The sequence below is a fragment of the Musa acuminata genome, chromosome BXJ2-6 (genome assembly GCF_036884655.1).
Source record: "Musa acuminata AAA Group cultivar baxijiao chromosome BXJ2-6, Cavendish_Baxijiao_AAA, whole genome shotgun sequence".
In the NCBI taxonomy this organism is placed as follows: Eukaryota; Viridiplantae; Streptophyta; class Magnoliopsida; order Zingiberales; family Musaceae; genus Musa; species Musa acuminata.
Genome location: NC_088343.1, coordinates 1 through 119896, shown reverse-complemented (window position 1 = coordinate 119896; position 119896 = coordinate 1). Strand labels below are relative to the sequence as shown.

Genomic DNA, 119896 nt, shown 5'->3' with positions numbered 1-119896 from the left:
ATGTAAATTAATGTTGCTTGTATATTTATTCTCTTTATACATTAATTAGTTTTATGCAGTATATCTCTCTTTTTCCAATCATAATCTATGTTCATAAGGTTAATGTAGAAATAATATGCTACTTTTCCCTTATTATAATCTTAGGCTAAAGCGTAAGAATAAAAAAAAAATAGAAATAAGAAATTTATAATCATATAAAATCAAATATATGATATCTTCTTTTCTTTGGAGAAGATAATATTTCTTACTTGATATAAGACAAATAGTAATGAATTTGATGTAAGACAAGTAGCAATAAATTTCTTTTTGATGGTAGAAAAATAAAAAGATAAAATAAAGAGATAAAAATTAAAAGTAATTAAAAATATAAAAAGATAACTATTAAGCTTTGTCGCGAGAGAACTCTCAAGAATACCTCTTACCTCTATAGGCCTAGTGCCACTCACACACAAAGTGGGAAAGAACTCAATTCATTGATATGCTTAAGCATAACAATAAAAATATATATAAATAAAAAAAGAATCATGTTAATATATGATATCTTCTTTTCTTTGAGAAAGATAATATTTTTACTTTGATTTGAAAAATCAATTTTCTCTTTTGAAAATATTCTTGATCGATAAACTTCCACATCTTCAGTTAAGATTTGATTAAAAAATAATTTCTTCTTTCTTTTCTACGTCGGCTTTGTTTTTCTCAAACAAACATATATAAAATATCTTTAAACTAATTAAATTTATTTAAATAAAAGATAGACCAAATTAGTTCCATTTAAGTTGATAAGGTAATAAAGGATTGTATTACTTTTAATTCTTCCTCTAATTAGGAGTCTTATCCGTCGATGTTAAACCCTAATCAACATTAAGATTCTTCAAAATTTATATGATGATGTTTTGTGTTGGTAAGTCACTATCATGCCAATGTTTTAAGTATGAATCATAAAGTATATTTCAATGAAACATGATGGGCCATAATTGATGGATGGAGACTTGACAACAATTTTCCATGCATCATGACCCATATTTTTGGTTATCTACAGAGATGACAAATAACAGTACTATAAAGATGAGTGAAAGATAGCGAATCGAGAGATCAGTGAACCTTCTTTATTAGAGAGAGAGAGAGAGAGAGAGAGAGAGAGAGGAGCTTAATGATAAGGATGTATCACTTGTGCTCAGTCCAACTGAGCTGAATTTTGACAATTTCATCATTTTGGAATGATTGAAATCTCTTCAAACAATAAATAATAATAATAACAATAAGAGTTGCTATGCGGAAAAATCAAGAAAAATACAAGTGGATCTTTGTCACACATGCAGCTGATTCCTTTCCTGATGGAAATCATTTTTGGTGTGGTTGGAATCAAGTTATCAGAAGCAGCAAGCTGTGTCGGCAGCTTCCTCACACCTACTGACCTTGAAAGTGACAGCGTTATCTTCACTGGCCCAATTCCTCTTCCAAGCTAAAACTTCACTCATCTTTCTCCCATCGCTTCTTCCTCAGCACTGAGACAGCTTAAAGGCAACGTAAAATTCGCTGACCAATGTGAAAGTCCTTAAATGTGAGTAATTCCACTCTCGGGAAAACACTCCCAAAAATTATATATCCCCTATGGAGGAACCAAAGTCATTATCCGAATCTCAATATCGATCTTTGTAAGTAAACGCCGAATCCCTCCTTGTGTTTTACTATATAGATCGGATTTTTTCTGTGGTATGTTTGCCCCTCCTTTCTCGATGAATAAATCAATCTACCGGATAGAACTTCATTGCGTGAGCCATCACATCATTCCGATCTCTCCAAATTAGCCATATGATATCAGCAATTATAATAGTCAGATCATTTGATTTGGATGAGCCAAATCATATTAGCAATTATAATAGGACAGATCATTTGATTTGGTTGAGTCAAATTGTTACTCTCTACTAATCCTATACTTAGATCCAACAAAAAACACATAAAGATCGATGGAGACATCATTGTCACGTCCCCATTAGCCACATGAAAGATGCGTATTGTGTATCAATCTTCTATCTATATATATGTGTGTTATGGTGTACACAAGGAGGCATTGTTATCATTCATCTCATTGTGTTATGGCTTCCTTCTCTAATGGTCTCCTTGGTACTATCGTCATGCTTTCTCTAATGGCGTGCACAGCACAAGCACAGTTGTCATCTACGTTCTACATGACGACATGCCCAAATTTACAAGCAATCGTGGCATCAATCATGACTCAAGTTGTGAGGCAGGAGCCTCGAATGGGTGCCTCCCTTGTTCGTCTCTTCTTCCATGATTGTTTCGTGAACGTATGTTATCTTTTCTTTCTCTTTCTCTTTTTAACTATCTCATAAACCATGAAGTAGAACTATATACACTTATAAAAAATGGAATGTTTAAAACCTTTTTCGATGAATTTATTAGGGTTACTTAACAAAAGCTAAGAGTTTTGTAGATATTTTTGTATCATATAACAAAATTTGTATCTCATATAGTCAAATAATAATATTATATTTCCTTTCCATCTTGTCTTTTTGAATTAGAACCGACAGGTCCAAATATGAACATTATATATTCCATAAGCATTTGTAAGTTTTTTTTAACTATAAAAGTAAAAAAAAAAAAACATAAATCCTTTGTAATACGAAAACAATGTCGGTAAAAAAAAAATTGTTTAATCGAAGCTAACACATAGCATTAATTAGGTCATTGATTGCTCGTCATTTTAAAGTATGTAACATTTTATGATATATTGTGCTAGTTATCTCTCTCTCTCTCACAAATTGTAACATTTTATGATATATTGTGCTAGTTATCTCTCTCTCTCTCTCTCTCTCTCTCAAATTGTAACATTTTCTGATATATTGTGCTATTTATCTCTCTCTCTCTCTCTCAAACTTTGTATGTACATTTCTGATATACTCTGAGAGTGAAACTAATACCCTAAAAGTTCCTTTTACTCAAATTGTAATTAATTAGGTGCAAAGTTTGCAATACTGTTTGGTACGATACCCATTAGTATCTTATTAGTTTGACAGTAAATTGAATGATATATCCAATATTGGACTTGTACCATTTGATACAAGATATGTAGCATAGAACAATACCGGTCTCATCTCCGTATAGGTATTTGGTATATCGATATGGATCGATATTTTAGACGGTACATGAAATTTGCTATTAGGTGTTTCATGTTTACATATCATATGCATACTTGCGGCTTCAAAATTTTATTATATTCTAAATTTATTCTTTCAGTAGAATTTCATATTTTCTAAAACACATAATTTTGGATTAGATTATTGATTAACAAAGTTAAACGATTGACACAAAGGAAAAATTAGCAGATAAAAAGTATATACAGAGGAAAAAAATCAAAAACAAAAAAATTTGGAGACAGTGAATCTCGACCTCGAGTCATGTTTATAGTACGTAAGGTTCAAGGAATGACGAAGACAAAAGTTTATTGATGAATACGATTTACATTTACATGACATGTCATGTCATGTCACGGTCACGATGGAGATTTCATTGGACCATTGATTAGCATGTCTCAACTGTATTTCTCAATTATATGAAATTTAGCTGATGCAGCTATCTAATCATCAACGTCAATTTATACGGTTCCATTAATTTTGTATCTTGTATAGCTATACGAGTTGTTGTAATTTACCCCCCAATAAAGCTTTCTAAGTGCCTTTTCTTTTTCGAAATGTTTATTTATTTATTTATTTATTTGTTATAAATGGTAAATGGTGAAGATGAGATTTGAATTTTTGAAGTATATTTTTGGGAACTTGTCCAATTTATCTACCTTAAATTATAAATGTATTTCAGTATGAATTATCAACTTTGGTTTTAGATGCAAAAGATGTGATAAGATTCAGAATTCTCAACCTAAAATAAATCAAGATATCATCGTCTCGGACTAATATTTTAGGTACAAAAAATTTATAGGTATAAATTTTAAACCCTCAACCCAAAGAAAAATCAGGTATATTACCATTATATTAATATTATAATATTAAAAAAATTTATAAGCTGAGATTTAGATGGTTACAAAGCTAATATCTTTTAGATGTAAAAAATAAATATAAAATAAAATTTTAAGATTAGATATATTATCATCGGATTAATATTTTAGAAAAAATTAAAAGAAAATTTCATTATAAGCATATATGACAGATCACATATGGACTTACTTATTAGACTATTTTATAAGTAAGTTTATAAGTGAATCTTATACGCTCTATCATCAAATTAATAATGTCGTATATATTAATTTATAACCAAAGATAAATTTGACCAGACTTCCTTCTTCCTCAGGGCTGTGATGCGTCCGTCCTCCTCGACGACACACCGACCATGATCGGCGAGAAGAACGCGGTGACCAACGCCAACTCCCTCCGCGGGTACGAAGTCATCGACGACATCAAGTCCCGCGTGGAGGCCGCCTGCAGCTCCACCGTCTCCTGCGCCGACATCCTCGCCCTCGCCTCCCGCGACGCCGTCACCCTGGTAATCACCCTGCACCTCCGCACCACCGCCATCTCCTACGTAGAACTCACTTGCTACGCGTGCAGCTTGGAGGGCCGTCATGGACGGTGCCGCTGGGCCGCCGGGACGCGAGGACCGCCAGCATCGCTGCCGCCAACGCCAGCCTCCCCCCGGTCTCTGATGGCCTCACCAACCTCGTCGCCAGGTTCGCCGCCAAGGGTCTCAGCCTACGCGACCTCACCGCGCTCTGCGGCGCGCACACCGTAGGCGCAGCCCGGTGCGCCAACTTCCGCCCCCACGTGTACAACGACTCCAACGTCGACCCGGGCTTCGCCACGCTCAGGAAGAGGACATGCCCGGCCGCGGGCGGCGACGACACTCTGGTTGGACTGGACGCCACGAGTCCCACCCGGTTCGACGTGAGCTACTACCGGGACTTGATGGCGCGGCGGGGGCTGCTTCACTCCGACCAGGAGCTCTTCAACGGCGGCCCGGCGGATGGGCTGGTGAGGTTGTACAGCACGAATGGCGAGGCCTTCAACAGGGACTTCGCGGCGGCCATGGTGAAGATGGGCAGCATCAGCCCGTTGATAGGGTCGGCCGGGGAGATAAGGTTGAACTGCCGGAGGGCCAACTGATGATGCCACAGTGCGATCTTATTATGTTGGGAGTCCAAACTCGAAGCTCTAATTAATGGTTTCTCAATAAATGTGGTTAAAGATATATGAGAAGTCAATGGTTTGGGATTTCTGATCAAATGTGTGTGTGGTGATTTAATGAAAGATTTATTCATGAAAATACTTACAACAATGTAATAATTATTTGCCAATTTCTTCCATGACTACTATTGGGCATTTACCAAAAGTTATATGTTCCCATATACTACACAAAAAAGTCATTTTGATACTTTACTAAGAGATTTAGAGAAAAAAGAATTAAACCTTATGCGGAAGCATATGCAATGAAACATCATGGCACTATCATATGGCTTTATTTGATGGTGTATACATGTGATCGACTTGCATGTTATTATATTTAATTTTAAATTAGTGTTTATTTATGTAGGCATGTGCAATCATATAATGCAAGTCATGTCAGCTCTATCTTGCGTTTCTTTTAGATGTATGGCAAATAGACATGTCTTTCCAATCAAGAACAATAATAATAATGTCAATCTTATACCCTAATTTTATTTTATTTTTTTAATCTTTTGTGAAGGTAAATTTTATTGAATGATACTTTAAACTCTCAATAATTGTGGGATTTTATTTTAGGATAAGGTCTGAGAAAGGTATGATTCTTGAAATCATTGAATCAATTTTAAGGTCACATTAAATATAATTGGAAGATAATTAGTCATCCCTAGGAAGCCGATATATCCTTTATTTAGAAACAATTAATTACATCTCTAGGCCTTGTGCCAAGCATGGTGTGGCCCAAGAGGGTCATGACATAGCCCGATCCATACACCAATTGATGAAACGAGTGTTTACTACATGATATTTGATTTCTCGTAAGTAGTATCGGAGCTCACTTTTCTAATTCATCACGATGATGTCTTGTGCTCCTATGGGGAGTTGTTCATATGCCATGAGAACCTTTGGGTTGTACATGTAATTAAAATTAGCTCTCCTCGAATCCTTTAATTTGGTTTTCGATTTTATAATGTAGATTATAAATTTTATTTTTATGCAAAGTAAGTGATAAAGATAGAGGTTAAATTATGAGACTTTTCCATCAACAACTAAGATGGTTACGATAATCTATCCTTTAGAGATTTTGAAATCATAGCTGACTTATTAAAAATAGATGTTTGACACAAGTGTTTTGTATACCATTGAATTTATTATAGAAAAAAAAATATTGAACCCGATTATTTGCAAATGCATATGCCGATATGAAATTTTTTTTATTGAAGTCTTTGCACAAGTTAATTGTCATGGTAGGATGAAGTTTTAAATCATCATCTTTTGATAAATAGGTCTTAGTAAATCAACTTCAGACCTTCAACCTTTAACGAGTAGATTAGGTACACCAAGAGATCAATATTTTTTATATATATGTTAAAATAAAAAAATACTCGCTTTTGATTTTTTTTATATTAAGTCAAGGAAATTGAATCATAATTCATTGAAATTTTCTTTCCTTATTGCGTCCTTATGTTTCATTTTTATATTAACTCTCTCCATCTCTCTCACCTATTGCTTACGACGACACCGTACCAACGGCAGCAAACCACCGACAACTACCATTCCTTCTTCTAATCCACACCTCATTTCATCTCTCTCCCTCACGCACGTCTGGCTATGGCGACAATAGCGTTGACTTATGATGACTTCTTTGTTTGAATCCATAATTGCGTATAGATCACGTTGTTGTGCTTTATATTCATCAAAGAAGACATGCAAATTTTATTTTTTTCGTTTGAGAATCATATGTATGTATGATTTTTGTTGTTTCAAGGTATAAGATTAATTAAAACGCTTTACTTTTAAACTTCTATCATTCCAATAAAACTGAGCCTAAAAATTGACCAATGGACTTTAAATTGAGACTAATTATTTAATATTAAAAATTACAATTGTGAAAGATAATGGAGAATAATGAGTAAAAATACTTATTTTATTTGATGATATTACCATTTTTCTTGTACAAGTAAACTATTACAAAGGCATCTTAAACCCTTTAAGTCCTCCGTAAACAAATATATACCCTAAGTTTGTGACGATAACAATGTGTATTATGATCTTAGTAACACTAAGAGGAGGGAGTAAATTAGTAATATAGTAAATTTAAATCGTCTCTAAAACTTAATTCAAAAATCTATATCGAAAATATAATCAATCAAATATTGAGTAGGAGTAAAGGTTACGAGTAAATGATAATAAGTAAGTAATCAAAAATAAAAGTTACAAGCAAAAAAAGGATTACAAACTAATTTATAGTAGTTTAGTCTTTCTGACCTACGTTTATTCCCGATTTCTCTTCTCTCGAGATCATTGACTTTCATTATCGATCTTCTTTCCAACATAGGAAAATTAACTCTCCTTATTACAATATTTCTCATTTTTACATATTTAAGGAAAACCTTCACGCTCACTTTTATAAGAGATCTCTCACCTCCTAGTAACTTGATATCATCATACCAAATGAGAAAACGTTTTTGGTTTATAGCTCTGAAGGATGATATTGCATTGATACAAATAGTGAAAATCGATCGACTAATTGATCACGAAATCTCAAAACTAAGATAAACTAATATTTCCTATTGATTAAATATCGATTAAGGAGGCTAAAAAATAAAAAAAATATTTCAGAGTTTACTAATGAAAATTGTATTTTAAAATTATTGCAAACTGCATAGAAGAAAATTAACGGCTAGAATGCATTTTGACATTTTAAAAAAAAAAATTCCTATCTGGTATCTCTTAAGTCAAAATTTCTTGAAATACTAATTCAACATATGAGTCTTCAGAGTTATATCCGATATGAAAAAATAATAGCATATATGTAGATAAAATGTTTGTATTATATTCACAAAAAGCCTTATTTACAGTAGTGTTACAGTCCTCACGGCATAAGTCAGTGAAGGTTTAGCATATTAGATTGGCTTCAGATTATATATTTATAATATCATATGGTATCAAAATAAGTTCAACTTTTGTAGGTGTTCATGTAACAATATTTTTTTGATCAAAGGTCAGGCATTGGATCATTATATCTAAGCCATAATTTAAGGTAGGTTGTTCTTTGTTTAGGTGTTCATTTAACTATTTGTATTTTATTCCACCTCGACGAACACATAAAGAAAAATTCAAATTATATAGATTCAAAAAAAAAATTTATCAGCAATCTGCACGATTAATAAAAATGATAGTGCAAGACTTGGATAAGCACAACCCTCTGCTTAGGTAAGTGGATATCTGTGTATATATTAGTATTATCATTATCATTATTATTATGGTGGCCAAAGGCTTTCTTCGTGCACACATTGGAGATGCCCCAAACCCACCGGTCAATGGATGGTGACGGTAACCTACGCACCACCAAAGAGGGGTGTGAACCAACGTCGCGTCCCACCTCGTTCCAATATCCAATATATAGATTAATATCATATTATATATATATATATATATATATATATATATATAAAAGTATTTATATAAAATAATATTAATTCAGAATTATTATGATATAAAAAAATAACAAAATTTATATAATTCATCTCGAATGAGCTTTAATCTCATAATTCATCTCCTAAACTATGATTCTTAGTTGCATCGATGAGAAGAAGTTATCACATTATAATTCATCTCGAAAATTTATTTGTAAACGGATCTCCTCAAATAAGTGAGCTCAGGAGAGATTTTTCATCTTAAAATTCGATTTTCAAACATAATAATTTTCAAAAGTTATATCAAGTTGAATTATCTCCATTATCGGTAATACCTACATTAAATAAATTATTATTATTTAAAAAATATTAAAAAATTATAAATGAAGATCAACATGCGAACAAAATATAAAAAAAATATAAATTAAGAACATATTTAAAACACCTGCGCCTCCAACTCCCCAGTGAAAGGTGACGAGCTCACATCAGGTTCGGTGAGCAGCAACCGCCACGGTTGGAGCGCCAATTCCTTACCCTCCCCTCGCTTCCACCGCACGCCTTCTTTCTCTCTCTCTCTCTCCCCGTCGCGGCACTCTTTCTCTTTTTCTACTCAACCATCATTGTCACCCGTCACTTCCCTCCCTCCCTCCCTCTCTTTTGACCTATTAAACCCAACCACAAGTACTGGTAAGAATCCAAAACAAAATAGCATCGCTACATTTCCTCTACCCTTTCTTCCAAGACTTCATTTGCACCAACTGGCGAAATACATCACACTGGTCTCCGTCGCAGTGGGTAGGTCGGTTTCCGCGATGGGCGAAGGCATAAAAGGAGTCAATGGGCGAGTTGGGTCGGACCCGTCCCCGGTTGTCGCAGATGGGGAAGGAGGGTTACGTGATCCCCAAGCCGGCCCCGATGAAGAAGGCCTTCCCCGGTAGGTACTACGGGGTGAAGGGCGAACTCCTCGGCCTCGGAGCCGCCAAGGTCGCCGCGTGCGGCAAGCGGCAGGCTCTGTTCTGCAATCACCTGAGGATGGCTCTGTTTGTGATCGGGTTGATGGGGTCATTCTTCGTGCTTGATTCTTTGATGCTCGTGGTCATTCATCACTTCAACTTCCGCCGTGGCTCCGCCCCTAGGAAGTCGAGTGGACTGCAGGTATGTGCTAGCCTTGTACCTGGGCCATCTTCAATCTCTAAAAAGGTGACCTTTTGGTGCAGATTGTCGTTTTCATTTTAATCACCATTAGCCATTTGATCTTAACGTTGTTATGTCTCACCGAAGATGGAAGCTTTAATATGCCTTTTTCTCTACAGTTCTGATTCGATTTCTTCCACTTCATGATTTCTCCAAACAGAGTCATGCACATAACATATATGGATCTTGGCATGTTCCGCACTTTGTTCTTGTGGTTGTTTAAATCTTTGACGTCTTACCTGATACAGTAATTCATCATTTTTCCCTAAAATAGTGCGTCGATTCGTTTGCTTGCACTGAAAAAAGAACCTATAGAAAATAGTGAATTCTATAGAGCTTCTTGGAATACAAGCTGCGCATGTTGCTCGACATGAGGATGGTCTCTTGGTCATTGTGCTTTCTGGTCTGGTTTGCGATGAACATGACATCGAGCCAGTTAGAGTATATGTGTTCTTAACTTTGTTTTGGAAATTCCTATGCTACGTATTGAGATTAAAATGAGTCCATTTTGTCTGTGGCCTTGTGCAGTAGGTAGAAATTTCTCTTTTATAGATTGGAAATCAAACTCGGTGTCCCTTTTCTGCAGAATGAGTAGTAGATGTAGAATGAAACAAGACTAAACCATGAAGGAGCATTACAAGCAGAGGAAAACAATTGTAATAAAGGTTTCTGGGTGCAAAAGCAGACACCTATAAGCAACCTTTGTTGTTACGGTTGCTAATATAGTCATAGAAACCTGTAAGCAGGCCTTTAGATTATAGAATAGATTTTGCCTTGATTAGCTTGACATAAGCTTTCTGAGCTCGACATTTCATAAGTGGAAAACAGTGAAAATAGACTGGATTTGAATATTTACTTTCTACACTAAAATTAGTTGCTCAACTGCTGATGGTAGATATTTGAGAAATTTGTGTACTAGGTTAGAATTAGAAGAAATGTATCTGCAATCATGTTATCCATTTTTGGCATGTTTGTGATTATTTTTTCTTGTAATTGGATGTTTGTTTATTTATTTGTCTTTTGGTACATAATTGAAATTATTTTATTCTAGATTAGAACTGAAATAGTGACTATACATATTACATATCTTCTATGTATTCCTCATGAAAGCTTATAGAGAGACACAACAGTTAACTAAAAAGAATTACTAGCATTTCAGAGAACTAGTTATTAAAGTTTTTATTTGCTTTTTCACTTTGTCTCGTGAACAAATTGCACAAGTAGACCCTGGGGCTCAAGAGTCTCTCTGTTTCTTTGAGTATCTAATTAAAGTTTCTTTAAATAATCTAGCCATTGCAGTCTCAGAATTCCCTTCTCTATTGACCGAACTGAGAAATCCTCATTTTCTCTCCATCCTGGATGATGCTATTGGAAGATCTCGTGGAGAAAGGGGAGCTCATTAGAAGAGAATTTTATATCTGAGTTGGGGAGTTGATGTAAGGGGACGGAAGGTGCATATGAGTCAAAATCTTCTTGTGTTACTTAATCTTGAAATGAATTGGTGTTTTTGCTATTAGATCTCAAGCCTTTACATTGGATGGTCAGAAGTATATTGCTTAAAAAGAATGCTTTGTTCATTCTTGGCCCATTTTAGTGTTCCCCTTCATGATCTACTATTTCAGGCTTGGAAATGATTACTGGGTTGGAATTTGGAGATGATGAGCTAAACTGAACTCTACTTTTGAGTAATAAGAACTCTCGTTATCCATGGGAAGGAAAATGCTTGCTTGGGTAAGTTGGAATTGTTAACAGAGTTACTCTGAATGTCCTAAGATTGCAGAGAATAAAGCATCGATGCAAGGTGGTAGTGGGAATAGGACAGAACCTTTGCATGGATTTTTTTTGTAGGTTCCTTAACGATGGAGGTTTAAAAGCTGCTAATGGTAAGAACCTTAACTAGTTGCAGTGTGTATCTTATAAACAAAGGGAACCTAAGAATTGCACTTTTATCAAGGACGAGGATGTGTACCTTTTAAAGTCATACTTAGAATCTGTGGAGTACTTATTAATTAATTGTTTCATTTTTAAGAGACATTTTAAGCCATTAAAGTGGGGGGCAAGACTTAAAAATTATTCTACAAGTTCTCTCTAATATGTAACAAGAGGAAACAAGTTCAATATGCAAAACAGAAGAAATGTTAGGACAACACCATTTTAGCTTTGTGATGATGCATTTGGAAGAAAAGAAGTTAGAAATTATCTGGGAAAAAGAGAAAGCCTAAGCACTGTAAAGATTTAATTTTTTGGCTTTGGAAAGCTAGGCATTATTACTAGCTGAAAATGGAGATCAACAGTTTATATTTTTATTGTTTGTTTTATTTTTCACAACTCATTTATATCACTGCCTCCTCTCCATACCCCTCTCTATTCTTTTTTCAAATATTCATTTCCTAACCATCTTCAATATATTCCATTTTATTTTTCTCTTTCTCATTAATAAATTTATCTTTCTTAAAATTTTTGGCCTCATCCAGTTCTTTTGCTCTTAGAAAGTAGTTAATAAGAAACTCTATACTAGAGCATTTGCTCAGAATTCATACAAGTAGTACACATTTGGAAACTACATATGTTTGACTAAAATGAAAGCTGATGTTTGTGGGATTACTAATGCTTTATGTTATGCATATTATTGAAGGATGTTCAGAGTCATATTAGTAGTGAAAGGACTGAAAAGATTATGCACGGACGACTTGTGGCTTTGGGTTCTGCTGCTGTTACAAAGGTTTGGTTCACCTTTGAATTTGCTAGTACTGAACACATTTCTGTCTTTTTTTGTTATTTTTTCTACTCACCTCATCTCCAAGTAGTAAATTTCATCTGATGTGAGCTTTCTGTGGATAGAATGAGGCACTACTTGGTTCATTTGAAATATTGAAGGAACCATATAGTCAAACATCCACATGGAGACCTTGTGCTGATAAACTAAATCAGGTTCCCCAAGGTAATATTTCATTTGTCATGGTAATTGGAAGAGATCTTTAATCAGCCATCCAAGCATGGTATCGATCTTGGATTTGAAATATCTTTGTTTCATTTGTGTTCTGATGTGCTGTAAGTCTTTGTGTGTGTGTGTAAGAGAGTGAGAGGGCATACAAGGAGTCTTCAACATGTTCATGTACATAAAGCAGATGTCTGTCTGGTGGATGACATGTTACATTTAGGCAGAGCTGTTGCATCTTATAGTAACCAGTTATGATGGCATAATGTCTGTCTGGTGGATGACATGTTACATTTAGGCAGAGCTGTTACATCATACAGTAACCAGTTATGATGGCATACTAATGGGCAATCCATTTTGCATTCTTCGTCTACGCAAAATAGTTGGCTTAAATTGTTGGGAGGGTTTCAAGCTGGAAATTCCAAGAGGGTGTATATCTAAAGTACATTATTCATATAAACTCTGTTGAAGTGATTATTGAGCAAACATACTGAATGAAATAATAGGCATGCAGTATGAGCTTTAATATGGTTCAGATGAACTAAGGTTGACTATATTCTCAAGGAATATTTCAGACAAAAATCTTTTAGAATGATAATAAATCTTGTATATATCCTATGTGCATGATCTTAACCAACCAATACTCCAAAGGTTAATATAAATAGTGGCAAGAGAAAATGGCTAGAGATTATCAGCATGCATTTTTGTTAGTTCTTTATGTCTCATGTGCTTTATAATTGTTGCAGGGCATACCAGGAAACGAACTGGGTTTATATTGGTGAGTGCAAATGGTGGTCTGAACCAGCAACGAGTTGCTGTAAGGCTCTGAACTAAACACTTGCAATTGATGAGTAAAGTTAGGAAGATCATTCTTCTGTTTGACTTCTATTTGGCATTAATAATGCCTACTTGGTGGTATTAATGACTAGTCATCATAGTGAAGGAAATTTTTTAGTATTAATAGTGCTAATGGTTTTAAATTACTTTGCACTCTTGAGCTGAAACAGAGAACTGGCACATTGTACATCAATTTAGAACATTTGTTGCTGACAATCATGTACTTCATCTTTACTGTCTTAAAGACTAAATTAAATATTGAATCTACATAATGAGCATAGTTTTTACCAAGGTTCTAAATTTCGAATGATACCGCTCATACCGGGTGGTACGTATCGGCCCACCAACAGAATGGTATGCGGACTGCCGGCTATCGGGCGGAACACTTGATATAATCCCGTATTGGGCGGTGCCGGTCAAAATTTCGATCGTTACCACCCGAAACGATCGATTTTGACCATGACCACCCATTACCGAGCGATATCAGCTTGGCTGCAACGAGGGAAGAAGCGTCGAGGGAGAAGGAAGAAGAAAGAGAGAGCATTCGAAGAAGAGGGAGAATCAGGAGAACCTCGACGCGTCTCGATCCGATGCTGCCCTCCCTCGACAATCTCGATCCAGGAGGTAACGGTTAGGCAGTAGTTAGAGCAGCGGAAGAGGTGGTCTCCTTAGTCGTTTCGTCTGCGATTCTGCGGCTTCTTCTTCGCCGAACGCCGCAGATGAGGAGATGAAGTAGACCATGCTCTTTTATTCATTTTTAGATTATATATATATATATATATATATATATGTATATGTATATATACCGTTCGGTATGACCTGACAAGTTTTCTACCTGCCAATTAGTTGTGTTGAATTCCAAAAGTTGACTTGACTAGAAATTTGGCATCTGCTTTATTGGGATGTACGTAACATCGAGAAATGGTCATAATAATTTATCAAATCCTCAATTGTGTTCTCAATTCCAAGTTGTTCTTCATATTCTACATCATATCTTTGTGGAAAAATCTAATAAAATTTCTTGTATTAGTTTTTTGTTTTTCTTCATATATGCTTCTTATATAACACTTTTTGTGATGTTTTTGGAGGAATAAGCAAGAATTAGAGGAATGCATACTTCAGCTAACTTATACTTCAATGAACTATGGAGAAAATTTTTTGAGGTTTGAAACTGGGGATGTTCTACCAGAAGCCATAAATATGAAACTGTCCATAAAATTTTCACTTCGTTTGTCCTCAGTGATCATTTCCAAAGTGGTGAATTTTGAAAACCATCATCACATGGTCTTCAATGACCTGGAAGCAAGATATTAAGTGCTTGCTAAATTAATAGTAGTCTTTATTTAATTTAATATGCACTAACTCTAAGAACTCATGGATGTTTTTGTTAAATACAATCACCAAAACTGTAAACTATTATGATGTATCTACTATCTACATATTTTACACTATCTTGACCTTCAATAATACTATCATTGTGCTGATTTGAGTGTGTTCTTATCATCTTATGTTTAACTTTTATTCACAGGTTTGTAATGCTGTTGCTGTTGCTGCTCTACTTAATGCCAGTCTAGTTATTCCAAAATTTCTTTACAGCAGCGTTTGGAAAGATACAAGGTCTTTTTTTTACAACTTATTTATGTCTTGAGAAATAGTAAACTTTGTTTTTGCACTTTTTGTTCTTGATATTGATGCTCTTGTCAAATGTTAAGTAATTCTTTGATTCTTTCTACTGAGGTAGTAATACGAAGAGGAATTTGAGTCTAGAAAAGAAAGAACAAGCCAAAATACATCCATAATCTTTTCTTTCTTGTGTTTTGTGTCAATAATCTTTTCTAAAGAACTCCAGTCACTACTATCAGCATAATAATTGATTTCAAGTTTCAAAATTAAATGAACAGTATTAATTCAGGTTGATATGCTCTTCTCCAGATTCATTATAATGAGATTCCTGGTGATCATGCCAGTATATTTCACTTCCACTAAATATTCATAATTGCTTCCAGATTTTTGGCTCTAGAGGTGCATTCATCTACTTACAGTCTTGCACAAATCTAGGGCATGTTAGAATCAAGAATATAAGTTCTAGGCAGCAAACCATATAAGAGTAGTAGCTAGATATCCTGTTTCTACTGATTAAAAAAAAGAGCAAATGCAGCGCACGTGACTTCCGCTGATGTGGGGTCTGGGGACGGTCTGTTTTGGCAGCATTTCCTCTATATTTAAATATAAAGACCATCTCTGTGATATCCTGCTTCTAATTATGGGGAATATTTTATTGCTGTGTTTGCAAGGAATCTCTAATTTTGTTGCTTCCGACAGTAAATATCAAACTTTCATGAAATGTTGTGTACTTAATAAACTTACAATATATTTTGCAGCCAGTTCGGTGATATTTATCAAGAGGATTTTTTCATAAATTATTTGAAGAATGATGTGGATATAGTAAAAGAATTGCCTTCCCACCTTCAATCACTTGATATTGAAGCAATTGGAAGCCTAGTATGTTTCCTTCCTTGCTTGATACAATATGTGTGCATTTAATTTTAGTATTTATGGCCTTTTTTCCATGTTCCAGATTACTGATAATGATATCAGGAAAGAATCTACGCCGGATTATTTTCTAAAAGTTATACTTCCTCTTCTAAGAAGAAACAGTGTTGTTCATTTCCTTGGATTTGGAAATCGACTTGCCTTTGATCCATTACCTTTAGATCTTCAGGTATTTAGAACTTCAAATATCCCAGAAAAATATTTTATATATTTTTTTGTTCCACATGGTCTGTAATTTATGAATTTTGAAAATTTGTAGTAGCCATTTTGTGTCTGGGAATACTTCGTTTAGCATGATAAATCTTTGATTTTGCATTTTATGCTCACTAACCTCTAAGAAAGCAAGATTTTGGAAAGCACCTCTCTGATGTGTGTATAATGGAATATTACATTTCCTTCTGAATGTGTGTTTTGGTTCTTCCAAGGGGCTTTAATTATCACTTTATTTTAGTTTTAACCTTCTGAATTACCTCAAAAAGTCTTTGAAGGAACAATAGTGCATGTTCTCTTAGAATCAATAAAATAATCGTGTGGAGGCTTGAATATCAGAACTAAAGGAAAACTTATTTTTTTTGTTTCGAATAGAGGAAACATTCTGTTTTGCAAATGACACAATTCCTTTTCTGTCCATTACATACTTTCCCCTTAAAATTAAATCCAAATTTAAAGTTAAAATTTGCCTTAGACCTTTCTTATGCAGGCCCAAATGAGAACATATTCTTCGTTTCCTTCATTTCCATCTCAAAATGTGCTTGTTTCTTGTTATCATGATCAAGGACCTTAGCAAAATCTTACTGAATTCATTTTATCATGTTAGTTATTGTAAAAGACCATAATATGTTTTTTTTCGTTATATAAATTTTCTTCTGACTATAGCTTCTTAAGTCATAATTTGTGGTATTGGTCATTTCTGGTGTGTTAGAACAGTCATATTATCCAAGGCCAGTTTAATTCAATAGGAAATGGCTAAAATTAATCGAACTTGATTATAATTGGCTAATTTTGACTAATTTTAGTTGATTTTACAATATGGAAAGAAGAAGGAAGAGAAGAGTAGGAAGGAAAGGAAATAATGGAAGTGTATAAGAGGAGGGAAAGAAAGAGAGCTTCTTTCTTAAAGAGATAGGGATGCCAGCATAGAGAATGATGGTTTTATTATATCACAATTTGTCTAATAAGTTTTCTCTTACCAGACACTTGTCATAATATTAGATGCCAGCATAGAGTGGGGCTTTCTCATTATCCTCGAAGCTACTTTTTGAAAAAAATTTTGGACCTCATATATGATATATAACAATTTTGTACTACAGTTATATCTTTGCTTGATGTGATTATAATAGTTAAATTAAATAATATAACATTTGTTTGATGAATTATTTTCTGTTATTTTTATTGATATAATTGTACAAATTTTTTTATTTTACATTAGTATTTTGTTTTTTATAAAAGATGGATATTTTATGGGAAACAAAAGATAAATGAATCTTTTAACATAATTTTTTTTTCATTTTTTTTTGTGTTTTTTCTAGTTTTTGTTATATTTATACTTTTTAATATGTTGATTATTAAATAATTTTCTCAATTGATTCCTATCCTAAAAATGCAATCTGAACATTCCTACTGATCTTAATGTACTGTACCTTATCTGATCCTGGTCTTAATACAGGTCATGCGATCAATGCTTAGATAAAATCTTTTGTAGTTAGCTGATTGAGCATTAGATGAACAAAAACTGTACTTTTATTTAATATTTGGATAGTCTGATTTATATAGGTTGAGCTGATTGCATTCCAAAGATTAACAATTTCATTTACTTCAAATGGTGAATGAAAAGCTAGTTACACATTCAACCAATTTGCACAGTTTCTCATTCTATCTCAATTTGAGGGTGCTGATCGCATGAGCCCGGATGTTCTAGTCTTTGGTATTTGTGCTTTTGCATTACAAATGTTGATATAATAAACTGTTACATTTTCAGGTGGTTTTGATGTTTTGTTACCTCCATGAATAGATGGTGGTTCAATCCTTTCTAGTCAATTATAGCAATATCAATCAACCGGGGTTGACTGGATCAGAATGTATGAGCAGCTATGCACAAATGTTATAATCATATGGCATACCAGCCTATAATAGAAATTTAACATATGGCTAGACAAATTTTTGACTTGTGCTAATCATCACTAGAGCACATTGATATGCCTCCATTCATGGACTTAGTGGTCAGATACTTTGATAGTCTATTGGACTGGTATAGTGCAAATGCACCAGCCTTTTTGCCTCACATGTCATGATATGACACTCCCTATCTTTAGTAACAAACTAGTGCAAATTAAATTTGAGATTTCCAAGCTAATATTTATATTGCAATACAAAAATGCAGCACTATTTGTTTATTTAAATGACCATAAAACATGACAATTATGACTTTGTCATTAAGATTAAATTGCTTGATGAAGGAAAAGCAGCTTAATGAACATGAATACAGAATTTGAGGCAGTTGCTTATCCCTGCATGTAAGGGGTTTTTTGCAATACTTGGACCCACGATACCCAAGCCACAAACAAGCCACCTTAACTTGGTGCCAATGCACAAAGACATTCTTAAACTTTTTGAGTTTCTACATGTTCTTCCTATATTTTTTCATGTGTCATAGTTGGATGTAATTTGTTCATGGCTTATTATACTTCTCTTGTAGTATACTTGCAGCACCCTTTTCTTTGCTTATCTCCTGTGAAAAAGAAAATACAAGCATTGCATTCTACTAAATGGAATCTTTGAGTACACAATTTTATTCTGCTGCTTGTCCTTACAGAGTTTAAGATGCAAATGCAATTTCCACGCATTAAAGTTCGTGCCCAGAATTCAAGAGATTGGTTCTTTACTTGTCAGAAGAATTCGACAATATAATACAAGTTTGAACATTCTGGATAGACGTTTGCTTGGGAAGTATATGCTTGACACTCCAATAAAGAGAAATAACACTTCTAGAGGACCTGTCAGATATCTTGCTTTGCATATGAGGTTTGAAATGGATATGGTGGCATATTCTCTATGTGATTTTGATGGTGGAGAAAAAGAGAGGAAGGAACTGCAAGCATATAGGGAGATCCACTTTCCTACACTTACCATGATCATTAAAACCAATAAGTGAGTTGTATGTGGTATACTTGGTTTTCCATATAGGCTAAAAGTGATCAGTTTTACCTTGTTATTTGCTCCTAATTTTTCTTCTGCCATTGTTCTGTTGCAGTTCCCTTTCTCCAGAAGAGTTGAGAAGTTTGGGAAGATGCCCACTGACTCCAGAAGAAGCAGCACTGATGCTTTCTGCACTTGGTTATAATCATGAGACTTATATTTATCTTGCTGGTTCTCAGATCTATGGAGGTCAGTCTAGAATGCTTCCGTTTACGAGGCTCTATCCAAATGTAATTACAAAAGAAGATATTCTCACACCTGTGGAACTTGCTCCTTTCAGGAATTATTCTTCTCAGGTAAAGTTCAGCTGAATGCATAATTTATTACTAATTTACTGGTGCTAGTTTAGATAACAAGTGTTTCTTTTGCCGACTTTTGCAGTCCTCTAAACAAACCTCACTTCATTTACTTGTCATTCATAATTTTACACTAGGAGATAACATGCAAATCTAAAAAGATGTCATCACAATTACCAATGCATCGAACTTTTGTATACTTGTTTAGTAGAATTTTGACAAAATTATAGAACTTTATGATGAGCTTTTAATATAAATTCCTCAGTTGATTCATGAACCTAGGATACCCGACTCGACGTTCTTTGCAAATATCAAATCTTTGTCTCAGCTTAACTCCATTTGATTCAACAATATCGACTTGTTCTTGTGCAACATTGTCTCATGCACCATTTACTAGAAATAAGAACTTCTATATTCGCTTATCTTCTTGTCAATCCTAAAGTCCTATTCCGGTGAGCTGACCAGAAATTTGTGCAATATGTGATTATATATGACCTAGAGGGCAGACCTTGGTACAACAGTGACCTGGGTGATCATGGTTCATACATACATTGACTATTTCTAGAGATTCATCCTGTGATTTTATGTGACTTCATGCCTGACAATCTGATGTGAGCTACTTGATCCAGATGTTATATATGTTAAATGTAACTTTTTTAGCCTCTTAGGTTTTAGTGGTGAATCAAACAGATCAAAGAAATTGTTATTTCTAGAATCAGAGTTTATGAAGATAAAGAGAGATAGGGCTGGAATCCACCAGTATTCTAAGATAACGTATACTCATTGATCTAATTGAAGTTTTTACGAGGTGATCATCAATTCTTAGTCTCCCTATAGGAACGTCAGATAATAATACATGATTCAACGATAATATGTATACGATTCAATTTGGTGACTCTTTCCAAGATGAGGACAGGTGCCATGATCCTACGATTCAAACTGGGCTGTGGATTGATCAATAGAGAAAACACTGATTTGTCTGTCATTGAATGATAAAGGGCATCTTTGGATTAAAGAGTACAATTTTCTCTTTCCTTCGTATTTCTTCCTGAAAAATACTTCTGTCCCTTAACCCGAAACACTATTATTCCCTTAGGAATAAAAGAAGATATTTGTACCATTGCATGGTCCTGTGTCTAGTGGTCCATGTTGTGGAGACACTTCGAAGTCAATTTGCTTAAGTGAACCTGAAGCTTAAGGCTATCATTTCAACAACTTCCTTTGTCAAAGATGCAAGATTGAATGAGATATCCAGATACTAACTTAAATATGTCACTGGAAGTTGAGGATCTCTCGTTTTCATCTGACTGTACTATGTCAATTTGTGCTGCATTAAGCTTGATGGTTAGATGATTAATAGGGTACCGGTGGTATAATAATTATGGTTGACAACCATTGGCAGTTCCAAACATCTTTACATGTTTTGAACAAGGACAACAGAGTTACATTCATGTTCTTTTCTCTGTCCAAGCAACCTTCAATGCTGTATTCCTTTTTATATTTTCATTTTATAATGTAGCATTTAGTAAAATGTGTATTTTTTGGAGGATATGATTCTAATCAAGGTTAACTTCATGTTAAACTAAAAGCTGATTGTTAAACAGTTAGCACTGCTACATTTCATAACATCTCCAGCTGCTGATGTGTTTATCAGTGACAGATTCTGGGAGCCAGCTTTCATTTCTCGGTGATTTGTAAAAGTATATACCTTTGTAAAGTTATATACCATGGCAGGGCATCATGCCCCAACAATATGGCCAAACAACAATAAGTGGCTAATGAACTGATTAAACTTTGGCCATTAGAGCTTGCAATATTATTAACACCAACAATAGAAAGCTTATAGACCTAATTTTGAAAAATTAACTTGAGACATCTCTTTAGGATGATGAATTCCATCTTCCACTAATAAGGAACTAATATCATAGCAAATGCAAAGGCCTGAAAAAAGATGTGCAAATACTTCCATTTCAATTTGTCACACAAGTTGAGAACCTTTAGATTTCATCAGCCATATCTCAATTTCTGCTATGATATGCACGATGCTTGGACCCATCATATCATATGGGTGATATATGTATATCAAGTAAACATACAGATGGAAACAACGATGAGTCAAGTTCATATCTATTTTTTCTGTTCACAGTTGTCAAATGTTGGATCTTTGTTTCAATTTCTCTGTTTTCTAATTCAGCCTTCTTTAAGCTGTATATAATAATTTTTCTGGTAAAATACTAAAACCTTATTGTTAACACAGTTAGCAGCACTAGATTTCATAGCATGTGCAACAGCTGATGTGTTTGCAATGACTGATTCGGGAAGCCAGCTCTCATCGCTGGTCAATGGTTATCGTATATACCATGGTAGAGGTCACGCCCCTACAATACGACCAAACAAGAAACGGTTTGCTCGGATCTTGTCTGAGAACAGGACTATACAATGGGTCGACTTCGAAGAAAGAGTGAGGAAGATGATTCAAGAGAACCAGAGAGTGATCGCACGACGCAGAGGTAGGAGTATCTACAGGTTGCCAATGACCCCAGGGTGCATGTGCAAACCTCTCTGAGAACAGGATCATAAATTTTGTGAATGTTCTTGATTCCATACTAACACACAACTAACACATTGATTGCTAAACTGATGAATAAGATCTCGATGTTGAATCAATATAGAAATTTATTCCACTTTTTTCCTCAAATGTATATGCATTTATTGACGATATAGATTCATCATGTATATGGATGAGAATTCTTTGTTCAGGTTGCTGTAATACATGAAAATGTTCCATGTTGATGAAACATAGTAATGATGCATATGCTGTCAACTATGAAAATGACACTGCCAAGCAAAGTTGTCCGGTTGATTGTTGTCCCACTTCCTCTTTCTCCTGCCACAAAATATATGCATACAGAGAGAAAATTACATGTGAAATTGGGTGGATAATATCCATTTGCTGGGGAATGAATGGTGGATTGGATGCTGTGGATAATGGGTGTCTGCATCTGTGCTTTTGTTCTCAGAAAAAGAAGAATCTGCTTTTTCTGAGAGCAGAATCTGCCAATTGTTTCAATGCTTTGTTCCTTTTATATCTTAGTTGTCATTTGTGTGGAGACTTACATGGATAGAAGATGTAATCTGCATACTTCCTACCTTCTTCTATTAATACATCTGCTGAACTGGTTGTAATATGTAAGGCTGTTTGGCATTAAAGGTTTCCCACCTAATCTACTGTCTTCCACCTGAACTGGTTGTAACATGAATGCTTCTAATTATAAATTTGAAACCCAAAATACTTCGATTTGTAAAATAAAAAATAAAATCAAAATTTGAAAATATATTCTTTCGAATTAAATAAATATTTATTCTTCTAATTTTAATTCTAAAATATGTTTCCGTATAAAATAAAAAGTTTCCCATATGCTTACTCTGTGTTCATCAGTTCATTATAAAAATATCTGTTATTATCTTCCTTAAAAAGACTAAAATATATGTTTCTCTCCTAAGTTCCAAGTGTATAGTACTAGCGAGAAGAAGAGAAATAAAACTATCATGTAAAATAATAAATATGAGAAAGAAAAATATTCTAAATTTTAATTATCAACGACATAAATGAAGTCTTTAAATATTTGGTGGATACACACATATCCTAAATTAAAATTTAGGATAATTTTGTCTCTGCAAAAATACCTTTATATATATATATATATATATATATATATATATGGAAGAAATAAATTAAATATAATAATAATTTTCAGATTTTGAAACATAAATATATTAAAAAGAATTAAAGTTAAATAGGTTTTCTTCATTTTTCTGTCGCCGCTCGTCTGGACTGTATTGTGCGGTCTGTCTCCTTTCTCTCTCGCTCGCTCGCTCGCGTCGAGAATTTGAGTGGAGATGGCCGAGGGGAAACCCAAGAGCCAGTCCGGAGTCTGGACCACCGTCAAGCCCTTCGTCAATGGCGGCGCCTCCGGCATGCTTGCCACCTGTGTCATCCAACCCATCGACATGGTCAAGGTACACCACAGATATTCCTCCCCCCCTCTCTCCCATTCTATGACTCGAAGGGCTCTGGTTATGCTTGCAGAAATGAGGTCCTTTAGGATATTTTATGATCTGAAAGCTTCTTTAGAATGTTTGTCCGGATCTAAGCGAAAGGGTGATGTTCTTGTTGTCGTGATGCTAGAAAACATATGTCGATCGGATTAATTAATGATATGGTATGGTAGTCTTGTTCGGGGTTATGATTCCTTCATGTGATGGTAATTTTTGTGGTTCCAGGTTAGGATCCAGCTGGGTCAGGGGTCAGCTGTCCAAGTTACAAAGAACATGCTTGCCAACGAAGGGTTTGGCTCCTTTTACAAGGTTCGCTCGACATTCTTTTGTCTCTGTCACTAATCTTTGTTTTCCTTTTTGCTATTGATTGTGTAACTCTTGACGTTGATCCTAATTCCTCAAATATCAGCATTTTCTAAGGAGTAAAACAATTAATGTGCGTGTCATCCTAAATCTCTTTTGGATTAGTAAATCGCTGACCTACTATTTTGTATTTGTTCTAGCAGAATAGGTATGCAGTTCTGAGTTTGGTGGGGGCATAGGTGCTTGTATGGTTTGGTTAAGCAGATAGGCTTCAATAAAAAAAAAAAAAGAATGGTTAAAGCATTTGTTATTCAGTAGGAAGTGAGATGGATGTGCACTGCTCAGTTGATTTGGAAGCTTTCTGATCATTGCTATTCTTGTGATGAATATTGTGCTAAAGCAATTTTCTTTAGTGTTAAACATCATCTCTGATGGAAGGTTTAGGCATAATTGGCTTGTCAACAACCAGCCCTTTAATGCTCCACTGGACTAAGATACAACATTCAGAACATTGTGCACAAATCTGTTTCAGTGGATTGCGCCACGCTGCACCCAACTGAAACCCAATACTGATCCTTTGAACCTTACTTAAATGATTCAATCAAAACTAATCCTTCTTTTGTACAAGGATTATTTAAAATTTGCATTTTCTATTTAAATATAGTATAATAGCAGTCCATAAATAGAACCATGTGCTGCTATGCATTTTTTACAATGTTAAATAAGTATTTCTCTGGCAATCGATATACCTCAAATTGATTATTTTGATCAAAGTTGTTTGGTTTGTTTTATGATGCAAAACCTATGCAACCTGAGTTAGAATAATTTGAAGTTTTTACCCATTCCTGCCTCAAACTACCAGTGATAGGCATCTTGCAAATACATTAGGGTTATATTCGTGAAGAAGTTGATGAGATGATGACTTGATTTACAACACTGATCTGGACAAACAGAAAGATCCAAATAACAGTAACAGTAACAACAAAGTTGTAATATTGCAACTATTTGGACTTGCCTATATGAATCGTTTTTATGGCCATTGAGCTTGTAAAATGTCATATTGTAAGTTAAATGAACACTCTTTTTAGCTCTCTCTACCTCTCCTAGTAATTGTTTCATATTTTCTAACAACTCCATCTATAGGGGTTTTTAGCACATGTCCATACCATTTTAAATGATTCCAACTCATTTTCTTTTCTATCAAAAGTACATCTAGTTATTCACAAATAAAAATATTTTTTCCCTATATTTTATTTTTTTTAGTAACTCCAAACATCGACCTCAACATTCTTATCTCATCGTCATAAACTTTTTATATTTATTTACTATCCAATTCTCACATCCATGAAGTATTGCTGGTCTAACAATAGTCAAATAGAAAATCCATTCCTTAGCCCAAAAGACACCGTCCCCAAGTCAAGATTCAAGCCAAGAACTTAATTAAGTATTGAGTAAAGATCTCAGTCCAAGCTAGCCTTCCTGCCTAAGGAGTTATTGTCTTATTTGTATTAACAAATTTCATATAATATCTTTATGTTCAAGGGAGATTTTTGGCAACCTCTTCTATTTGGAGTCAAATTGGGAATAATATAGGTCAGACTTGTTAATTTTCTAGTTAAACTCATATAGGTAGTCTTAAGGTTATTTAGTAGGAAACTTTAACATGGGAATAATATAGGTTAGACTTGTTAATTTTATAGTAGGGGGGATTATGTGGGCATACAGGATTAACTTTATTTCTCTCGGTTTTTGTGATCATAAGCTGCTTCTTTAGTTCTTTAGGAATAGGAGAGACATGGGATGAGAGTCTATAAATAACTATGCCTAGTTGGGATTAGTTGGAAGATAAGTTGTTGACATGGACTTGAAACACAAATCAAACATGATACTTGCTGCTGTCACAATTAATTTAAAAGTAGGATACAACATGTCTTAGACATGACTATTGGTGCATATACTTTTAATATATTAGTATATACAAAATATAGACAATCTATGATCATCATATATGAAATTTATAAGAAGCTTGGCAACCATTCATGCAAATATTTATGACAAAGCATATATATAAAACATAAAAGAGTATCTCAATAGTACAAATATTGTGCATATTGACAATATTTGATGTGTCTTGAAGCCTCTCAAAAATGATTTAAGTATCCTACATGTGTAGAGCACATTAACATAGATAAGCGTAGATCTTGCAAGAGACCTAAAGTGCTTTAAAATAAACAACACGTGCTGGGAAGCAAGATTCGCCATATCGTACCGTACCGGCGTTTCGACCCGGGCTCGGTATGGTACGGTACTGGTGTACCGAGCGGTACATCAGGGCGTACTGAGCGGTACACCCTGGTGTACTGAACAATTATATATTTTTTCATACTGTAGTAGTGCTACAGTATAGCACTGTAGCACTGTAGCGGTGCCGGACGGTCTGCGTACCGGTAACTTGTCGGACCGGTACGATACAGGCGGTACGCTTCGGTATGGCAGACCTTGCTGGGAAATATGTGACATTTGAAGCATTTTGAAGTGCCCAAGCTTTATAGGTTGGAGTTAAATAGGTTGCTTGGGATTTGATGGAATTTGGTCAATTTTCTTGATGCCAAAATTGGGAGTTCTTGTGTCAAACATGGTCAATCCCGATGGACCATATAAATTGTTTGATATTTTGTGCACCTAATAACCAAGTAACTTATTTTTTTATATCACTTGGTCTCAATTTGGATTGGCTGTTTCAAAATTTCCAATCAAAATTTATGAGGGACCTGATTTTGCTGTTTCTCATGGATGGAATTTGGTCAATCTCATTGATGCCAAAATTGGGAGTTCTTGTGTCAAACATTATCAATCCCCATGAACCATATAAACTGTTTGATATTTTGTGCACCTAATAATCAAGTAACTTATGTTTTTTTTTGTATCTTGGCTATGGTTGATTCTTATTGTTGATTGTTGCTGAAATCAATCTTCATATTTAAATACTGGTGGCATCATTCTCACTAGAATAATGTACTTGGGTCTATCAATTAACCTGAAATTTGACCTGTAATGGCCCACTAGATTGATTACATCATAGGCAGTTTCCAGCCTTTCAGGATTTTTTGACCTCCCTTTCGATTGTTCTTCTTTCCACAATTTCTTCTAGCATTTCTTTCACTTTCCTATTCACCCTAAGCTTTTTTTAAAAATGGAAAATCCTCCGTAAATGCTTTCTTTTTGAGGCATTATGCTTTGTAAGAATGGGGAAACCTCCCCCATTATGTTCTTGTTTTTTCCAGTTAAGTTTCCTCTGAATTTCATCAGCTATCTTAGCTTTTGCATTTAGATATAGCATGTTATGATATACTGGACAGATTTAAGTAGAAAGTTAGTCAGTTTTTTGGTAATACGTATGGCGGTTTTAAGAATAGGTTTTTGAGATCCTCTTTTTTTCTTTTCTATTGTTTTCTTATTGTTTATATTCTGATTATCTATCACCAGCATACATTTAATAAATTGGAGTTGTGCAAATCTAAAAGTCATATGGTTATCTTACACTAACATAGAATAATAACTTGGAGCGGTGCAAATAATTATGCAGCACCGGTACCATGTTGTTTATATTTCTCATGCTTAAATAATAATTTAATACTTGTAGTAGCATGTGTGTCCCAACATAGTGTAATTCTTTAACTTTTTATTTGTATCTTTTTTTATCTGCTCCATATAGTATCTTGACCATGGTAATATGGCACAATTAACTGTGAACTGATTTCATTTTGTTGGAGTCTATTTTTCATGTATCGGTTCGTTTTTTTGTCATTCTGATGTGTCGTTTTGCATCAGGGACTGTCAGCTGGTTTACTTAGACAAGCTACTTATACAACTGCACGATTGGGTTCCTTTAGGTAAAATTTCCCTTATTTCCACGAAATTAGTCATTTGACAATCTGGTTAATTTACAGACTAGAAGTCTTATCTGATGATGTGAAATTTGTTGGCATTATCTGTAAATCAAAACTGGCCTTGCATACTTAATATGTTCCTAAGGTTTGCAAGTTAAAGCTTTGGATTGATTAAGATAACAGCCTAGCTGATAACTTTTCCAGAAATCTCCTCAGGTTGCTATATTGGACTAATGTTTCAGTTTTACTTTTGTCAGAATTGAACATGACTTAAAGGTTGCCACACTATGTTTGTTGTTATTCGTGTTGTCTGCATATTTAGGCAGAATGAGCACTGGGTTCTGTATGGTTTTAGGGGAAGATTATCCTAAAATCCTTGTGCTTTTTATTGTCAGATGTTAATCCTCACTCCTGTTACTTTTATTGTTATATGTGGAATCTGTTCAGTTTCAGTTTAGTCACATTTTTAGCACTCTGGACTTTTTTATTGCTTAGGAACTCATTAAACTCTTGCTATAAGCTATTTTTAACTTTTTTTTATCTCAGTTAAAATGAGTTTTTTTTTCCTGTAACAGACCTGATTACTTACTAAGAATTACTTTCATCACCCTCAGAAAAAAATTGCATGCATGTGCTATCCTATTCACGGTTGTAGGGTTATTGCTAAATTGTACCACATTTACACTTCAAGCTAACTCCAAAATATCATAACCAACTTTCAGTATAATGCAACATTTCCAGTTCTGTTAATACAGTTAATTACTTCTACTGCATCTGAGTGAACCTAGATTTTTCGTTATCCTTCTTGCTTTGCTCTCCTCAATGCCTCGTATATTTCCCTATAGTCTATTTGTTTGGTTTGTTGGATGTACAATCTGCAACAGTTTTTTAGCCCCAAAATTCCTTGAAGGAAAATTCATAAAAATAGCATTTAAAATATTGCTTTCTAAGATATCATCGTATGCTTTCTCCAAATTCAGCTTGATTAAAATATTTGGGGAATGTCCTTTGGATTTGGCTATAGTATGAACCAGCATATTAGCAATTATAATGTCATTATGAGTATTCCTACTAAGAACAAAAGTCGATTGATTATGTAGAAAAAGGGAATCAAGTTTACTTTTGATAAATGGGCAATGAAATTTTGCAAGGAACTCGCAAAAAAATATCACAGAGGGCAGTGGGTCTATATCTTACAACCTTGCAAGAGTTAACTTTTTTAGGTGTAAACTAAAAAGGCTTTATCCCAACTAGTTGGGAGAACATTGAGAATGGAAGTTTGAGAAAGCTTTAGTAATGTTATCTTTAACAATGTCCAAATAGCAAAGACACTTCCTCCAATTAGGAGTAATGGAGTAGTGCCATACAAAGGTCATGGTACCAATCAACAAATGAGAAAGGATTAAGTTACCATCAGTTAATGAGATGCCATCCTCATTTACAATCAAATTAATGGTGTTTTACTTCTCTTGAAATTAGTGATTTTGTGAAAGAGCTTGATATTCCTATCACCCCTCCCATTCATTGAATATTGGCTCTATTCCACCAATTTAATTGAGTTAGCGGTTTAGGGCAACGAAGCCATTTTAGTCTGATACAGTCAGCTTCAATAAGTGACCCATTATAATCTTTAAGCTCTATGTTAGAGATTTCCTCCATTGTGTCTTTAATCTTATCATCTAGATTCCTCCTACACGAAGCATTCCTAGAGAACAAGGGATGACTAAGTTTGGTAGGCTTGTGATGAATAATGGTTAAGAGGATTATCATGATTGCAAGCAAAAGACCAACACTTTTTAACAGGGTTGTTAACTTCAGGATACTCCCAAGTCCCACCAATAGGCTTCCAATCCAAACAACCTGTGCTTAGACTTGTTCCTATCTACTTGGCCTGCTGTTATTGACACAGGTAAATGATTGTACTATATTTTGGAGTCCAAATGTTCAAAATCCGAATGATGTTGAACCATAACATCATTGAAAATACAACTCCAATTCTCATCTAACAAAAATCCTATCAAGTTTAACTGTTATTGTAGAGCTTCCAAAATGATAGTCACACCATGTGAAACATCAACCAAGGAAACACTAGTCAATTAGTCCATCTTTGAAAATGAAATTCTGAAAATACAAAACTGATTGAGTGAGTTTAAAAGGTATATATTTGGTCTTATCTTCCAGATCCAAAATCACATTTATATCACCACGTTTAAACCATGGAAATCTGCTCATATTAATATTGGCCAAGTGATCCCATAAATAATTATAAAGAAGAAAGGTTGCTATCGTAAATTGCTGCAAGTATCCAACAAAAGTTACCTATTTCCTCAATTACTAAACTCTCAGAATGATTGTGCTTTTTGATTATCAAAGCCCAAATACTTCCTGCCAAGCATAAAAAATTTCTCTTACCGTTTTACTGCTGTTGTGAAATCTCCCTTCCACTGTCTTCCAAGCTTTCGTGAAAAACTCTTACTGGTTTCCTGCTGTAAGTTAATGTCCAGCAATATCATTAGAGAATTACTGTGTGTTTTGATAAGAACATTCAGATATTCTCTACTCTCCCTTTTGTTCTCCACCTTATAGTTCCAAGACAGCATGATCATTTGTACTAGTTGAGATTGCCAGATGCGTATGTTACCGTCAAAGTTTTTAATACCAATTGGACCAGTAAATATCAGTTTCTACATATTGGTCCGTGTAATGACGCAAAAGGATACTATATTACACTAACTAGATGAAATGCAAATATGGAATATTTCTAGTAGGATGTTTCTATTTGTTTAATGACTTAGGGGAAGCCTACATTCTAGATGAAGATATTAAAGCTTACATTAATTGACGGCCTTGTGCTCAATCTGCTGTGATTTTCTTTTTCTAACCACAGTTGAAACTGGTCTGTGTAAATTGTATAATCTCAAGGCTAATGCTTGTTTGTCATGTTCTATTTTGAAGATTACTTAGTGAAATCTTGATATTAGAACCTAATTATCAATACCATTTGCAACCACATATTCTTGTTATGCATCTAGATTGAAGTATAAAGAAATATATGATTAATGATGTAGCTAAGTTTTTTCTTTGTGTTGTAATACAACAATACTATTTTTTGTCAATTTTGTAGTCATCCAGTGACTTTTTCTCTCTTTAGGGTATTGACAAACAAAGCTGTTGAGGCAAATGATGGCAAACCACTGCCTTTGCTTCAGAAAGCTGCTATTGGTCTTACAGCTGGAGCAATCGGAGCATGCATAGGCAGTCCGGCAGATTTAGCACTAATCAGGATGCAAGCTGATGCAACTTTACCTGCTGCACAGCGACGAAACTATAAAAATGCTTTCCATGCACTCTATCGTATTATTGCTGATGAAGGGGTTCTAGCTTTATGGAAAGGTGCAGGTCCTACAGTAGTAAGGGCAATGTCATTGAATATGGGTATGCTTGCTTCATATGACCAGAGTGTTGAGCTATTCAGGGACTCACTTGGCTTTGGTGAAGTTAGCACAGTTCTTGGTAAGATACTGTGAAGTAAAAAATATATAAATTATTTATCCTTTTTCTGGAATATTAATGGGTCATTAAGTGATTGTCCTCTTTTGGCATCTTTCATATCAAATTCTTGATCGGGTAAATTGGTTTTGCTTAGTTGAATGCTATTCTCTTAGTTGATAAGAGCATATGAAGAATTAATTATAAATCTTGAGTGATGGAAGCAATCCATAAAACGTAAAGGTTTTAGATTAAGACTAAAACTGAATATATGAGATGCAATTGTAATAATACTAGGAATAGGTAGCAGAATATAGTTACTTTGGATACACAAGAAGTTTCTTTTAAATAAAAGTCTTAGGTATCTTGGATTAATTATTCAACAAGATTGAGGGATTAATGAAGATATTATTCACAGAGTAAAAATGGTGATGAGTGTCAAGAGTCTTATGTGATCATCGAATATCATTAAGATTGAAAGAAAAATTTTATAAGACAATTATGATTTCAAAAATGTTTTATGGTTCTGAGCATTAGATAATTAAAAAATAACATATAAAAAAATTTATGTTGCTGAGATGAGAATATTGAGATGGATGTATGGAATTACTATGAAAGATAGAAAACAAAATATTTTTATTCGTGAACAAATAGGTATCATTTTGATAGAGGATAGAGTGAGAGAGAATCGTTTAAGATGGTATAGATATGTGTTTAGGAGATTTGTGGATGTGGTAGTTTGATGAAGTAAAATGATCAATGTTAGTGGTAAGAAGAAAGACAGAGGAAAATCTAAAAAAAATCTTAATAGAAATTATAAATAAATATTTAAATATTTTAAACTTAATTAAACATATGACTTTCTATAGATCTCAATGGCGGCAAAAGATCCATGTCGCCAACTCTAGATAATTAGGACTTATGACTTTGTTGTTGTTGTTGGGTGAATTAGTCTAGTCAAAGTTACTAAAGTCACATTGAACTCTTGTATATGCTTGAACATCTCGAAATGATCTTCCAGTTCTGTGGAGAACTTGCAAAACTCCTGCTCAGGTTCTCTCTCTTTTTTCCATAGGGTTGATTTCTTCAACTTTTATTGTTGTGGCCTCAAAGCATGCAGTGGGACCAACATATTTTAGTGGTCCCACTTTATGTCACTTGAGGCTTGGACAAATACAGTTTGATAGATCAGGGGCATCATATTTTTGTTTTTACTTGTGAATTTGCTTCCATCTAAGAAATCTTCGGGAGTTGGAAGTCACGTGTTTTATGACCACATCAAAATTTAGATCTTGGTTAAAATTGACTTCTTAGGTTACATAGCAAGAAGTCTATTTTTAACATCATTGATAATCGAGAGTCTCTCTTGGAGGATTTATGTACTCTTCAAAGCAGTGAAAACTTTGTGTCTTCTAGGCTTATGATGCTTTCTAAATTGCTAAACATAGTCTAGCAGAAGTCTTGGATGATGATAATCGTGGCATTTCATAGTTTCCTGTTAATTAGTTTTGATCCATTTGTATAGATGTTACCATATCCTTTTCCTTTTCTTTTTTCTTTTTTTGGAGCAGTGCTTTAGTCGGTGTTATAAGTTGCGGATGTTATCCTAGCAAACATCTTTTCAATATTTATTCTAGTATGCCGTGCTATTGTAGGATTACATCAAAGATCAAGTTTACATCCTTATTATTCACATTAGTAAAAGTCAGACTTACTAGTGATATGCTATAAAAACTCTCATTATGGCATGTTATGAACCTACGATATTGCTATGATTAATGAGAGTTTGAACAGAACCAAAACTTATGACACAAACGTCTTAAATTAAATAGGACTAGGACTAAACTACAGAGATGTTAATTTAGTAATGTCAATAGAAGAACCAAGAATATAATTAGGATGGAAATAAAAGCTCTAAATATTTTGCATATACTATTAAATAAGATTGAGAGATTGAGAAGGATATTTTCATAAAAGATGGGTGATCAAAGTGGAGAGTAGCGAAATGCTTTTCAAACTAAAAGAAAAATTTATAAGACAATTATTAGGTCACTCATTTTCTATGCATTGGAGTATTAGGGCAGTTAAAAAAGGACAGGTACAAAATATTTGTTATTGAAATGAGAATGTTGATTAGGAGATGCAGAATTACTAGAAATGATAGGAAATTTTTTTTTCATTCAATAGTTATAGCTCCAATAGAAAATAAAATGTGAGCGAATTGTCTAAAATGGTATGAAGATATTCTAAAGAGACTTATATATATATATATATATATATATATATATACACACACACACACACACAGTGATTAGATAAGGTGAGACAATTGGGATTAGTGTTGAGGAGAGGTAGAGGAACTCCTAAGAAGACTGTACAAGAAAATATAAATAGAGATTTGAATGTTCTTGATTTAACTAAGGATGTTCTATATGGTTGACCCAAAACAGTTTGGACATTATGACTTCTCGTTGTTGTTCTCACGTTTGCTTGAAGCTTAAAATTATTATATAAGCTTATGCATTTAATTGACAGAAGTTAAAATTGAGAGTGCATCTTTTTGGACTTCTCAACCTCTGGATATTTGGATCCTCTACCATTCTAACCTTCTTGTAACCAAGAAAATGTGGTTGCCCATGACCTTCACCATATCAGGTCATCTAGCAGAATTTAGTTAGTGTTTGATTATATTCTGGGTATTGTTAGTGTTTGTTTGTGTTTTGGACATTCTTTCTATAGTGTTTGCAGAATTAGGGTTTTTAGCACTTTTAATATATATAGATTGATTTGATGCTACCCTCTCTTCATCTCCAGGGGCAAGTGCTGTTTCTGGATTCTTTGCATCTGCTTGCAGTTTACCATTTGACTATGTGAAAACACAAATACAGAAGATGCAGCCTGATGCCAATGGAAAGTATCCCTACACTGGGTCATTAGATTGTGCCATGAAGACTCTGAAGTCCGGTGGTCCTTTCAAATTTTACACTGGATTTCCTGTCTACTGTGTGAGAATTGCTCCGCATGTCATGGTAAAATCTGTCTCTTCCCTTCGGAATTTCTCATTATTGCTTCTTTGACACACTGAATCATATCTTTAGATATGTGAATGATCAAAAGGGATGTTTTGCAGATGACATGGATATTCTTGAATCAAATTCAGAAGGTTGAGAAGTCTATGGGCTTATAGATATCCATTTATTTGGGATCCCTATGCATTGATTGACTGTTTTATGCTAATCCCTTGGTGATTGAACTTCCGTAGGCTGGTTTTGGTATAACACAGCCTTTGACTTACTCAATTCACGGCATGATTTAGCGAAGGTGTAATAAACTGTTGTTGCACGTGGAAAGTATTACCATACAGTCATTTAGTTGGATGCACAACTCAATTGGTAGTAAAACATAACATCTCTTGTTTCTCTTTCCTATGTATCTCAGCTTTCATTTTCTCGATATCTGATGAATTTGTATGTTGGCTTGGTCAAAAAATTGATCTAGGTTAATTTATTTATATCATAACATATTATGTGTTTGCATCTTGTACACAATTTTTGTGTTTCAGTTTCATAATCTTTATCCTGACGGTAAGTGCATACTAACAATTTTACCAGGAATGACAGATGCAGCATATATTTTGATTCGCATGGAATTTCGACCTGAGCAACACCTGCTTCTAAACCGGCAAGAGACAAATGGCTGCGGCTCCAATAAGGTACGTTAGAAAACTATCTTTAGCAAAAGAACTAAGAGTAACCTATTCTTTCTAGTGTGAGTTCCTCTGCAAATCGAATAGAGTCGTTTTGCTTGAACATATTTTCCTCTCTAAAAACTGAGAGGAAATTGATCATTCATTCCTTTTTTATAAGTTCTCGAGACATCGGAGCTTAAAATGCTAAAATCTCTAGGAGTTGTCCGGTTGACATTTCAACATGAATAATTTAGACCTTTATCAACAATACAAAATTCTCTTACATTCTTGGGGAAATTCACCTAAGAAAGCAACTTCTTTTTTGTTCTTTCCTTGGGAGCTCCTCTTTTTGAGAAGTTGCCCCTGAATTGGCCTTTGCTCTCTTAGTCCTGTTCATCTTCTATCATATTAGTCTATTCTTCTTTGTTGACATTGTCGATTTTGCTTGTGGCCTCCCTCTTTTTCCTCTATCCCTATCTCTCCCGTTTCTTGATAATTTTGACTCTCTAAAGGATGATTTTGTGATCGCCTTAGGTTTTTCCTCTTTCTCCCGTTCGTTAATAATCTTGACTCCTTCCTTGGGAGATGATCTCTTCATTGCCCTTATGCCCTTATTCTCTATTGATGATCTTAACTTCTCTTTTGGGATGACACTCTAGCTTTCTTTTCCCTTGCCCCCCATCTCCTTCATTAATGGTACTAACTTCTCCCTCCGAGACATTTGGGTTCATCTATTGCTCCCTTGTCACACTTATGAATGAATATCATTGATTATTCTTATAATCTCATTGAAAATGTACCAAATTTGAATATCAATATCTTAAAATTTATAGAAAAAATTTAAATTTAGATTTTATTTCTCCTCTATAGTAAAAATTTAAGGTAAAATGGATAATATTTAAATTGTTACATACATAAATGAACATTGATACATTTATTATTTAAATTATTATTTAATTAGTCTAAATTTGAATATAAATGTCATTGGATTCTCATAAATATAGATAAAACCATTGACCAAGATACTTGACATATAATTTACATAGTTTGTCATTTCTTACCTACGTCAATGAAGAGAAAAACCTAGATTATTCATTGTGAACAATAAAATACAAGTAATAAAACTCTGTCCAAAGTAACTCAGGTCCAAGCTTTAGTCCCTTGTATACCTTCAAACGTAATCTGGGAAAAACCTTATTATCATCTGTCTTTCAACCTCCCTAACTAAAATCCTAGAATACATAGGCATTTTGCCTATTAACTATCCAAATCCTAATATTCAAATATTATTTTCGAGATTAAATTTCTTATCCTCTAAGAGATAAAGTGTTGTAAGAAATTTTATTCCTTTTAAAAATTAAAATTATTTATCATTCTAAAGATCTTTTAGGAGATCATGCACTTAAACATTATATATTACAGCGCTGGACTTCCCCTTGATCTCCTTTGGACAAAAACATGCTATTTTATATTTATATTTTTTTATTATCTAAAAATATTTTAAAATTTATTATTATTTTAATAATTTTAGTTGAACGTATGAGCTGACTAGCAAAATAATATTTAAAAAAAATAAAAAATACTTTTTATTATATTCAATGACCTATATAACGTTGATTTGAACATGACATCTGTCACTTATATGATAATACATTAATCAATCCTAGTATCTTAACAAAATATAATAAAATAATATTTAAAGTAAGTCAAATCACAAACCACTATATACTATTATATCACTCCAAAAATTAAACACTCGATAAATAGGCGAAATATTACTACAAACTCGGTTTCAGTTAAACTGTTATATTTCAGTATGGCTCGGTTTCGGTTGTCGAACCGGTTTGGTTTGTCGGTCTCTTGGATTGTGATCGAACCGTACCAAATCCTAACCGAGCACAGACGAGAATATTCCTTCACACGCTCGGCATCTCCCTCTCCGTCTCCTTCAAAAACCCTTTGTTGGGCCGGTTTGTGTCGTCCGTCGCCGGTGCGATCCTCAACAGGGAAGTCGACCTCGGAGGCGATGGAGTGCACCGCTCTGCCGCTGGGACTGGAGGTCAGTTCTTCCCCATTCTTCCGATCTTTTTCTTTCTCGTCGCATCGCAGTTCCTTGGAGCAACTCTTGCCATATGAGGAAATCATTTGATCCTGGATGAGATGCTTAAAACCCTAAGGTAGACGATCGGTATAATTCCTAGCACGGAGGAGCAATTCAATGATAGGCAGGAAAAGTAGGAAGATGAGGTAATGGTCAATGTTGTCAATGTTCTAAGCTAATTGACGAGTGTTAACGTTCTACTGGGATCATAAATAAAGCTCCTTCTTGGAGTATTACTCTCTGCCCTAAATACTAGGCCAAGGCTCTGATGGTTAGGGCCACCTACCTTACTCTTCGATCCAGGGTTATATTAATCTTCACGAAATCATGTAATGTAGCTTGCAAATTTAAGAAAAACATGCTAGATTTTGATGTCTTTCATTGGAGATTTCTGCATAGTTTGATTGAGAAGGGAGCTATAAATGAATTCTAAGGAAAGGAAAATTTAAGATGTGGCGAAACTACAAAACGTCCTTCAAATTGAAGGTGGAAAATGAATTCATAAATCGCTTCTTCCCATTGGTTCATCTTTACTTCTGCTCTATAACATTATCTACAAAGAATGCAGTCCTATTTGACCATTGCGCTAAGTAGTAATATTGAATTTTCTCTTGGATTAGAATTTGAAATTATACCTCTAGGTGAATCTAAACGTGCATTACATTTGGAACTTGTCTGGAGAAATTGATCTAATTTGTAACTTAGCTCGACTTGCATCAACAGATTTCTGATGTAAGACTTAATCTCTAAAGACTTACTCGACCCAGATTTTTTTTCCATTCTTTTGCTGCTCTTTCATATGATGAGCTATTGAATTGTGTGTGATCGTATAGAAACAATTTGCTACTATCCTAGAGGAGACATGCATTCGATCCTTGCTTGTACATGAAAATCATATATCTTCTACTAATGAGTGTTCCAAACATGTTGTACTGATATAATTTGAAACTTAAATCACTATATTGGACCAATTTCCTTACACCAACTGTGTGAGCTGGAGATGAGGTATTACATGTAGTTAAGGGATATCAACTGATCGATTTTTGTAGTTTTCACGTTTTCCGATATTAGATATCTGCATAATGCATTTGCTGGTCCTCCTGTATAGTCTACTTGTTCATTTCAAGTCACCCAAAGAGGCCCTTCATAATTGATACTCTGAACCCAATAAAAAAAATTCTAGCTTTTGATTACATGATATATCAGTGACCACCAATTTTGGTTCACAGTCTACATCTAGAACTTTTTGGACTTTCCATTTGATTAGGAGGAAGAAATTGATGTCGTATGGATGGTACATTGTTATGATCCAATTCCTCCCTGGCTTTTTTTTTTTATTAAATCAGTCCAAGATTTCACTATATTCAATTTGGATTCTGAACTCTGATAGTTTGATGATATTGGAAGTCCTAGATGGACCACTTTAATCAACAAATAGTCTGTGGGTATCACAAATTTATTCACAGCAATAATTTAATGCATCCTTGGTCCTATACTACCAAAACTGGGCAAGAAGTAGGCCAAGATAGCCTTCCAAGTTAGGTAGTCGACAGCCTTTGATGATCCTATCATTTGGACAGCCCATGAAGGTGTCCCATATGGCATCACAATTGCCCAATTTCAACAGCTGGTCCAACAATATATTAGAAGAGGAACAAATTGTAAATTAATTTATGGCATGATAAGTTATACTCTAATCTCCATTCCTCGGTTTTCACAGCATTGGTTCCACCAATTAACCATAAAAACTATTGGATTTGCTACGAGTTGATGAAAGTTTGATGGCATGCACAAAGGATGGTGATTATACATTGATCTTGAATAAACAAGCACTAGAGGTCCAAGAATAAGTTGAATATATTTTTAATAGTGAGGACATGCATGCATAACAGAGGGGAGTTTTAAGGATGTTTCCAGATTAGAATAGGGTAGTAAAAATGTTCAATACTCCTTTACATATTTAATTTAGTTTATGATATTTATTTTGCTAATGTTGAAGACATGTATGTATAAACTCTAAGAAAATAAAGTCAAACTTCTAAGAGTATTGGAGTCTTGCAACAAATTAAAATAAAAGGAATACCAATTCTAGCGACAATAGTAGGAGAAAGCCAAAACAATATACAATTGTGAGATAATGGAATTAAGGATAAATGCAGCTACAATAACTTTTATTAGGTAGCTCTATATGAACAATTTTACCAGGAAACATGGAATACAATATTTTGAGACTGTAAATCTATATAGAGCTGTTCTGGCAAATAACAAGCAAAAAATTCATATTCCATTTGAATATTTCAAAAGGACATATAGGGCACCATTAATGAGTCAATTCATATCCTAACAGATGTTCAACTAAAATCCTGAAGAAGCATTGTTAGAACAAGAGTAGACATCGTTGCTTTTTGGTCAGTGGATTCAAATGTATACATATGTGTTCTGCAATTTTAGTACACTTTGCTGAGTTTGTCTTATTTGTCAATCAGGTGCTATCCCTAAACTTTGTAAAGCCCCCATTAGCTACTGTGAGTATTCTGCCACAACTAGAGAGTATTTTCCACTGTCATTTATTGCATGATATCAATAATTAAAATATTTCATTATGCATATATGGTATTTTTATTATATTCAACTATATCGTTTTGTATGTTTGTTGGTAGGTTTCCTATGCTATGATACATTATTTCATACGTTGTCATGTATTTTATATAAATATTCTATTTGATGTTATTTCTGTATCTATATTGACTTATGCTTATTTTATGTTGTTTGATATTTATCCTCCTTAGAAGGAACAATATTTGCTCAGGTGTAGGCTAATCAAACTGTATCAATCCAATATGTCGAGATTTGTAATGTTGCTAAACAAAGATCCCTCATAAAGTATATGTCACATACAAAATATATTCAAACCTCTCATCAACCTCAACACTACATCGCCTCATCGTTTATGCCTTCGATCATGTTTCTCTCTCTCTCTCTCTCTGGAATGGAACAGATGCATTCTTGTTATAGAATCAATCAGGAATTAAACGGCTGTTCAAGGTCTCCTCGAAGCGACTGCAGGAGTCGACTCTCATCTCTGTGCTCATGTCATTCTCCGGTGCCGGATAGTAGTCTTCCCTGAGCTGCACATCCCTCAGGCCCGGCATCCCGAGAAAGAACCGCATGAAGTGCTCGTGGGTGGTGCCATGGATGAACAGCTTCCTCAAGCTAAGGCAGCCCTGGATCAGTCCAGTCGCCGGAAGCGACAGGCTTCTCTGGTTCACCTCCTTGTCCTGCGGCGGCCAGTAGTCGAGCTCGTAAAGGCCCAGGTCACCGATTCCGTGGAGGTAAAACCTCTCCCACAAGCTCAGATCCATGTGGCCCGTCGGCGCCGTCAGCGCGTACCCGAACGCCTCGCCGCAGTCCAGTTTCATCTTGGCAAGGCGCGGATAGCGGGCAAGAAAGCTTAACCCGAAGACTCTCTGCCTCGGCCTCGGGCACATCCGGCAGTCGCCCTCCACCTTGATGCAGATGTCTTCCAGTTGCGGGCAGCTCTCCAGCCCCGCATCCCCCAGCGGCGTTAGCACTTCTCCTGCGGGTATCCAAAGCGAGAGGCAGCGGAGCCTCGTCCATGTCCGAAACCAGAAGCAGCGGTTCTCGATGTCGTCATGAGTGCCGTCCGAGTACCTACATTTCTTGTTTCTTGATCCGTCAGGCGTTTCCTCATCCACTTGGTCGACGTCCGAGTCGTCAGTCGTCTTCTCCGGCGTCTGGGGTAGCTGATCCAGCTCGGGGTTCGCCCAGATGCAGTCGATGTGAAGGCGCTCGACGCGGTCGCGGATCGGCTCTACAGCACGCAGCGATCTTGTGGCGTCGAGAAGCTGGCAGCCAGAAATGGCAATGTCGACCAGCGTGAACCGGAGCATGCTCGAGAGCTTCCTGATCCCCATTTCCGTGACCTTGTTGCATCCATGGATTTCTAACTTGGATAGCCTGCTGCAACCGCGAGCGATGGTGACAAGGCTAGAGTCCGTCAGATCCGCGGATTTCTTGATGCATAGCGACTCCAGCCGGCCGCAGACGGCGACGCCGTCCAGGTGCAGCCAAGCGCCTTTGCAGACGCCGTGGAACTGCCCGAGCTTGAGCGACTTGATCTTGGGGCATTTGTGGCTCAAGGCTTCCAATGAAGGCCCGGCATCTCTGACGTTGTGGCATATATCGAGCGCGAGGTCTTCCAGCTGCGGAAGCCCGGCGAAGAGCCCCTCGAGGCCCCGCCCGGTAATCGCAGCGGCTTCCTTCGCTTCGGAGTCGATGCGGGCGGAGGAGAGGGTGGCGGGATCGACGAGGTGGAGGAGGGCGAGGCGAGGGCAGCCGATGGCCAGCGTGAGAAGGGTGTGGTTGCTGACGAACTCGATGCACCGGGGGTTGAACACGCAGGGGGCAAGGAGGTGGGTGAGCTTGGGGCAGGCGCCGGCGATGGCGGCGAGCTCGGACGAGCCAAAGCCCTCGGTCGAGGCGGGGCAGAGGAGGTCGAGGTGGACGAGGGACGAGGCGGCAGTGGGGTGGTCCTGAAGGGCTTGGGGGACGTCCTCGGTCCAGCAGTAGAACTGGGAAAGGTCGAGAGCGGCGAGGCCGGGGCAGGCGGCGAGCAGCGGAGCGAGGTCGCCGCCGAGGGGGAGGTTGGCGGGCCGCTGGTGCCAGCGGACGAGGCGGGCGGCGCGGAGGTCCGGCCAGAGCGGCGCGAGGGCGGCGAGCACGGACGGGTCGCGGGCGTAGATGGCGAGGGAGGAGACGCAGGGGAAGGCCTGAGCGAGGCGGGCGGCGACGAGGGCGGCCTGCTCGGAGAGGAGGTGGTGGTGGTGGTAGTGCTGCGGCGGTTGCTGGTGGTGGAGGAAGGGGTGGTGGCCCCAGGGGGAGAGGAGGGAGAGATCGAGGTGAGCGACGGCGGGGAAGCACGTGGGGAGGAGGAAAGGGGCGCGGACGTGGCCACGGAGATCGAGGGAGGTGCGCGTGGCCCGCTCCAAGGATCGCCACCGGCGGCAGGCCAACGCCATGGCGTTGCGGCTGCGCACGTCGCTCACCAGCAAGAAGATGTTTGTCAGGATTGATTCCGGCAGATCGTGCAGGTGGATGCCGCTGACGGTGGCGGCCGCCATGGACCTTCTTGTTGCCACTACTCCTACTCCTACTACTAATAGATTAGGTTGGATTGGAATTGGAAGAAAGGGAGAGGTTTAAGAGGAAGAGGTGAAGAAGAATAGAAGGATGGATATAGGGGAGGGAGGAAGGGAGATGGGGGGATTGGGATCAGGTGAGTTGGATGGGTGAGAGAAGCCATCCACATGACGGTGATCTGATCTCTGTTCCTTTTCGCATCTTGTGTATATCGGACGCATACTTTGGCAGCGCAGTGGTGATTGTACCCCCCCCCGGGGATTAAAACTCAAGCCAAAATTGAACCCAAATCAATTAAATCTAAACATATTGCTTTGCTTTTATTTTATTTGTCAAAGGCAAATAGCAATATCCATTTTTTAGTAATACTTTCTTTGAAATAATATCCATGAAGAGGGGGCCAAAGAAATGAAGATGATTTAATATAACACACGTTAACTGGACATCATCCTAATTTATTTGCTTTGCATCAAATTTGACTTGGATCATTTCACTAGATCATTCCCAAAGAGTGCTCTCTCTCACTTTTTGACTTGGATCATTTCACTAGATCATTCAAACCCCTTATTAACTAAGCAACATCACATGACCTTATCTAGAATGCCACTGATATAAATTTTGTAGAGACTATTTGAATTCTTGGCTTCCTAACACCTTAGCTTGAGAGTGATTCGAAAGTAGACATCAGTTGATTCTAAATTATTTTTTATAAAAAAATATATCGAATGAGATTTTGAATCTTTAACTATTGACGAGAGAATACTATCATTAGATCAATATTTAAGATATAAAATATACTGGATGAGATTTCAAACCTTCAACATAGTTGATAAATGAGTCTCGTATATCACAATCAGATAAATATTTAAGGTATAAAAAATATATCGAATGAGATTTTGATCTAATACACTACCAATATACTAATAATTAAGGTATGTTGGCTCCAAACTCGAACAATCATAATTTAATTTAATATTAATAGATTATTAAGATGCTGGTATTGGATCATATTTTCATCTCCAAAAACACTATTTTTTTATCATTTATTATTTATAAAGAATAACAAAATAAAATAGTGGTGGACAAGTGGATGATTACAAAGATAAGGTGATGGGTCACCCAATCATCGGTCACACTCTAGTCATTTGCATCGATCTAATTTTCGATAGAATCTACCTCAAGGATAAGGATAGGGATAAGGCATCATCAATAACTAGAATCTTCTTCCAATAGAATAGTTACATATGATTAAAAATTAAAATAATCAAATATTATTTCTCAGATTTAACTCACAATTTAATGAACTTAAGTTTTTATTCATCTTAATAAGAACCCTTGTACTTAAGCTTTTCGTTTAAATTGATGTGCAATCATCCCATCTGTTAGAGAGAAATCAGAGATCAACAATTAAGGTACAAATAAAAATATTCTTTCCTATATAAAAAAATCAAACATCTTTTCCTACTTCCATAAGGAAAAAAAAAAGGGGGGGTCAAATTCTTTCCTCTTTACCAACGCGTTAACGTAACACGTAGAACTCCTAATTCATAAGGGATGCGAAGCGATTAAAACGATCAAATTGGTTCACTCCCATCACTATCGAGATTGTCGAATTCTCACGTGAGTTGCACATGGGACGGCCAATCATGCGATGCGACACTGTGAGAGATTAACGCAGACGTCCCCAACACAACCATATGCGGAGGGGTGTGTGTGTGTGTGTGTGTGTGTTGCTGCTGCCTCCGTCGTACGTGTGCGAGTAGCGTATCGAAGCCAAACGTATGAAGCTTATAGGACATTTCGCTGTACTCCATGAGGACACCATGATTCCAGCTCCTTTGATGTTACCCACCACCAACCCCCCCTCTCTCTCCCCCTCTCACACACACACACACACACACACACACGTGGAACACGTTTTTTGGCAACCGATTTGAGCACAATTAACACGTTCTCTGATGAGAAGCTCGGAGAAATGATGAAGGATTAGTCAATGAATGAATTGGCTCGAGGATCTAAATGTGCTATTATAACTTAGATATGGATATATTAGAGTTGTTGGGGGAGTAAACAAAATTAATAACATATTAAAATAAAAATAATTTAATAAATTAAAGAATAAAAGTTTAGATTAAACCCAGATGAAATTTCTTCCCTACTTTGGATTTCTATCCTTATTCAATCGATATAATTCATCATACAAGATTGTTAAAATGTCTTGCCTAACCTCCTTTAGGAAGCTAAATAATAAATAAATAAATAAATAAAGATATAATTATGAAAGAAAGATAAAAATACAATTGAAATTATGTATTTTGTCTTATTTAGATAGTTGAAGAGCGTGGATATAATATTAAAATATTAAATTAAACTTTTTGATTATTTATGATTTTGATTTAAGAGTCTCAATCAAGATAAAAAATTTGTTGAAGTCAAAATCTTGAGTTTACCCATTTTATAGAAATGCTTATACAATTGAGAGAAGAGATGAGATGGAACCAAAAAGTCTAAAAAATTTGAAGTTTGAGATATTTTAAGTAATTATATTTAATATACATTTTTAAAATTTGAAATGTCTCATCTATTCTTCTATATTGTTGTTACTCCTTTATGATTTATCGATACCCACCAACTTTTCCAGAGACTTTTCAACATGTAAGACTTGAGTTTTATTCCTTTGATTCAGATGTCAACTTCAACTTCAACATAGTTTTAATTGAATCCATAAATTGAGGAATCAACACCATCAATCAATCAGTCCCAAATATAGGAAAAAAAAAAAGATTGTGTTACGTCATTAATAGTCAATATAAAATTATGTTAAATCTCATGAAATAAATCTTAACCATTTTTTTCATTGATATATCAAATTCAACTTAATCTTGATCAAATCCATAGTTTTAGGAATCAACTGTAAGATGGTTAAAGTTTAGCACGTCATAACTATCGTAGCATATGCAAAATAACTCAAAAGCAAGTTCGTTTTAATTATACAACAAATGAACGGATGATTGTCATATATCTCTTGTTGTCTTATGACACATAAAAAATTGTATTGAGATGAGATGATTGATATTTTATATCAGATCGACATGACGTTGATTAAAATAGATCAATTTTGGACACAATAAAACAATCAGCGAATGATGAATTGAACATGGTAAGTAAATGTCTCACTAATTGAGAATCATATCTAGCCTTATCTCATTTTAGGGTTTTGCGGTATTGATATGATAAATAATTTTATGTTATTTAATTATATTATCATACAATTTAAAAAACTAAGCTATTAAAAAATTATTTATACGTATATATATATAATTTAACATTTCCTTTGATGCGGGAGCAGATCACACTTAACATCTAACATTAAAGGAGGAGTATCAAAAGAGGGACTGCTCACTCTCTTTGATTGTCCTATGCAACCCGCGGCCTCGACAAAGACAAATGCACACGCCCACTTGTCTTGTTACACGGCTCATGTACCCTCGGAGTAGGGCCCACGAAATGAGTGGCTTGTACGATACCACGTCAACTCTGTTAGAAAACCATGAGAAAAATGAAAAAGGACGCGTGCCGTGATGCGCAATATTTAATTAGTCTCAAGAAAAATAAAACATAATTCTTGAGATATAAAAAAATAATGAGAAGAGTTCAAATATATAGATTTTCGGACAGAATCAAAGATTTGTTGAGGATTTATAGGAAACTTCTCATTATCTTCCTATCAAAGATTCTCTAAAAAGAAAAGATTCTCTAGGAATCAAAGAGTTCAAGGATTTTTAGGAATCAAATATTCTCTAGCCACCTATCTCTCTCTCTTCTTTGCAAGGAAGCCACATCTCTCTCTCTCTCTCTCTCTCTCGTAAACCTGAGCTGTGGGATGTGATGTATGATCTACACAGGAGCTGTGGGACGGTTCCAGGAAGGGCAATTCTGTAACACGAAGCAGTAGTATCCCTGTGAGGACGACGATCTTGAGGAAGAGGAGGAAGCAGTACCTCGGTGCTTCCACTAGTGCAGTGCAGTGCAGTCCAGTGCAAGTGGTAGCGGGCGGAAATGATGAGATGACAGGAGATGAGATGCGGTGTCTCGTTCGGCCGCGTCTCAGCCGATCGCCCGTACGTGGCGCGGAGATCACTCGTCGCCGTCATCGTCCCAATGACGCATCTCACTGTGCTGTCCTTCCCTGCCCTCGCTGTTGGCAGACAAAGACGCACCGATCCGTACTCACTTTACAGCTCGCCATGCAGTGCGGTGGTGAGCCCCGTTGGTCTCACTCAGCCTTGGGTTGGTAAAAATGCTCACGTGAGGTTTGTTTGGGTTGAAAGTATTTTTTTTAATATTTAAATAAAACGAATTTTTTTAATATTTAAAATAAGCGAATTAAAAAACTCCTTATTAATAAGCATTTCAGATATTAGATTTTTAAAAAAATATTCCAGATATTTTTTAGAATAATAAATTAAAATTAAAATTAATTAATTTATCTCGTGATTTTAGTGAGGAAAAGATGTAAGAATAACACTCTTCCTTTAGGAAATTTCATGATAAATCTAAAGAGGATGAGAAAAAAAAAATTCTTTAAGATTTGTATAACACCAGCTTAAGAATATTTATAATTTATTTTCAAGTGATGAAAAAATAAATTTTAGATGTAAAAAAGGAGTGTCCGACTACATAAATGCATTAACTGTGTATATTTTATTGCTGATTTCCTAAAATTTTTCCAACACAAAATTTCATAATGACATATATAATTTTCTTTATTGATATATATTTTGTGATGGGATAATTAAAGGATTTTGTTACCCATAACTGAATTATGATTATGATTATGCCATAAGTGAACCACGGAAATGGATTGTTCATGAAATTGATCCATGTTTTAAGGATTGATATAGGAAACAAATCACTAAACAAAAGAATTAATAAGCTATCAAGAAAACAAACGCAAAACATTTGTCCACAATGACAAGCCCAAGAGATAGCCAATAGGATTTTGAATAGCCCGCCCAAATGCACCAAGTCCATAATCTAATTGACCACACAGAACTAATTAATACAAATTTACCTTAAAATCCAAAAGAATGACTCCACATAGCATCTCATAATAAGCATGTCTCCAAATAAAAATAAATTCCCAAGGAATATTTTTTAAACTAAAGAAATAATTTTATTTCAAACTATAAAAAGTTCATTTAATGTGATATACAATGCAATAATGCAGTAACCACTGGATGTCCTCTGGGAATGTTGGTGAAGTAGGAAAAGAGTGTTAAAATAGTTCCTATTCATATACTTGATGAATGACAGCATATGGCCAGCAACAAAGTGACCAACCCATGGGAAGGCCTCAATCAAGGCTTTGGCAAAGTGGAAGGGGAGCTTTAAGCTTTGGATAAGAATGGCCCCCTCCATTCTCCTAAGAAAACGTACCCTCCACCACATGAAGAGGAGGGTGGGGGCGATTAGAGTCTTAGATGGAAAGGCCAAGTCAGTCCTTTTCACTGAGACTTGAACGGCACCACGTCTCCCCTCCCTTGGCATTTACTTTGATCGGTCCATCATGTACTCGTCCGCAGCATGATAGAGTGCCCCATCTACTGTTCTCTTTCTTATCACCAAAGAAATTCATGGCAGTACCTTGAGAAAAGGACAGCAATGAAACTTGTCCTGTGACCTTCGTGCTTTCCAGTCGGGCACGGAGTCCTGCAACAATGACAGCCACAATGATCAATCCAATGATGTCAATAGGAGAAACAAAAGTATGAGTTGGTATCATGGAGATTATTTATCTGGCAGCCACACATCAGTTTAACCATGCAACTTGGATTTGTTCAGCAGCAGCAGCAGCACAAAGGAAAGTGGAAGTTCATGTCCCGTTAGAAGCTGCACAAATAAGATAGCTGTAGAATAATATTAGTAGCAGCACTTGCTCTGGTATAACACTCCACGTCATTATTATATCAAATTGGGTTGGGCTTGTAGGGGAACATGGATCAAATGATTCCGTATAAATAGTGTCTGAAGCTGATAAATCTATGCATCATAAGCTGATAAACTTATTGTAGGTTCGAAGAGATAATTCAGTATAAATAGTGTCTGAAGCATGTGTGCACTGCAGCAAACTCAGATAAATTTATCTTTATGCTGGGAATGAACCTTTTTAGCAAGATGGAAACAGTTGGACCATGGTGTTGGGACCAGGTGGCAGCAATAAGTGCAGGTCTCTAGCAAGTTTCTGCACCATAGAAAAAATTTCATGAGAAAAACAAATTACTTGCTGTCAGAGCATTTACAAAATATGAAAAGATTCTTCCAAAGATGTGGTTGTTTAACATTCTTAATTTTGCTTGCTGCAGAGGCATCTAAAACATACTTTTGGAGTCGAACTTATCACTGAACAAATACGGCACATCATGACATAATATGATTAATCAGCAGAATTGATATTGCATTAAAGAATATGACTGCAAGGATATAACAATAGATCATGGTGTCTACTAAGTACCAAATCATCATGTAAATAATTGAGGTCTCTAGAACTTGGGTATTTTGGAGGAACCTAGATACATTGAGATACGTTTGAAAGTTCAAATGCTTTTCTCACAGATGATTCTAAGCCCTCTAGTAAGATGATGCCTCTCGGATCCTTTATAGAGTGCTTCAAATAGGGAAATACCTCAGTTATCCAAGGCATGAAGCAGAAGTAATGTAATGGGAGTGTGTCAATCTCTTCAGCATCAGCTATTAACACTCTAACCAAGATGAGTTATAGCAGTATGATCCAGACCAGTTGTTGGGTATGTTTTGGCTAAACGCAAGATGACCAGTTCTGCTGTAAAATACCAGGAAGAAGTTTCACATGTTAATGTGGCAAAGATTTTTCTTGTTGATGCACAAAAAAGCAAGAAAGCAAATGGAAGAACATGGACATATATGACTGCCTTCAGCATAGACAGCATTGAATGACTTTTCTTTTACGGTTACAACCATGGATCTAAACACAAAGTAACTCATTGCAAATGTTTCAAATGTTTCAATTGTAAACATAGTCATGAGGTGAAAGGAGAAACATCATTAAGGTAGGTTTAACTATTTCACAGTTATTCCATAGGCCTCATTACAGAAAAAGGGGGAGAATCTAGTACATACGTCAATCATGATAATAAAGGTACTACTCGAGCTATAGGTGATGGACGATGTTTATAAAGAAGACAGCTCAGATGCATAAACTAATCCAACATTAAAAAGCACATGTTGCAACCTACTATGTCGCCAAATGATACAATATTCATCATGAAAGAAAACATGCCAAAACTTAAGACCAAATAATAGCTTTCACTGATTTGTCAATCAAGTAATAAAAGATACAATAATCTGCTGCCCAAATTCAACATAAAGCAAAAATGACTTTTAAGTGGCATTAGATTGATAATTTTCTTATAGCTACAGAAAGAAATTCCTAACCATAGTAGAAAATAGTTAAGAACGGTTGTGAGACACACTTGCAATGGTCGCCCGCAAAGGGACAACTTAAGTACAACCTTGCACAAGTCCCAAAAGAATCTATCAAACAAGAAAAGGTCGGTTAGTTTCAAAGATGAGCGACAGGTGAGTCTCGACGTCTCGCTCAGAAATACAGTACTCAAGCAATTTAGCATATAGTTCGAGTACAGACAGAAAACAAGGATTTTGGAAGGAAAAAAGACAGTTGCAAGACCACAACGATCATTAAACTGGCGTTGGAGTGTTAGGCAAGCATATGCATATTTTGAGTACAAGTTTGTGAATCCAAACAAGACCCAACATTACCCCAAAGCCCCATCTAGCCTTGTGTCACAAAGGGGGTCCCAAAGGGCTGGGATGAGTGATGTTTTGCACTATACCATAGGCTTGAGAGATTAGGTAGTTTTGGCTCAGTTTTGCCTTGTTCGGTGAGCGGTTGCTGTGCAGCCTTGTGCACTGTGTAGGCTTACAAAAGCTAAGGAAAAACATATAAAAATAAGGCAAAACACAATGCCAAACAACTGCACAAGAAAACATAAGTGATGAACAGTTCGTTAACGACAATGTTGCGGGTATGCGATGATCATCTGTGACACAGTAGAAAATAGTTAAGAATATTGTAGATGACCAAGTACATGGATAATGAGTTATAAGAAATGACACTGTATTTGACAACAAGAATTTGGACATCAAGTGACAACATTCCTTTCCACGATTCAATCTCAATATATAACATCATTAAAAATAATCACTTTAAGTCAAAAGAAAATAACAAAATGATCTAAATCTGGTGAATGTGTCAACCCTTGAAATTGTTTAATACAGCTGATTATTTGGCGAGCAACAAAACGGAACTAATTGTCTAATTATCACACAAAACAGAAAATATTACAAAATGCCTAAACCAACATCGAAATTATGAATGAAATTAATGGAGCAGTGGATGACTGAGGATCATGCTATTCTGGATTGGACAGAGGAAGTTCTAAATAACTAATATGGTATTCCATATGCAAATACTGAACCAAATGGTGATGAGAATCAACTGAAACTTCCATATAGCATCACAAATCTAATTGCTGCAAAAAAATTTAGAGAACATATAAACCAAAGGATTCAGATGGGTCATTATAAATTGACAAAACCTTGAAATAGTTAAACCAGTAAGCATTCCTAACTACAACATCATACATATACAATACTTCCATGGATTTGCTATTAACCAAGGAAAAACAAGAATTTACAATGTTATCCGAAAACAGGGTATATGACCGCAACCATGGATCTTTCTTCATGTAACTCCATAAAGGGCCAACATACCACAAAAATGGATCTTTCCCCATGTAGCTAAACAAAGGACCTTCCATGATTCAACTCTGTAACTGGGTCAGTAAGAAACAGATAAGAGTGCATGGAAGAGGCCAAGGTATATTCACATACGCAGAATTACTCGACAGTCATAGGAAAATTCAAGTTATCATAGGTTCCCATTAAATATGGACACTGTAGAATTAAAAAAAAAAGCTCTTCTCTGCAAGAGGCTGTTCCTATTATAATTTAATTCCAAAAGAAAAAAACATCTTTCTTAATTGTGAAAAATTATAAATGAACAATGGAAATTGGCGAATAATTTCCAAGGTGTTATGATACTAAAAGATACAACTGATACCTCAACTTCAAGCCTTTAAATCTTTGCTTATTTTTTAGAACCTTGGTAAGATTATTAGTCAGTGTGCCAGATTTAGTGTCCAGCAGCCATCATACAATTGAAATACAGGCACAATACATAAATACATGTGTCCTGGGCCCTTGGCATGCATGAGGATGCAAACACTTCACTACCTAGGATGTGCCCAAATGAGTACAACATGGTACCTTCAAGTTTGTAACAATACCATCCTGACGAGTGACCATCATGGACATGGCATTTGATATTAATCCTTGGTTGAGAGGCCCAAATTAAATTAAGAAGTAATTTGTGAGCTATCTAGTTATTCTTTAATTAGGCTCGATGGGTTTGTATTGTATCTCCCAAGAATCAAAAGGTCAAGTTCAGATCTACAGTTTCAACATATTATTAAAATACTTGTGTTTGAGTTGGTGGTCTCTGTGATGTGCATCTCTGTCAACTTGATGTAAACTTGACCTGAGAAGACTCATTGACACCCTGCTCATGAGGTGATAAAGGTGAAAGAGTTAAAATGCTAGCAATAGAAGTACAAAAACATACTAAATGAAGGCCAAGGTGGTGATGAGCAAATTAGATAGTCCAATCATGTTCACTGAGTCATAAATGTGCTCCTAATTAGTGTTTAAGAGGCAAGATTAAGGCTTAGGCCTATATAGTATTTGGAGATGATTTCTTATATTTATTACATGAAGAATATGAAGTTCATGCAAAACAAAAGTAGGGGAAGTGGCTAAAAAGGTACCACTCTAGAATAGACTCATAAACCAAAACTAAAGAGTTTGTAAGTTGCACTGAACTGAAAACAACCATATAAATTTTGATAGCAAAATACCAGGACTACATATGACCTTCAGATGAAGTTATGTGAGAACAAGTTGATCTATCATTAAAAGTCATGCAAGTGATATGACTTGACTCGCATTATAAGAATGTGATTAACCTATTTAGATTTTAGAATTTTGATGAGGGTCAGTCCAACTCGACCAATTTTGGAACCGACCCAAGAATTTTGTAAAAAGAGGCCCATAGAGGGGACACATTTTGATGTAAAGGGATGGTGTGAAAGGTGATGACCCACTCTTTTTTTTTTCTTCTTTCCAACGAACGCACATACTCCTTTTTCCTTCTTCCCTCTTTTCATTTCTTATCCTTTGTCCTTTCTTGCTTCTCCTTTCTCCTCATTTCTTAAAACATAGCTCCTAAAAAGTCCCAAGGAAATTTCTTCTTCTTATAAAGATTTGTTTTTAATCACCATTTCTTGTATGCCAATATCCTAAACTATGTTATTATTCAAGAAACTCATTCTCTCAACACTAAAACCCCACGCACTATCTCAGATCTTGTCCTACAAGAAATGGAGATTAAAGACGCAAGAAAATCTCCATCGAAAGGAGGAGAAATTATCTTGGGGCCTTTCAATATAAAATCAAGGAAGTAAACCTAAGGCAGGAGAAATGGGTTGAAGAGAAAAAAAAAAAAGAGGAAAAAGAAGAAAGAAAGGAGAAGAAACGAAGATGAGAAAAAAGGGGGAAAACGAAGAAGAAAAGAAGAGAAGGTAATGCGAATGAAGAAGAGACAAGAAGTTACTCTTCTCCTATACCGAAAATATGTCTCCTCCATTTGCCTCTCTTTTGGTTTTACAGAATGGGCCAGGTAGGTTCAGAATGGGTCAGGTTCAACTTGCATTCGCATTCTTAGGTTATCCTAAAAGCTGCACAGAAATTTCGCTATAGTGAAATTTATTTAGCATGAATGGGCATGAAACTATGGAATATTCCAAATTATGCTGATGTTTATAGTAAACCTGGATTGTTCCATTGGTACTATGTTGCTAATGAAATGGCCAGACCTACAAAGAAATGACATTGTAGTAACTGCAACTCAAGATAGCTGAGATGGAGATACAAAATTCTTTGTAGCAGGGTTTGCAATACCATACTGTACCGCCCAGTATGGACGGTACATACCGGTCCGCCAGCAGACCGGCACACAAACTACCCGCTACCGGGCGACATCAGGCATTTAGCCCCATATCGGGCGATACGGGGTTGTACCAAGCAATCATAGTCAAAATGTTGATCGTTACCAACCTGAACCGACTGGTACTGACCGATTTTGACCGTTGGCAAGAGTGAAGGAATCACTCGGGTGAAGATGCATTTGGCCGACGAGTATCCCAATGTTGCAAAATGCAAGAAGGTTCCGACGGAGATCCGTAAATCATTTCAAAACAAGTTACAACAAGTAAGAGAAGATACAATAAAAAAGAAGACGAGCTGAGGAAGAATATACTGTATGGCTACACAGGTACTAGTTTATGACGAGAATGAGGGTTACGATGATGAAATTGACTCGGATCTCACAGCTGGTATTCGTGCATCACTAGAGCATCAGTATATGTACGACAAATACAAGCCTTAGGAGTCGCCTCGGACATATGTGATTCATGACGATCAACCTACGACCATCACCACATTGATGCACCAATGGGATACAGTGTATCAATACACTATGTCGTGGAATCAACTTCAGGATTGGGTCCGACAAACATATCATATAGATATATAGATACATAGGATCGAGGACCTCAATCCACTACCTGTGGAGGCCCATCGTTCGTTTTGGTAATAGAATCAGGTATATCTACATATGTGATTACTTAATTCATTTGAATCTTAAAGTTTAAGTTGTATACAAAATAATCTAACAATTCAAATAATTTTTCTGTAGTTAATTCAATATTAACAAAAGGAGGATCCGAAATAGACTAAAATTACGAACCTTACACAAGGCCACTCAAAGCTTGAAAAAATATGTGACACTATTCTTACCTAATTTACATTAGTTTTGCTAAAACTATACTAAATGTATATTTATTTCTAACTTAAAAACTCTATCCTAACTTTTTTTTATTTTTTAAGTATTTTAGGAGGGTTTTATACCTATTTTAGGCGTACCGCTCAGTACGTCATACCATACCATACCGTCCCGAGCAAAGCTCAATACATCGGTATCACTCAGTATGCCATACTATACCATACCATACCGTACCGAGCAAAGCTCAGTACACCAGTACCGTATGAGATTAAGAACCTTACTTCGTAGTGGCTAAAAGAAGAGAAGATACCTAAGTTACTGTAACACATTTTTCGACATGTTTAAATCGCTTAACATAATGAGTTATAGGAAAATGATAAGTGAATGAAAAGGGCAGATGGAACACACACCTGAAGATCATTACAAGCATATTTTTTTTGGATGTTTGAGAATCTAATAAAGACTACCATGTAGAGTCTAGAGACCAAGCTTCTCAATAATTTACCGAAATCCCTAACGTCATAGCTTCTAAAAATCAGCAGCACCATAGAATAAAGACTCAATAATAAAAAACATAACATAATCTGAATTTCTAGGAGAAGAGACAATCTATCACATTAAAATTATGCCCAGTTGTTCTTCTCTAGTGTAAAGACAAAGATTTGCATACCTAATGTGGTTGGTGATGGCCTCGTCTTCATCCCTTTTATTATCTTCTATTAAGCTTCACAAATCAGCAACAAACCTACATAAGCAAACCATCATTCCACAGCTTCTCTCTCACAAGAAATGGGAATCAAGAAGACAGCCCGAGGCATCGCTCTGGGGTCGGTCCGTGTGGCCAGGCATAAACAAACTCGTTCGTCGACCAGCACACTCGTGTCGATTCCGACCGGGAATCGTACCTCACGATTAGGGCAGTACTCGGAGTACTCGCTAGAGGCGGAAGCGAAGACATCGGCGTGGCGGGGGCTTCGTGCACCGGCGTAGACCGCAGTAGGAGAGCTCACGGAGCCATCCCAAAAGGCGGAGAGGAAGGAGTCGCGGCGGACGGGATTCCAGTCCACCTCGTGGGCCTTGCGTGAGTGCTCTCGTAAGGAGCAGACCGGGTTGGCGGAAGACGGCAGCGAGGCCTCCCACAGCTCGAGGGAACCGTCGGCGACTGCGGAGACGGCAAACGAGTCGTACGGCCGCTACAACTAACTTTCTCGTTGTTTGTTTTATTTTAATTTTTATTTAGAATGATCTGAAAAAAATCTTCAAACAAAATATTTACTAATTAAATTAACTAATGCCTTGAAAATGTATAAAACAGTGAGTCAGATAAATCAACAAATAATATTTTTTAATTATATAATTTATAAAATAAGAACAAAATTTTGTTACTATTTTAATTAACTAATACCTGAAAGATTTATAAAATAGTGAGTCAGATATATCATCAAATTAATTTTTTGATTTCTTCCTGACAAAAGATACTGAAATACTCGGTTCGATGTGTCTATCTCAATAAGGTCTTTATCAAATAAATTAATTATTTTTATTTTTATAAAAGATAAATAGTGAAGATAATATTGGAGCTTGAGATTAAGATATACTTTATTATTCATATGTAACAAAAGTAAATTTATTATACTAATATTTTATTTATAAATTTACAAATTGATGTATAACACACTCCATATATCATCAACATACTAATATTTTGAAGTGTGACAAATGACACTATTAAGCTAACTATTTTTATAACACTACTCATTTGAGTACAAAATAGAAGAAAGAAAATAATTATTTGAGTATAAAATATAAAATATCATATCATAAACTACATATTACATCATAATTTAGTCTCATCTAAAAAATAGGCAAAGAGTTGGATTGATCTGGGCGTGATAGGCATACTACTATAAATCTAAGTATTTTGGGTCAAGCTCAATGAACTTAACAAGTCAATTATCCCATAAGACAAAATTTGCATTAAAATTATTAATGAAAAATTCAGAAAATTTTCACACACCTCTCTATAATCATAGCAAAAACCTAAATAAAATTGACATTTTAATATTGTTAGAATTCCACATCCAAAAGTTGAATCTCTAATTAAAATTGAAACAACAAAAGAAATAACTACTATCAACTTGGCAACATAATAGTTGATACCACAAAGATTTTTGCAAGTCACAATCTTCCAATATTATTGTTCTCCTCATACAAGTGACATTGAACATATCCACTTTCAGTGGTGGATTCTGATGGGGATTTTTATTTTATTATTTAAAATATAGGAATGAAATATGAAAAGGAATTATCACAAATACATTTGACAACATATATATCAAGTATTAAATAGAGAATGAGACCATATTTATCTATATATCATGAATCATGACCAACTAGCTTAGTCACCACCAACATTATCTAATGTGTTCCAAGTGAAAATGTAGGACAATAATATTATAGCAAATAATAGGAAATAGAGCACAAGTATGGAAGATGTATTACATATCAAGTAAACCAAGGAAAATTAATATACATACAAGATCATTAATCTTCACATAACCTATTGATGCAAGATGGAAATGGAAAGAATGACAAAACTCTAGAAATTGTATCTAACGAATGAAATATCTAAGGAATGCAAGATGGAAATAGGATAGTAAATGACAAACTCTAGAAAACATATCTAAAGTACATTGAAAGAATGAAAGAGAGAAATTTATTGAAAAATTAACCATAGTAACAATGAGATGAGATACATACTGTTAGACTTACATATCTCACACTGAGATATCATTATTAACAATGAGAAACTCTCCATAGCATGCATGTGATTAGAGCAGCCTTATCATTATTCTTGCTTGCTCACTAACTCCATTCCATGTATGTGGACAATAGGTTGTCGAACACTAGTTTAAACATACAACACATGCCCTTGGAGATCTAGTATTCCTTTGAGCCAATGAATCCAACACACTCACAATAGCTATCTTCAAGGAGACTATACAATCATTAAAGGCAAATTAGTAGTTCTATAATTAGTTCATATCATATTAAACTTAAATTTATAATTTAGAGGGGCAAGGACAAAAATTATTAGTTTTCGACGAATATATACAATTAACATATATATTTTTGAAGGAACATATACCTGATTCACTTAGTTTATATTGAGGAATTGAAATATTACTCTACAAATTTTCACACATAAATTATTAGTATGGTATTAGTGTATAAACTTCATTACTTTAGATTAATGGTCTGAAACCCTATTTTCTAATTCTATACCTAAAATATTAATCTAGTGATGCCGTGCCAAACTCAATTATTCCTAAGTTAAAGATATGAAATCCCAATATATAAAATTTTAGATCTAATACATTAATTTGATGATTATGTATTTGACTCACATTAGATTAATGTTATGAAATATTATTCAATAAAGTTTTTAATACATCAATTAGCTTACTTAGTAAAAATTTTAATATATATATATATATATATATATATATATATATATATATATATATATATATATATATATATAGTGTGTGTGTGTGTGTGTGTGTGTGTGTGTGTGAAATATGTATCTTTTCTCTCTTCATGTGTGGGAAATTGGGCTCTATCGAGCTCTTCGTGGGCCACAAACATGCCAGCCCATTTAAGCCAGAAAAGACGTTCCGCTAGGCGCACCAGAGACATGCACCCCAGACTGATACCCCTCCTGCTGCGTGACCTCTCGGCACGCGGGTCCCACAGGTGAGGCGAGGTCATGCGAGCGTCACCATCCGCACAAGCTTCCGGGTGAGGTGAGGTGAGATCATGCGAACCTCACTGTGGACCCCACGTCAGGATGAGTAGACATCTGGGATGAAAGTGTTGGGGACGCCAATAGAAACACAAAACCCATAACCAAAGGGATCCCTCTGTCATCATGAAGGGAAGGGGAGAAGAAGGAGATCATGGCAAGGAAATGAGCTGGTCTACTTACCTGCGAACGCAGCTGCCCCCCACGCGTGCTCGGGCATCCCCGCTGTCCCTCGATCCCCTCATCCCCACCATCAACCCCACACACCATGGAACCCTTCCCCACCCCCATTGAATCCCACCCAAAACCCAGACCACACGATGATGGCAGCAGCAACAGCGGCGGCAGCATCACCCAGACCAAATGATGGTGGCCTTTTCCTGCTCCCCGACGCCACCACCCCATGATGAGGGCCAATCCGCCGTCACGCTCCATCCGACGGCCGCTTTCCAATCCCTCCCCGACCTGTGTGCTTCTCCCCAACGATCCGACGGTAGTCATGGAAGCGATGGGGTGAGAAAAGGCGACGACTTTTCGTGCGTTGGATGGAGGAGCATCACGCGCAATGAAGGGGGAAGAAGCGGGCGGGGGCGGCCGCGTGCGCGCACACACGTATCCATCCCGTTTGCCTGCCTCCTTCCCATCTCCCTCCCCACGCCGCATTAATTGCCCTGCATCGGTTTTAATGGAAGTGCCGGAAATATATCTCGGCTTCCGAGGTTCCCATCATTAGCTGCATCCGAAGAAGGAAGACCGAGATACATATATAGATCGGTAGGAGAGCGACTGGGCTTCACAGATACACATACCCTCCTCTCTCTTTCTCTCTCTCTCTCTCTCTGTCCTTGCGAGCTCAGTGGTTTCGTTATGGAGTGCAGCTGAATTTGATATGCAGGGTCACAGGAAGCAACATGCCGTGGGTGTCGCCGGCTGCGAATTGCCACGGGAAGTGCGGTCGCTTGGTCGTCTTCTTTCGCGTCATCCTGTAAAGTTCTCTGTCTACCTCTCTGTTGCCGTCCAGATCTCAGAGACTTGACTCGAAACACATGGTTGCAGGTGAGTGGAGTCAGGCTGTTTGAGATTGGTGAGAGAGGAGATCTCTGATTGCTGAGAATGCACATTGAGATCGATCTGAAGAGGCATCGAACAGTGGAGAAGGTTGGAGAGACCATAATGCATGTCAGGATCATTGCTTATTGCCAATTGTTGCAAGTTTGTCAGGTACATCGTCATCATCATCTTATGTTTCATTCTCTCTGCAACAAAACTCCCAATCAGGGATAGAATTGGAGCAGATGAATCAAATACTCTTGTAATCGTTTCCTTTGTAGGCTGAGTACTTCCGTCAGCTGCTTAAGCCCGTAACGTAGGTGGAGACTGCTGCTTTCTTCTTCTTCTTCTTCTTCGTCTGTCAAATTCCTAACTCATCAGTGAACACCACCACCACCCACGATCGACGACGACGGCAGTGGAGTATGAAGAGGAACACGAGATACTTTGGTGGAAAGAAGGCTCCTTCGGAGGATGCATATGACTCCACTGCAGGTGCGCCTGTTGCAGGGCACGAGCCCCATGGATTCCCTGGGCCGCTCAACAACATCCAGTTCCAGCCGTCGGAGACGTGCCCCAAGAACATGGTCATCTTCGACCAGACACATCAGCAGAGCCGGGTCATGTTCCACCCTTGGCTGGCCCACAAGCTCGGCTCGCCCAGCTTCGATGCCTACGGAGCTAACGCCCACGAGGCCGGCAAGAGCGGGTACGGCAACGACGAGGAGGAGGCGGAGGACATCGACGCATTGCTGAGTTCCGAAGAAGGTGAGGAAGATGAGGTGGTCAGCACGGGGAGGTCGCCGTCCAAAAAGGAGAAGATGAAGAAGATGGTAAAGACGCTGAAGGGAATCGTGCCCGGCGGCGACGGCATGGACACACCTGCTGTGCTTGACGAAGCCGTGAAGTACCTGAAATCTCTCAAGGTCGAGGTGAAGAAGATGGGGATGAAGCACAACTGAAGGCGGTCAAGCTTGAGGAAACCTCGAGAAGCTGTGCTGTGCTGTGCTGTGCTGTGCTGTGCATGCCATCAGGACAAGTGGAGATGGGTTGCTGTAGTTGTGCTGTGACTGAAATGTGATGGTCTTCTTCGTTGAGTACAGTGCTTGTATTGTGTTTTGTTGTTCTGCCATGGCATTGATGCAGGGGGAATTTTGCCCCACTCTGTTTTGATATTGTGGCTTTGTACTACAAGATTGTGGTTTTAGTACTCTGTCTTCTCTCTCTCTCTGTCTCTCTTTTGGTTTTTTTTTTTTCTGAAAATAAAAATTATATAAAATTAATTATCTATCATATAAAATTAATTAAAAATATATTGAGTAAAAGTCGACTCCTGTTGCATATCCTCTCATATATATCTTAAATATTTTTTTCTTTTACAATTATCACTGAACCAACAAGAGAAAAAAACCAGAGATGCCCAAAATATCTTTTCACCTTATTTTCTTATTAAAACTTAAAAATATATGAGTTGTTTAATGGAATAAATAAATCTTAAGTTTTAGATTTTTCTTTTTGTTGTTGTTGGTAAGGAGTCTTTTTCATAATATGATTTTTGTCACTTGCTTCCAAAATCTAAAGATACTTATCGACCTCGGTAAGATGAAAAATACATGATGCAAATATATCTAACAAAAATTCAAATTCTTAGTACATAATTCAAATATATTCATCATGGATTCAAGCCATTAATCTAGAGGAATATTTCATTAAAAATTTATAAATATATATATTCTCTATTCTTTTTATCTTATTATCTTCTATGGAACTAAAAAATTATAACCCATAGTTAAAAATGTCTGTCCCTTGGAATCGCTTCTTGTTCATATGCTTTTTTTTATCAATCATAGGAGTGATTGGGGGGTCGTAGATTTTTTCCTTGACAAAGAGGCTTAATGTGTCTGAGAGAGAGAGAGAGTGGTTTTCTCTTGACAAGGTCTTTGCATTCTTGTTGGGGATGTCCACAGCTGGTTTCGCTCCTTCAAAGTCCTGACAAGGTGGTGATGCTCCCTTTCTTCTAAAGTACTCCTAAATGAGAAGAAAACCTAACCTGAAAAAGATGGAGGATTTAAACTGAAAAGCAAGAATTTGCCTTGTAATATTACTATATTTTGAAAGAATATTATTGTTTAATTTAAATATTTTTCAATAAAACATAGATATTACATGATCGTGAATATTTATTCGAAACATTTCAATCCGACATAAGCATTCATTCACTAATAGAAAAGTTTGAGTATCTCTGGACTTCGTATCACAATTAACTTATGTTATTATCTCTATTTGCATAGTTATAAAATTCTGATCAGATCAGTTAGTCAAATAAAAAAATTAAAATATATATATTCATCCACCTATTCAATTCAATAACTAAATTGTTTGAACTTAGAAAGATAAAAATTTCCTCAACCTTTTTACTTATAATAAAAAAATGTTTGAATTTTTCTAAGGATATTTGGTTTTTTTTTCATTATGATGATGAAAGAAAAAATTCATTATGTTAAAAAGGCAATAAGTCAGCGGGTGGACACTATGCAATTGCCACATTATCTCCAAAGACGACGACAACAACAACAGCCACAACGAAGCGGTGCTACGCGTGCCACCAAAACCAATCTTTTTAGCTACTAATCAAATCAAAGTCAGTCGTTGCTGCATGATCTATCGCCATCACCACCACAAAAGAAGTCTCCATGTTTGCTCCACGTTTCCAACACCATCCCGTGGTGCAACCTTAAACCTCTACCTCTCTCTCTCTCTCTCTCTGGTCTCCCAACACAAAGCATCTCCACCTCAAGGCACGAAGACTTAAAGATGCACACACAGAGTAGCACGGAGGGTGGACTCGGTAGCGATGGCCGTAAACATCATGCGGTTGGAGAAGCCAAGTGGAGATCGCATAGTGTTGTTAATGATGACGATGCCTCACGGGGTCTTTAACGTGACGGGGGAAAAAGAGGAGGAGGAGGAGGAGGCGTCCACTTCCTCAAAGGAGACGTCTTCCCACTTTGTGGCAACTGAGTTTGGCCAGTGATGAAGTGGGTTGTGGCCTAAAAGATCCTTCGAAACTTGGGTAAGATTAGGAAGAGACTCCTTTTCTGTCTACCATCTTGTAAGTAGTATATTTAGAATATGTGACGAGTGCTTTGTATTAAATAATCTGCAAGTGTTTGATTGGTCACAAGTTGATTGCAATATGTATCTATGCAATTAATATCTATGCAGTAATAGTTGCTTCGAGGTTGGAAATATTTCATATGGTGGTCCTTGCAAATTGGGTAGAATGTCAAATACCAACTTATATGCCTTTTTCTTTCTTCCATGTATTTGTTTGACAAGTATTCATATACCGGATAAAGATTGGAAAAATTGAAAGAGGACTAAGAAAGTATTGAAAGGGTTGGATGATGACATCTATGCTTAAGCTTTTGAATTAAATTAATATATAATCAATCTCATGTGTATTAGCATCGATCAGTTTGACTAGCATTCATCATTTAATTCTAAAATCTTCAGATAGTTTAGAGGCAAAGTTTTTACCAAAAAGAAAAGTGAGTCAAAAATTGACAACAAATAGATTAAACAAGAGCCTGACCAATCCTCCACAATAAAAAGGAGAGAATTGATATACAAATTAAAAGGAAAAGAAGTTATAAAACTTTAGGTGAATAATTCTCTCCTAAATTTATCCATGTATTTATCAAAATAATTCTCTCCTAAAGCTTCAGGTATTTTGGTAAAAAAACACTCTGATAAACGATTTCAAATAGCTACATTAATGTATATAAAATAACAGGGGAGGACTGGAAAGCTTTATTTATATAAGACAAGAGAGACAAACCCAAGAGCGGAGGATGGAAAGCCAAGTCGAGAGAGGACGTGGTGACCACAATACACTCGACTATAGAACAAAAATACCTGAAGCTTTTTTGGCTAGAGTTGATTGGACTGCCTAAACTAGATTAAACCCTAGCTAATTTAATCCAAACTAGAAACAGGTCTAGATTAAAAATTCCAGCCAAAATAGCAATCCATTCAAAAGAACATATCCTCACCTACAGCCAAACTGAAACTAAATGAGATCACGATTGGATGCAAATGCAATAAACTTCAATAAGGGGTCTTCCCCGACTGAATAGGCTTTGGCTTCACTAATTCCAAACAGGAATATTACCAGGTGATTCCAACAAGCAAATCTCCCTACTTTTGAGGCTTTGCGATCACTGTCCGTGATGCATGATCTGAAATTTCATGGGAGATTGGTCAAGAATACAAAGCAACACAGCTATAGGATTTGCAAGAATGATGTGAAAAGGTTAGAGTTGCAGTCGAGAGAGGGAATACTTGATGGGAAAGTAATTATCATAGCAACATTAACATCGCTGGCACATACTACAACAGTAATGATTTCAGCATAACAAGATTAATGTAATTCCATATATGCGGACAATGGAAGACGTATAGATGATCCTTTAAATAGCATGAGCCAAGAATATAACTATCTAATGAATTTCTAGTAGATTGCAATAGAGAATGAGCAGCAGAATTAACATTATCTTTGGACATGAAAATACAGCATATATGTGGATTAACCATGAATGATGATGCTACTTATAATTCATAAGGCTTAGCGAAAGCAACAAGATGAAGAATCCTTTTATCTAACCTGTATAACATAATAATCTGGAAGGATAAACTGCAATAATTATATCCTTGACCTAATAACCCACTGAATAATGAGAATAACAAGTGTGGTATGCAACCTACCTTAACTAATATGTAACAGTATACAGTACTGAGATAGTACAGTTCTACTAAGCCAATATACATAATATATTGATGCCATGTGCAATGTCCATATTCCTTATTCTACAGAAGTGTCCTTGATGATATATCACACATGTTCCATATCCTTGTAGCACAGTCAAATTATATAGATCTTTCCATGAGCATCTTAATTTCAATCTACCTTCTTTGCTTTTACATTTTTTTTAACTTTCACTTTTTTGCTGAAATCATGATCTAGTTCCAATATAAACTATCCAGATCACATGATCAGTGCCAATCCCAGAACCTATTCATCTAGTCATAAGTTGTTTTGGTTCTGAGAATTCTTCTTCTTTCTCTTAACCTTTAAACCAATAAATCTACTTTAACCAGTGATACTAAGGCAATGGGTCATGCTCTGCGTTATAATATTATACTTATTGTTTCCTCTTTGTTTTCCTTGCTGACTTTTCTACACAAGTAGTTGATCTATTTGCATCCACTTTTTATCTTTTGCTTGATCATTACATTTATATTACTTTCAAATTTTCAAAGTGAAAAAATACAAATGACTTCACAAAGGCATTCACCAGATCAAACATAGTTTCTGATGTAGGACGAGAAGCAGTGGATTTTTTTTTTTTAATAATAGAAGGACCATAAAGAGAGGTATAGTAAAATAGTAACTAAAAAACAATAGAAAAATATAGGGATAACCAGTAGACTTGCTCTGGCTCAAGGAGCAAACTCTCAAGATAGCACGTGGACAATGGAATCATTTCATTAGAAAAGTAACTTGTGGTCTCGCACCACTCACACACAAGATGATAAAGAACTCAATTCATTGATCTATTTTTTATTGATGTATTACAATATTCTAACCCCTTTTTTATAAGTTCAAGTACAAGAGTAAAAAGAAAATTATAGAAATAAAAAAAATACAATTGCATCTAATTAAATATATGATATCTTTGTAAAAAGATGAATCTTCAATTAAGATCGGTAATATTCAATCAATACAAAACTGATTCCCCCATCTTTTCAGCATTTTCTTCTTTTTTCTCCTTGATGAGTAGATGATGACATATGACAACTTATTACATATGTAAAATATTTCTAGACTAATTAAATTTATTTAAATAATAAATAGACTAAATTGGATCTGTGTTAGCCACTCCTTTTCTTTCATTCGTTCATCGATAATAATTTTCTTAAACTCATTTTGTAACACCACAGACAGGATGTACTAGAAAAACTGAATCAGTTATATGGCTAGATGGACCTATCATCACTAACTTGGGCTTAAGCATCTGGCCAGTTGTTCAAACCAAATTAATGGGTCAATTAATTCCATCGAATTTCCACCAATGGCTACCGCACGACCATAACACTTTCATGAACAACTTTTGTTTGCTTGTATGATTGATTATCTTTTGTGTTTTGCTTGGTCTTTTATGTTTTTCCCCAGTTTTTTAGGCCAAGACACTCTGCATGGTTGTGCTGCAATTTTTGGGAGATTTTTGTGTTTTGCTCACTCATCAAACAGACCAACATGGACCAAAACAGACCCATTTTCATATGTCACAAGCTGATTTTTGGCTATTGGTCTTGTGGTGCAAAGCATCAGCCATTTCAAACCCCTAGAACCACAAGGTAGCACCAGACTGGATGGGGTTTCATAATAGTGTTCAGTTCAGTTTGGAAAATACGGGCTTGTATGCAAATCGTGCATATAGGCTCATCAAGCAACCTGACACCAAGTTCAATGATCGTTGTTGGACTTATGACTGTCTTTTTTTTATTGATCAAAGCCCTTGTTTTATTTGTCTTCCGAGTGTTTTCTAAATTGCTTATGTTGCTCTATTGGACAAGACATTAGACTTGTCCATCACTCATTTTCGAATCTAATCAACTTTCTCTTTTTGCAAGTCCTAGACCAATACAAGGTTGCACTTAGGCTGACTCTAAACCCTAAACCCTTTGTGGACTTAGGCAATTCTAGTTAAGTACATTTAAGAGACCAAGATCATGATACATTCATTTTTTCCTTAGCAAGTAGATAGGGAAACAACATAATACTACATATGAACATTAATTGAACCACACAAGAAGATCAAACCTACTAATTTCCATTACAAAATGTTTAGCAGTAATAAATGAAATGATATACTATTACATGTGAACAGAATTGGACAACACAGTGGTTAGCAAAAATTAAAGAAGCCAAACAGTAAATATCAAGAGAATGAAAATAAAGAGTCAGCTAAAGTTTTCTAATATGAGAATCACATAAAGAAGTATCAGCTCCATTAACAATTGAATATTGTGAAAATGATTCAAAAACCATCAAACTAGTCGTATTCTAGGAGAAAAAGCATGCATACAAGTTTTAGTGACTTTTTAGCTTCCAAGAAAAAGAATATATATGACCTTGGAATAACACTCAAAGGCTAATTAATGCATCTTTGGATTCTGCCATCAAATATACGTCATCTTATTGTGCCAATAAAAATTTATAAGTTGTCTCTAGAACAATTAAAAAATGAGTGGGTTTATTGAGCAATTAAATAATTAAAGGATTCTATATGTAGTTCTTAAGCTTGTAAGCAGCAGTAAACTCAGTGTCCACCATATAAATTGTTTCTAGATTTTGGGGAACAATGGAATACACCTAAAAACCTAAACAGCTAGTTAAACATTAAATACTTATAGCTCAAGCTCATGCTAACCCAGAGTGAGTATCCAAAATGCCCTAGAGGATCTGAACAGAACCTAGAAGAAGGGGATACAAACAACTTCCTAAATGACAAAATGTTTATCTCAAAAGCACAACTAAGCATATCATCCAAGAATAACAACCTAACGCGATCTCTATATTTCCGAAAGCCACTGAAGCTAGCCACCCTTCAATTTGCTTTAAATAAATTTAATATAGGGTTAAGATCCATTTTAACCCCCGTGGTTTTGATCATGGATCATTTAAGCACTTATGGTTACTTGTGTCTAAAATAATTCATATATTTTAAAAAACATAATATATAAGCCCCTATCGTCAAGTCTGAATTAACAAACGTTATAATATACTTACGTGATATGTTGACTCACAATAAACCATTAATATAATAATACGTATAATTTAAGTTTAAAAAAGATTAAGATTTATTTTAGCCCTTATGGTTTTGGCCATGGACTACTTAAGCCCTTATGATTTATTCGTGTCTAAAATAGCCCCTATATTTTCAAACACATAATATATAAACCCCTAAGGGCTTATATTTTCAATAACTATTAATATAATGACATGTAATTTAAGTTTTACAAAAAAAACTCAGATCACCATCAATGGCGATAGAAGGCATCATCATGCAAGTGACCAATAATAGTAGCACCGAGCTGTTGTTGTCTAGCAGAGCGTCGTACGCACGATCCCTCTTTCTCCTCCTGGGCGTCTTTGTCCCCATCACCTCCCACTTCATCCTCTCCTGCGCCCCCACCCACCACGCTTATAACGTGGTGGTCCAACTCTCCCTCACCTTCACCTCCAGCCTCTTCTACCTCTGCCTCTCCACCTTTGTCCGTCGTTATGCCTTCATCGCTTTCTCTTCCTTGACAAGATGGACTTTAACCCTATTTTAAACTTAAATTACATGTATCATATATAAAGGTTTATTGTGAATCAACATGTCACGTAAGCAGACTCTAACGTCTGTTAACTCAGACTTGACGAAAGGAGCTCATATACTATATTTTTTAAAATATAAAAATTATTTTACATATGAATAAACCATAAGGTCTTAAGTGGTCCATGACCAAAACCACATGGACTAAAATGGATCTTAATCTTTTTAAACTTCAATTACATGTATCATTATATTAATGGTTTATTGTGAGTCAACATGTCATGTAAACAGACTCTAATGTCTGTTAACTCAAACTTGACGACAGGAGCTTATATACTACGTTTTTGAAAATATAAAGATTGTTTTAAATATGAATAAACCACAAAGGCTTAAGTAGTCCATAACCAAAATTATAGAGGCTAAAATGGACCTTAACCCTTTAATATAATGCTTTAGATTGACAAATCATAGCAAGTCACAAGCAACAATCATATCAAGAAAAGCATTTTGTACTTTAGGTAAATGAAATGCCACCAATGGATTCGATGATAATGGGGATAGGATTAGTATTTGCTCGGTAATATCTGAAACAGATGTCCTTAGTCATTGAAACAATGAGAAATGCCAAAACCATACCACAATTGACACTCAAAATGTTACTAGAATTCCAGAAAAAAGAACCAAGATGCACAAAGTAGTAAGCAAGTGCTTTATAAGGCATATTAGCATCCTAGATTTGTTATACATTGCATCAAACCTAAAGCATTCCAAAACAAACATAATCAAACATTCAAAAGAACTCCTTTTAACCAAAAAGAAAATCGAAGATTAACTCCCAAGCGGTACCAATCAGAATGCAATCAACTTAAAAAGAGCACTTATTCTTCATAATATCTAAAATGAAATGGGGAAACGTCCGGTAACCAAATACCCCCTTGACAACAGGCGAATCATGAGAGGTACGCGGGGATCTTGATGCGGATGAAGAGCATGCTCATGAGGTAGGCGATGACCACGGCGGAGATCCCGAAGGACGCGAAGGAGATGCGGACGCTGCGGGCGCGGTTGCGGTCGAGGGCAAGGTCCATCAGGATCAGGCCGACGCCGCCGAGCACAAACATGAATCCGGAGGAGAGGCCCTCGATGATGTACTGGCCGTTGACGCGGCCGGGGAGGAAGACGACGGGGCGGACGGTACCGGTGAAGTGGTCCTGGGTGCTGCCGATGCCGGGGGGCTCGACGATGACGTCGTAGACAAGCCCGGAGACCACGGCGAAGTAGGTGAGGAGGACGAGGGAGAAGACAGTCATCGGGGAGGGGAGGGCCAGGGAGGAGGGAAGCTTCAGGCGGGTGCGCGGCGGGCGGAGGAAGCTGTAAGGGAGGATCCTGAGGAGGTGGAGGAAGGGATCCATCGAACCCTGGTCCGAGGGTTGGGAGGCGCCCGCGCCGGCAGCGGTGGCTTGCTCCGATTTGGGCGGCATGGTGGGTGCTCGCTGACGCCTTTCTCGGCTTCGGCTCTCCGTGTGAGTTATCCCGATTGGGGATCTAGGGTTGGTGATAGCACTAGCTTACACGGATCGGACCGGCACCCGGTTCAATGTAGGTGAACCGGGTCGACTTTCTTTTCTGATAATTAATCGGGGTATTATATCCCGAAAAGCCTCTCATAATTAATTTTTATTTGAGAGTGCCTATCTTTTTAAATTTTATCTATTATCTTCAAAAACTTAACAGATTAGAACCTCCTAAATCAGACACATCATCATCAAACTAATATTTTAAATATAAAAATTCTTAATTTTGATATATAAATTTGACACATTTCAATCAGATCAATAGTTTTAGAGACAAAAAATATTGATCCTCGATAAATGAGTCACATACATCACCCTATAATATTTTAGACGTGAAAATTGTGTTTAATAAGATCTGGAATGTTTAATTTTTGATAAATAAGTATAATAATATAAAATCAGTAGACACACAATCATAAAACCAATATTTTAGGTGTGATGTTAAACTCTCAACCGTTGATATGTAAATCGAATATATCGTCGTCATTGATAATAATCATTATGCAAAGTGCACGCTGAATTACCGTTTGGGCTTTGAATTCCTCACCTCTTTTGCACGTGACAGCTATGAATGAATTGGACACAGCAAGATCCAAACTGAAGCAAAGGCCCAAGCAACATTCACCCACGAGACACGAGACAGGTAGAAGATGCCATTACTTTCATTCAATTCATTTGGCCTGAACTGTAAAGACATGGCTAAAAAGACCAACAGATGTAATGGACGAACTGTAAAGAAAAGTTGGGAGTCAAAGGTCGGGAAGGGCATAGCAAGAAGCCAGCACTGTAGTCCCCATTTGGGGTTAATACATTGGTACACAACAGAGTACAGAAAATGACATTATTAGATGACGTACACTTTAAAACTTGTCTTTAATCAATCATTCCGTATTACAAGAGATAGCGAGAATAAACATACCCCAGAAAAGGGGAAACCGAATTAACTAACTCAACATTTGATGAGGCTTCCTCAGTACCAGGATGAATCAATGTAGAGTTCAACTGCAGTAGTACACGAACAAAGCAATACAAGGCTATGCCCACGTCCCACTTCCATGGTAAAAGTCCAAAGCTAGAGTAGCATTAAAGGGGATAGAATGCAGCATGCCATCTTTCTATCTAAATAAATGCAGAACTCCATCTGTACACAGATGCAAAGGTTGTGTAGCTATTTTTTGGTGCTCAATTGCAGTCTAATCCACACTCCTCCAGAAGAGGGCCATCTGATTTTGGAAGGAATGGATCAATCCGTACCCACAGCAGAGAGAAAATTGAAGCAAGGAGAATGGACCAGACGATAACAATTGTAGGTGTCCGGTTCTGCCGACCAACAAGACCTTTGAGGAAAGGATACAGGTGAACGATCACCCAGAAGGAGAAAAAGAGTTTCCCAAACAGAGGTCCCCAGGATTCATATCCGTTGTTTATTGCATTAGAGACACCAGCTACCACGCCGATGAAGTTCACGATAAGCAAAGTTGTAGGAGGAATGAGCAAAGTGGTCCATTTGAATGTGTACAACTCAGAGAACTCTTCATCATCACCTGCCTTTGTTGTCACTGTGAAATTGGTGTCTATACCTGCAAGGACCTTTAAAAGCCCCTGAAACACCGCAAAAAGATGTGAGGAAACACCTCCGATGACCCAAAATTGCTCATTCCTCCACCAGTCATCAATGCCAACACCACTCCATCTCATTTCCAGGATGCTCGTTGCAAAGATACAAATGAAAAGTGACAGGAACCAAAGACTTGCCACATTGCTAAGCTGCAATTTACAATAGAACTCATTATTAGCATCAAGATATAAAAAACAAAGAAATCCATTTGGAATTTCAAAATGAAAAAAAAAAAATTAACACACCTCTGGGGTGATGAATTTTCCAGTTAGCAAGCAAACAGCAGGCAAGGTGCAGTAGGCCAAAAGAGGAATTGATGTCCATGGATAAACAGTAGCATTAATGTACGAAAGCCGTTCCAACCATTTAAGCCCACCTCCGTATCCATACCAAAGAGGACAGTGTTTGCTTAAGAAAATTTCCACAGACCCAAGAGCCCACCTAAGGACCTGGTGGAGACGATCTGAAAGATTCAGAGGTGCAGAACCTTTGAATGCAGGTCTTCCTGGTATGCAGTATATAGATCTCCACCCATGGCAATGCATTTTAAATCCTGTTAATATATCTTCCGTCACTGAGCCGTAGATCCATCCAATCTGTATGGAAGCCTAGCAAATTAGGAAGACACCTTTAGAATACAAAAAATATCAAGACCAAAGAGTTACCTCTTTTCCCCAGTCCGTCTTATCTTCATAACCACAGCTAATAACATGAATTGCTTCCTTCAATAATGATGCCGGAGTAGCACCTTTTAGTGTTCCACCATTCTCGAGGAGAGTAGATGCCACAAAAACAGGAGACTGTCCAAATTTCTTTTCTAGCTTCTGTTCAGACATCAGCTTTTGTTTGTCATTCTCATTTCCTGTAATCATACTAAAAGATTAGCACATTGAAATTTTATGAAAAACACATACAAAAATTTCTGATGTATTTTCAGACAGCTGTATGGTTATGCCTTCATATGAATTAGTGAATGCCTAAAAGTGAGAAATGAATTATCAGACTGTAGGTCTAAAGCTTGTGACAGACTACGAAAAAATATATTGAGGTCAAAGCACTTGAAAAATACAAAATAGACAATAGCATGACACCACTCTTACGGAGCATTATGATCAACCAGTGATCTAGCATGAGTTAGAGCATATAATAGCTACTTAGCTACATGAGAGAATCCATGGTGGTTTACTTCAATTCAATATAACATTTTACAAAAAGACTTGTGTTTCAAACAGAGAAAATCCAGAGAAAATGAGTTGATGCCAAAATGCTAATATACTGAAAATACTCTTAAGATGAAATTAATATAGGATTCTCTAAGAGATATACTCTCAATTATTGGGGCCGAGTAAATGGATGATGTTCTTTCTCAATGTTCGTGATCATTTGATCACTGGAACAACAAAATATATAACAAGAAACACCAGAAGGTTGTCAAACTACACATGGAAGTATTGCATCAGCCTGGTCAATTTGAATTATATATTAAAGTAGCAAGTCGTAGTGCCTGACCAGGGACAGACAGATGTACCTTGCTTGCCATCTTCAATTCCCTCCAGCGCAAGCACTGGTGCTCCATTATCACCTCTCCAAGAACTATTCCTTCTCTTTTCCTGTTTAGCTTTTGCTGTTTTCTTCTTCCTTCTGCCAGAACAACAGCATCCACAGCAGCACCACTTAGGCCAGCAATTGCAAGTCCTCGTCGGTGGCTTCTTTGACTTTGGAGCATCATATCCATAAAGTGCCTGTCTTCTAAATGCACATCCAGTGCCAACATAAATGGGTCCTTGAATCCCATCCAAACCTTTCATATTGATCTGCATCATTTCTTTGTTTTATTTCTCTAAGAATGTAAGGCATATGAACTCTTTAAACAAAGGACTTGTACAAAAATCAATTGAAAGTGATGGCATGCCAATGCTTACATCGAAAAACACTATGTTCCGATTAGCATAGCGATCATGTCGATCAATACCATCAAACCGCTGGGGAAACTGCACATAGCACACTTTTTTTCCTACAATTGGATCCATCATGAAGCACATTGCCTCTCGTATTGCCTTGCTATTGTTGAAGTAGTGATCACAGTCCACGTTCAACAAATAAGGTGCATTTGTAAGTACAGCAGAGACTCTAACCTGCCAAAACCAATAGAACCACTAAATAAGTAAACCTAGAGCTACTGTTACATTAACACAGAAAAATTTATCCAATTGACAGTTTGGTACCAAAGCATTCATAGCGCCAGCCTTTTTGTGATGATTAAAACCTGGCCTCTTTTCTCTAGAGACATAAACCAAGCATGGTAGTTCATTCCCTTCCACATCATGCCCACCACTTTGCCCCAAAAAGACCTAAAAGGTTATGATAGAAAGCAAAAAAGTCAATTGAATTGGCAAAAATAGCAGCTGGTTGTGATACCACTGCAGCATATAAAGCAACAAGAGACAGACAATTTACCTGAATCATGCCTGGATGGTCACGGACATTATTTCCAGGCCATGGTGTTCCGTCCTGCATCGTCCAACCTTCTTCTGGTACCTTTTGTGCTTTTGCAACCAGTGCATTTATTCGTACCTTAAATTCATCATATTCTCTCTGCAAAGAAGATCAAATTGTGCCAAATTATTTATGTCCATATTTTACTAACGAAAATATACATAGTATTTTTCATACCTTCATTGCTCTTCGTTCCTTGATAAATGAAGGATGGACCTTATCCTTTAGATAATCTAACTTCTGCTGAAAATACCATTCAGGTGCACGAGGCTCAATATTGAATTTCTTACAGAAAGGAGCCCATTTCTTTGCAAATTCAGATGTTTCTGATAATGCTTCAAATGTAAGCATAGCAGCACCATCATCAGAAACATAGCAGGATACTTTTTCTACAGGATAATCTACAGCTAGAATTGAGAGAACAGTGTTTGCAGTGATTAAAGGGGGTTCCTTCATTGGATCAACTGTACTCACAAATATGTCTATAGGAGATAGTTGCGAAGGTTGCCCTTCTTTTTCATACCTAAGAAAAAGTATAAACAGTAAGGAAAATATAAAGTAATCATCAAAGGTGGACAAAAGCTATCATCTGGACAACCTCAACTACCTTAATGACAGTCTATCAAGATAGGTTTCCCTTTCAATTGGAAGCCACTTGGGAAACTGATCAAGAATCCATGAAATAGCAAACCAGATTTCACAGATGACGGATATAAGCCACAATGGATATGCATCAGATGCAGGGTTGGTGATACGGTAATGGAAGAAGAACCCAACAACTACGAGACGAATTATGATGATCATTCTGTACGGATTTATTTGGCTAGAAGGAACTGGCAGCTTTCTTGACAATGGTTGTCTTGCTTCATCCATTCTATAGAAGACAAATTGAATGGTAAGTTACAGTAATTCTAGTCAAATGTCAAAACTATTCAAACATGACAACTTATTTGGCTTATAAATAAGCATTATTAGATACAAGCAGGACAATATGTGATGTCACCATTGCCTTGACAATATTAGAAAACAACATTTAACCAAATTTCACATAAATTAATAATAGTTGCAAAATCCTGTTGTACATGATAAAATATTCCAAAGTTGTGCCTAGAAAACTCAATTTCATAGCTATAATAAATAGGCCTTGTCAAAGAGATCGAACTTGCTATAATTAATGTATCCTTTCTGTTTTATGGAAAATTAATGTATCCTAACTTCTACTCAAGCTATATTCTTGTAATAACTTGTCCAGAGATAGCAACCAGAGTATAATCCTTTTCCAACTTTTCTGTAAAGAAAGTGTTTCCCCCACTCCATATGGCAACTAGTTTTGGTCACACTCACTTCATACTGATGAAGGGCTGTTAATATCAATTTCATTATAAAAGTAAATGACCATTAAATGGAACAAACCCATATCCGTTTGTTATAATGCTAATTATACTAGTTGGTCAGCCTAATTTCCACAAAAATGAACCAAATTTAAGAATTTAGGAGGATCAGGTAGCCTAATGTCTTGATGAAAAATCGTGAGAAGCAACTACAGCCATGTAAACAAGAACTCGCAAATAATGAAAGAAAAAATTACACTGAAATTCATGATTTATAACTGGTGCATAAAGTAGCTCTTTTCTTGTCAAACAAAAATTATGGAGTTCTGACATTGTGGAAGTTCTGAGCTAAAACGTACATCAGCAATTGCATCCGAAAGGGAGTTCTAAAACCATTGTAGAACTATTCGAAGATGTATAAACACAAAATATCATACTTTAGAACTAGAGTAAACCATTGTGAAAATGCTACTAAAATACAATATTTCAAAGATTACATAAGACATTTAACAGGATTCGATGCTTACAGTGGTAAATCAGGTTCCTCATTATCATTATTCCAACCTTTACCACCACCATCATTCCTCATCTTGTGCATTTTCTCTTGCTTTTGCCTCCAATTCTCCATCCGCTCCTTCCAAGCCACGCTCCCATATCCATAGGTCAAGAGATCCTTAGAAGGATCCAAGGATCTAAGGTGCACTGCATGGGAAAAGATTTGGCATTAATTCCTTGATAAACTAGAAACATGAAGGATCATCAATATGATTTCTCATCCTTAGATAAGTAGAATCAAGGTTCGCCGTATCAAGGTGAATCACTCGGTACGGGTGGTACGTATTGGTCCGACGAGATTTGCAGGAGCGGTACATTAGTATGTCCCATCATATCATATGTTGGTACACTCGATATAGCTCGGTATGTGTCATATCGATAGCTGATTGGTACACTGGTGCAGAATGATAAGACGAACCATGAGTAGAATATCCTATTGGTAGTGCAGAATCTGGAATACCTGGAAGATTGGGATCTGAAAAGGGAAGCGGATGAATCTTTTTCCCTCCACCACCCATGAATGAAGGAACGAGAGCATGCTGTTCTGGAGGAATGTCATCAACCTGGAAACAAAACGAATTCATCCATCAGTATAGAAGGGTTTTACTGCTCCCGAGGCAATGAGAGTAAGGTGTGAGCACAAGTACCATTTCGCCATTGGTGAGGAGAGGGACTTGAGCCACAGTATGAACCACATAAGGCGTGTTGATGTCACCCTGGTGGCCATAACTCATGTGAGTCTGCAGCATGGCCTCAGCTATGTACTGTGAGTCCTGCTTATCTCCCCTGACGAAGTTGAATTCATTCTCAAGATCATCAGTGTTATCCTCTTCTTCATCACCAGCCACACGAGGACACCCTGCACAGTGCGGACAACAAAACACAACAATCTGTCATAAAAGATTAAGGCTAGAGAAATCTACTACGAGAGAATTAGAAAGTCATGAAATTATACTAGGGCTTTATTACGAAAAGGATCTAGGCCACAGAGATGTACTAAGGGTTAACTACAAGAAGAACCAAAGTATAGGTGTTTGTTATAATGCTAATTACAGTGACTGGAACATAATGTGGACCAAATCATACAACCAAGAACCCATGGTGAGGGAAAGCAAATTATAGAGAGATCGACTACAATTTAACCAGGAAGGAGGCATTGAGGGCGTGCTTTTAGGTTTCTTACCCTTGAGCCGCTTGAACCTGGTCTTGCACTGGGGACAAATCTGGTTGCCCTCCCGGCGCTCGTACTCGTAGCAAGTCCTGCAAATGGGGAAGGCGCACTCGTTGCAGGCGACGAAGAGATCCCCGTCGACGGTGCGGCCGACGTCGTCGCCGCAGATCTGGCAGATTTGCCCGCTCAGCTGCTGCAGCGGCTTCGGCTGCAGGCGGAGATCGAATCAAAACCTTCTAACAGAAAACAGAACACAAGAACAAATCCTAACGATTCGATTGTTCGACGCCAAGAAGAAAAGATGTAGAAAATACCCCCATATCACCGTCGCGGCGGATGACCACGAGTTCGTTCCGGTTGTGGGAGCCGGCGACCAGACCTGCGCTCGCCTCCATGCGTTTGTCGGTGATGTTTTCTCCCTGTTATTGGAAAGCCCAAGTCGGCAAGCAATTCAATTCAATTCAGAGCCGCTGCAACCTCATTCCAGCGGCGTGACCTCATCACTTCTCTCCCCATCCGCTCCTCTCTTTCTCTCTCTTCTCAGTCCCAGCAGAAGAAGGGCATCGCAAAAGGGCGCAAACAACAACAAGAACGAGAAATGCAGCGGTAAATGGGAAGGATGGAAGGAAGCTAAGAACGCAACATGTGAGCCCTCGCAACCCCACAAGCACACACACACCCTCTCTCTCTCTGTGCCGCTTTGATCCTTCATCTCGCTCATCTGCCACTCCTTGTCCAATTCATTATGCCTCGTGTTTTGTTCTGACGTGGCCACCGACACAGTTACCGCGTCAACCAGCAAAAGACGTAGTACCCTCGTACAGTTAGGACCGATGTGTGAAGTTCAGGGACCCACCCCACTTGGCGACGAGAAGCAGTCGTGGAGATCGAGTAGGATATTAAAGCAAACCACGTGTACTATCAGATTCGGAGTTCCAGCTAACGTGGCAAGCAAAGATTGTTTGATGGACTAGGACCTGCTGACTCAGCCGATCCAAACCACAAGTTTCTTACCTTTCAGCCGGTCTAATCGACCGGTTTATTGCATGATGTGCTGATCACCCTTCTGACGTGTCCGCCGACGCAGTTACTACGTCAACCAGCACAAAAGGCGTAACAGTAACACTAGATGTTCAAATCGATTCGAACCAAATGACTTAAATCATTAAGTTGGTCCGACGGATTCGAATTTATCTAAACGAATTGGTTTAAAAATTAATTACCCTAATTCGATTTATAAAGAAATTAGTTTGATTGAATTGAATCGATTCGAAATCTTAATCCAATTGGATGAACTCAAATAAGATTTATAAAATTTTAATATTGCTTGATCTTCAGTTTGATCTTAAAGATTTTAAGATTTTTGAAACCTTTAAGATGATTTAATTAATTGATTTAAATTGATTAAAAATAAATGATGAATTCGATTAGATTAATTTTTTAAATTAAAAATCGATTCGATTTGATTCAAATCAATTAATTGAATCAAAAATTAAATTTTTAAATCGAAATTATTTATAAGTTTTAAAATCAAACTATCGTCGAACCAAATCGATGATTAACCGGTTGAGTTTGATGGTGGGACCCATCCGACTTTGCGACGAGAGGCAATGGTGATCGAGCTGGGTTGATGTGTAATATCCGATTCGGAGTTCCAGATAACATGACGAGCAAAGATTGGATGACGCAGTGGGGCCTGCTGACACAACCGGTTTAAGCCATCGATTTATTTCGTGATGTCCTGATGCCAGAAGAGATTCTCCTTAGGCTTCTCTAAATAGCTCTCTCTCTCTCTCTCTCTCTCTCTCTCTCTCTCTTATGACTACCTTCCCTGTTTGCTTGAGGTTAATGAGAAAATACTTTTTGATAAAGGTCAGTTCTCCATTCAAATCGGAGATTTGGGTCTTAATAAGCATACGTTGTGACCCACATCACAAAGATAGGAGTGACATGCAATGAGAGTTTATATGTAAGAATATATATTTTACGTCATTTAGACAGGCGATATACATTGAGTCCAATCTTACTACGCTGATAGAATGATTATGAAAATGTATCAACTAACTTAACTGATAAAATCTTTGACAATATAAGTGCTTGGTTTAAATTTAATCTTAATCACTTACTCTTTATAAAAAAAAAAAACTTTTAGCATCTCTCAATAACTAATCACTTGATACATTTTTACAATTTAATCTCTAATTTATATACAAACTATATGAATTTACTCCATCATCATGATTTAAAATCCAAATAGAGAAGATGAATACAGATACTAAAAACACAACGTAGATTCTCTCTTTCGTTTTTTTTTTTGAAGTTCATAAGATTCTAACTCCGTATTAAAATGCAGAAGAGTCGTCAAAAAATCCCAACACCTCTTTCTTTTTCTATATGTCAATAACCCTTGAGAATTCTATTTAGCTTAAGATATTGATGATCCGAGTGAGAAGACCGAATCGAATCGATCTTTTCCTTCGGATGATTAAAATTGAACCACACGTGGAACTCCACATCGAGAGAAACATAATGATGTCCAGGGCTCCCCTTATCACTTAATTTTAGACTCTCTAATGGTCTAAATAAATAAGGAATAATAGAAATTACAACTGATTTTAACTGAGAATCAAAAGTAAATAAAAGGTTGAGATTTAGTTCCGAAAAGTTGATTGAATTCTAGAGTTCTCTAGCGAAAAAAGAAAGAAAGAAAGAAAGAGAGAAAGAAAATAGTACGATCAATCAAACTCATCGATTTCATCGTCATATCCATAGTGTATTTGTTTGATTGTCCAGTTATACATTTATCCATGTTGACACCAAGATCATACACCATTATAAATTTCGACAAGTAATCTTTTTTTTTTTTGCATAAAGGACATATGCCATGGTTGGTGGCAGGTCTTGCGTTTCATCTTCAATTTTCTTTTTTCTTTCTTTCTTTCTTTCTTTCTTTTTTTCTTTCTTGTTTAGAAGGAAGATTTTTTTTTTCCTAAAAAAATAATAATTACTTGTGGAGATGAGTACAAAAATGACCCATTATATCAAGGAATATCAATACAAGAAAATTGAAGGGTCAATTCCTCTTTAACAATACATATATTTAGCATAACACCCCTTAAGTTAACTCACATCCTAAAATTAGGTAAAGACGTGAGTTAGTCTACAAGTGCTATAAGACAATGAATTAGTTTAATTTATAGGAGTTTGAGGAACTTATTAGGCGACTTTGGCTTAGTGATATAGGTTTTAATGAATCAGTTATCCATCCAACCAATAGATACCATATATTTTTATAATAAAAAATACTTTAATAATCTTAAGAAAAAATATTTTTTTAATAATAATATATAAATCAAATAATCCAAATCACATTCAATCTAAATTTGTCAAATTCCTTTTCCTATACAACTTCTAGTCCATTTTTATTAATAGCTGTTGCCCCATAGGATATTATATAAAATACTTTATCACACTAAAAACCTATATCCAGCCAACTTAAAAAGATGTCAAAATGTATTTATGGTGGAAGAGGCTTTCCTTGTTGGGATGAAAATGAAAGAAAAAAAATTAGAGATTAAAAATCAAAGAATATATCTAAAGATCGATAAAAGATTTATGTGGTTCAACATTCTTTGTTTGTGTGTTTTTTTTTTAAAGATAAGTGGTAAATATGAGGTTTGAGCTTAGAATTTTATGATAAATTATTAAAAAATTTACTAGCCAAGCTATACAAAATTATGCAGTAGAACTTTGATGATTAATCAGATCCGTGATTGTCATAATTTCTATAATCTGATGATCATTTTGATTGTTGCATCATTTCAGACAAAGGTGAAAATAAGAATTAAGTGTTAGTCGGAAAAGCTTCAAGTATGCATACTCTAAAATAATATAAAATGTATAAACAAATAAAAGAAAAAGGAAAGGAGAGAGAGTAAGAGAGGCATCTCCTTGAAGATTGGAATATCAAAGTCCAAAGGAACGAACAACCAAAACTTTTCTAACAAGGATTATTCTATAAAATATTGGCATGGATTGTGTTTGACACTTTGTCGGTTAAAGTAACATCCAACCACCTTTTTATAGCTGCAAGCATTTCATACTTGGGGACGAAGGTTAGGACCGGAAACGAATAAGAATTATGGTGTGTGAGGAAAGTGCTTTATTTAGAGGAGGCTTAGCATTGATTCCAAGAGTGTGTTGGTGTGGTGTGGGTGGCATACACTTTAAAGAGTAGCCACAACATTAATAATAATAATAATAAAAGTAGAAGAATCATCGTGATCCAATAAACAAACCAAGTATAGATGCTCATCATCAATCACAATATACATCTCTAGTGGTCTCACCCCCACCTCACGCAACCGAAACATCAAAGGCAGGAGCGAAAGCATGGCGGGAGTGGATTTGCGGCACATACTCTTGGATTTGCTGCCGTCGTCTGATATGACGGAGCGATGTCGAGAGCTAGGTATCCAACATCATCTTGAGAAGTTTATTCCTGACCTTTGGGCCATCAGTGCAGTCATTCGGGACGCGACGATGCGGGCGTGGACGCAGCCGGACGTGGAGATGTGGATGGCGGATGCGGGTGCAGCCATTGGGGACGTCCAAAACCTGCTCGACCGGATCTTGGAGTGGCCGGGGAGGGCAGCGGCACCGTCGAATCCCTTGTTGCGCTCCTTCCGAGTGGCTTTTCGTCTTTCTATTCTGCAGGAGCTCAAGGAGATGGGGCTCAGGTTGAAGGAGCTCGTCCTTTGGGGGTCTGCCTTGGACCTCCGGAAGGAGATGATGGATGCCATGGATCCATGCGATGAAGAGTACTCCTATGTCCTAGGAGATGAAGTGGTGGGAAGAGATGAGGACAGAGATAATATTGTAGAGATTCTTCAGCAGAATCAATCATCCAACAACAACGGTGAGCCCTTCGTCATACAAATCCATGATGAATGGCCGTTTGGATCACTGTCATCCATGGGGAAGACAACCCTGGCTCGGATGATTTACCACCACCCCTGGGTGCGCCAACATTTCCATCATCGAATCTGGGTGGACGTTTCCATCGACTTATCTTTCGATGAACTAAGCATCGGGAGAGAATTTGCAAGGTCTATCACGGGAGACTCGTGCGACCATCTGCAATCGCACCAAGCTATCTGGCTACTCGTGAATGAACGGCTCGGCCAAAGAAGATACTTGCTCATTTTGAATGACATATACTATGATGATATGGAAGAGGGGTTGAAAGACAAGTGGGATCAACTAAAGCACAACCTATTGCATGTGGGTGGAATCGGAAGTACAGTGATCATCACCACCAACCATATGCAGCCTATATATATATTTGGGTCTAGAGAATACTTGTTGCATGGCCTATCAGAGGATGCTTGGATAAAATTGGTCATGCGAGACACATTCATTGGATCAGCGCAGGACAAAGAGAACACTTGTTCCATAAATTTGCTAATTCAATTTGCGGAGCAACAATACAAAACACATGATGGCTCTCCCATGCTAGCAAAGACGTTGGGCTCAATATTCAGGTACACTGAGGTAATTCGATGGCAAGAAGTAGCATATGATTTGTCTTGTCACTCAGATGTTTGGTCTCCTTACTCAAATGTTAGACTCCATCAGCATTTTGAATTAATGAGCCTCCAAAATCTTTCAACTAAACTTGCACGATTACGACTCTATGGCTCATTGTGCAATTTCGATTGGTCTAATTATTCAAAGGAAGATTACATGCATATGATGATCGTTGAAGACCTTATGCCACAACAATCATTTGATGCTAAGCGTATGACTAGATTGATCGTTGAAATTGAGTTAGATTTTGTACTGACAGATTACTATATGAGGACAAGGATTGGTCAAGATTCAATAAGAATCCCGGAACAATGTTGTCATCTATGCTTGCTTGTCAATTCTAATGATGCATCCACGTTTTCAACCGCCTTATCAGCAGGGGTCATAAAGAGGCTCAGAACTTTGATTTTGCAAACGGACGAAGAGATGGCTGAAAACAATCAAAAGTGTCAGATCAAAGAGATCCCAGCAGCCATGTTTACAAATTTGGTACATTTACGGATATTACATTTATCAGATTGTAGGATCCAACGGTTACCTAATACAGTTGGCAAGTTAGTTAGCTTGAGATACCTCAACCTTTCTTGCACCGAGATCCAATCACTTCCTAAATATCTCTCTAACCTTCAAAATTTGAAGATCTTAAAGTTGACTCATTGTGAAAATTTTCGAAAACTGCCCGGATGGATCCACAAACTCAAGAAATTAATGATTTTAAAACTAGCTTATTGTCAAAAGCTTCAAATGCTTCCTGAGTCGATAATCGTCCTTACAAATTTACAAGAGTTAGATGTCGAAGGTTGTCAATGGTTCGTGAAATTACCTGAAGGTTTGGCCAACATGAAAAATTTGACAATGCTAAATGTGGACAAATGTGTATCCTTGACTCGATTGCCCTATGGAATAGGACAATTGACTAATCTTCAAAAGTTATTAGTGTATGTTACAGCTGATAGTCTTGCAAGTGTCATCCTAGAGTTGCAGAGTTTAGTAAATCTTAAAGAACTTCGTTTGAAAAAACTTAATGGACTATCAAGCGTGGAGGATGCTCGAGCTTTAAAGCTCCAGGATAAAATATTCCTGAAGTGTTTGGCACTATGTTGGGAGTGGCGGGATATGGAAGTTGCATTAGGTTTTGATGCAATATTATTACATGAGCAGGTATTGGAAGACCTTCAGCCTAACCTAGCTTTAAAGAAATTAGAAATTGTTTCTTATATGGGGAAGAAACTCCCGAGCTGGATGGCGTGCAAACAAGGATATTTAAAGGATTTGACGGAGATCAAGCTCGTCAATCTCAGGAAATGTGAAAGGCTACCACCGCTTGGACAACTACCTGAGCTTGAGATTGTTGAGATAAGTGGCATGGATTCAATTAGTGCAGTGGATGATGCATTCTACGGTGACTGTGACGGTGACACGTTTCCTAGATTGAAAACACTCATTTTCTCAGAAATGCCTATGCTGGAGAGATGGCTGAAGGCAAAAGGTGAAGGTGACGTGTTCCCGAGGCTTGAGACGTTGATACTAATCCAGTGTCCAAAATTCAAGGAATTGGATGTGCGACCATCATCAAGAAGGGAATTCCTTAGACTTGAACTATGGTTGAATAATGACAAGTTGCTGAGCTCTGAATTTGTAGGTTGGCAGAACCTTGTACATGTCTCTGAGTTGGAGATAACCGGGTGTCAAGAGCTGAGGTGCTTACCACAGGGAATCAAGCATCTCAAGCACCTTTATCGTTTGGAGATTATCCGATGCAACAATTTGATCTCTTTGCCGGATTGGTTGGCAGAACTCACAATTTTTTATCCGTCGAAAGAACACAGAGTTCCTATTAACTTGGTTGTACGAGATTGCATCATGCTGTCATTCATTCCCGAGAGGCTCAAACAATCGCCCTATATTGACATGACGATTGAAGGCTGTCCAAAGTTGGGGGTCTAACCGGCAAAGCATATTGTCCATCCGTCTTCTTCATCGATTTGCAAGTGTGTGTGTGTGTGTGTGTGTTGACCCAAGTGAAGTCATCCATCCATGGGAGGCAATCCTTCTTAATCTAATAATGTATGTATGCCCTCCAACTCTCTCTCTCTCTCTCTCTCTCTCTCTCTCTCTCTCTCTCTCTCTCTCTCTCTCTGGTATAATAAACTTGTTAATGTTTGCATCTCACTTCCACATTTGCTCTGCTCTGATAGTATTGGTTTACATCTCACTTCAATCATTTTTTGACGTTAGCAAGTACGTAATTTGCCGTTTCTAAGATTGCTTGCAAGACTAATATGAACTTACTAACCTAACACAATAAAATTGTAGCATAAAAATTAATCTTCATACTTCCCTTTCGATCAGAATGCGGCGCCTACATAACTACTACACGAAATACGTCATCTAAAAAAGATTATTGTCTCACAACACATTTTCATTTATTCAGCCATGTTAAATAGTCTCCACCCCCAAAATTAAAAGAAAAAAAAAGAAAATATATCTAAATAAATCATGCTCCATCGCCACTAGATCTTAAAGAGAGACAGCAAATAAAGAAGAAATTACCTCAAAGCTCATCCCTAAAGCTAATCGAAGATACATGAAGTTATTTCACTCCATCATAATTTTATGCTCTTCTGGAAGAAAGCAAAATTTTTATTGAATAAACCATTAAAATTAACTCATAAATAATACCAAAGAAAGAATTAAAGAATATATCAAGAAAATAAGTAATGAATCAAAATGATGAAAATCTTTCTTCTACCTCTTCATAAAAAATTCTAAAGGTGGTTAACCACATTCAATCGATGCTTAAGCTTGGCGATCCGAAGAGCTGTTCATGTGTACTTAAACTTCTATTATCGACAAAGTATAATCAATCAATAAAATCATGTCTTTGAGACAGAATGATCACATCTCGTCTACTTGTGTTAATAATCATTTCTTGTTAGAATCGATAAGTATATTAGGAATTTATTCCTAGTTAGATTCAAGCTAATTGAAGGAATCCCTATTAGATTTAAACTTATAATACTAACACCAACTCCATGATTATTTGAGATAGAACTTTTTTTAATATTATTAATGACGGGTGTTACTTTGAAAATAAATTATCCAAATTATCCCTCTGAGAGGGATGATCGCATGAGATAAAAAGGATGATACGAGTATTGTGGAATCATATAATTCTCTTTCTTAAAGAAATCGTTTGAAATGATTGCTCCGAAAACCAAGTCCACTAACTCATAATATTGTTATTGTTAGTAATTAACTTAACCATCTCATCTGAAACCTAATAAACTCTGTTTTTCTAGATGAGATGGTTATTTCTATTAGGTTTTGATTAGACTTACAATGTTTTGGTAGAAATACCAAAGTCACTTTAAGCCTATTCAAAAATATTATAATTAATAAGATAAATTTTATAAATGATATATTGGATCGTTTCACCATATGGACCGGACCAGTGTGACAACGTATGTAATTATTATTCCAAGTATGAAGTGTTTCGATGATTGTAGCAAATGGGATGTGCCTTTTAGAAAATATGAAAATTGTACATCATTAGATTGTTACCTTTTCTTAAATTTTTTATCGAACTTTTAAACTGATATGCAACTAATGAAATCGACTGAATTGGTCTATAAATCGATGTTCTTCTCTATAAGCGTAACTTAATTCGAAGGCAGTGTAATTATTAGAAAAAAAAAAAACTCTTTTCTGACATGATAATAATAGGTCTATGGTTTCTTTCCCTCTCCACCCTTCAATTTCTATTGAAATGATTTCTTTTTGTTAGGGTTTATAAAAAAAATTATGATTTATCAATTTAAAACTAATAAAAACTGATTTTAGTTACTTTTTTTTATTCTCCATAGTTACCCTATATTAACTCAAAACATATAATTATTAAAATAAATAAAGAAAGATATTAAAATAATTTAAAATTGATTGGGTCTTGGCCGAAATGAATAGCAAAGAACAATGAAAATAAGATAATTTTTTAAATAATTCAAGGTGACCAAATCACCTTACAAGATGTTAAATGAGGTAGTGGATGGCAACATTTTAGACATACTCCTAGCAAAATATATATAAATAAATTGGGAAACAATTCATTCACAATAAATTATAAATTGAGTGGTTGGGTGCAAGTGAATCCTTAAGATCAAGGAAGAGGACAGCTACAAGGCTCACTTGGTGGCTAAGAGATATAGTAAGTCACTTGGTGGCTAAGAGATAGAGTAAGTATCGATTATAAAGATATTTTTTCTTCAATTATTAAACATACTTCGATCGAGTCCTACTAGCATTTATAAGGATATTCGATCTAGAGTCAAAGTAACTTATATATAATATTTCACATCAACTTCAAAGAAGAGATCTATAAAATGATTAGAAAGATTTGAGGAAAAAGGGAAGGAGAACCATTTTTGCTTATCGAAGAAGTCCTTCCACGACATCAAACAGTCTATAAGGCAATAATATAAACGATTTGATCAATTTATACTTAAACTTTGGATATAGTATATCACTTTATGATAATCATGTATATTCAAAAAGGATAAATAATTTTATAATATATTTATTATTGTACATTGATTATAAAGATATTTTTTCTTTAGTTATTAAACATACTTCTATCGAGTCCTATTTGTCTTTGTAGTGACACTCGATCTGGAGTCCAAGTAGCTTAGATACGAAGATAACATTTCTTCACTGAGAAAAAAGGGAAGAAGAATACATGACGATAACTTAAACAATGAAAGAGATGATAACTTAAACAATGAAAGAGATAATTTGACTAAGAAATTTGGTAAAGAAATTTACAAATAAAAAAAGTAGACGTGCATAGCTTCTGTCAAGAATCAAATGTACCATGATAGAATCAATTATAAAGATATTGTAAAAAGCTAAGAGATAGCAAGTATCAATTATAAAGATATTTTTTCTTTAGTTATTAAACATACTTCTATCGAGTCCTACTAGCCTTCGTAGTGATACTTGATCTGAAGTCCAAGTAGCTTAGATACGAAGATAACATTTTTTCATAGAGACTTGAAAGAAAAGATCTACATAGAACAATTAGAAGGATTTAAGGAAAAAGGAAAGAAGAATACAAAAGATCTACATAGAACAATTAGAAGGATTTAAGGAAAAAGGGAAGAAGAATACATAACACTGAAACAATGAAAGAGATAATTTGACTGAGAAATTTGGTAAAGAAATTTACAAATAAAAAAAGCAGACATCATCGTGCATAGCTTCTGTCAAGAATCAAATGTACCATGATAGAATCAAACACATTGATGCCATGTATCATTTTATTCATGAAGCAATTACTAACAAGGAAGTTTTTCTTCACAAAATTGATACAGCTCACAACCCAACAGATATGCTGATGAAACTGTTTCCTTTGGCTAAATTCGAGCACTGTTTTAATTTGATTTGATCAACCTGCAACGAGCTTTAGCTAATGCCCTATGGAGTACTTTCGGGAAAAGAGAAGAGGAAATCTCTAAGTTGAACGGATTCGTGAAGGAGGAGAATTTGTGGGAATCGAATAAAATTGAGTTAGATTTGGGCTCGAATCAAATCAACTACAATGTTGACCGAAGTCAACTTTTCACCGAACCCCAGCTGCATTCCACATCGTAGTCTTAACTTGTGCCTGCATTCACACTGCCCTCACGCGAGGGTTTTCACTCCGCGTTCCTCATGGCCACAAACGACCATCGCAATCACCCTCGCCGCTAGTCTCCTGCTCATGGGACCATGCTGGTCGCCCCAGTCGCCTGCCGCAACATACGATCGCACCGGTCACCACGGTCCTCGTTGCACGCTGGTTGCCCTTCTTTTCCATACCTAAGAAAAAGTATAAATAGTTAGGCAAATATAAAGTAATCATCAAAGGTGAACAAAAACTATCATCAGGACAACCTCACCTATCTTAATGACAATCGATCAAGATAGGTTTCCCTTTCAATTGGAAGCCACTTGGGACACCGATCAAGAATCCATGAAATAGCAAACCAGATTTCACAGATGATGGATATAAGCCACAATGGATATGCATCAGATGCAGGGTTGGTGATACGGTAATGGAAGAAGAACCCAACAACAACGAGACGAATTATGATGATCATTCTGTACGGATTTATTTGGCTAGAAGGAACTGGCAACTTTCTTGACAATGGTTGTCTTGCTTCATCCATTCTATAGAAGACAAATTGAATGGTAAAGTTACAGTAATTCTAGTCGAATGTCAAAACTATTCAAACATGACAACTTATTTGGCTTATAAATAAGCATTATTAGATACAAGCAGGACAATATCTGATGTCACCATTGCCTTGACAATATTAGAAAACAACATTTGACCAAATTTCACATCATAAATTAATAATAGTTGCAGAATCCTGTTGTACATGATAAAATATTCCAATGTTGTGCCTAGAAAACTCAATTTCATAGCTATAATAAATAGGCCTTGTCAAAGAGATCGAACTTGCTATAATTAATGTATCCTTTCTGTTTTATGGAAAATTAATGTATCCTAACTTCTACTCAAGCTATATTCTTGTGATAACTTGTCCAGAGATAGCAACCAGAGTATTATACTTTTCCAACTTTTCTGTAAAGAAAAGTGTTTGCCCCCACTCCATATGGCAACTAGTTTTGGTCACACTGACTTCATACTGATGAAGGCCTGTTAATATCAATTTCATTATAAAAGTAAATGACCATTAAATGGAACAAACCCATATCCGTTTGTTATAATGCTAATTATACTAGTTGGTCAGCCTAATTTCCACAAAAATGAACCAAATGTAAGAATTTAGGAGGATCAGGTATCCTAATGTCTAGATGAAAAATCATGAGAAGCAACTACAGCCATGTAAACAAGAACTCGCAAATAATGAAAGAAAAAATTACAGTGAAATTCATGATTTATAACTCGTGCATAAAGTAGCTCTTATCTTGTCAAACAAAAATTATGGAGTTCTGACATTCTGGAAGTTCTGAGCTAAAACGTACATCAGCAATTGCATCCGAAAGGGAGTTCTAAAACCATCAAAGAACTATTCGAAGAAGCATAAACACAAAATATCAGACTTTAGAACTAGAGTAAACCATTGTGAAAATGCTGCTAAAATACAATATTTCAAAGATTACATAAGACATTTAACAGGATTCGATGCTTACAGTGGTAAATCAGGTTCCTCGTTATCATTATTCCAACCTTTACCACCACCATCATTCCTCATCTTGTGCATTTTCTCTTGCTTCTGCCTCCAATTATCCATCCGCTCCTTCCAAGCCACGTCCCATATCCGTACGTTGAGAGATCCTTAGAAGGATCCAAGGATCTAAGGTGCACTGCACAGGAAGAGATTTGGCATTAATTCCTTGATAAACTAGAAAACATGAAGGATCGACATTATGATTTCTCATCCTTAGATAAGTAGAATCAAGGTTCGCCGTATCGAGGTGTACCACTTGGTCCAGGTGGTATGTATTGGTCTGACAAGAGACTTATAGGAGCGGTACATCAGTATGTTCCATAACATTATATGTTGGTACACTTGATATAACTCGGTATGTGTCATATCGATAGTTGGTCGATACACTCGTACGAAACCATAAGACGAACCATGAGTAAAATATCTTATTGGTAGTGCAGAATCTGGAATACCTGGAAGATTGGGATCTGAAAAGGGAAGCCGATGAATCTTTTTCCTTCCACCACCCATGAATGAAGGAACGAGAGCATGCTGTTCTGGAGGAATGTCATCAACCTGGAAACAAAACGAACTCATCCATCAGTATAGAAGGGTTTTACTGCTCCCGAGGCAATGAGAGCAAGGTGTGAGCACAAGTACCATCTCGCCATTGGTGAGGAGAGGGACTTGAGGCACAGTATGAACCACATAAGGCGTGTTGATGTCACCCTGGTGGCCATAACTCATGTGGGTCTGCAGCATGGCCTCAGCTATGTACTGTGAGTCCTGCTTATCTCCCCTGACGAAGTTGAATTCATTCTCAAGATCATCAATGTTATCCTCTTCTTCATCACCAGCCACACGAGGACACCCTGCATAGTGCGGACAACAAAACACAACAATCTGTCATAAAAGATTAAGGCTAGAGAAATCTACTACGAGAGAATTAGAAAGTCATGAAATTATACTAGGGCTTTATCACGAAAAGGATCTAGGCCACAGAGATGTACTAAGGGTTAACTACAAGAAGAACCACAGTATAGGTGTTTGTTATAATGCTAATTACAGTGACTGGAACATAATGTGAACCAAATCATACAACCAAGAACCCATGGTGAGGGAAAGCAAATTATAGAGAGATCGACTACAATTTAACCAGGAAGGAGGCATTGAGGGCGTGCTTTTAGGTTTCTTACCTTGAGCCGCTTGAACCTGGTCTTGCACTGGGGGCAAATCTGGTTGCCCTCCCGGCGCTCGTACTCGTAGCAAGTCCTGCAAATGGGGAAGGCGCACTCGTTGCAGGCGACGAAGAGATCCCCGTCGACGGTGCGGCCGACGTCGTCGCCGCAGATCTGGCAGATTTTCCCGCTCAGCTGCTGCAGCGGCTTCGGCTGCAGGCGGAGATCGAATCAAAACCTTCTAACAGAAAACAGAACACAAAACACAAATCCTAACGATTCGATTGTTCGACGCCAAGAAGAAAAGATGTAGAAAATACCCCCATATCACCGTCGCGGCGGATGACCACGAGTTCGTTCCGGTTGTGGGAGCCGGCGACCAGACCTGCGCTCGCCTCCATGCGTTTGTCGGTGATGTTTTCTACCTGTTATTGGAAAGCCCAAGTCGGCAAACAATTCAATTCAATTCAGAGCCGCTGCAACCTCATTCCAGCGGCGTGACCTCATCACTTCCCTCCCCATCCGCTCCCCTCTTTCTCTCTCTTCTCAGTCCGAGCAAAAGAAGGGCATCGCAAAAGGGCGCAAACAACAACAAGAACGAGAAATGCAGCGGTAAATGGGAAGGATGGAAGGAAGCTAAGAACGCAACATGTGAGCCGTCACAACCCCACAAGCACACACACACCCTCTCTCTCTCTCTCTCTCATTCTGTGCCGCTTTGATCCTTCATCTCGCTCACCTGCCACTCCTTGTCCAATTCATTATGCCTCGCATTTTGTTCTGACGTGGCCACCGACACAGCTACCGCGTCAACCAGCAAAAGACGTAGTACCCGCGTACCGTTAGGACCGATGTGTGAGGTGGAGGGACCCACCCCACTTGGCGACGAGAAGCAGTCGTGGCGAATGAGTACGATAAGAAAGCAAACCACGTGTACTATCAGATTTGGATTCCGGATAACGTGGCGAGCAAATATTGGCTGATGGACTAGGACCTGCTGACTCAGCCGATCTAAACTACGAGTTTCTTACCTTTCAGCCGGTCTAATTGACCGGTTTATTGCATGATGTGCTGAATACCCTTCTGACGTGTCCGCAGACGCAGTTACTACGTCAACCAGCAAAAGGCGTAACAGTAACAGTAGATGCTCAAATCGATTCGAACCAATTGACCTAAATCATTAAGCTGGTCCGAACGAATTTATCTAAATGAATTGGTTCAAAAATCAATTACTCTAATTTGATTACGATTTATAAATTAATTATATTTTTAAATAAATTAATGTGATTTAATTGAATCGAATCGAATCGAATCAAAATCTTAATCCAATTGGATGGACACAAATTAGATTTTTGAAATTGAACTCATGTTATTTATAAAATTATAGTATTTAGATTAGACAAACATAGAGTTAGGTTAATTTAGCTTTTCAATTGGTATAACACCGATGTGTTTGATGGTGGGACCCATCCGACTTTGCGACGAGAAGCAGTGGTGATCGAGCAGGGTGGGAAAGTAAACTTGTAGTATCAAACTCGTGTAATAGTCGATTCGGAACATGACGAGCAAAGATTGGTTGACGCAGTGGGGCCTGCTGACACAGCCGGTTTAAGCCACTGAAAGATTCTCTCTCTCTCTCTCTCTCTCTCTCTCTCTCTCTTTACTTTATCACACTAAAGACCTATATCCAGCCAACTTAAAATGAGGTCAAAATGTATTTATGTTGGAAGGCTTTCTTTGTTGGGACGAAAATCAAAGAAGAAATTTAGAGATTAAAAATGAAAGAATATATCTGAAGATCGATAAAGATTTATGTGGTTCAATATTCTTTATTCATGTGGTTTTTTAAGAGATAAGTAATGAATGCGAGGTTTGAGCCTAAGATATTATGATAAACTAACACCTTCTTCTTTATTTATGTTCACCAAGAAAACTAAACTCTTCACTGCTCAACAAATACCAAAATAAGAAATGTCTCTCTTGAGCTAATCGAAATTTTAGCCATGAATCTCTTAGCCATCCTCTCACACAAAATTTGGAAGAAATTTTCTCTAAAATCTCTTCATATCTGCTAGAAAAGTGTCCTTATCTATATCTATTTTAAACATTGCGATATATAATATATTTATGATGATAAATCCTAATTCTCTATAAACTATTCTTTTTTATTTGGATCTAAAATCCAAATATTAATCCTAATCCATGAGTTTGAAACTAATTAGGATTCCTCCAAATAGTTTGAATCTAATTAAGAATTTTAAATGCTTACTTACCATTACATTTCTTGAATAATTATTTTTTTAATATTTATAAATTGAATATAATAGTAAAAGATTTACAAAATGACAAATAATATTTAAGTAGCACATCCTCTAGAGACAGAAACAATTATGCTCCTAAAATTGCCATCCAACTTTCTTGCTATTGAAGGAGCGACATATATTTGCATGATCTGATAGCTAATAAAAGGATCAACAAAAAAAAAAAAAGAACCATCAAAGCTGTTCGTCTTCTCCGATATAAGGGATTATTTAAGATGGGTTGCACAAATATTAGACTAGTAGTCCAACACGGCGCATCATAATTCTCAGTGTTCAGGATATGATTGTTGAAGCTTCCCCATCTAGATAATTATGTAATAATGGTTACATAATGGGAATATCAGCATCATTACTCATAGATAATCCATGTATGTGTTGTTCTTTCTTAGCCAAATGAAATTAGTTGTTCATTAGATAATTGTAATCTACTGAGACAATCGCATCATGTTAATCTATTCAGAATAGTTTCACTCATCATTCTTTTCTATTTTAGAAGCATATTGATGAGATCAGGTTTTGATCGTTTTGTGCTCAAGTTATGAAAGAATATTGAGATTGCTTTAAGAGGAAAAGAAAAGAAAGAAAGATTCGTGAGAATTCAAGTCGATTTATTATTTCTAAGGTGAAGAAGATATTTTTTATAATATCAACAAAATAACATAGTGCTATTGTAGAAGATCATTCGAATCTATATGACTATAGAAAATATTCTCATAGCGTTTTTAATTAGGGTGACATGACATCAAAGTTGTTTTATAGCCAAAAAAGAGAGGATGTTATCATCTTATGATAATATATCACATGTCGGTCATCCGCTATAGTTCAGTGGCTTTGCGCCATAGTGCTACTCAACCTACCTTAGTCCAAGTCAAGATAGATGCTTTTGACCTATTAGGACATCAACATGGATTGTATCGTTGGTAAACGTAAGTTGGATGACACAAAAGATAGGATAGGATGAAGTTGTCATGTACTAGTGTTTCATTGGTGAGTTGATGCATGCAAATGAGACTATCATAAAAATAGTTCTAAAAATATATAATTATGTTTGCAAAATTCTAAATTTAGGTTTCTTTAGGCCACATCTATATCAGCTTCCAAAGAATCCAATTGAGGTTTTTTAATCAATAATTTGAGTTTGGCTTATGATGAGATAAAATTTTGATCATCCATATAAAAGCTCAAATTATGCTTTTGTTATTGAGAAAAATTTTAATGTGACAATCAAAATCAAAAATATATATCTTTTAATATTATTTAAAATATTTTTATTTGATCTATAAACGAACTATCATCGTTTGATCCAAAAGATATAATGACACCAATCCAGAAGAATTAAACTCGTTTTCTCAAGTCCCTTTAATTAAGATATCTCTTAAACAATCCAACTATATTTAAATTTTATTTTTATTGATCAATAATCATAATCAAAATCAAATTAGGTATATAATATATCTTACTCGATTAAACATGACCACATAATCTAACATTCTCTAACTTGATCCATTAATTAATAAGATATAAAAATTTAAAATTAAAATAAATAAGATATAATTTTATTCAAAAATAATTTTATTAAATTATATTATAAAATTTTGAAAAGTATTTTACATGTGTATATGAGTTTTATAAAAGTGCTAATAAGTCTAATAAACATATTAATTAAGTCCGACTAATTATATATCATAAATCCCTCTTACGTATCATAATATTATTAATCCTTCTTAATACAATTCATAATGATATGTGTAATTTATTTTGTCAAGATAATTATGTTATCGCATTCAACTATAATATGCATATATATATATATATATATATATATATATATATATATATATATATATATATATATATATATATATATATATATATATATATATATATATATATATATATATATATATATATATATATATATAGAATAGTAGAAATAACTTACTTTAATTAAGTGAACAAGAAAAAATATTAATAATAATATCCATTTAAATATGTATCATCATATTTTATAAATTACTTACAAGTCCCATTTTAAAAATATATCATTTAAATATTTTAGATAGTAAAACTTTAGTAAATCAATTATTATCTCAAACACTCCTATGCCGTCAGATGTTTGACGATGAAAAGTTATAATAAAAACAGTTATTTCACTTGATATAAATTTAATTTATCAAGATAGAAAGTAATTTCTTATATTTGGTATTTGTATTAGTTTTCTCGATCTTACATCACTTTCGAATATATTATTTAATTATTAATCTTTAAATTTCTCTTTTGAAGTATTCCCTCATTAATAAAAATTATCCAATAAGCATTAGTTTTATTAGATTTAAGGAAGAACCGTCACCAAAGCAACTAAAAATAATTAGATTGGTTTGTAAAAAAAGAGGGACGATATATTTCCAGCTAAATACCTTTGTACATGACAGAATATATGGCATATTCCTCTATATCTCACATGAACTCTCTAGGAAACAAATGGAACTACAACTTCTTGTGTTATATATATATATATATATATATATATATATATATATATATATATTGTCCTTCCGAACAGTTTCATGAAATCTTAATCCATAGGTTTCCGCCCTACATCCGAGATGTTCCCTTGTTAAATAGTTTATCACTTTATTACTCACACGAAAAATAATAATCAATAAAAGAGTTCATTAAACATAAAAAATATTCTTCTAATAATAATTAAAAATGAATCCGATATATGTTCTTTAGTATCCGAATTGACTATTATGCATAGAATTCCTACTGTCAGTCTCACAAAAGAAGAGTTCCCACGATAACAGAAGACCTTCGGAAGCCCGAAGGGAGGCTTACACACATGGAAGAAGATTTAGTCTTCCACATGCAAGGAGACCAAGTCTCAGAAGAAAGATGTAACCCCCGTAGCAGCAGTGAATGGTCATTTCATGATGAAGTGACAGATAAGTACACAAAAGCATAGCGACTGTACACACACAGAAAGACCCGATCACAAGAAAGAGCAGACGAAGAAGATTGATGATGATAACAAAACACAGCTTGTCGGAGATGACAAGTCCCCATGACCAGATCAAGAAGCTTTCTTGATGTCCTTTTGGATTCGAGCTGTTGGCCATACCTCACGCGATGGATTCAGAAAGGTGGTCTTACCCCCCCGAAAGCATCACCGGCAAACTGGTAGCTCCCTCCCAGGCTATAGAATGGCACGCCGACACTTCCGCCGCCTTCTTCGCCGCGGCTTCCGGTAACTTCGGATGACTGCGACACTGCATGTTGCTGCCCCCGCGCAGTCGCTGCTGCTGCTGCTTTCTCGTCGCCGACTTCCAGCGGCAGCCGCTCGTACTCCGCGTTAGCGAAGGACGCTGCCATCAGCACCACCGGCCCTGCGGCCACCAGCGGCCCCGTGACGGTGCCTCCCAGCACCTGCCCTTGGCCTCCGGCCAAGAACACAGTCAGGCCTCCTGCGCCAGGCGGGGCCGGCGGCGGAAGCACGGTCCCCGTGAGCGACAGGATCTCGAACCGCCCCCTCAGAGCCGCCACCGTTTCGCCGGAAAGCGACGAACCAGGCTGGCGGAGGGCGACGTACGAGACGGCGCCGCCTCCGCTCAGGACGCTCACCCCGCGGCCCCGCCGTAGTGCGTACTCCGTCACGCACTCCATCACATCGGCTCCTTGGGCGACCTCGATCACGTTGGCGCGGAGCGCGTTGGGGCTGTCGTTCGTCACGATGACAGGGGGCTTCGGCTTGTTCTTGGAGCCCGGGGGACGGCCTCGGGGGCGGCGCACGTGGCCTAAGACGCCCTGTTGGTTGCCGCCGCAGTTGTCAGGGCAAAGCTCGGGTTTCGTCTCCTGGGGCGCCTTCGATTCTTCCGGTTGCACGTGGGCGGAAGAAGGCGGTGGATAAAGGAGGTGGTGGAGGTATGGCGAAGACCCTCTCCCGCCGCCGCTTTCACTCCAGGTTTCGTTTCTGGCCATCGCCGAAACATCTACTCTTTCCCACCACCTGTTCGCCAGCTTTGGTTTCCCTTCTCACAGTCTTCTCCACTTCTCTAAAAGGTTCTCTTAGCTTTCAAGTTACCTCTCTCTCTCTCTCTCTCTCTCTCTCTCTCATCTGTGACTCTAATCAACTAACCAGTAAATCTTGCTTAAGACGTGAAATCTTCTTCTACCAACTATAGCTTACACAGTTCTACCACCATCTTCCACTTCGGAAGAATCCTTTCTCAGTAGAAGCATGCAGCTTTTCCAGTACACAACCACTGGAGCAGGAAAAGAAGAGAAGAAATCATAACTTGGGAGATGGTGGTGCTGATGCTATATTCATACCAGTAATATATATGAGGGAAACCTTAACAGCAGAGAATGACAGGAGTTTGGGTGTTCCCTGAGTTGAGTAGGAAAGAAGCTCTTCCACTGGGAAGTGTGCAGATGCATCGAGAGAGAGAGAGAGAGAGAGAGGAGAGAGAGAGAGAGAGATGCAAGCTTGGGCATATATTTCCTAGAGTTAATGGTACTCCTTGTTGGTCCTATTTATAGTATGCCAATGTTGGACACAATAGTGTGGTGTGATCATGCACTATAATATGTGGTGCTACATGAAATCCTTTGGTTATGGGTCTTTAAGTATGGGTTTAGGGTTTTGTAGGTACATGGAATCCTTCATCCTTGCCCTCTTTGAAGATGTTACATCATTGTAGCCTTGTGTTAATGATGCTACTTTGGCATCTTGGTGAATTCAAGTTCAGCAGGTGAGGCATAGTCAGTCAAAATCCTACAAAATAACCAACAAGGCTTATTATATTAACAACTAAATAAAAATATATTTGAATCATTAAATACGGATCTCTGCTTATACTGAAAAAATTATTTTACTCTTGGAATTTGATTGACCTTTTTTTATTTTCTTCATGTATCTTTTAACTTAGTATTGAAGGAATCTAATCAAATATATATTTGACTTAGGTTTCTCATAAGACATCAATGACTGGGTTGGGAGTCAAACCACTCATCATCTTCACTAGAGAAATTTCTTTTCAAGACTTTAGCACCTCATATCGGAAATATAAGTCGGATGTGTTTGAATCCATCATAAGAACTAAGATCTCAGTTCAAGTTCCAAATTTAGATCTTAAATATGATAAAAGTCAATTTGATTTCTTTCCCCTAAGCTTCGACGTATATAACATGTACAGTTGATTTCCAATGGATGCAAATCATCAATAAGAAGAGATGCTGATGTGCTCAGAGATGCCTAATTTGACTCGAGCAATAGAAACCATATATTGTATAATATGAGATACTTGTATGAAAAACACAAGTCTTAGCAGCACAACTTTACCAACTAAACCACTTACAAGCCATACAAAAGTGTCTTCTATTATAATGCTTTGTGTATATAAATGAATATTTAAGTGTACTAAATCCATGCAAATTAAGAATCTTCGAAGAGGAGGAGAGGATTGAATGTGATTTCTATTTGGAAATTGGTAGAGCAAATCGAATGTTGCCAATTTAATTTTACTAACCATCCATGGGCAAAAGAAATAGACCGACAATTTATATTATATTATATTATATTATATTATATTTATATTATATTTATATTATATTATATTATATTATATTATATTATATATGTCGAGTAGGTAGGCTTTGACCTCATTTAAGTGGAATTCATCCTAATGAAATGGAATAATGACCACTAATGGTGTTGAATCTCATGTATATTATTTATGATTTTTTTGAGAATAAATCATGAGCACAAATGGATCCTCGAATCTTAGGATAAATGATTAAGATCTTTACCAGCTAAATTAGTTGATACATTCTAAATATATTAGTTGAGGTTTCAAATCCTCAACTCTTGGTAGGAGATTCTACTGCATCATGTAATATTTCAGGTGTGAAAATATATCGAATAAAATTTTAAATTATTTATAATCAATTTTATGCGGGATTATCTGATACAGAATTTGGTGTAAGAATAAAGGTACACAAAAAAATAAAAAAACTGAAGACATAATAAGTCAAACTATAATTTGACTTACCCTTACTAATAATAAAATATTTGTGTTCGATAAATATCAAAGGAATGACTAAAGAATAGTTTGGTTACTAAATAGTCATTAAATGAGTTGAATGGCACATATTATGTTTGATTTCTAACTTAAATCCTGATTAGTTTAATTTAGACTAATCACTAGTTAAATTAAAACATTTATTAATTGGGATTACAATAAATAAGAGTATAGAAACAAGCATCCAAGTTAATGCATTAGGAATAAAATGAAATAGGATTAAAATGAAGCAGTGGCTAATCATCACCTAGTAAAAGTAATAGAGTGAAGGAAGACTACAGCTCGGTATCAGCTAAGGTTTCTGGTCTCCTTAAGTTGATGGCAGCCTTCAAAGTGCAGCATGTGGTTACTTAATCGTTGACTCCTTAAGAAACGATATGTGATGACTTTGATCTATGACACTGATCTTATTTGTTCTGAAGCTAATCGAGGAAAGGAAATGAAGATTGATCTAGTTATGGTATGTTAAACCTATTTACCAATAATTACTAAGATTTTTGGACCAAATATTTGCCACTTATCTTTTTGTGAAAATAAAAAAAATACATTAGGCACTATTTAGTGTTTTATTTTCTATAAATTTTTTAGAAGGTAAATTTTTTTTTTTTTTGACAAAGCTCTACCAACTGAATCAAACGAATCGATAAAATATATTGAATGAGATTAATACTTTAATAGTCACTAAATAATGTCCACTAATTGCATATAAGTCGGAAGTGATAGTAACATGACGGTGGAGGAGTCTCACGTATTGTATGTAGGTTCCTCACGGGAAGCTGCATGAGGTTTTTGTCTTTAAAGATAGCTTCCATGGAACCCATGAATCGACTGTGGAAGATACTTGGAGCCCATGCATGGAGATACGGAAACGAGTACGTGCATTAAATAGAAGCCTTGTTTATTATTACCTCTCCATTATTCCATTGACCAAGAATGGAATGCATATATATAAGTTGTGGGTCATAATATGCGTACACTCCCAACCATGAGCTTATGCATGTAATTTCATTCGTCGGAAAAGACAAATTCAACGATGAGTCAGATTTTGATCGTCCGTTCGAACGAAAGAGGATTGGAGTTGACCAAATCTTTTCACCCAAACATCAAAGTCGTAGGTTAAATCGTCGTACATCTCCTTCCTCAATCATGCCAGCTTAAATGATGTCCAGATCATTTAGTCGTCACAAATCATTCTCCCATATAATAAATATCACGAAGGTGAAAAAAATTCCCAATAAGTTTTCTTTTTGTTTGATAAAAAAGATCATAAATCATCAGATGCTATTCGTGTGGTTGCTCCGACACCACCATCTTAATTTGTCATGGGTTCTTTAAAAAATAATAAGAAAAATTGTTCTATGGGTTGTGAAGGAGCACAATAGGATTATGTTTGCAAGCATCCATATCACCAACGTCATCAACTCGAAGCATCTCGACATAACGAGGCAAAGTAAACGGAGCGGCGCCGCTGCCGCTTCGTCGGCGGTGACCAGACCACGTGCAGCGTTCCCCACCGCCCGCGCCACACGGGTCTCCTCCTCTATACTTGTGGGGTCAGAGACGCCTGCACTCTGGCCCACTTCAGCTGCCACTTAAATTGCTCTATTTGTTCCCATGGACATCATACGTAATCTAGCTTGCGGTTCACTTGTACAACACCTACTATTAACATAATATTCACGTGTGAAGACTTTAAAAAATCTAAAAAATATTTATTATATTTTTATTAAGAATTGAAGGAATGGAATGAGATACATTGAGTCTCACGTAAACTCGCTAAACTTTTATATAAAATATATAACATAGTATATAAGCTAAACTTTTGACCTATTCTCAGGGATATTTTTTTTTAGTTACTAATTTATGAATCGAATTTTACCTGACTCATGAAGGGGAATTAATGATTGGTTCGATCTATAATAATTTTTGAATCGAATCGATCAAACTATATCTTATGTGGTTTTTACCTTTCTATTTATTCTAGATAAAATAATGAAGTATTGGATCTGTTATTTTTTAAAATCGTATATCTCCTTCCCTTTCCCTTGTGATAATTTATCACTTATTTGAATTTATTATATAAATTAAATAATCATTTTCTTTATTTATAAAGAAAGTATTCAAATTTTGACTTAACAAGAGGGATATTGATTGAAAGTGAATTAGGGAATAGTCTTAAATTTCTAAAAATTGATCAAATCAGATAATATATATATTGAGTTTGTTCCATAACTTAAAATTATATATATATATATATATATATATATATATATATATATATATATATATTATTCAGCTCAAACTTTTTTGGATTTTAAGCAGTGGCAGACGTAACCTTGTTTTGGTGTCCAATAAGCCCGGTGTCGGTTTTGGATACTGTGTTTAGGTCTGCAAAACAGTCGGAAACGCGTCTGGTCTGGACAGCCACCACGCTGTAGCCCACTGACGGTGCGGCGACGTGGCATTGTGCGATTCGAGAAAACGGACGGAGGCCACGTGAGATCACCTGATAGCCAATGGGTTGGGTCGGGTGGCCCACCTCGTGATGTGGGCCCAGCGCCACGTGAAGCCCACTCGTGGCTTTAGTGACATCAGTGGGACGGGGGGATTTATTGCACCATGAGCAGGTGGGCGATCCACATCTGCCACGATTCATATCATGCGTGAGAGGTATCGGATGATCATGATCAATCACCGATCATTAATCACGCACACATATTAACAGTCCCAGCAAACGCGAGAATGCATCAAGATGAGTGTTGTTAAAAACCATTCAACTACTACCACCTTAATAGCAAGCATTGCACGCACAGCCGGTAATATTAGGAATCAATTAACGAAAGAAAACAAAGATGATGGTATAGAGCATTCAAACCCTAACACATGTATTCAATCAAGGAAGCAACTAATTCTCCTAAGAACACCGTAAGACTAAGACGGCCAACGGCCAATTAGTCAATTATGTGATGACCCAATTCAATAGGATAATTGACAAAATATGTGTCCAAATTAATAATAGTACACTGATCTAATTCTTCCAAATTGACCTTTTCTTTAGTCATGTATAATGAATGGTGGGTCGACTTGTATGGGTATATAAAGAAAGCGCCAGTTAAAGTCTGCTCGGCAACTATTAAAGTCAGTACTGCAACATTTGCCTAAAAACAATACAACAAGCAACAAGCTTCCAAAAATATGTTTCATGGTTGTCTCCCTCCATGAAATCTGGCAATGATATTCACAATGACATTTCTCTCCTCTCCAATATGTCCTAATGATGATGAATCTTTTTCATGTCTAATAGTTATTTATACGAGACTCAAGAAAGGCCACTAAACCCATTGGTGGCTGTTGTTGTAAAACCATGATAACTACCACTCATGCAGTACAATCCAATAATTATATAGCTGCACCATGCTAAAAACCTGCTGTCATAGAATTTTCTCTTTCCATGATATAGAAAGAACATATTGGAGAATATTGAAGTTGCTAAATCATTAACTATAAAATAACAAATAATTTATAGCCACTATCAAAACAAGCAATAATCCTTTGACACAGCAATTTAACTCGAATCTTGGCCATTTTTTGCTTCTAAATTTGGTACTAAAGAAATAGAATCATAGAAGATTTGAGACTAGTAGAAATAAATGCAAAAGAAAAAAAATTGCAAGACTCATGCCATAATAGACTAGTAGAAGAAGTAGAGATCCGCGTCATAAAAGAGTAAGCAAAACAACGGGGTGTGTGTGTGTATATATATATATATATATATATATATATATATATAACTATGACATCAATGATCATCTAGTTAGCTAACCATACATATTTTAGAAGATACAAGTACAAATTCATTATTCAATAGGTACTGATTTGGATGTAGATTCATGGATGAAAGTAATAACTCAAAGACAGTAATAATATTTCTTATATGAGAATATTTGGGATTAAATAAAAAAAATACTACATAAATGAACTCTAATTATATCCAATGATTCTAACAAGTAACCTTAATGACTTAAAACCCTTAACTAAAAAGGAATTGCAAAAGTCGTCAAAGCTACGGTCAAACTATTTTGTGACCATTTCTTCAAATCAAGCCATCATGTTTGCGTAAGTCAGCATAAATCCTAGGACTTTTAAGACTTCCACAAGGTTCACATTATGCCATTAATGCAATTATTAAAAAACTAACAAATATAAAGATTTCTGTATCCACAATGGTCTTCATATAATTTTGAAGCAAATAGAAAATTGCCTTCATGAATATATTAAAAACAGAATGCAAAAAATCACAATATTTTGTCACTGCAAGGTATTGCTATTCAAATTTTATGACAAAAATTATCATGTGCACTAGTGCAGATTGCTTCCTAACACAAGTAGTTGGATAGGAACAGAGGCATCTCACAGCATACATAAAAGTACATAATGTTATAATAGGTACATTGAGTACGAATGAACAAGAACAATAGCATGAAAAATTGAAGTGGAGATGCAACAAGCCAGAAAGTTCATTCAAATAGTTGAAGCATAAAGAGAACTTTTGACGTCCAAGGACTTAATAAAAATGGCTGGACCAGATTCTGATTCAACAAGAGAAAAAACAAAACACCTGACCCAGCCATATATGAATTTAGAGTAGCCATAAGAAACGACATTGTGTTGTGACTCATCCATGCTTCTCTTCTCTTTCCCGGTTCCATTGCTCAATCCTAGCTCTCCGTTCCTCGCTTCCTTCCCTTATCGGGCTCTTTGTACGTTTTGGACTTCCATGCCGCCGCCTTCCCCCATCTCTATCATGGCTTCCATGTCCATCACCACTCCTCCGCCCATTGTCCCGATGGTCACCACGGTCACGATAATCACCATGATCACGGGATCCCCTTTTATAATATGGGCTTGGACTGTGACTGCGACTTCGACTTCTTCGTGTGTTGGGCCTCCTGTACCGCCCAAATAGTTTCCTCCGGAGCTCCCTACCAATCTGCTTCACATGCATGAAATTGCAGTATCCACCACGGTTGCAACTATTCTCCTCATACTGTCGGCATGTGGCTTCTCTAAAGTCTGTGACAGGAGAAAAGTCCACAATTATAGGGCGCCCCGAGTAAAACCTGCCCTGCAGGGCCCTCATAGCAGCAGATGCTTGGTCCTCTTCTCTATATTGAACATAGACATTCCCAATCATATGATCAGCAAGGTTGTCACAAACATTAAGGTTCTCAATCTCGCCAAACTTGCCAAGCTCCTCAAAGATGTCTTCATAGAAGTCCTCAAAGTGCTCTTGTATCTTCCGAGGGTCAATCGGCTGGCCCTGAGCATCGACACCTGGAGTGATCATGTCTGGGCGCTGATACATATTAGAGAGGAGAATGGTCGGTGATATCGTGGGACGGTTGTGGAGGCGGGAGCATCGATCCCCATGGCGACAAGCCCCAATCTTGAAGTAGAAGGGGCAGTTGACTCTGTCCTTTTCCGTGCCAAAGATCGAAGCCAAATGTTCAGCCATCAAATCCAAGATGTCTGAGAGCCCCTAAAACCTCCAGAAACCTTTGATGGTTGCAATAACATAGTCAATGATCGACCTTTTTTCCCAGAAAGAAAACAAATCTCACCTTTTGGTATGATACAAGTAAAACTTCAACTATGACAGAAGAATGCGAGCAAATAGTACTTTCCCATCGAAGCCGCCTCTTGGCAGTTCCCCACATTGCCGTTGTCTTTAGGAATTTGAAGATCTTGCTATTTCAACCGATCAAGTTGCTAAAATGACAAGCAAAAGTCGCTATATAGTTCAGAAAGAGATTCAAATCTCTCCGGAGCCAAAAACCCTAAGAGAACTGTTTCCTAGGGTGCCGAATAATTGGTGTGAGATCAAATAAAACCATCCAGCGTTTCCTTCCCTAATCGAACGATTTTGATCGCATGAATCGAAAACTTAACATAATTATAACGATGGACAACAAAAAAAACCCTAGGCCGAGTCGGTCAACAAATCAAAGACAAGCCTTAATACGAAAAATGAATTACAGAGCCATTTAAGGTTTAGGAGAATGCGACGTACCTCAACGTGCAAGGAGGACGAGCGGCCGGAGACCACAGGGGCGATCCCCAAAGCAAGGAGCAAGCGAGAGCAAGGGCTACGCTGCGTCGGGACTTCGGGGTAGTGGGTGTCTCCCCGTCTGGAGGATTATTTATATTGTGCGAACCGATTCGTGAGCTCGGTCCGTTCGAGTGGATTTGGGCTCGCGAGATCGTGAGTCGGTCCGTTCAAACCGGAGCTCGGACGCAAATTTAGCAGAGAGTGAGCTCGGTATGTTCGACTCGGTGCTCCGAACCAAAAGGCAGCCCAAATCGACCGGGCTGGGATTTGGTCTCATAAGATCCGAGGGTTCTCCTTTCGGTTCGACCGCGTCGAGTTGATCGAAACGATCGAGCTATTTGTTCATGGTTGAACAACGAAAGTGCTACATAAAGAAAACATAAGAAGGAGTGTCACGAGTAGTTATTTTTGGGCTTGCGAGATCGTGAGTCGGTCCGTTCAAACCGGAGCTCGGACGCAAAGGTAGCAGAGAGTGAGCTCGGTGTATTCGAGTCGGTGCTCCGAACCAAAAGGCAGCCCAAATCGATCGGGCTGGGATTTGGTCTCATAAGATCCGAGGGTTCTCCTTTGGGTTCGACCGCGTCGAGTTGATCGAAACGATCGAGCTATTTGTTCATGGTTGAACAGCGAGAGTGCTACATACAGAAAACATAAGAAGGGGTGTCACAAGTAGTTATTTTTGGGCTCGCGAGATTGTGAATCGGTTCGTTCAAACCGGAGCTCGGACGCAAAGGTAGCAGAGAGTGAGCTCGATGTGTTCAAGTCGATGCTCCGAACCAAAAGGCAGCCCAAATCGACCGGGTTGGGATTTGGTCTCATAAGATCCGAGGATTCTCCTTTGGATTCGACCGCGTCGAGTTGATCGAAACGATCGAGCTATTTGTTCATGGTTGAACAACGAGAGTGCTACATACAGAAAACATAATAAGGGGTGTCACAAGTAGTTATTTTTAGGCTCACGAGATCGTGAGTCGGTCCGTTCAAACCGGAGCTCGGACGCAAAGGTAGCAGAGAGTGAGCTCGGTATGTTCGAGTCAGTGCTCCGAACCAAAAGGCAGCCCAAATCGATCGGGTTGGGATTTGGTCTCATAAGATCCGAGGGTTCTCCTTTGGGTTTGACCGTGTCGAGTTGATCGAAACGATCGAGCTATTTGTTCATGGTTGAATAGCGAGAGTGCTAATATAAGAAGGGGTCTCATAAGTAGTTATTTTTGTTCTCTTCTCTTTTAGCCTATCCAAAATATGAGAGGCAATGGGTGTAGGATATAAATTTATGGTATGCATGGAATAATGTCCGGAAGAAAATTCCTGGCACTGTAATACTTGTTTTTCTGATCCATCATCAATTTAACTTGAGATAATTGATTTAACCTAGTTTATATTTTGAGTAGTATCGAATATGAAAGAGAGGGGTCGTTAAGTATTGAGAACCTACGTGAGAGAGAAGAATTTTTCTGAAGGTGAAAAAGGACAAAAGATACCTCTGTCTCATATCTTATTCTTAGAAAAGATTACATTGAAGTTTTTTTCAGAAAATTCTGTCCAACAACCAATGTAGTACATATGTGCAAACATCTAAATCTCATATATATTTGTTTAGCTTAGTTTCAAATTCAAAGATACATGAGAATGTAGTTTTATATAGTGTCATTCTTATAACTATAGATTTAGCAAGAGAATATATTTTTTTAGATATTATATTGATGTGACATGTCCAACAAGCTTTTCATCCTCTTTGATAGTTTATATGGTGTGTCTAGTAAACGTTGGTTGGATTCTATATATTGAGTTAAAATTGGTTAAAAATAATGATCATATCATTTGCTTCTTCATTTTGCCTTGGGTTAAGAGCGTGTACATCCTTAAGAACATTACCTCAATTATTATCACATATAATAAAAAATAATCAAATTACGCTTTAATTATTTTACTATCCTAGTTGGACGTATTATATATAAAGGGGATATTTTGGGATCAAATGTTTCATCATAGGTGAACACATCATATGGAAAAAAATATGCATTGGGAACGTTAAGTGTTTTTGATGCTTCTTTATCCTTGTTGGACACATCATGCATATCAGAGATGTCTTAGGTTATGTTAGCCTATTTAGATTTGTTTTTTGTAATTTTCATATGTATTATACACAACGGATACATGTTGAACATGTCAAGTAGATGTATCAAATTTCTTTTGCTTCTAATTCTATATAGTGGAGGAAATGAATAGGGTATTGGTCGGTGGTCCATGGTTTGTTAGGAGGCAGCTCCTTTCTCTCATTCTTTATAAGTCTAACTTTTGGTCACCATTGGAAGAAATTGGCTTCAATTGTTAGTGTTGCTAAGCCATAATTTTATTTCTTGGAACAAATTGTTTCTAAGGTTGAAAATTTGTTTAAGATCAATAAAGTTACGTTGATTTGTTCCGGAGATAATTTTGTCCGTATTTGTATCCTATTAGATCTGTCTCTCTCAGTACTTAAAAGAATTTAGATTCAACTGGGATAATTCTAATTCTTCCGGTCTATTGATTCAAAAACTTCCTAATATATATTTTAAGTGTAATAAAGTAGGTTATAAAATATTAATTTATGAATATATTGTCCAGGAGTCCCCGTTGACTTCATCTTGAGAGGAGATTGGGGCGACCACCCCTATACCAAATGTAGAAGATGAATAATTATATGGACCTTGAGTTTAAATCCAAATGAGGTCCAAGGCTAAGATTGGGAGACCTGATCTGGTTAACGGGCCAAGGGTAAGGGAAAAAAATTAGAGCTTTAATCTACCCCCAAATCTTGATTGGTTCAAGGACCAAGGAGAAAAAGGGCTTGAGCCAGAAGTCCTTATAGCTTCATAGTATATTACTTTGAACATAATTAATATAATGAGACTATCTCAAAGAATTTAAGATCATTCATAATGGAAAAAAAAAAAGAGTGTCAGGATAATAAAAGGTCGCACGTAAAACAAAAGCTTACAATGAAAAATCATTTAGATAATGTTAGAGGAAGAAAAATAAGTCTTAAGGAAGACGAAGATAGAGGCAATGATGAAAAAGAGGAAAAGGTGAGCTTAGTAGAAAATAGAAAGAGTGACAAGGGTTAGAAAAGAAAGAACGAGGAGATTATAGATAAGATAAACATCAAAAGAAAATGTGAGACGAATATCATAAAAGACAAATAACGTGACATACGATAATAACAAATAAGAGAGGTTATAGGTGATGGACCAATAACAAAAAGAAGAATATAGCACAAGTATGATGGACGTTGCTTCATGAAAGACTACCATTTACCTAAAATTACAATTTGATACACCAATTCAAAGCGATTTTGAGAATTTACCATAGGATTCCCTAAAGTAATTTTTAAAATTAAGAGAAGCATTAGAGAAAAGTGAGAGGTGAACATACAAATAAAATAACATACGATAGAGGTTGCAGGTGGTGGGACCAATAGTAATAGCACAAGTGAGAGCATAAAGCAAGCATAGTGGAGTTGCATCGGTACATGAAAGACTATTCGGTACGATTCACCTAAAGTGATAATTCGATGTATTAATTTAGAAGGATTTTGAGAATTTATCATACTTGGGATTCTCCAAAGTAATTTTCTAAAACTAGGACAATCCTGGATGAAAACACATATACTAGAGCTTTTTTAAGTAGATCAACATGATTCATGATTTAATGATTCAAACCAACAACCTAACCTTGAATTGATGATTTTGAACGGAATTGGAATCTTCAATTCTGGTTCTTAAAAATTAGAACCAAAATCGATGATTTCAAAATGAATAAAAACAAAAAAAATAAATATTAAATTTAAAGTCTAATAATAACTTGAGTTTGAATTTTGATAGATTTTTTTTTTAATCAATCGAAACCAATGATTCTAATTTTTTTTATTCTAATTTTAAATTTGATAGAATCAAAACTGATGATAACAAAATCATGGTCAGCGACTACAATGAACCCCCTAAACGGATAAATGTTTATTACTAGAATTTCCAGCTTTAAAAGGTGAAGGACAAGTATTTAGTGAAGTTAATCTATTATGCATTTATAATAATATTGTTAAGTTTCCTAATTGGACCCATCTGATTTTAGTTGAGAAAAAGAGATGATTAATTCCTGATTCTTTCTGACTCCTCAACATTAAAGTTCTTTAAGGTCACATAAGAATGCTTTAGAAAATCTTGCACACAAACAAGCTAGTGAAAGTTACCATAAAATAAATTTGCCATGCTTAGTAGTTGTAAGCATCCCTCAAAATGCAATACAATGCTTGAGAAAAGCCAATCCAATACAAAGAAACTAGTGAAAGCAAGAGCATTGCTCCAAATACAATACAATGCTCGAGAAAAGCCAATCCAATAGATGGAAAGGTTACACAAACAAATTAGTGAAAGCAAGTAGTAGTTATAAGCATTCCACAAAACACAATAGAATGCTCGAGAAAAGCTAATCCATAATAGCCACATATTATGACGATTTAACTTGTTAGTTCTTAAACCAAAGCCACAGCAAGCAGTCAGAAGCTCAGTAATTTGCCTTGTTTACATCATCAAAGTATGGGTGTTCCATAGCTTTCTTTGCTGAAATCCGCTTTGAAGGCTCATACTGCAACATCTTCTGCAAATACAAAGTTCCAAAGACTGAATCAATCTAGACCAAGAAAATCAAATATCAAAGGAAAAAAATAATTTAAAAATAATAATAAACAAAGACAAAAGTTCAAAAAAAAAAAAAAGAATTAAACCATAACATAGTCTCTTGTAAATTTTAATCGGCTTATTATCTCAATGGCTATAAATAAAATATACTAGCATTTAGTACTTCGATATGCTTGAATTGTTCCCAGAGGCATGTTATCAAAGCACTTCGTACTGGGGGTCTCACTGGGTTGTGTATATTCGTATGTGTATGAATTCATACCATTTCGGATTGAAATCTGAAAGTGTTTGATTTAGGTCAATATCTGAAACTAAATTATTTGCTTTGAATGATCCATACTGTCATATTTGTCTCTTGTAAAACGAAGACAATATGCTTCAAATGTTCACCATCTGCTGTATATTTTAATGGGCTAATCATCATCTCAATTGTTAGAAACAAAAGAACACAAGCATCTAGGGCTTCAATATGCTTAAATTGTTCCAACAAAGAAGTGAGCAAAGCACTTCAAAATAGGAATCTCACTGGGTTGTGTTTATTCGTATTCATGTCTAAATTCATACCATTTCAGATTGATATCTAAAGTGTTCCATCTAGTTCAATATCTAATAGCAAAATTATTTGCTTTGAATGATCCGTAGCGTGTCATATTCAGGTTTTTAAAAAAAGATAATTTCTGATGAACTATGCAAAGATAAGAATAAATTAAATATAAAAAACACAGTCGATATAGAAATCCTCTTACCGAGAGTAGATCCAATCCATTATCATCCAGATTAGGAACAGTAGATGACAAACTCTTGGGGCTCCACTGAGGATACTCGTGCCAATTAGGCAATTTGCTTACACCAGGCCAAATTACATCATTTGGTGTACCCAGTAACCTACATCACTAGCATAATCAGAGAAACTAACAGAGTAACCTACTTAGAAGGGACAATAAGAATAAAAGGAATTTATGGATTGAGAAGCACTTTACCTGAAAATATGAAGAAGCTGCTGCAGTTCAGAGTCGCCAGCAAAAAGTGCTTGGGTTGTAATTAGTTCAGCTAAAAGTTCAAAGCCGAGGAAAAAACAGTCAAGGAAGCAAACTTCTTTTAAAATCATGGAAATGGATGTCATATCTAACTATATGATCCAAATTCCTAGCATATCTGAGGTGAGAAATACTTACCAAAAATACAGCCGATTGACCACATATCGATCGGTGTTGAATAGTGTGTGGCCCCAAGGAGAACCTCTGGAGCTCGATACCAAAGAGTCAGGATCTGAAGCAATCAGTTGTCGTTGAGCAAAGTGAACTAGAACATAAGCCGAGATAATCAAGAAATTAAGCTCAAAATTTATACCTCATGAGTATATTTCTTGAGAGGAATAGTGAATGCTCTGCTAAGTCCAAGGTCTGCGATTTTTAACATCATAGTCTTTCGATCCATCAAGAGATTGTGAGGTTTCAGATCTCTACATACATGAAGAAAAGCAAGGAGTTGAAACTCTAACACACGTTCTGTCCGTATAACAATTTGACATTAGAAACAGAAGTATCAAGCAGATTTTTACCTGTGCAGCACCCCACGCCCATGACAGAACGCAATTCCTTTACATAGTTGATACATCAGAATCTGTAGGACAAAGGATTAAGAAATACCTGAGAGTGTCGGCCGAACAATCATTTTAGAACAAATTTCTATACTATACTCCAAACTCCGAGTAAAGCTTCTTAACAAAATTGTTTGCGCTATAGGTTCAACTTAGTGTGATCATTTTGGAACCTCAATAACTACCCTGCAACAATCTTTACTAAGCCGAAAAGTATTCTTTTTTAACCCTGCTCAGGTCATTCAACAATCCGTTTGCACACAAAACATATTTATATACCGATAGGATTAACATGTACAAGTTGGATTAGCAACACGGTCTGTAGGCGTCGTTACCTTCACAGTTTCGGGCGGAATCTGTTCATGGTTCTGACGGAAGCTTCTGATGTATTTCTTGAGATCGGTGTCCATGTACTCAAAGACGAGATACAGAATGGTTTGCCCGTCTTTGTTCTTATCTTGTTTGAGATCCAACAATCTGCAATCACAGGGAAGCCTATCAGCCAAATTAAGAGATGGCGCGTCGAATGACAAGATTTCAAGGATTAGTATAACGTCAGATAGAAAGAAAAAGTAGGACGAGCAATAAAACAACGACCTAGAAACGTGCAAGGGAAATATGTGAATGATTCCTCTATTAGGGGAGCAAGATGAAGTAATGATTTAACTTCCCAAGAGGAATAACCTAGCGGGTAAAGAAACCCTAAAAGGAAGACGAGATGGAACCAAAGCCTAGCGGGTAGAGAAGAGAAAACAACCTGACGACGTGGGGGTCGACGGAGAGCATGCGGAGGAGGGAGACCTCGCGGAGGGTGGTGGGGGGGACGCCCTCGTCGTCCTCGGGCAGGCGGGTCTTCTTGAGGGCGACGATCTTGCCGGTGGCCTTCTCCCTGGCCTTGTACACCTTCCCGTACGTCCCTTCCCCAACCTTCTCCAGCTTCTCGTACGCGTCCATCGCCCGACTCTGCTGCTGCTGCCGCACCGTTGTCGCCATCCTCTCTCTCTCAGTCTGTCTCTCCGATTGTCGCTGTGTGGCTCGATCGAGCAAGGGAAGAAAGGAGGAGAAAAGATAGACTCTGAACGAAGGGTTGTGTTCTCTTTTGGGCAACAAGAGAAGGGGTTTACTTATAGATATCTCTTTTCTTTTTCTATTAATTGTTCTCTACCTTTTCTTGATGCACGCTCGCCTGCCCGCCCCAACGGCTCGCGATATTTGAAATTCGAATTGGCGTGTGGAGCCCTGCCCTCATATGTTGTCACGTGAGATGTGCGTGGGTCTTTAAAAGGAAAAAAAAAAGGAATTAATTTAACACGTTTCCCCAGTATTCTAATTTTTTTAAAAGCTTTTGAAATGACTAACAAAGGCTCAAATAATATATATTTTTAATATTTAAAAGTTTAAAATTATATTATTTTTTATATTTCACTAAATTTAAGTGAATTTACAATCTCTTTGGTGAAAATCATTTGAATATTATCAGAGAATTTTAGAAAACCAGAGTTACATTTTTGTTTAAAAACAAATTATTAATTGAGAAACCAAATGATTTGATCCCTAAAATGACCAAGAAAACAAATTGTTACACTATATCTTTTTTGATAAATAAAATCAAGAAACAAATTATTAACTGATAAACACAAGTAATATATTTTTTTATAATATTTATTCTTTATGGTATTTATGTGAATATAAAATTGGGATTGAGAGGAGGAGAAAGAAAGCGCTTACTTGATGGGTCTTTTTTTTTTTTTTTTTTCCGTATTACTCATCCAAATAAATGTCCATTTCCCTTCACTCGTGTTCCTTTCTCAATTTTTATCATTCGTGCCCCCTTCAAATTTTCCTTGTTCATCAGCCGCTCCTTCATCCAACTCCTTTTCTTTTTATCATCTTCCCTTAATTAATATACTTAATTAAAATAATTTACAAATATTGATGCTTATAGTATTAGTTGACTATTTTTATTTTATTATACTATATGCTAATAATGTTTTATTTTTATATAGGTTTAAAATTTGAGCAAATCGCCTAGAAAAAGCACAATATTCTTATTTTCATTTTTTTTTCTAGCATAAGACCTCTGCTTTTCAAAGTAATAAAACTACCATTAACCAATCTTTTGTCTTTTCCTCTTCTTCCTTCTTTCTCAAATTTAACCAACTCATTGAATTGAACCAAACTTGTTCAATCCAAAACTTAAACCGGTCTAAAATAAATAATAGTGAATAAAATTTGCATAAATGGTTGAAATTCTTAAAGGGTTAAGAATAGAAAAAGTGACAATTTAGGCATTTGAAGTCATTCTATGTTTTTCAGAAAATTTAAAAAATTTGTGGTGAAAGAGTGGGCCGAGTTATACTATTTTTGAATAAAGGTATACTGGTTTTAAATAGGATTTCAAAAATAATATAACCTTATTTTAAAAAAATATAAGTTATGTCTTCAAAAATTCTTTGACACTTGAAACTGCATAAACCTCAAAATTCACTACTACCATCTTGCTCATGTGTCTTGTGAACCTCCAACTAAATGATTAAGATGATGCCTTACCAGAAATCCTAGTGAGATACACCAGCAATGGATTCTGGTAGTGTCACCTCCTTTTTCAAGAACTCCTCCCACTCCACCTCCCTTAGCATCTGAATCCTCTCATCTAATGGTACAAAACCTGTTTGTGGACTAATTACTCTATAAGTACCTCCTTTTTATATCAGAAGTATACTGCCTCCCATGTCAGGCCCTTGAAGTTTTCCGGTGAGCAATACTCGGATAGGCATAAAGAGATTCTTTCCTGTTGCAAGGAATCGAATTTAGAGATGATGAGCTCCCGAGATTAATGATCAAGCAGAAACAGTCGATATAGATGACCAAAACATCTAGTGATGAAACATAGGAGGACATGATCATCATGTTTAATAGATTACATGTCCATAATTAGCTAAAATTTCCCAAATAAATGGAGCCAATATCACAGAAGCAATGTTTCAAGAAACTCAAAGTTTGTTAGTTTGTGTAAATACTTCAAAAATATATTTGATCCATAGCTAGAAGTCTTTTGGCATTACCTTGAATCTACAGATATATTGACTGCTACTATAGTGGATGAGAAAGCACATCAAAACATTCTACCAAATAGTACAGTGGTATGTTATACCACTTGCTACCAAAGCACATCAAATTATTTCTTAGAAAAACCAAGTTTTTTGATGGGAGACCTCAAATAAATTCATAAATTGAAGGGAAAGATATTTTTCTTAAAATAAACTAAATATAGAGGATATTACACCAATGAAAAAATATCCTTTGGTTAGTATGAACTTGACAGATTGGTACCAATAAAATGTTTCAGGAAAAAACACTGAGAACAATCGCTTAAAGTTTGAAATGTCAGAAAAACACAATTATTTAGAGTGTATTGATTCAAGTCAGGAATACAGGAAACATATGTAAAAAACCCCCACTTAGACTCAAGTTTCCGTTGCTCTCAACTTGAACCATATCCAACTTTATTTAGAAAGGTCAATATATGCTCCAGATTCATGGGAAAAAGTGGCAACCCCATATAATCAACTCTTCCACTATATGTGTTCAGAGTGCAAAGATCAAGAAAAAAAAAAAAGAAGCCCTGTGGTATAGAAGACGATGACAACAATAAGAAGAAGATCCCAACTACTGGGGACCATCTATGTTAATCTTTTCCCACCATTAAGGTGCTAGAGGGAAGCATCACTAGTTAAAATAAGAACAATGGAGTCTCTTGTATACATGTGCTAACTAAAACCATTCAACTAAAATTCAGACATGCTTTGTCTTAACTGTGTGACTTATGGAGTTATCTGGCTGCATAATATGAACTCAACTACAGTTAGCAGGCACTGGTCTCCAGCTCTATACCCACCAGATCCTGCTGAAATAGGCTTTCTTTTTTTGCCCTTTTATTTGTTTGTATTATTTATTTATTTATTTTGCACGGTTGATCACCAGAAGCAAGGAATAAATATAATTGGTAGATCAATAACTTACTAATGTTAAACTCCATAACTTACTAATATTCAAGTTGTCGAGAAGATAATCAACTCCATGCATCAGTTGAATCTGACCTTGCGCTTCAGGAGCTTGCCGAAGCTTTTCACCCATTTTTGCCAGCCTGCATGACCTTTCCTTCGGTGCTTCACGGAGCTCTCCACAATCATAAGAAGATATCTAGCTGGCAAACACCTCTGAGAGCTTATCTTGTAGAACAGGTTTACATTCAGCACTGCAGAATTTACATGATTTCATGCTTAGACAGCATGGCATATTTCAGAATTTAGTGATCAAACCCAATTACTGAGCATAGAAATCCATGTGAGCCAATTATTACTGGAAACATCTTACACTACCGCTAATCTAAGTTCACTGTGATATAACAGATGAAGTTGCTCAAGTGAAACTTATAAATTGATGAAATATGCAGTCTTATCATAACCTCAAATATAAAATATCGAAGATGTTATACATTACCTGGCTAGAGTAGAGTGCAGAGGATAAGACAACAAATTCACTAGAGCCTTGTCTGTATGTTACCAAATCAATTCCATCCTTCAATAGTTCAGTCGCATCCTGCACATCAATATGTCCAACCAGTATCAGCTAACTCTCTGTTCAACACCTTTTCCATTGTAGGAGAAGGGGAAGCTGAGGAGATTGACATGAATAAAATTAACCAATATTCATACAGCATACATGAACAATCAGATAAACTATCTATAACCACCAAAACCATTCAACAATGTTTTATGGTGATACTTCATGAATATAAACAAGCATTTGGCTAGTAAAGTGTTATCTTGGCTTCAGAATCAGACGTCACACCTTAATTGTGGTAATACGCCCATGAACAGTAAATTACCTTCTTATCTGAAAAATCTTAAACTTCACAAAAAATCCTATAATGTCTAACCATCCAGTAGTCCGTTCCTACTATCTATTAAAATAAAGTGCATAAATTTCATAGATTACTCAAACAGGCCCCATCTTCTTTTTCTATATCCATGAAATTATGACAATGCAGAAATTACTTATACAGGGAATCATCTCACAATAATTTATAGTTGCATTTCTTGACATTGATCTGGTCCAACAAATTTAAGTTTCAACTAACAATTAGTCAGCAGTATATGCCAAGTTCAAAATTGGTTTAAGCATCATTCCGAGTAATATATATGGCTTGAAGCAAAAGTCCTCACTTTTAAGGCAAGCAGCCAAGTACTGAACTGCCACTGTACCAATGCAACCAATCCTATTCACACATTTTATGGTTCTCACACATCTAGGTGTTGTAAGAATATTTGAAATATTAGAAAATATGTCATCTCAAATGCTGAGATGTGAAAGAAGAAAATTGTCTAGATAATGCATTGACTTCAGAGTCATAACATCCAATAAAATGCCAAAAATGCAAACACCTTTACAAATTCACTATCAGATTGTAGGAGAATGTCTGTGGACTGCCATCTATACCCAAAAATCTTGATCAACCCTTATGAAGGAAGAGATCTTAAATGTTGACCATTCATCCACCTAAATGGGTAGAAGACCATGTTAGCACAAAGTAAGCTCCATTAAGAGAGTTACATTACAAGAAAAACCCTAAAATCTGGAGAATCTCAATTACAAGAAAAACCCTAGACGAAGTGACTATAAAAAAATGGACATGCTAATTTAATCATACTTAGCCTTCTCATTAACATTTCGACAGAAAGAATTTGCGATTTCCTAACTTTATTTTGGCAGCTTATTAGTTCATCGTCTCAGTTCATGAACTAATCATCACTAAATTCAAATAGTTCAACACGGACCTCAAGGCAATTGCATGCCACTCGAAAATGGCATCTAAGAAGTGCAAACATATTGGAGCGCACCAAAAATTCAATCTTTACCAGATCTGGAATCGAATTATCATTTCTTCTATTTCCAGTCGCCCTTTGCAAGGTATTGAAATCGCATACGCATAACATAAAACCCGGAATGCCCATAACAAACGACCGGAGAGAGAGAGCGAGAGGGAGAGGGACGGAGATGTTAACCTGGCAAACAGGTAGTTGAATAGCGCCGTCCTCGCTCCTCCGACGTGCAGATTCCCGGTCAGCGACGGAGCGAAACGGACGCGCACCTCGCCCTCCTTGAGACCAGTGGCGGAGGAAGCCAAGACGGAGAGATTTCTCCGGTGAATCGAGAGGTAGGCCTGGACGGGAGAAGGGAGGATGGAGCTCGGGAAACACCCAAATCCGAAGCCATGGCGACCCCATGACTAGACTCGCCATTTCGTCGATGCTGCTACCGACACTGCATGATTCGAAAGCCTTCTATTTTACTTTATTCAAACGACCTGTCGCGGCGAGCGCAGGAAAACGATATGCGACTCTTTTTTTGTAACTTTTATCAGAGTCTGATGCCTTTTTGACCAATGGATCGAGATCAGACGGACATTATTGGGGATCCGAATAAATTCTTCTTCTCGCTTCTCCTTTTGTTGTTTTATATTAATTTATTTTTTTTATAAATGAAATTAAAATGCATAAATTGCTTTCCTCACAAATCAATTGGTCACAACATCAAAATTAGACATCATGAAATATATATATATATATATATATATATATATATAATATTTATATATATTTATATTATCGATGTCAATAATATATATACATGCATTGGCCCATATGGACGACTTTTTGTCAATAGCCTTTTCACCATTGAAAATAACGATTGATTAATGGAAGAATATAATACGTTGATGGATGGTAAGGATTCATAATAACTAATCCCAAAATCTTTTACAATCATGTCTTTAATTCCTTAATTCATTATTCAATGAATTTCTAATAAAAGTTGGAGGTTTATCAAAATAAAAAATCTAATTACTACTATACTAATTAAAATAATTTAATTAATAATATTTGACTTCCGAATATCAATTAATTTCTTAGAACGTGCTCTATTGTTCCATAAAATTATCGTTTCCTCGGATTTTTTTATAGACCTTTTGTGATTAAAGTTTGGTCAAGAAACAAGTTGGCTCGTTGACTAAGTCTGTGTCGTTGACACAAAAGTTTCAAACCTTCCAGTGATATGAGAAAAAGAATAGAATGAATCCATAGACCCAACTTAGTTGGAGCTCTAATTCTTTGGAGAAGATGACAAACAGCTTCGTTGTCTTGAATGCACCATTACCACACACACACATCCAACACATGAAATTGTCAAGGAGGATTCAGATCGGCAAAAAAGAAGGGAAAAATATGTCAACTTGTGCTCTTATCCCTACTTGGGAATAGATCCTTCAGCGGAACCAAACAAGATAAGTCGGCAGCATTGTCGACATCATCGCTGCTGTACTGACTGCAAACCATCCTCGTTTGGCAGTCCAGCGTTCCTTCCCGGTACACGACGATTCCTTCCTCATCCATCTCGCAGTCCTTCATGGGGCGATAAGCTTTCTCAAACACCCGGTCATGCACTCTCGTTAGCGACATCGTCCTGCACCACCACAAGAAACTCTATTACGGTAGTTTACATGATGGGAGATCACTGGAACTCGTGGAAACTCTATTCGTACTGTATCACAGAGAATTCTCTAAAGAAGAAAGATATCATAAGCTCTCCATTTGGAGCAATGAAACTAACTACAAGGCTGGAGATGGGAAGATGATCGAGATGTTGTAAGGAGACGGGGAGTTGGACCAGTCAAATCCTTGTGTTGTGTATTTGCAAAGGTAAATGTAGAAGAAGGAACAGGAACCCAGCGGTGGCATTGGTGGCAATATTGTGAATAAAAGGAAGGGTGGTGGGCCAGGCAGTGCATGTATCACTCACCTGACGTGGAAGAGGTCGGGGACGAAGGTGGGGCCGAGGTAGAACTCGAGGGCCAGAAGGAAAGCCTTATACGCCATCAGGTGGAGGCCGTCGATCCGAGGGTACGGCAGCCGCGGCCGGGGCGGCGCCACCAGACTCCTCCTCCCTCTCCCTCTCCCTCTTCCTCTCTCTCTCCCTCGGCACGCCGCCTCCGACCGGGACGCGTACTCCCTCCACGCCAACGGCGTCTGCTGCGCCCCCTGGGGCGACGACGGAGGAGCCGCCGCCACGGGGAGCGGGACGAAGCCGGCGGAGGCCATGATGGGCTCCAGCTCGTCGTGGGTGATGATGGGCCGGAACGTTGTGGTGTGCCACAGCGCCAGCTTCTTCGCCACCATCTCCTCTATCTTGAGCGGCTTCATATATCGTATCTTCCTCCGCCGTGAAGCGGTCTCGGCAGGTGGAAGGGAGAGGGGAGAGTGGGTACGGAAATAAAGAACCAAGGGGGATAGAATAGGAAGAAACACGCGGAGAGAACGAGAGAGAGAGAGAGAGAGGGCGCGTTCTCATCACGTTACGCAGGCGGAATGGGACATGCCGTTTTGACGATCGCCTTGCGATTTGCGTTCCCATCGTTTCACAAATGGGCCGGGCCTAATCTACTGTACCAATATTATTATTGTATGCATCTCCATCTCTCCACCAATTGACTCCTTTCCCTCACTGGGTGATAGAAAGAAATGTCACCTAATAGATTAGGTGAGTTACGGCAGTCAATCTCACATAGAAAAAAAAAAGATTGGGCAAATTTTCAAACCAAATTTACATTTTGATTTTTTTCCTTTTTGTATTTACTTTCGGAGCAACTTTTTTTTTTTAAATAACAAATGTACCATCGTTCATTGCTGACAAGTTATGAAATCCAGTTGGGTTGACCGGTTCTTCGGTCAAACCAATCCAATGCTGGCCTGAA

General features: G+C 36.7%; 14 protein-coding genes, 1 long non-coding RNA gene and 1 pseudogene across 23 annotated transcripts; 6 read left to right on the top strand and 10 right to left on the bottom strand.

Moving 5' to 3' along the window:
- Nucleotides 1-2067: 2067 nt before the first annotated feature.
- Nucleotides 2068-5341, top strand: LOC135614037 (peroxidase P7-like). The gene is made up of 3 exons (XM_065111030.1): nucleotides 2068-2309; nucleotides 4327-4518; nucleotides 4584-5341. The coding sequence occupies exons 1-3, from the start codon at nucleotides 2097-2099 to the stop codon at nucleotides 5133-5135; spliced, it is 957 nt and encodes a 318-aa protein (XP_064967102.1). The 5' UTR covers nucleotides 2068-2096; the 3' UTR covers nucleotides 5136-5341.
- Nucleotides 5342-9340: 3999 nt separating this feature from the next.
- On the top strand, nucleotides 9341-22487 carry LOC135614035 (O-fucosyltransferase 8-like). 2 transcript variants are annotated; one of them, XM_065111028.1, is made up of 10 exons: nucleotides 9341-9766; nucleotides 12450-12527; nucleotides 12647-12746; nucleotides 13490-13560; nucleotides 15109-15197; nucleotides 15962-16082; nucleotides 16159-16302; nucleotides 18946-19280; nucleotides 19384-19624; nucleotides 21882-22487. In XM_065111028.1, the coding sequence occupies exons 1-10, from the start codon at nucleotides 9449-9451 to the stop codon at nucleotides 22188-22190; spliced, it is 1806 nt and encodes a 601-aa protein (XP_064967100.1). In that variant the 5' UTR covers nucleotides 9341-9448; the 3' UTR covers nucleotides 22191-22487. The 2 variants fall into 2 exon arrangements, with proteins under 2 accessions (XP_064967100.1, XP_064967099.1); XM_065111027.1 differs by having other exon boundaries at nucleotides 9342-9766; nucleotides 12441-12527.
- Nucleotides 22488-23436: 949 nt separating this feature from the next.
- Nucleotides 23437-34793, top strand: LOC135614034 (mitochondrial dicarboxylate/tricarboxylate transporter DTC-like). 2 transcript variants are annotated; one of them, XM_065111026.1, is made up of 6 exons: nucleotides 23437-23644; nucleotides 23909-23992; nucleotides 27818-27879; nucleotides 31028-31389; nucleotides 34180-34394; nucleotides 34483-34793. In XM_065111026.1, the coding sequence occupies exons 1-6, from the start codon at nucleotides 23525-23527 to the stop codon at nucleotides 34531-34533; spliced, it is 894 nt and encodes a 297-aa protein (XP_064967098.1). In that variant the 5' UTR covers nucleotides 23437-23524; the 3' UTR covers nucleotides 34534-34793. The 2 variants fall into 2 exon arrangements, with proteins under 2 accessions (XP_064967098.1, XP_064967097.1); XM_065111025.1 differs by having other exon boundaries at nucleotides 23438-23644; nucleotides 34496-34793.
- A 5187-nt stretch (nucleotides 34794-39980) lies between these two features.
- Nucleotides 39981-42442, bottom strand: LOC135614032 (F-box/LRR-repeat MAX2 homolog). The gene has a single exon (XM_065111024.1). It carries the CDS (start codon nucleotides 42293-42295, stop codon nucleotides 40172-40174), a length of 2124 nt encoding a protein of 707 aa, XP_064967096.1. The 5' UTR covers nucleotides 42296-42442; the 3' UTR covers nucleotides 39981-40171.
- Nucleotides 42443-47555: 5113 nt separating this feature from the next.
- On the bottom strand, nucleotides 47556-55531 carry LOC135585821 (uncharacterized). Of its 3 annotated transcripts, XR_010487407.1 has the most exons (6): nucleotides 55239-55531; nucleotides 55004-55078; nucleotides 49000-49155; nucleotides 48480-48558; nucleotides 48126-48223; nucleotides 47556-48026 (listed from the first exon to the last, which is right to left on the bottom strand). It is a non-coding gene; the product is annotated as an uncharacterized LOC135585821 (long non-coding RNA). The 3 variants fall into 3 exon arrangements; XR_001976217.2 differs by having other exon boundaries at nucleotides 47556-48223; nucleotides 49000-51208; XR_010487406.1 differs by having other exon boundaries at nucleotides 47556-48223.
- A 2746-nt stretch (nucleotides 55532-58277) lies between these two features.
- Nucleotides 58278-60412, top strand: LOC103971027 (transcription factor bHLH144). Of its 2 annotated transcripts, none has more exons than XM_009384959.3 (4): nucleotides 58278-58912; nucleotides 59034-59123; nucleotides 59195-59359; nucleotides 59470-60412. In XM_009384959.3, exon 4 carries the CDS (start codon nucleotides 59614-59616, stop codon nucleotides 60148-60150), a length of 537 nt encoding a protein of 178 aa, XP_009383234.1. In that variant the 5' UTR covers nucleotides 58278-58912; nucleotides 59034-59123; nucleotides 59195-59359; nucleotides 59470-59613; the 3' UTR covers nucleotides 60151-60412. The 2 variants fall into 2 exon arrangements, with proteins under 2 accessions (XP_009383234.1, XP_064967095.1); XM_065111023.1 differs by having other exon boundaries at nucleotides 59017-59123.
- A 2566-nt stretch (nucleotides 60413-62978) lies between these two features.
- On the bottom strand, nucleotides 62979-69119 carry LOC135614031 (uncharacterized). The gene is made up of 2 exons (XM_065111022.1): nucleotides 68507-69119; nucleotides 62979-63429 (listed from the first exon to the last, which is right to left on the bottom strand). Exon 1 carries the CDS (start codon nucleotides 69054-69056, stop codon nucleotides 68526-68528), a length of 531 nt encoding a protein of 176 aa, XP_064967094.1. The 5' UTR covers nucleotides 69057-69119; the 3' UTR covers nucleotides 62979-63429; nucleotides 68507-68525.
- Nucleotides 69120-69908: 789 nt separating this feature from the next.
- On the bottom strand, nucleotides 69909-77028 carry LOC103971025 (probable cellulose synthase A catalytic subunit 5 [UDP-forming]). Its single transcript, XM_065111020.1, has 14 exons — nucleotides 76635-77028; nucleotides 76333-76528; nucleotides 75797-76008; nucleotides 75610-75712; nucleotides 75122-75296; nucleotides 73871-74137; nucleotides 73441-73786; nucleotides 73225-73362; nucleotides 72993-73118; nucleotides 72690-72902; nucleotides 72296-72581; nucleotides 71433-71629; nucleotides 71013-71363; nucleotides 69909-70916 (listed from the first exon to the last, which is right to left on the bottom strand). Exons 1-14 carry the CDS (start codon nucleotides 76713-76715, stop codon nucleotides 70332-70334), a joined length of 3276 nt encoding a protein of 1091 aa, XP_064967092.1. The 5' UTR covers nucleotides 76716-77028; the 3' UTR covers nucleotides 69909-70331.
- A 3684-nt stretch (nucleotides 77029-80712) lies between these two features.
- On the top strand, nucleotides 80713-81965 carry LOC135613360 (disease resistance protein RGA2-like). The gene is made up of 2 exons (XM_065110383.1): nucleotides 80713-81873; nucleotides 81948-81965. Exons 1-2 carry the CDS (start codon nucleotides 80713-80715, stop codon nucleotides 81963-81965), a joined length of 1179 nt encoding a protein of 392 aa, XP_064966455.1.
- Nucleotides 81966-82882: 917 nt separating this feature from the next.
- On the top strand, nucleotides 82883-84376 carry LOC135614028 (putative disease resistance RPP13-like protein 1). Its single transcript, XM_065111021.1, has one exon. The coding sequence runs from the start codon at nucleotides 83026-83028 to the stop codon at nucleotides 83854-83856; it is 831 nt and encodes a 276-aa protein (XP_064967093.1). The 5' UTR covers nucleotides 82883-83025; the 3' UTR covers nucleotides 83857-84376.
- Nucleotides 84377-87207: 2831 nt separating this feature from the next.
- Nucleotides 87208-91020, bottom strand: LOC135614030 (probable cellulose synthase A catalytic subunit 3 [UDP-forming]; annotated as a pseudogene).
- Nucleotides 91021-95739: 4719 nt separating this feature from the next.
- LOC103971137 (AT-hook motif nuclear-localized protein 25-like) lies at nucleotides 95740-96906 on the bottom strand. Its single transcript, XM_009385095.3, has one exon. The coding sequence runs from the start codon at nucleotides 96595-96597 to the stop codon at nucleotides 95755-95757; it is 843 nt and encodes a 280-aa protein (XP_009383370.2). The 5' UTR covers nucleotides 96598-96906; the 3' UTR covers nucleotides 95740-95754.
- Nucleotides 96907-103192: 6286 nt separating this feature from the next.
- Nucleotides 103193-104876, bottom strand: LOC135614027 (splicing factor U2af small subunit B-like). Of its 3 annotated transcripts, none has more exons than XM_065111019.1 (3): nucleotides 104770-104872; nucleotides 104321-104468; nucleotides 103193-104255 (listed from the first exon to the last, which is right to left on the bottom strand). In XM_065111019.1, the coding sequence occupies exon 3, from the start codon at nucleotides 104212-104214 to the stop codon at nucleotides 103375-103377; it is 840 nt and encodes a 279-aa protein (XP_064967091.1). In that variant the 5' UTR covers nucleotides 104215-104255; nucleotides 104321-104468; nucleotides 104770-104872; the 3' UTR covers nucleotides 103193-103374. The 3 variants fall into 3 exon arrangements, with proteins under 3 accessions (XP_064967091.1, XP_064967090.1, XP_064967089.1); XM_065111018.1 differs by having other exon boundaries at nucleotides 104380-104468; XM_065111017.1 differs by lacking the exon at nucleotides 104321-104468 and having other exon boundaries at nucleotides 104770-104876.
- Nucleotides 104877-109126: 4250 nt separating this feature from the next.
- On the bottom strand, nucleotides 109127-112185 carry LOC135614026 (cyclin-dependent kinase B2-1-like). The gene is made up of 8 exons (XM_065111016.1): nucleotides 111842-112185; nucleotides 111420-111561; nucleotides 111046-111107; nucleotides 110835-110946; nucleotides 110660-110753; nucleotides 110465-110534; nucleotides 110231-110369; nucleotides 109127-109443 (listed from the first exon to the last, which is right to left on the bottom strand). Exons 1-8 carry the CDS (start codon nucleotides 112075-112077, stop codon nucleotides 109351-109353), a joined length of 948 nt encoding a protein of 315 aa, XP_064967088.1. The 5' UTR covers nucleotides 112078-112185; the 3' UTR covers nucleotides 109127-109350.
- Nucleotides 112186-113555: 1370 nt separating this feature from the next.
- On the bottom strand, nucleotides 113556-117439 carry LOC135582712 (uncharacterized). Of its 2 annotated transcripts, none has more exons than XM_065110394.1 (4): nucleotides 117153-117439; nucleotides 115588-115686; nucleotides 115131-115342; nucleotides 113556-113875 (listed from the first exon to the last, which is right to left on the bottom strand). In XM_065110394.1, the coding sequence occupies exons 1-3, from the start codon at nucleotides 117387-117389 to the stop codon at nucleotides 115337-115339; spliced, it is 342 nt and encodes a 113-aa protein (XP_064966466.1). In that variant the 5' UTR covers nucleotides 117390-117439; the 3' UTR covers nucleotides 113556-113875; nucleotides 115131-115336. The 2 variants fall into 2 exon arrangements, with proteins under 2 accessions (XP_064966466.1, XP_064966467.1); XM_065110395.1 differs by having other exon boundaries at nucleotides 115185-115342.
- A 774-nt stretch (nucleotides 117440-118213) lies between these two features.
- LOC135613371 (uncharacterized) lies at nucleotides 118214-119500 on the bottom strand. Its single transcript, XM_065110393.1, has 2 exons — nucleotides 118945-119500; nucleotides 118214-118608 (listed from the first exon to the last, which is right to left on the bottom strand). The coding sequence occupies exons 1-2, from the start codon at nucleotides 119343-119345 to the stop codon at nucleotides 118374-118376; spliced, it is 636 nt and encodes a 211-aa protein (XP_064966465.1). The 5' UTR covers nucleotides 119346-119500; the 3' UTR covers nucleotides 118214-118373.
- Nucleotides 119501-119896: the final 396 nt, after the last annotated feature.

What these genes read in the sequence shown, in the direction of transcription:
- LOC103971025 (XM_065111020.1), bottom strand. Translation starts at nt 76,715, where the DNA reads ATGGAGGCGAGCGCAGGTCTGGTCGCCGGCTCCCACAACCGGAACGAA. An exon ending in TCCTCACCAATGGCGAAATG is followed by an intron (nt 75,713 to 75,796) that starts GTACTTGTGCTC and finishes TTTTGTTTCCAG; the next exon opens with GTTGATGACATTCCTCCAGA. An exon ending in GAAAATTCATCACCCCAGAG is followed by an intron (nt 70,917 to 71,012) that starts GTGTGTTAATTT and finishes TGTAAATTGCAG; the next exon opens with CTTAGCAATGTGGCAAGTCT.
- LOC135614037 (XM_065111030.1), top strand. Translation starts at nt 2,097, where the DNA reads ATGGCTTCCTTCTCTAATGGTCTCCTTGGTACTATCGTCATGCTTTCT. An exon ending in TCCATGATTGTTTCGTGAAC is followed by an intron (nt 2,310 to 4,326) that starts GTATGTTATCTT and finishes CTTCTTCCTCAG; the next exon opens with GGCTGTGATGCGTCCGTCCT. An exon ending in CCCGCGACGCCGTCACCCTG is followed by an intron (nt 4,519 to 4,583) that starts GTAATCACCCTG and finishes CTACGCGTGCAG; the next exon opens with CTTGGAGGGCCGTCATGGAC.
- LOC135614035 (XM_065111027.1), top strand. Translation starts at nt 9,449, where the DNA reads ATGGGCGAGTTGGGTCGGACCCGTCCCCGGTTGTCGCAGATGGGGAAG. An exon ending in GTTCTGCTGCTGTTACAAAG is followed by an intron (nt 12,528 to 12,646) that starts GTTTGGTTCACC and finishes TTCTGTGGATAG; the next exon opens with AATGAGGCACTACTTGGTTC. An exon ending in TTGAAGCAATTGGAAGCCTA is followed by an intron (nt 16,083 to 16,158) that starts GTATGTTTCCTT and finishes TCCATGTTCCAG; the next exon opens with ATTACTGATAATGATATCAG.
- LOC103971137 (XM_009385095.3), bottom strand. Translation starts at nt 96,597, where the DNA reads ATGGCCAGAAACGAAACCTGGAGTGAAAGCGGCGGCGGGAGAGGGTCT.
- LOC135582712 (XM_065110394.1), bottom strand. Translation starts at nt 117,389, where the DNA reads ATGGCGAGTCTAGTCATGGGGTCGCCATGGCTTCGGATTTGGGTGTTT. An exon ending in TTCAACTACCTGTTTGCCAG is followed by an intron (nt 115,687 to 117,152) that starts GTTAACATCTCC and finishes ATTGATGTGCAG; the next exon opens with GATGCGACTGAACTATTGAA.
- LOC135614028 (XM_065111021.1), top strand. Translation starts at nt 83,026, where the DNA reads ATGGAAGTTGCATTAGGTTTTGATGCAATATTATTACATGAGCAGGTA.
- LOC103971027 (XM_009384959.3), top strand. Translation starts at nt 59,614, where the DNA reads ATGAAGAGGAACACGAGATACTTTGGTGGAAAGAAGGCTCCTTCGGAG.
- LOC135614032 (XM_065111024.1), bottom strand. Translation starts at nt 42,295, where the DNA reads ATGGCGGCCGCCACCGTCAGCGGCATCCACCTGCACGATCTGCCGGAA.
- LOC135614031 (XM_065111022.1), bottom strand. Translation starts at nt 69,056, where the DNA reads ATGCCGCCCAAATCGGAGCAAGCCACCGCTGCCGGCGCGGGCGCCTCC.
- LOC135613360 (XM_065110383.1), top strand. Translation starts at nt 80,713, where the DNA reads ATGGCGGGAGTGGATTTGCGGCACATACTCTTGGATTTGCTGCCGTCG.
- LOC135614026 (XM_065111016.1), bottom strand. Translation starts at nt 112,077, where the DNA reads ATGGCGACAACGGTGCGGCAGCAGCAGCAGAGTCGGGCGATGGACGCG. An exon ending in TTCCGCCCGAAACTGTGAAG is followed by an intron (nt 111,108 to 111,419) that starts GTAACGACGCCT and finishes TTTGTCCTACAG; the next exon opens with ATTCTGATGTATCAACTATG. An exon ending in TCAAGAAATATACTCATGAG is followed by an intron (nt 110,754 to 110,834) that starts GTATAAATTTTG and finishes TGATTGCTTCAG; the next exon opens with ATCCTGACTCTTTGGTATCG.
- LOC135614034 (XM_065111025.1), top strand. Translation starts at nt 23,525, where the DNA reads ATGGCCGAGGGGAAACCCAAGAGCCAGTCCGGAGTCTGGACCACCGTC. An exon ending in GGTTTGGCTCCTTTTACAAG is followed by an intron (nt 23,993 to 27,817) that starts GTTCGCTCGACA and finishes GTTTTGCATCAG; the next exon opens with GGACTGTCAGCTGGTTTACT. An exon ending in GCACGATTGGGTTCCTTTAG is followed by an intron (nt 27,880 to 31,027) that starts GTAAAATTTCCC and finishes TTCTCTCTTTAG; the next exon opens with GGTATTGACAAACAAAGCTG.
- LOC135614027 (XM_065111017.1), bottom strand. Translation starts at nt 104,214, where the DNA reads ATGGCTGAACATTTGGCTTCGATCTTTGGCACGGAAAAGGACAGAGTC.
- LOC135613371 (XM_065110393.1), bottom strand. Translation starts at nt 119,345, where the DNA reads ATGAAGCCGCTCAAGATAGAGGAGATGGTGGCGAAGAAGCTGGCGCTG. An exon ending in CCCGACCTCTTCCACGTCAG is followed by an intron (nt 118,609 to 118,944) that starts GTGAGTGATACA and finishes GTGGTGGTGCAG; the next exon opens with GACGATGTCGCTAACGAGAG.